General features: G+C 47.2%; 1 protein-coding gene across 3 annotated transcripts; it reads left to right on the top strand.

Annotated features, from left to right (window-relative positions):
• Positions 1-20122: 20122 nt before the first annotated feature.
• Positions 20123-112531, top strand: RASGEF1B (RasGEF domain family member 1B). 3 transcript variants are annotated; one of them, XR_015309365.1, is made up of 15 exons: positions 20123-20429; positions 61626-61808; positions 63218-63340; positions 64545-64682; positions 70120-70332; positions 70499-70573; positions 77283-77378; positions 77981-78083; positions 84246-84325; positions 93083-93178; positions 97728-97823; positions 98661-98784; positions 101357-101429; positions 109559-111601; positions 111656-112531. XR_015309365.1 is itself a non-coding variant. In XM_086962045.1 (14 exons), the coding sequence occupies exons 1-14, from the start codon at positions 20229-20231 to the stop codon at positions 109581-109583; spliced, it is 1626 nt and encodes a 541-aa protein (XP_086818171.1). In that variant the 5' UTR covers positions 20123-20228; the 3' UTR covers positions 109584-112531. The 3 variants fall into 3 exon arrangements, 1 of the variants encoding a protein (XP_086818171.1); XR_015309364.1 differs by having other exon boundaries at positions 20143-20429; positions 101357-101495; XM_086962045.1 differs by having other exon boundaries at positions 109559-112531.
• The last annotated feature ends 31648 nt before the right edge of the window (positions 112532-144179 follow it).

The following is a 144179-nucleotide window of genomic DNA, read 5'->3' on the forward strand; positions in this document are numbered from 1 at the left end:
GACAATTATAACCACTATTTTTCCCTTTCGGGGAAGGGCCAACCAGGGGGAATCAGGCTCAGGTCTCGGGGGAGCGGCAAAGGGCTGCTCCTCATCAGGAATGGGCCGCCCAAAGGGATACATTCTGTATACTTTTAGCACCAAAAATCAAAAATAAAAAAATAAAAATCACACTACTACTAAAAAAATAGTCCCAGACAATCCTCAACCGGCCAGAGGGGTTCTTCAACCCTTTAAAAAGGGATCTTCTCCCTGTGTCCTTCAAAGCCTCACAGGCAGGCTTTTACCGTCCATACCTATTTCCATCGCCGTTATTCAACAATGTAGAAACAAGGGAAGCACTTAATTCGGGCCCCGCGCCACTCTATAGTCTCAAAGAGCACAACCTTCGGCCAGGCACCAGGGCTCTTAGAAGTCCATCCCTACCACTAAATCTTCTTATTCATGAAAACCACTAAGCCCTTCTTCCAGTGCCCAGTCCATCATTTTCAACACTGTTACTTGTCTTGTTATTTCTTGTTCGGGGCCTCAAATTATAGCGAGTGCTCCCTGGCACTTCGGGATCAGTGAATAAAACAGGTGTATCTGTGGCAGACAAAACATCTGTGGCAGACGCTGAACTTTCCGATATCTCTTCACTAGTAGCAAGGGGAGTTGCAGAGCTCACCGAATTGTCAATTCCGCTACGCTCTTCTCCAATCAGTGAAGCATCCGAGAAAGGAGCATATCTCGGTATTCGTTCAGACTCCTGGTCAGCGATGCCATCTTGTACCCATTGATCATAGGGCAACGGGAGCGGGACTCTCTTCACGTATGAGGCGTGAGTCCACGCTTTTCTGCCGTCGATCCGAAGCGCCGTGCGCGCGGCTCTGACCACCTTGGTTCCAAACAAGACTTCCGCTGATATCTCTTGACAACCACCCAGTCCCCTGGGTGGATGGTGTGTCCAGGCCCCTCCGGCAGCGGCTTCAGAGTGTCTGCTACCTGCTGATGAATAGAACGAAGATCTTTAGTCAAAGCATACAGATAATCTGTCAACAAAGGGTAAGGAATTTCTGTAAAACATTTAGGTCGGGGCACTCCCCAGATATTGGCCGGGCGGCCAAATACCACCTCGTGCGGGGAGACGCCCATTTTTGCATTTACAGTGACTCTCGTGGAAAGCAAAGCTAAGGGAAGTGCGTCTGGCCAACGGAGACCTGTACTCTCACATATTTTGGCCATTTTCAACTTGAGTGTGCCGTTAAACCGTTCCACCAGTCCTGCCGCCTGGGGATGCAAGGCTGAGTGGAACTTCTGGGTGATGTGTAGACCTTTGCATATATTTTTCACTAATTCAGCATTAAAGGATGTGCCATTATCACTCCAGATCACCCTAGGTAATCCAAAGCGGGAAAAATACTCTTTGATCAACATTTTAGCAGTAGAAATTGCTGTACAATCCTTCGTAGCATATGCCTCCACCCACCTACTAAAAGCACATACGACTACAAGGACATATTTCAAATTATTGACCCTTTCCATTTCGATGTAGTCCATCTGGATCACCTCGAAAGGGAAGGAAGGGGGTGCAAAATTTCCAGTTGGGACAGGAGTACCCTTTCCAGGGTTGTGTCTCAAACACACCATACACTGACGAACCAAATTGGTGGCCATCTTAGAGATGTTTTTATTGCTCCAAACCGGGTCTAACAATTTGCAGATACCCTTGGCACTCACATGGGCAGGCCCATGTGCCATCGTCACTACTGGAAGGACATACGCATTCGGTAACATCCATCGTCTCTTGTCTGTCACATCTGTCCAACATTCATCCGCATCCAGTCGTCCCTGCCCATCCTTCCATGCTCTCAATTCCTCATCCGTCGCTTTGCCTTGTATGTTCTTGACACTCTGTACCGTGTCTGCGAACATATGAACATCTGGGACCCATCTTGCTGGTCCTGCCACAAACATTCGTGGTAGTTTTTCTCTAGCAGTCTCCTTTGCTGTTTCATCGGCGAAAGCGTTGCCTCGCCCTACATCGTCCACTATTGTCTTGTGTGCGCTACATTTTATCACAGCCAATCTTTTGGGTAATGTCAGAGCCGTTAACAGTCGTAATATCAGGGGGCCATGTTGGATGCGTTGTCCATGGGAGGTCAAGAATCCCCGTTCTGCCCAAAGTCGCCCATAATTATGAGCCACGCCAAAGGCGTATTGGCTGTCAGTATAAATGTTCACATCCAACCCCTCACTCAACTCACATGCTCTCAGTAAGGCAATAATCTCGGCGGCCTGGGCAGAATTGTAAGGTATTCTAGAAGTCTCTACCACCGTCTGTAATGTTGTTATTGCATATGCTGCTGTCGATGTCCCGTCTGGTAATTTAAAACAGGAGCCATCGACATACAATTCCCCGTCTGGTTCTTCCATGGGCCTGTCTGTCAGATCCACCCTCCCCTTTGTCTCTTCTTCAGTCCTACACAGACAGTCATGTATGTCATCATCATTTGTGTCAGTATCTGTGGGGATAGGTAACAAGGTGGCGGGGTTCAATGTGGCACACTTTTTAATTGTTACATGGGGTGCAAAAAGAGTCATCTCGTAACCCGTCAGACGAGCGCTTGTTAAATGCTGCGTCTGTGTCCTGTTTAACAAAATATCCACAGCATGCGGTACCATTACTGTGAGGTCTGATCCCAGCACGAGCCCTGCCGATTGTCTTATGGAGACCGCAGCAGCCGCTGTGGCTCTCAAGCAGCTCGGCAGCGCTCTTGCCACATTATCAAGCATGGCGGAAAAATACGCGCATGGTCTCTGCTTCCCCCCAAAACACTGAGTTAAGACAGACAACGCGCAACCTTCCGCCTCGTGCACGTAAAGAACAAAAGGCTTCTGGTAATCAGGTGTTCCAAGAACTGGCGCAGAACACAAAGACGTTTTTAGTGACTCAAACGCTTCCTGACATGCGGGGGTCCAGGGTAGGGGCTCGCGCACTTCCTTGGTAGTCAGATACAATAGGGGTTTTGTTAGTAACGCATAGTTAGGTATCCACTGGCGACAATACGATGTTATGCCTAAGAACGCGCGCACCTCTCGCTGCGTGTTAGGTACTTGCATGTTAGTGATCGCTTTTATGCGCTCCGGCGTCAATCTCCTCCCCACTTTCGAAAGGAGGTGACCGAGATAGGTGACCTCCGTTCGACAGTATTGAAATTTCGGGAGGGACACTTTATGCCCCCTTTTAGCCAAATGGTGCAACAATTTTACAGTAGCATCCCGACAACCCTGCTCATCGTCCGATGCTATTAGGATATCATCCACATATTGCAACATGACGTTGCCAGGTGGAAGTTCCAGGTCATCCAATTGTGCCTTTAGAGCCTGACTATAAATGCTCGGACTCTCCGTGTACCCCTGGGGAATTCTCTTGAAGCGGAAGCTTCGGCCAGCCAATGAGAATCCGAAGAGGTAACGGCTGTCTTCATGTACTGGAATACTGAAGAAAGCGTTTTTCAAATCTAGGACAGAGAAATATTTGGCCGAAGGTGGAATCATAGTCAATATTGTAGTGATGTCCGAGACCACCGGATATTGTGGCTCCACTACTCTATTTACTTGCCGCAAATCAATCACAAATCTATAAACATCAGGAGTATTATCAGTAGCATCAGGTGACCGTCTTTTAAGTATAGGCAAAATAGGACTGTTACATATATTCGAATCAGTCTCTTCCACTACTCCAGACTGTATTAAATCTTGTATTATTTGTAACAAGGCCTTCTCTCCCTCTCTAGGTATCCTGTATTGTGGAATTCTGGGCAATTTGGCTCCCACCTTCACTCTTATTGTCACCGGGGCAATATCCATTTTCCCTACATCATTATCACTGACAGCCCACAAGCTGTCGGGTATGCCTCGGAACTCAGGTGGCAGCGTGTCGTCTTTTGAAAAGCACTGTAGGGGGCGGGCAACATTCGGGCCTAGAGTAAGGTACACGCCATCCGGAGAACAATAGATGGTGGCATGCAATCTCTTCAATAAATCTAAACCCAGCAAATTTTCTCCACAATTTGATGTCAATAAAAACGGTGAATCAACAGTAAAAGGGCCAATCGTTAACGTGAGAGGTTTAGAAATGGGGCTAATCACCGGAGTTCCTGCGAAACCCACGGATATGTTATTCTTGCCAGACAGAGCCGCCCCTGGGACCCGAGAACGAGCCACTGAACTTTTCATTGCACCCGTATCCACTAGAAATTTCTGTTGAGACCCCATTAAGTCAGCTTCGACATAAGGTCCCCTCTGATCAACTTCCATAAGTACTGGTCCCATGCTCTGTCCTACGCTGTCCTAGTTGTGGGAGAACCCTGTCAAGTCGTCCACCGAGTAATCATCGTTATAATACTGGCCCCCGCTCCTCTGCGACTGTTGTCTATCTGCCCCGTTGTCAAAGTAATTGCCTCCCGGTCTCCCGGCTCCTTCTGATCGCGCAGCCTGTCTCCCAAAATCACCACTACCTCGTCCTCGTCCTCTTCCTGGACCAGTACCTGACTGGAGCAGTGGGCAGTCTCGCCACCAATGCCCTTCCTGCTTACACTTGGCGCACTGGTTCGGTCCCAGCCTTTCCCTACTCTCACCTCTCCCAAAACCACCTCCGCGACTCAGCGCCGCACCTCTCCCCCTGCCTCTTGCCACTTGCTGCAACAAAACCCTCGTCTTTAAATCCTTAGCCTTCTTTTCCTGCTTGTCCTTGTTCTCATTTTCCCTGTGTTCGTAATATTGCGCCATACTTAGTATTCCCGAAGGAGAGGACGTCGTCCACGTGCTCTCCGACGCTTGCAGTCTAGCTGATATTTCAGGTAATACATTTGTAACAAACCTGTTAACAAAGAGCCGTAACCCTCCATCCTGTGACACATCCTGCCCACTAAAATCCATGAACGTTTCCTCAAACCTCGTAAAGAAATCTGAGACCGCCTCATCCTTTTTCTGCTTACAAGCCGTCAACTTATCCCAATCTACTTTTTTCGGGGGAATAAGGGAGTGCATATACTTTATTATGCGCCCCGGTAAAGCTAATATTTCAGCCTTCGGCTTCTCCCCTGGCTTACGCTCCTTGTCCCAGTCCTGTAACTCCTGCCATGTACCTCCCAATTCCTCCCTATGATCCGTACCTTTCACCTGCCGCCACACATCAACCGGGACCAAAAGCCCGAAAAACAATTCAACATCGGCTAACGTCATCACCGTAGAAGACGCCGCTTCCGTAAGCTCTTTGTAATAGGCGGTCGGATTCTTTCTGGAATCCGGCAGCTGAGCCTTCAATGACAACACCTCACTTCTCTTCCATGGCGTATACACCCATTGCTCCTGGAAATGTGCATCAATTCTGTTCCTTGTAACAGCCCTCGTGACCGGGTCTAACAACTCGGGGACCTCGGGATGAAAAATAGGGTGCACCTCGCGCATTGGGTGGAGACCTGGGAAGTGGGGTGTACCAACAGAGGGTAATTCATTCCTGTATTGCAATAGCGCGCGCAGACTACTCATCACTTCCTTCACCCCCGTGTTCGTTATGTACGCTCCAGCCTGTATATCTCGTAAAACCGCCGGAGCCACACCTCCATATCCCTGCTCCCATAGCGGTATCAATACATTAGACATGTGCCACAAAGCGTGCTGCTGCATCAAGGGCTCAAAATCTTTCATGGTGGACCAAATATCTTCAAACGAATAAATATTATTCCTGGCCCATTGACATGCCTGATTAGCCACCATACTTTTTTCATCTAAACCAACTGTAGAGCGTGTAAGCAGCTTCCGTACCTGGGAAAACAATCCGCTACCTGCGCCGCGACTCGGTGTTAGCATCTCCTGACTGGGGGTGGTACTAGCTGAAACAGTAGGGAGTGCTAAAGAAAATGGTGAGGGTGCAGGTGAAGTGGTCTGGAGTAGAGAAACGAGGGGTGTTGAGGGCAGGGATAGTTGGGGGGCACTCGCTGAAGGACCTGGAATGGCACTACTAGGGGCCGAAAGTGGCAAGGAGGGGTACAAGGGCTGTGGGGCATAAGGGGGAGGGGGTCGGGCATTCAAAATGTCCTCCATCTCATCAGGGTCGTCTTCTCGCACCACATAACTTTTATTTTCTTTCAACCTACAAAGTCTATCTGCGCGCTCCATACGTAGTGCATTCTCATTCCCCACCTGTTCCCTCGCTTTCTGCGCCATAGTCTGGGTGGACTTTTTATACTCCTCTTTCTCCTCTCGCATCTTGCGTTTCCTGGCCTCTTTCTGCCACACTCGCAAAGAGTCGTACATACTCTGACGGCTACGCCTAGCAAACAGTTTGTCTTGCAAATAATCCAACTTAGCTTCATCAAAAGAACCCGTCAAAGGCCATTGTAAATCCACATTATCAGCAGTGTACCGATGCCACAAAGTACCAAACAAAATCGGGACCAGTCCATGTTTAACATACATATCAAAACTCGGTGTCCCTTCAGGGGGTGCAGGTTGGCTCTCGGCCAGTCTAGTATCTGAGGGTCGACAACAGCATCCAAAACATCGTAACTTACTAAAACACGGCATCTTTACTTTAATGTGAAAGTAGCACTCCTCCACTGACTACTTTTACCTTGAATCACAACTCGAGTTCATTCACACACACACATATATAAACAGACATTAGAGAACCACGTACACATATACAATATCTCCAAACACGTGTTACCAAATGGGACAAGGCCCGTCGACCAAGTCCTGGGGAACCTGGACTCTACCGCAGACCGAACAGTACGCTAACTGTTCTGAGGACGGGGAACAGATCCGCCACCCGTGCGGCACTATGGATCGCTGCGCACTTTACCGCGGGAAACCCAGGCCTCACCTCCACTGAATCACCACACTAGGTGTTCAGGGTAAGTACCGGAGTCTACCCACAATGAGCCACGCCTTCACCACAGTACCATTCGGTCGGATCGCTACAAACAATTACCTCGAAATACGTCCCCAACCCCGTCAAGTCTGTCAGAGCACCAACTCGTACTCTGAGTTCCCCGGAGCACACTAGCCCCAGGAGCACACCAGCTCCTCAAACCATCGGAGACACTCTAGTCTCCCGGAACACTCCCGTTCTTGCAACAATCACAGGTGGACCACTCACCTTCCGTAGGCGGCACCGACCTCTACCGTTCTCCACCTCCGGCTGCCAGGACCAACACGGTCAGCTTCAAGTTCCGCCTTCTGGACCCCGGCGTAAGATCCGAACCGGGACCTCTCCCGATCAGCAGGGTGGGGCAGCGCTGCGAGAACCAAGCTCGGCATCAGATGGGATCCCGGGCCCACCGTGCCGACCAGCGGGTCCCCGGTCTTCTGCTACCCACTTACGGGTGAGAAAGATCCTTATCGCGGGGTCCCTATTCGGGCGCCATCTGATAAGCGTGGCTCAAATCCACCCGAGTGACTTACCGCACTCACCTATAGTTACCATATAGGAAGTCAGCCGGACAGTGGAGAAGAATAAACAAAAGTCTTTATTAGGCCAAACAACACTCATATGAGAGGGCCCTGTCCGACCTCACTCCTAGGAGTGCGAACGAGAGGACTGACTCTCTGCATCACAGCAATACATTATAATGCAATACAGTAACGAGGGGCACGCCCCTTGTGGAAAGTTACCGAGCCTCAGACCAGTGAACAATGCTCTCATACAGCAGGCATCTGCACCTGCAAGGGATACATTATTATCTCTGCTCAAGGCCATGGAGCTAGGCTTCGGCGTCTCTGGGCATGAGAACATTACAGATAACGAGACTTGTTAGTTTCGGCCACAGTAAGCCGAGAAACGAAAACTGCTGTCTTAGTATATTTCTGTATTCCTGCGGGAGGGGCATGAGCGAGCAGAGCCCGCAGGCACAGAGAGTTACACAAAATGGTGGCACACAGGCTAAGCTAAGAAACTAATATGGTCACACATACATTTGAATATAAGCAATGAGTGAGTATATAAATTCAGCATAAGTGCATATACGAACTGCATTAGTTAGTCATATGATGCTAACTCGCACATCATCATAGGGTAATTAGGGCATCGAAAAGTGAATTCTATCACTTGCACCCTTCTCGCCCTCCCCCTTGCACCCTTCTCTCCCTCCCCTTTGTACCCTTCTCCACCTCCGCCTTGCACCCTTTTCTACCTTGCACCATTCTCCCCTCTGCCTTGCACCCTTCTCCCCTCTGCCTTGCAGCCATGTCCCCTCTGCCTTGCACCCATCTCCCCTCTGCCTTACACCCTTCTCGCCCTCCCCCTTGCACCCTTCTCTCCCTCCCCTTTGTACCCTTCTCCACCTCCGCCTTGCACCCTTTTCTACCTTGCACCATTCTCCCCTCTGCCTTGCGCCCTTCTCCCCTCTGCCTTGCGCCCTTCTGCCCTCTGCCTTGGCACTTCTTCCCTCTGCCTTGTGCCTTTCTCCCCTCCCCCTTCTCCCCACCGCCTTGCGCCATTCTCCCCTCTGCCTTGCACCCTTCTCCCCTCCGCTTTGCACCCTTCTCCTCTCCGCCTTGCACCCTTCTCCCCTCCGCCTTGGACCCTTCTCCCCTCCGCCTTGCACCTTTCTCCCCTCCGCCTTGCACCCTTCTCCCCTCCGCCTTGCACCCTTCTCCCCTCCGCCTTGCACCCTTCTCCCCCGCGCAATATATGTGCTAATGTTATTAAAAACCATACTTCATAAAGAAGTTGCTAATGCTTTTTCCAATGATCCTTCTAAAACTATTTGCGCAAACTTTTAATGTTTGTAGTTGCGGTGGTTCCCCTTAATTGCACTAAGCCAGGGGTACTCATAGTACGGCCAGCGTTCTTGCTTACTACATGCAGTGTGGGGGCAGGGCTGACAACACTGTCCAGGTATGGTCAGTGATGCCAGACCAATGTTAAGAGCGGGGATGCTCTCATCAAGCAATATCACTGAAGGCATAGGGATTGTGGAAAATACAAGCTTTTCACAAAGAATAAGTACATTAGATGAGCCATATCTATTCAGCTTAAGCGTGGTTAAGGAAGTGCGGCATGTAGCCAGGAGTGCATTTGGTAGTAAACTGTTGCAAATATATTACTATAACATAGCATGGTAGCACACTGTAATTTACAAACAGCAAAACTTGGCAAGAAAGGATGCTAACATCTTAAAAGTCCATATTTGTTTAGCAAAGAGGCTTCATCTTGTTCACAAGCTGTATAACAGTAGGTAAGATACAGAGGCTTACAGATAATAAACAGAAAATACTGTGGGCTTGATGCTTAGATTACGATTGTTGTTATGTAATAATAGGTTACGTCGTATGGGCATTCTAAGTGATGTAAGGTTGGCAGTTGAAGGGAGATTTATGATGATGGTGACGTGTCCTGCCCTGCTGCTGCATTTCTACTCTTATTATGCAGAGTATTTCCTATCTACAAGTCGTGCGTTATTCAATACAATAGAAAAGCATTGAGTCTGGGTGGAAGGGTGGTAGGAATGCCGGCTGTGAGTATCATCTCTCTTTCTCCCACCTGTTTCACATGCCATTTTAATAATGTTAGATCAAAACAGGAATTCACATATGAGAAATGGGAGTGGAGTCACAGACATTACTTGCAGTAATATTAGTGAGCTACTGCTGTGTTACAATATTGAAAACACTGTTCCTAGTCATGATTATAAAATGTAAACACATTGAGAATTTAGGCGAGTGCACCTGTGCACTTTCAGTGACTGGGCCAAAGACGGCATCAAGCTCTCAATTCATTGCAATCTTGCCAATGCTAGACCTTTTGGCTTTGCTAATGCTTGCTTTCTTGTTTGTACTTTCAGCCAGCTGGAGATATTTAAGAAACTGCATTGTTGAATTATATAACGTAATAAGCTGCAACTGGGCAATGAAATGCCAAACAAATACTAACAATTTGGATGTTTTGCTCTTTCTGGCCACACCTGACTCTGCCCACTGGCCCACTCTTCTGATTATTTCTGCCCTCTGATTCTCCGCCTGCTCTACTAACCCCCACCTGAAACTTGGCTCCTCCCCTCGCCCATCCCCTCTCTACAGGCCTGACCATTGTATCTGAGCCTTTCAGATTCCTTTAGTTTGACAGCTGCTCCACACCAAATAGAGCTATCTAGATTAGCTCCTTCCATATGTTTTCTACTCTGTATCCTTGTACTGTGTGCATGCCGGGTCTGGTGGTGCAGTGGACTAATGCATCCACTGCAGGGGCCTGTGTTCTACCTCATTCTCACAGGTTCAAATCCTGGCAGGTCGTGCCTTTCATCCATCTAAGGTCGATAAAATGAGTTGGGTAGCAATAAACATCTGTTATTCAGTGTCAAGATACCTATGGGTGAACTTGTGCTTGTATATACGTGTGTGTATGCCATTTATTTCAAATCCCTATTGAGTGACACATTTAATGCATAAACCACTGCCTTTAGGAAAGCCTCCTGTTTTTCATGTACAGGTTTACCCATTACTTTGTATGTTTAAACAAACCATTACTTTGGTGTTGCTCACAGATCTGTTGCGAGAAGTGGTGTTGGTCCATCGGTTGTGACGTGGTGTCTGTCCAGCGGTCGTGACGCAGTGTCGGTCAATCAGTCGTGGGACGTGGAGGTCCATTAGTCGTGTCGGTCCATCGGTCATGGGGCGGTGTCGGTCCATTGGTCATCCAGTGGAAAATCAGATTCTTGGTCCTTGTTACTTGTTGCATAGTAACAAACTAGCTGGAGAGCTCCGCAATGGCCTATAATCCAGTTTCCAAGCCTTGCAAACGACCCAGATCTATACAGAGCAAACGCAGGACCTTCCAGGAAGCATGGGAAGAAGAGTACTTGTTTGTAGAATGTCCAAAATTAAAGCATGCAGAACTGAATAATGTCCTAAAAGGTGCAGTAAAAATTGTTAATTTTATCAGTGCCAAAGCTCTGAACCATAGACTTTTAAACCTATAACAGCAGTGGTCCTATCGAGTTTGGACAAGCTCTTTATCACATTCTACTCAATAGGAAGTCATACATTTCTTTCCCAATGGGTCAATCAGAGCCACAAAGCCAAACGCCAAAAATTGAAACAAAGTAAACAGATAAACTAATCACAACCATACTGGGTATTTCAAGCTATTTTATATAAATTATTTGCATTCACAAATACCCTATTTGCATTGAAACAACAGTTTAAGTAATTTGAACGGCGCATCAGTTGTGAGAACAGTGAAGTTCACGTGCTCAGTGATGTATCGTGCAGTGATAGAATTGTGACTTATATACAGTGAGCGGGGGAGAGAGGAAAGGAGGTTTTTGGTCAGTCCAATCCACATTCAATAATTTATACTGTTTTTTCAATGCAAATAGGGTTTTTGTTAATGCAAATAATCCATATAAATAGCTTGAAATACCCAATATGGTTTGTATTACTTTATTTGTTTACTTTGTTTCAATTTTTGGCTTTTGGCTTTGTGGCTCTGATTGACCCATTGGGAAAGAAATGCATGACTTACTATTGAGTAGAATGTGATAAAGAGCTTGTTCAAACCCTACAGGACCACTGTTGTTATACCTTATCATTGCCCATGTTCTGAGGGATACTGGGTTACCCCATTGTGACGTACCCTAGACTTTTAAAGCAATGCTGCAGGAATCTGAAGTGGAACAAACCGACGTCTTGATGCACACTGATGTGCGTTGGCTAAGCAAAGGGAAGGTTCTGGAGCGGTTCATCCATTGCTTCCTGAAATTGAACTCTTTGTGAACAGTAGAGGCCAATCGTTCCCAGAACTAACAAATGTGAAATGGCTTGTTATGCTCCATTTTCTTTCAGATCTTTTCACACATTTTAATGCTCTCAATTTGACCCTGCAAGGTAAACAACAGCTTGTGTGGTTCCTCATGAATGGTATTTATGCTTTTGAAAGTAAGCTTGTGCTATTCAAAGAACAAATGGATGATAGTGACTTCACCCACTTTCCAAAACTGTTGGCTGTGATGCAGAGGTTTCCAGAAGCACAAGAAATCTGGCAAACCTTGACCCTGGTGCATGTCTTGAGGAAATTTCGGGGAAGATCAAACGACGATTTTCGCAATACAGAGCCCTCACCCCTCTGTTCAGGCTGGTTGAAAACCCCTGGATGGTGAGTGCACGGAATCTTGATGTAGTTGCCCTTATTGGCATGGAAAGGGCTCAAACAGAACTAGAGCTCATTGACTTGCAGCACAATTTAGCCCTCAAAGCATCTTTTTGGGGGCAAGCACCAGAAGAATTCTGGAAAATTGTGCCCCCTGACAAGTTTCCTCTTCTTTTTACAGTGGCCCAGAAGGTACTTTGTATGTTTGGGTCAACATATGCTTGCGTATGTTCATTTTCCACAATGGGACTGTTGAAGAGCAAACTTAGAAATAAGCTTACAGACATACATCTGGAGCAGCTCTTACGGCTTGCTGGTTCCAACTTGGTACCAGATTACAGAAAACTAATTGGTGACATGAAATGTAAAATAAGTTTGTAGTGTTTGTCTTTAACATATCTATTTTTGGGACTCTGAAGCCTGTTCTGCACTGGGCATTTGCTGAATAGCAGTTTGCTGCAAATTGCCATTCAATCCCACTTAAGATTGCTCTTGACTGCTAATAAAAAAATATTATAAACATGTGCTGCATGTAGTTACATCTGCTTTGGAAATACAGGATTGTCTAGTAATGTTTTGAAACGACAGTGATTTTTTTTACCCCTCTAGCCCCGGCCCCAATGACCCCGCCCCAAATGACCCTGCCCCCACCTGTGCTTCCGTGGGCCACAAACCACACGGTAAATTCGGCCCCCGAGAGAATGTTTGTGAGTACCCATGGTCTAAAGTATCCTCAAACATGGCAGCCTCGGGTACCCACCTAGCAGGACCCACTACAAACATTCTTTTTATCTTCATTCGAGCTGTCTCCTTAGCTGTCTGGTCTGCAATTGTATTTCCTCTTCCAACATCATCACTAATTGCTTTGTGGGCACTGCACTTGATTATGGCCAAATTCTTAGGGAGTGTCAGAGCAGTCAGTAGCCTATGTATTAGAGGGTAGTATTGTATGCGTGTCCCATGCGATGAAAGAAACCCTCTCTCTCTCTCCCTGAAGCCGCTCTAAATTATGGGCAACCCCAAAGGTGTACTGGCTGTGAGTATAAATATTGACAGCCAGTCCCTCGCTCAACTCACAAGCTCAATAAGGGCCAATAACTTGCTGCCTGTGCGACTGATAAGGAACTTGTGACTACAGTAAGCAGTGTAGTGAGCCATCGACATATAGTTCCCCTTGGGGGTTAGGTAAGGGAACATCAGTCGGGTTTAACTGCCCCTTTGTTTCTTCTTCCGTCTGAAAAATACAATCCTGTATGTCTATTTTTGCACCCTCAGAAGGGAGGGGTAGTACCGTGGCATGGTTCAGAGTGGCACATCTTTTGATTGTGATATGCTGGGCAAAAAGAGTTAGCTCATAACTAGTCAGCTGTGCACTGGTAAGGTGTTGCATCTTGGTCCCATTCAAGAGAGTGTCCACAGCATGTGGTACCATGACTGTGAGGTCAGTATCAAGTACAAGCCCAACCGATTGCCTTATAGAGATGGCCACAGCTGCGACCGCTCTTAGGAAGCTCGGGAGGGCTCTGGTGACTGGGTCAAGGAAAGCAGAAAAATAAGCACACAGCCGTTGCTTACCTCCGAAGGTCTCTGTTAAGACAGAAAGTGCACAACCAGCCGTCTCATGTACATACAGCACGAACAGCTTTGCGTACTCTGGTGTACCAAGCACAGGAGCAGAGCAAAGCGCAACCTTCAATTGCTCAAAAGACTGCTGACATTCATGCGTCCAAGGCAGAGGCTCATGCACATCATTAGTGGTTAGGGCTAATAAACACTTTATTAGTAATGAATAGTTAGGGATCCAATGCCAACAGTAGGAAGTGATGCCAATGAAGGCGCGTACATCCCTCTGTGTTTTAGGGATGGGCATTTTAACAATGGAGCTAATGCGCTCAGGGGTCAATCTCCTACCCTCCTTCGACAGTAGGTGATTTAAATAGGTGACCTCCTGTCGACAATATTGAAATTTGAAAAGGGACACTTTTTTGTCCATGGTGAGCCAAATGGAACAACTTAACTGTACTGTCCTTGCATCCTTGTTCAGTGTCTGAAGCGATTAGTATGTCATCCACATACTGGAGCAATACATTCCCTGAAGAAAACATGAGGGAATCCAATTGAGCTTTCAGAGCTTGGCTATATATACTAGGGCTCTCAGTAGCCCTGAGGAGCACGACAGAATCTAAAACTTCTGCCAGCCAATCGTAAAACCAAACAAATAACAGCTATCGGGGTGAATTGGTATGCTAAAGAACGCATTTTTCAAATCAATAACAGAGAAGAATTTGGCAGAGGAGGGAATCATTGTGAGGAGGGCAGTAATGTAAGAGACACCCAGGAACTGAGGAACCACTATTTTGGTAACTGCACGCAAATCAATCACAATTGTTGAGCTGATATTTCGGGATGATATATGGGATGCACCTCCCTCATCAGAAACTGAGACACTGTCTTCGGACTCTTATCAAGTAGCCTCCCACGGTAGGCAACCATTGCCGCAACATTACCAAACACCTGGCCTGCGCCATGCCTGTTACATAGACATGGTCCTTAATATCATAAATAATCTGTGGCACTGCCTCATTAAAACATTGTCCCCAAAGCCCAATGAAAGTAGCCGACATATGCTTAAGGGCATACTGCTGGACAAAAGGCTCATAGTCTTTCATTACTTCCCACACATCCTCCACACTGTAAATGGGGTTACGAGCCCACTGAGCTGCCTGATTGGCATCTGCCTTTTTCTCCTCTTCCCCCACATCTGATCGTATCAACGTCCACCCCAGTCCCTCTCTAGCAGCCACCCATTCCCTGTCCCCCATTCCCTGCTGCCGAGGGCAGGGGTGGCCTTAGGCATGTGCAAGGTGTGCACCTGCTCAGGGCTACCAAATCCCAGGGGCCTCCACGCCATTATATATCCTTAATATAATAATCCTCTGAGGATGGATACATATTTGCGTGGCAGCCCCTGGCAGGGATTTGGCGGCCTTCGGCTCTGTTCTACTTCCAAACATCCTGACCCCGGTCCCCCCCTCTTCACTGGCCTCCGCGCCTGCGTTCCTCATGGTTCCTGTTTTCCGCCCCGCCCAGACCGCCTCTTCCGGGTCCCCTAGCTACGCTCCCTGCCCAGGGCCGCCATGAGCCTAGAGCCGCCCCTGCCGAGGGACTGACCCCCGTCCACACAGTAACACAAAACATGCATTTCCAACACCTCTAAAACCCCGCCCAGATTGGAATTTTCCAGCCTGGGCACTAACGAACAAAGGGAGTACAGAACTGCCAGCTAATATCCTGAGAACAGGTACATGTTATCTTGGTTTCAAGGTTACTTCGCCCATGCTTGTCTCTCTTGGGTGGGAGAAGGGCTTACTCGAGTGGAAAGGTATGCAAAGACAGAACGATCTATTCATTAAGGCAGTGGAACTCAACCTTGGATAACACTAAAGAGAAACAATCGAAGCAGCTTTTCTGCTGAGGCAAAGATTTATGAGGCAGGAGCATATTTTATAGATCATGGCACAAAATGGAGGATGAATACAAAATGGTGCAGCAAAAGCTAACTTAACTCACATAATGCTAGAAGAGGTTGGCTAGATGCATTCTCAGACCAACACCTGGCAGGATGAGATAGGCAGAGCTATTCCCTGCCCCACTTATATTTCAAAGGCTGCCTCTAGCTCACTGACAAAGACCTTGACACCAGTCTACTGTACCCCAGACCCTTTTGAGTCTCGACAGAGAGGAAGGAAATTCTAGAACTGTGGGGGCAAAACTCTAGAAATGTCTCCACTTCAAAACTGGAACCAGGTATAACAAGCATTTGCAATGCAATAGGTCTCGCATTTGTGAGAGTTTAAGATATTGGCATTGTAAATGACAATGCCTTTTATTTATGTGTTTTGAAAACCAACACACATGAAAGGCATTGATTGTCATTTATAATGCCAATAGCTCACACTTTCGGAAATGCGAGACCACTTTAATGGTGGCCCCGCCCCTTTATTTAGACGCTGCTTGCGTATTCACGGTACAGCGAGCCACGTCTAAAGAAAGGGGTGCGGCACCATTAAAGTGAAAGCACCGTATGGGCCACTTTCACCCAAAAAATCATTTTTAAAAACTAAAGTTCCGTAGCGCGGCCGCTAAAGTTAAAGTGGACCGCGTTGACAGCAAAATAAATAAAGAAGCACCACCGCTATAGTTAAAGTGGACTGCCATTACTAAAAAAAATATAAAATCGGGCAGCGTGCTTTGTAGGAAAGCATGTAGTGGGTGGAACAGGGGAAAATCATTTAAGAAAATAGTGCTCACAGACTAGATAAAGCAGACAGTGGAAAAACACAAATAAAAGGTCAAGTCCTCATGGAAGATTACAAATGCAGAAAAGGCGGTACCAAGTAGGGTCTACTAAGCTTATTCATGAATCAAAAGCAATGATTTAGAAAGGACAGTAACAGGAGCCAATTGAAAAGATGGGCCAGAATTGGGTGGAGCTACAAGTCCATACCTGAATACAGCATGCCTCGCAGAGCTTCCCTTCCCAGGCTCGACCTAAACATAAGACCCTCAGACGCATTCTTCATTAAACTTCTTAACTTGTAAAAGGCTACTGAAAGGCTGCCTTATACTCTACAGGACTACCCTGCTGCTTGGGGCCTGCCTTGTTTCTCAGAGGACTGCCCTGCTGAATGAGGTCGTCCTTGTTCTTGAGAGGACTGCCCTGTTGCTTGATGCCTGCCTTGCTGCTTGAAGGGGAGACGAAACTGTATTTCAGGAATGGGACTAACTAGAAAAATAATTATATAGCTAACATTAATAGTTATTCAAAATTCAATTCAGTGGTGAAGTTAAAATATTAAGGAAAAGTAACTTTTAGAAAGTTACCTTTTCCATGACTGCAGTCACTGAAGGGTAATAGGCATTTGTTCTCCAATTATTGGCCTTTGAATAGGTATGAAATTCAAGCCAGGAGCTACACAAAAGGCCACTGAGATTGACAGGTTAACCTGAATGGGCAAGGAGGACTCCTTTGAGCTGAGCAGAAGAGTGGGGGCTGTGAGCAACTTTTTCAACATCACAGTGCCAAATCCTGCTTGAGTGTCAAATACTGCTTGACAAGTCTTCTGGGTTCACACATAACACTGGGGGTACACTTGAAAAGAAGGGAACATGATGCCAAGCTAATTCTTGTGTATCCAGTCTTTGGTTGCTGAAGGGTCATGCTTTGTTCTAACAACTGCTGTCTCTGGGTTTCACATATAAAACAATTGAAATGAAGGGATCAGGGTGCCAAAACAATTCTTGTGCATCCACTTAAATGGTTGCTGAAGAACTCTGCCTTTGTCCTACCAGAATTCTGTCTCTGCGTTTATTGTAGGTGCAGTGACTGCTTCACACTGTATTTCAATATTATATGTGGGAGGACACTAGGATTACCAATTTACCATAGTGTGCTCCTCCAACACCCATGCACAGACCTCAGAGCTAAAGTTTAGTGTGGCTGAAGACTTTTGCCACCTTACAAAATGCCCAATGTGGATAGTATTGGCTCTTGGAACTTATACCCTATTGGTTAGGCATTGCCATGAGTCATTCCCACACACTAGCAGGTGCCAGGCATAACTGGGGCACCTCTGGGCGTGAAAGATTAGAAGATCACTGGACCTGCTGCCTGGGACCTGTGAGATGCCCTAAAGGACTGGACCCGCTCCCTCTTGTTAATCTGAAAAAACATTGATGCCAATATGAAAAAAAATACATTAATATATATGTACGAAATTGCATCTTTATTAACAAATGTACCCGTTCTGAACTCCACATCAACCCTGACTCGTAAATACGTAGTCAGGCAAGCTCTGTGGCCTAGGCCCAAGGTTATTGATTGATAGGTCAAGGGTGGGGCAGCACGTAGCCAGCAGCCAAATGCATGGGCAGGAAACCTTAGATTAATCCCACAGATAGGGAGACTGGCCCCAATAAAGCACACATGGCTGGGAGGGGGACGCGCGCTCCTAAAACACCATAATGTCAGATGCCACATAAGTTAGGAATGTATAGCCAATCAGAGCACAGTAATCACGCCCTCCTCATGCTGGCCACCTGGACCAGTAGTCCCTCATGAAGTTTAATGCAAGCCCTCAAGTAGAGGTGGAAGGATATAACCAAACAGCCCATATACTTAGGTGAAGATGCATGCTCCATTGAGCTGAGCTAAGACATGAAATAAGTTTCAAGCCAATGGCTGAAAGAGGCTTATGGAATAAAGTTAAATGGCCAGACCCAACCCCTACTCTATTTATATTGTTAGCATAGGTCTGTTTGACAACTGTGAAAAACTCCAGATCTAATTAAGACTGGGGTGGGGGTTATAGCACCTTTAAAAAGATAAATCCACTACTGTGGCACACCATCCAGGAGAAGCTGTCAATTAGTCTCATGTATGTGACATGAAGCAGATGGAGAGTATGGGGGAAAGCAGTAGGCCATCTTCTCCCCTGCCAGGGTCGTACTGGGACATAAAATAGGCCTGGCACCAAAATAAAAGTGGCCTCTCGCTATGGAATCAGGCAACATTTGCAAATCGGGCAGTTTTGAACTTGTAGAGACACACTGTACAAGGGTTTGGCAAGTTATTGCGACTGCATGCATTTGTGCTTGCTTCAGGCAATGCTTGTGATAATATAAGTAAAATCAATAGTTAAAAGTGTCCTAAAAGACCATACAACAGGCCCACAAACAGACAAAAACCTGACCTACACACCGAGCTGTTAATCCAGCCCTTCTTGCACTGTCAGATTGTGTTTCAGGTCAGCCCGACCCTGTTGCCAGTGGACTCCGTTGGCAGTTCCAGCAGTGCGTAACCAGAGGTAATAACATGCTTTGCCCGTTGTACCTTGGTGTAGGTTTCATTTTGTACAGCGGGTGCAAAGGCACTGGTCTAGAGGTCCACTGAACCATGATTTTTACTGTATTTCCAGTTGAAACACCGGCCAGTGGGGGAGGGGGGCACTTCTTTGCTTGCACTAAGGCCCATGGTAAACAACTACGTCACTGCCCAGTACTTTATTTTTTTATGCACATTAAGCACAGTTTTCATTTAGACGTTTCAACCATCACTTTACCCTTGTCTTTAAGTGGGATTAAAAAACTAAGGGGTCGCACAAAGGGGCGGGTAATTAAGGGCGTGGCTTTAAAACAGGTAAGCTAAAATTCTGTGCTTAGCATAGTGTGCCGCCCCTCAGGTATTTTGCTGCTTCTGTGTAATACAAGTAACATTACACCTACAAAAAGCCAGGCCTATTGGCTTTGTCAATGGTTGTTAGTTGCATAAAATAAATAAGCAACAACTATAGATTTGATCTATGTAATATTAAAAATGCTTCCGTTCTGAAATGATGAGACTATGAAAGAACTATCCCGAGTCTCTTTAAAGTTGCCTCACAGGCAGTGAGCAGTGCTGGAGAGTTGAGATGTTTGTTTTCATCCTGAGGGTGAGGGCAAAAATGGAGAGCCCGATAGGGACCCGTCTCAGCCCCTGCTCTTTAGAACTGCCCGTGCTGAGAGTTAGAAATGCCTCCAATAATTGTAAGGGGGCCACAAAAGCAAGCAACCATCCTGACGCATGTCAGTGGAAAGTTCAAGCTAGGCCAGCCTTGTGTCAAAGCTACCCTCTAGAACTGCTTCGAGTGACAACCCTGAAATGCAATCGTCCATGCGCACACTGGAAGGGTCGGGCTGGCCACATTTCTTTCGGAGGCTGGTTATAACTTTCTTATGGGAATGAAGTGGACAGGGAGAGTCTTTCGGGAACTCATAACAAATGGCCATATTTAGGCGCAGCGCTGCGCGGAGGGGCAAGGTCGGGAAGCAGGTGCGGTCACTGCAGAGGGGCGGCTGTGGGGGGAGGTGCTGGGGAGGGAGGGGGAGGTGCTGGGGAGGGAAAGGGAGGCGCTGGGGAGGGAGAGGGCGGGTGGGAGGCGGCTCCTCTCAGAAACACACACGCTGTCTGTGCGTGTAGCGGACAGAGCGAGGAAAGCCGAGTGCCAGCCGAGAGTGGTGCAGGCGCCGTGGACCTACCGAGAGGGGTGTGCGGATGGTGTACCGAGCTGTGCCCCTGACACACGGCCCGGGGCTCCTCCGGACTTACTACCGCAGGGGTCGGGTGGCTCCCGGCACTTCTGTGTGCGAGGCACTGGTTCCCAGGGAGGAAGGTTCTGAGAGCATCAGAACCGCCGCAGCACCGGGAGGAGGCGAGCGGTCTCCTGGAACGGGAGAGCCAGGATCACACACCCAGGTGAGTGAGCGCCGAGCACTGCTTTACCTCGCAGAGCAGCAAAACGAGACCTTCCGTGGTCCAGGGAACCCCGTGCTTCTCATCCTTGCTTTCCCACCTGCTGCGCCATAGGTAGTAACTCTGCTCGCCCTCCACCTCTTTGTGACGGGTGCTCGTTGTGGGAAGAAAAGGCACCAGTATATATGTAGTGAGTTGCATAGTGCTTAAGGCCTTTGACGAGGCGCTGAAGCGCTTTGCGGACGGCTAGGACGCTACTGCGTTGATGGTTTCAGGAGTCGCTGTACCCATAGCGGGTGGGATCATGGGTGCTGCGCATCCTTCTCAAGCGTCCCTGGCTATTGGACGGTCTGTAAAAGGGAAAGCACTGTCGCGTGTGAAACGCGATTAATAGATGCAAATGCAGTTTATTCTGTTTAAAAGCTGGATGTTTGTTAGAAAGTACACAGATCTTTGCCACACAATGTGAAAGGTCGATGTAGAAACAAATTATGGTATTCATGGTCTTATTGATGCAGTTTGCATGCATAATATATTTACACTGTATCATGTTTTAAAAATGTACATTGTAGAAGTACAAAGTATGCATTGAAGAAGATTTTACAGGGTTACCACACGCATGCCTCAGTAGGTGATGTGCTGCTGAGAGTATCAGCAGCCGCTTGCTGCCTGCTGTGTCGTTCTAGGCGCTTGCAGCTACTGCAAGTTCATTGTGTAGCAGAGTACTGAATAACTCACTGAGCCATACGGCTGGCTATAAGTAGTTGCAAAGCATCCGAGGGAAGGGGTGCTGGTAAGCGGCTTCTTGAGCACAACGGTCAGTGCTGCAGGCGGTGGTAGAATTGTGTGCTGTTTCCATTGCTACGCACAGGGTTGCACAGGTGTCCAGTTGTAGTGTGACGCTGACAGACAGCGAGCAGGAGATGTGGGAGAAGGGAATTCCATCAGGTCTGATACTTTTTACTCCTGTTTTAGTGCCTAATAAACCAGCTAGCACTGCGTGTGTTTAGTTTTAAGCCACTACTACAAAACAACTGTCATTAGAGCTCTTCAGTACACGCGTCCGTACTCAAGGCGCCACACTGACCCACGCCAGAATCTGGCCCACCACTGTCCAGACTCCAGCCCAAGCTCACCTCACCGACCACCACCCACAGTGACTCATCTCTAAACAGCCGGAGACGTAAACAAACACATATCAGCAGACCCATTCGGCTCGGTCACCCACTAGCCGGGGCGCCTAGATTCCGGGGGCGGCTAGATTCCGAAAGCGCCACGGAACTCCACAACCTGCAGTAAGCGTAGCGCTATTCACATAACAAAGGAATGCGGGGGGGGGGGGGGGGGGGGGGTCAGACAAGGTAAAGCCAGACAGGAAGTGAAAAGTGGAATATGTTGTGAGGTGTAATGCAATGCGTCAATTTAGTCCATGTCTGGCTTAGACGGCGACAAAATGCTGCGTAAGTGGCCTCATACTGTATCGCAGGGTGTTGTCGTGTTTGAATCCCAGAAACCTCTGGCGACCAGCGGCAACATGTGATCCTCGACGTTTATTTGTTTAATTCTAAATTTAGCCCCGGGTGACTATAGGGCAGATGCAGCGCTGAGGCCAGCTCCAAGAGATGCCTGCGCTGCTGACCACTGGGGACCTGGGAGGAGAGGGGGAGGGGCCGAGGGGGAGGGAGGGCCGTCTGCACTAAGCAGCCAGAGTTGGTGAATCACGCCCGCTGCACATTGTAAAGCAGGGGCTAGGGTGTCTGCTTTTCATTCTGAATCATAACAACAGAACTTCGCGGCGCTAGCCAGGGTGCGTGTGGGCTCACCCACATTTCTTATGTTTTAAAAATCTGAAATACAGCCACTTGTTTTGTTTGTTATTGGCGGGCGTTTTTTTGATCTTTATTGTGCAAGTAGCGGCGTCATGCGTTGCATTTTTTTGTTGTAAAGATAGATAGACATATGTGGGTTGGTGGCGTAAATGGAAGAGACGGCAAATCAAGTAAAGCTACCTGAGGAGTGGGAAATCGTAGGCTTCTCTCTGAACGCAGCAAAGGTGGGGTGGGGGGCGCTCAGCTGGGGGGCGAGCGGGTCTTCCCAGCCGGCCAGGCTTCGGATGAGAAGACCTACCCCCTATATATATGTACATTTCTTAACTCCAAATATACATACGTTGAAGATGTGTGTGTCTCAGTGCATAGATGAGGAGTTAAGAGTAGTAACTCTTTACTTTCCTGTGTATACCTATCTTCATGCTATTGTGGTAGTCAATATGCTAGTTACATTTTTATATGCCAGTATTTAAAATATGATCCTTCTGTAGAATACCCTCCTAGGTGGCAAATACGAGAAACGCAGGGCAAATGATGTCTTTGATGAAAGGGAGGGATGGGATGAGGGCTTCTGGACATATTTTACTCTACAGAATAGCGTTAGATTTCTAATATAGGGCAGGGTGGACACTTCCAAAGATTATGAAGGCAATGCGCTGCTCCACTGGCAGCCAATGGGGTTCACGCAGGTCAGTGCTTAATTTGTTGGGGAAAAAAGGGCAAGGGCCAGGGCCCTATCCAGGAGGCCATTGCAGTTTGTTCTACGCATTGCCCAGTATGTACTGCCAATGATAGTACCTACAAAGCTACTAACTATCACACTGCTACAAGTGTGACAATTCAGACTGATCGAGGCCTCCAGCGCTATAAGAATGGCTTGGATGGCAGATATTAGTTGCTTGTTATGTATATTAAATTAATAAAAAGTGTTTATTCTGCTCATCTCTAAATCACACAACGGTGCCCACATGGCATCAGTCATAAGTGCTGGTGTTGACAATTTAAGTGCTGGTGCCAAGCACCGGAAACCACCTGCTCAAGTTAAGCACTGACACAGGTGAACCTGAGTTGCGTATATCTGATGAGGGGAAAATAATCTTGAGTCCAGTCCTTAAGCCCAGGTTAAGAAATGACAAACCTGGAAGAGTAGTATTTCAAATGGAATGGAGCACCAGGAAAATATTTTGCTTTCAAATAATGTTTAAGACTCTGTATCTTAAAGTAGCAAATGTAATCCTTTTTACTCTTCTTTATCATAGACATGCATATACACATATCGTCCAGCTAACGCGTTTCGTTCAAAAAATATTTCTTGAGCTTCCTCAGGACTTGTTAGTATTAGCTTGAAATCAATGGCGAGCTTTAGGCTCAAGTTGCATTCCAAAATTGTTTGTAATCCTCATATACTCATGTTTTGGAATTCTTTGGTGACTCACCCATATGAGCCACCACTTTAAAGAGGATTAGGTCATTGGCACATGTGTCAAAATGAAGGCTGGTTGACGGAATGTGTGCAGTCAAATGCTGAACGAAGACACTAAGAACATGAGTGACAGGGGAAGCCCCAGGAAACATCATTCGAGGTGGACTTTGCATCAGAAGAGCTACAGGAAATGGGTAAGATTTGCAAATGTCCAGTGGGATATGATCTAATCCATGGAAGAGCTGAACTCAAAATTCCACTCTTGTTCAGTGATAGCAGCAAAATGGCCTACAGTGCATTAGGAGGTCGAATGCATAACTGTTGTAGGAGAATGATCACATTTTAATTAGCATTTAAGGAATATAGTTCATCCACAGTCTTATGTACCTTTCCTGCTTGTTCGAGTTTACAATTTTCTAGAGAAACATGGATCTTTGTACTTCACCAAGAGTTTCTTATGACCCTTTCAAACAAGTTTGAATATTGCTCCCATCATAACTCCATAAGCATGGTTCTGCATTCATCGTTTCTTCAGCTTAGCTTATTCAGCATTAAATGTGGGTGGTAGTTGGCGGTTCAAAGTCTTTTTTGTTTTGAGAGAGGAAATGCAGATTAAAGGTGTGTTTATAAAGTTAGGAATGGTAGGATAAAGCACAGACAGGTTGGCGGTCAAGCAATGGGGTGCATTCGACATCTAGCTGAAAGGCAAAAGCTGCAGAGACCTTTTTGAAAAACACTTTCAACTGCAAAGGGCCTCATGAACCATGAGTGAAACAAATGGAGGAAAATAAGATGTAGAAAAGAATGCGCCTCCTGTGTCATGAAGCATCTGCTCTAGGCCCAGAAGATGTAAATATGAGGCTGTCAAATTAGCTGAAAGACTGCCCATGCAGAGGTTAGAATCTCCTGACACAAGGTGAGGGTGGGTTCAAAAGGAATTTCAGCTGACTTCCTTGTAAAGGAAGATGTGTATCCCTGCCAGGGTATGCTGAGTGAATTGAAGCTTAATGATTTTAGGAGATTGGTACTTTGTGTCATTGAGTGTGGGATTCACCTCTAAAACAAACAACCCCAGATTTCTTCACCGTGATGGGAACATTATATCCCATTCTATGGCCATCTCAATTTTTCTACAACTGTTTATATCCTGGGTTTGCTCCAGGCCTTGAAGGTTCCTTACATCAACTTTCATTTGCATCTAATGCTGAGAGATGTACATCAAGTTTGCGCTTTTATCAGTATTTAGGGTAAGTGGAAATTATTTGCATAGGTGTGGAGCAGACATTATTAAATCTGCTTTGAAGACTTCTGGTTACTCCTCTTGTAGAGGGATTTCTTCGGTCATTCATCAAATATAGACAATTGGCTAGTGATGTCAGTCTAAAGATCAGTCTGCTCAGACCAGTCCACAGACACCCCCCCTCCCCCCCCCCCATTCTTCCCCATGGAAGAAAATATTCGACCCGAGTCCTCCAGCACAGGCCTCCATACACATAGCCAGGGCCGCTGGGATTACACAACAGAGGAGGGCCACGTTATGTGACCGGGTTGACTAAATTATACTGCAAGAAAAGGCAAATTATGCGGAACAATGCTCTACATTTTGTAATAGTATTACTTCATTATTTTATTTTGTAATTTTTACACATTAACTCTGTCTGGGCAAAGGTTTCGCCTAATTTATACCAGTTTAACACCCAAATACGGCGTAAGCAACTGAAAGGTGATCAGTTAACCTTTCTGAAGGGCCTTCCACTGCTCAGTAACCCATGTTGCCTCCTTTTTAAGTAACTTTTGATCCATTCGAGTTAGAAAAACTTTTTTTGTTAAGATCTGAAAATTATGTTGAAAATACCGTGGCCGCAGAATTGCATAACTCTAGTGTCCCTTGTCATAATACCGTACAAAGTTATCAGACACCTTGCAGTCTTCATGTAACCAGTGCTAACAATTATTAAACAAGTCCTGCTAACAATTATTAAACAGGTCCTCGCTAAGCAAACACAGCTGGGTGCGGAAACCTCGGTAACACGTGTAAAGGCAGCATAGACCCTGAAAGGCCTTGTGTGCCAAGTAAAATGATACAAGTGCGCTTTGCAAATGCTGATAACCTATTGCCGACATAGCTACTCCGTTTTGGGTGAGAAGTGGCTCAGTGGCCACGAAAAAGTAACCAGCTGTCTGGCGTTTTAACCCAGTCGTATACAGATAGGTGTGTGATCCTGGGCAAGTAGCCTCAATTCTTGTATCTGCAAAAAGCAGGGGGATTTAGAAATACTAGTACACACCATGAAGCATCCGTGTGCTCGTACACACATAAAGGAGACGTGTCCCCCTCTGCACCCCCCTCTTCCCCTTAGTCTCTACTGAGGCCCTAGGGGTGGTGTGTATACCTGGACAGGCTTTTGAAGTGAGCGCCTGGGTCGTCCCACTGAATTTTGCATCAAATACAGGTGCCACATTTATATAAATCTTTTTTTTTTTTAAATCAATTCTATGGTTCAAATGTGTGCCTAACCATCCCCCATGAGGCATCCTGACCATTTCAGTCCCGGACCCTGAATGCTGTGTTTTGAAGTGCTGCGTTTGCACCACCCGATTTCCCTAGACACACACAAGTTGCTTTATTCAGTATTAAAATATACACAATCTGAGTACATTTGGCGATCACTGCTCCGACCGAGATGGAACTTCCGGGTCTCATATTGAGATTGTACCTGTTGTTCTCGTTATCCTCGCAGGGAAGACTAAATAAACACTTGTGGGTTGTGGTAACACGCGCCTGTTGTTTACAGCGCCCTTAAACTGCAGGCCGCTATGATAGCTCTTTGGTCTGGGCATCCACCCAGAGTCTGGCCTTCAAATGTGAATTTATGCCGGGTGGAGACAGTCTCTTACAACATAGCTCGACAGAATGACTACCCTTGAGTTATGCAGCGATAAGACAATGGTTGAGGGCTAGAACCATTCAACGTGTGCTCTGTGCTGCTATGTAAATGGCCTGTGTTATTCAGACAAGTTTAGAGTATTTGGATATTGAAAATGGATGTAGTCTGGCTGATTTCACCTGTTGTCGCTTTTACAAATTACCCCAATCTCGTCCTCCCCACGGGGATTGTTAATTCCCTCAAATACCTTCTTGTAGCTGATCTGCATCTCGGTTGCTTTAAAAGGCGGGAGGGAGGCCTCCTCTCGTCTGAGGTACTCCTGGGAGCACTGTTATCAGGTGTCGGTCTATATTCTGATTTCTCTGGCAGGGGTTCGAGTCTGCAGCGCTAGCCTCGGATGAAGTTGTTTATTTCTCAGGCAGAGCTCTGCCGTAGTCGACGTGGAGATATGATTGTATTGGCTGGTCGATTACCAGGCTGGGAAGCAGTTTAGTATCCTCTGAGGCGGAGAGATTTCCTTCAGAGATTGAGGAGTGTGGATAACCGTACCGTACCGTAGATACTGGCAGCACTGACGTACCGAGGCTGCAGTGGGCACCAGTGCATGCAAGGAAATGGGCCCTCCCCTCTCGTTCATTGATTTGTGAGTAAAACACGTCTGCTAACTGGTTTAGCGGGCTCCTCTCTCCTTCTGCTTCCTGTGCCACTGCACCTGCTGCACTGTTAACAGCTCCGCCGCTAGTTGGCAGTGGAACTAAGGGGCATATTATCAAGAACGGTGTTAAAATGATCGCCGCTTTAGCGGCAGGAAACTACCTAAAGCAGCGATAATGGGCTTGATAATATGCCCTTGAGAATTCCAATAGAAGGCCATGTTAACACCAGAACATGGGCTTCTATGGTAATTCTCCAGGGCATATTATCAAGCCCATTATCACCGCTTTAGGCAGCTTCCTGCCGCTAAAGCCCCGATCATTTTAACGCCGTTCTTGATAATATGCCCCTAAGTGCGCTGGTTGCGCGATGACGCCTTTGACGTAGGTAGTGTGCCTGGGCCCTAAGGCAAGTGAGGAAATTGCCCCCTTTATCCCCAGCTAGGCAGTAAAAGATAAGGAGTGTAACAAGCCCCTGCTGCGCGGGGAGGTGTGTGTGGAGGGAGGGGGAGGAGGGGGGGGGGGGGGCTGCCAGGACCTCCAACGCTTCAGGGGACCCTAGATAATGAATGTCGTGAGGCACAGGAGAATCGAGGCCCTCGGCGCATTCTGCAGAATGTGTGTGTGTGGGGGGCACCATTGCTTTAGTTTACGCCACTGATTTGGGTTCGGCGTGACCCTCCCCCCGTTGGCTCTCGTCGACGCACCTGCGGCACTATTGACAGCCCTCTCCCCTGCCACAGATGTTGAATGGTTTAGTTGATACATCTGACGTGCAGGCGATGCCCACCCCCTGCCGTGAAGTAGCAGTTCCCGCATCTTTGCCCTTATCGATTTGGAACATATGTTAGGGAAACCCTCTCCCGTAGGGAATTACATCGGCCTGGGAGTTTGGGAATGCAGAGATGTGTTCTGAATGAAAACATAATGCAGTGATGTCAGAGTGACTCCATCTGTGGGGTGTGTCTCGGCGGCTTTAATGACGTGTTGGCTGATGCTGGCTTGCTGAAGGCGTCCGGGCATCAGGGACACTTCGAGAGTTTCCAGTGGCCTCCCAACAGATGCTTTTGGTTACACTGAGTTCTGAGCGGCTTCCTGTGTTTACTACAGCCTGCCTTCCAGAAACACTTCTACTTTCAGCGTGGTGTTATTTAAGCCCTGATGTACATCCTCGACGCACACTGTGCTTTTCAATGTCAACCCAAAAGGCTTTGTTTTATGTTTATGCATAGCACCATGCCCTTTATATAGCGTTTGCAGCTTCGGAGCGCTGTAATACCTTATTTACTGGTGTTTAGATTGTCAAACAAGGAGGTTTTGAAAAGCTTAATCGGCTTTTCCCACAGTTATCCCACTGAGCTGTCTGCTGAGAATATGGTGTGCACCCATTTAAGATGGATCATTTTACCCAGAGCGTCTTTTTCACACCAACCGTTGGAAAATACTTGAGAAGAAAATCCGAGCCCTCGCTTTAACGCATGTGACGGTTAGCCTGGATGGGAATTTTTTTGGGATTTTGGAACATAACGTTCTTGGTTTAAAAAGTTAAACAGGGTTACGAATGCCAGCAAAGCCTGCATTACACAAGGGAGTTTGGTAACTTGCGAGATCTGAAAACAGCCCACATGCCTTGGTGTCACCCCTGGAGAAGGAGGGTCCAGAGAAATTAGGTCTGTGCATGGAAAGGTTTAAACATATTCAGCTCCCAGCTCCACTGCCTATGTTGTGATGAGCCCCTGATATACCTCCATGGACAAGAGTCACATCTTCTTCCGCGTTTGCTTTTGTAGAGCAGTGTATGATCCAAAAAGTTGCCTGTTGTTATTTCCTTGTTGTATTAATGATTGATTTGGGAGCGGGGAAGTGTGCAAACACTAGGCTTGGAAGATAAGCACTCGGTAAATGATCAGCCTTCTTTTTCTGTATTTAGCAAAGGAATGTGCCTTAAATGCACTTTTTTTGTACAATGGTTGAGGCTAGGAACGCGCCCTGTTTCGTTCTAAGTGAATCCTGTTTTTTTTTGTAAAGCTTGGAACATTTTCCTTTCTTTCGCTCTTTAGAACGCAAGGTTTGCAGTGTGCAGCGCTAACCTGGGAGTTGTGTATTTTTTGTTGAACGTGACCAGGCCAGTTTAGTGACGCTCCAGTGTACACTTGTTCACAACTGTGTTACACTATGTAGCACTGTGCGGGTGGCCCTGAACATTTAACAACAAAAACTGATCATGCTGAAGGCATTACTAATGGTGAGTTTAGTGAATATCATGCACAAAAAACTGTAATGGGAATGCTTGCAACATTGCCATGTAGGGTACAGGACATGTATCCTGCAAGCGGCGTTGCTTCACTTTTATTTTTTCAGCTGTGCTGTTGGTAGAGAGGGTCAAACTTCTGCTGTTCATTCTGTCTCTTTACAAAAAAAGTAGTCTTTCCCAAATAGTAGACGTTTTATCTGCGTGGGGAATGAGTCCAGACATATTTCTACTGGCCAGGCTTATTCACTGACTTACATGTTTCGCCCCATTTGCTTGCAAGTCCTAGGCCTGTGTCTGGATACCCACATCATTTAGTTTTCCTATGCTTGTGAGGCCCAAAGAGGCTAAGGCATGCCTGCTGGTATGTTTGTTCCACATTGTGTGGAAAGTGACCGGCCAAGTAAGCCAGCATTACACTTTTTTTTTTGCGAATCTGATGGATATGCATATGGTTTGTCTTTCTGTAATGGTACAAGGGAGAGCAAAAAGTGTTAGGCATGCAGTATAGAGTTTATTAATGTAGCAGCATGTAACATAACGTTGCAAGCATTCCGTCATATATTTTTAGGTCTAGCTTTAGCTGTATCACCAGCCTCCTGTTTTCCTAAACTTTCCTAATGAACATATATGCATAAATGCATACATACAGGAACTTTCAGTCAGCCCTCCTTATTTATTAGTCTGTCCAAGTGTCATTCACCTTTTGCTTCTGCCCAACACAGCTTACGTCATGGGCAGTGGGTCCGCTCACTTTACCCATTGACTGCCCTGCGGGTGACTGCATTTTGTCTCACACATGTGCACAGCTGCTTGAAAAGGGTAGCACTTAAGTGCCAGTGCTGATATGCCTGGACTGCTGGGTCACTCCTCTATCTTTTATATTTTTTTAATTATGTTGCTGAATTTTTTTTGCGTATTCCATATTTTTGCAAAAATACCGGGTTTGCTAGCCAAGGCCCTCTCTGTTGCTTTTGCAAAGATAGTTTGTTACAAAAGATGCGCGTGGAAGCCGATCTTGACGGATATTGCACAAGGTAAAGTTTTCTGGATTGTTGAAAAACATATTTCTGACTAAGAAGCAACAAAGCTACTGTTAAGAGTTTGTAATTTCTGGGATTGAACTTTCAGCCTGGTTTGTGATTGTAGACAAACACCTAAGGCAAAATGATACCCCTTCAAAACAATTAGAGTGTCTAAAATTTCTCTTGTACTGGCCACCTCACAGATATAGAAATGCCTTGGGCTGAACGGAGCCACTGACTGGCCCTTGATAAAAGTTTGAAAAGGGAAAATGTGTATGTATCCGTTAGGAATATAGGGTTGCCTTGTGTCGTACATTACACATACAGACTCACTAATGTGCAAAATTGAGATGTCAGCTGACGTTTACTTTTAATGTTTGAGCTGTTTCTAAACAGCCACAGGCTGGGTGGCTCCGCTTCCAAGCAATACTGTGATCCCTTCTTCCTGATTGAAGAATCTGGACACGTTGCACTTCCAGTGGTCGGTTTAGAGGCGACAACGCAGGCTTTCATGACGGCCACGTGCCTCAAATACTTTTACAGTTATTTTTTAAATGAACAAGCCTTGCTTTCATTTTTGAGCATGATCACAAGTGCATTCATAACGCACGACCTATCAGCTGGGGCTGTTTTCTATTTCTCGATGCATAGATGAGAAATTCTGAGCTGCTGCCGAGTGTGGAGTTGGTGCTTTGATGAAGGTAGATTTTCTATTCACTTAATAGTACATATATGAAAAAAGCCAGGTTTCTGCCTCTATGTGCTTTGGCATGCATGTTTCGTCACTAGGTGCAGTGGGCAAAAGGGCCTGCATCTGGATACCCACATCACTTAGATTTGCAGTTTGTGAACACTGTGCCCATAGATTCCAACTGCTTATCACTACCTAGATGCAAAGAGGCTAGGACTATGTTATTTGCTTTGCATAGCAAGGGATGTGGCATAGCAGTCCAGCCAGGACAGCTCCTTGTTTGAGTTGCACTGGTGGGTATGCCTGTTGTTGCCACTCTCCTGTAAAGGAATATGGACGAACAAAACATATGTGATACAATACAGCACAGGGGAAATAAAAACAGCAACTTTTTAACAGAAAAGTTGACAGCATCACAATTGCAGCATACGGTAAGAGGTGAACAACCTCTGAGACCGGCACCTCTAACCATTTTTTACAGCTTTTTCCCTTCTGACTCCTCTCCTGGTAATCATGAGGAGCTATAAATGGGCTCCACAATCGCAGCCTTCCTGTGTCCCCAGAGAGTGTTCAGGAAAGTGCTGCCTACTCTTCTGGTGAATTTTGTCAGTGTGGGTGAGGGAGATGGGAGGAGGGGGTTTCAGAGGACTGTGGCGCCTTATGTATCAGCTGAACTCTTATGTTCTTCATCTCCTCAAGAGTTGCTCTATCTATTGTTGGGCTGCCGTCCGCGTCTCCTGTTTCCCATTGGTGCCAGCCACCTGCTCTTGGGGTTCTGCATCTACCGCCTTCTGAACCTCTTGAGGCACTCTTTGTGAGGTTTGTGTTCCTTAAGGTTCTGCGTCAGTTGGCCATTACTTTATAAAAGTTGTTGGGGGAGAGAGGTTCCCCGAATTGTGTTCTCCCTTATCTCAATGGTGATTAACAAGTTGGGCAGTCAGTTCCCTGCAAAGGTCCCCTTCAAGAGGAATTTGGAGAAGAAAACCACTCTGCCTACTTTCTACCTAATCCAGTATTTAGGAGGAACAAACTCTTCTTACTCTTGACGTGCACAGGGTGATTGCAGTTGGCCTGTGCAGGTGGGTGATTTTGCTTTTGTGATTCCCTCTGTGTCAACTTTGGATCTGCTTAGAAGGGACTTTAACCTTCACTACCTTTTCGCAGCAGGTGAGTCCATATGGTTCATAGTACTGAATTCCCTTCCTGCGTTCAGCAGAAAACCCCAGGAGTCTTTTGGGCTGATGGACAGCAAGTCTTCTTCTTTGATATCCGAAGGGCCCGCCCCTGGGACTTGCCTTCGATGTTCTCCAATCCTTATAGGTGGGTGGGGCAGGAGAGTTGCATTTGGCTCTAATGTGTTTGCTTTGGTCGCCTTGGGCCGATAGTGTGCTACTTTTCTTTCATACAATATTTTGGGCCTGTGGTGTTTCTTGAGCTGTTGGCATGTTCACTGAGAGGTGTTGACTTAGTACATCATCTTGATGTGGAAGGGGACGAGGAAGTGGCTCCAGGAGGTAATGGCGGAATTCCTTGCTGGAAATTTTCACTGCTCCTGGGCCATCTTCCTCATCAGGAGAAGTGTGGCTCAATGGTTAGAGCGGCAGACCCTGATGCAGAGGTCTGGCCCCGGACCAGGGTTCAATTCCCGCCTCAGCAGGACTTGGGCTCAATTTCCTCGGACATGATAATTCTCGCCTCGGTGCCTATTCTAATCATGGGTCCCACTCTGCAACTCTGGGCAATAGCTTGCTTAATCTCCATGATGGTCCCAACAGCGCTGGGATGCCTGGCTTCACCTTGGGGGTGCCCAGGAGTGGACATTTCACAGGGAAAAGCCAGAAAGGGTCCCACAGCGGTATGCGTACAGCGCCAGTGCGCTTTACAAGTACAAATTCATTTCATTTCATAAGCCTTCCCTCATGCTCAGTTTCTTCCTTCATTCTGACTGATCGGTTGGTTGCCTTGTATGTTACATGTGGAGGACATTTGTTTCCCCTCCTTGAATGACTGGGGAGGATTTACTACTTCATGTGTCTTTTTACTATTTTTTATGAATTAATGACGAATGATGCCTGTCTGTGAGGTAGTTCACCTCATAATTGAAGGAATGGAATGAGTGAGGTGGCCTCGGGGGTAATGAAGATTACTGCAATGTAATTGGGCGATTTACACATGTTAGTAGGATGAGCAGGGAAGCTGATCTGAAAGGTATTTTATAAGGTAAAGCTTTGACATGTGTGTATAAATATGTTTCTAATCGCATCGGGCAAGTGACTACGCTAATTTTGAGAACTTTGTCATTCCTGAGGGCGAGCTTTTATGTTTCTGCATGGTGAGGGTCAGTGATGAACGGTAGAGTGATGGACCCTCTGAACAAATGGTGCAGTGCTTCCAAAATGTTACTAATGCCGCAGGCCCCAATTTTCCATAGACCTTAAGCTGAGCTGGGCCAGGTAGGACCTTGACAAATATTTGCGATAGAGTTGAGAATTTAAGAGCTCCAGATTCTACCGAACTGAACGTTTCATAGCATGACGTCCCTAAAATATAAACCTGAGTAATCACCCATTTACTATTCATATTAATCAGCTGCTTCAGCGCCACAGGGCGAGCGACCCTGCTTTCTCCTGGCACGGCGCCACCTTCAAAATTCGAAGTATCCCGACACTTTGCAGAGCCAGTGGCCGGTTTGTGAGGCGTTCATGGCGGCCACGTGCCTCGAATATATTTCAAGTTATTTATATTTAAATGAACAGGCCGCGCTCTCATTTTTCAGCGTGGTCACAAGTGTGTTCAGTAAATGCCCCGGGGCATCACTGGGCTGAATTCTGTCTCTAAGCAAGGTGGAGACACGGGGGGTGGGGGTCGCGGGGGCGACGAGCGGCGCGATCACGAAGCAACCGCAGCCCCCCTCTTACCCCCGCCCCCCGTAAGGTATGACTTGGCACAAAAATTAACATTCTGTCTTCTCATGATGACACAAGGAAAAGGAAGCATTTTAGAAATCTTGCACATAAATATTTAAATATAAGTAAGAGGGGCAGGTAAAAAAAAAAAATGATCCGGGATTTGACTGCTGGACTACAGAAAGTTTATGGGCAGCCATTTCCTTCTTCGGGACTATCAGGATAGGAAAAATGTGTTTGGGAAGGGTTTGCTGATGCTGCGCGAGACCCTTGGGAAGGGCCCGTTTGTCGCTGAAAGATAATGCAGGAATATATCTTATAGGAGGACCCCGACTCTGCTGTCTCGATTAAAAGTTTATCTCTAGGTGTCCCTAAGATCAGCTGTGCTGCACATGTCCCAGCCGATGCTCGACGTTTGTATATAGCGCTTGCACTGACTGGTGAAAAAATGAAAAGTGGTCCTGCTGGTTTTACTGGTTGAGTATTCAAGGTCCTTTGGAGTGTGGGGAACTGCATCCCTATTTTCAGGGGCATTTTTGCCCTCGTTTGAGTTTGACAAACCTGAGTCGTCTCTTGGTGGCCAAAAAAGTTCATGTGGTCCCCTGTACTGAGCTATTAAGATGTACATAAGCGTGTGACAGTGCACGTGAAAAGTTTTCCTGGGGCGAATTAAGGAGCAGAAGGAAATCACCCCTTTGTATTTTTTGTAAATAATTTACAGTTCTAAAGCGAGCACCAGGAGCTAGTCCCAGGGAGGCGGCAAGGCTTTAAGTGGGCCGGGTCCGGCCAGTGCTCAACACAGGCAGTTCTAAAAAGTAGGTGCTGAGACGGATGTCAGTCGAGCTCTCCATTCTTGCACTCACCTCCAGGGTGTAAAAAAAATGAACTCTAATGCAGTACCATCCTTCGACGTAACTTCAAAGAGACTCCTTAGAGCTCTTCCACAGTCTCATTATTTCAGAACTGAAGCATTTTCAATATTATACACAACAAAGCCATAGCTATTTCTTATTTATCTTATGCAAATAACAACCATTGAAAAAAAGCCAATAGCCTTGGCTTGTTGTAGTTGTAATGTTTCTTGTTTATATATATATATATATATATATATATATATACAATGAAGCAGCAAACTACCACTCGGGTGGCACACTATGCTAAGCACAGATTTTAAGCTTCCTGTGTTTTTAAGCCCCGCCCCTTTAAGACACCCCCTCCCCGTTTTTGCATCCCACTTAAACCCCTGAGAGGCGGTATGTTTATTTGTTTTGGCTGTCTCATTAATAAACATCGTATTATAGTCACATTTATTCAACTGTTGTATTGCTTAACTCTGTGTTATTTATTTTTTCAATCTAAGTGGCTGCAAGGTTGTGTTAGGTTGCTTGGGGATACAGACCTGTGACTTTCTTACTGTAGTGCAAACTATCTCTGCAGCAGGTGATCAAGCCACTGAACTTACTTATCAGCCTGCCTCAATCTATCCGTGCGCCCTATCAGAGAGGGGCTTTTATAGGTTAATTTGACCATTCCTTGTTTGGTCACTTATTCCTGCTACCAGGTAGCTGGCTACCTGTTTTCTTACAGGAATAGGTCACCAAAAAACTCTTTGATAGAGGACTTTAAAGACTCCATGGTGAGAGTCCTTAAGGAATGCTAGGCCAGCTTCTTGCGCTCTAGTTAGTCCAGTCCTAGCTGTCGGCACAACAGCAAGGATTTAGTTGTTGTAACTCATTCAAGGTTTGCTTGCACCTGGGTGCTTCCTACTATGATTCCTAAGTTCACGGTAAACCAGAACTTGTACGTCTGGTGGGGGGGTTTGGGGGGGGGGGGAGGGGGGGGGGGGGGTCTGCATGAGTGCCAGCTTGGCCTACTCTGATGTGGTTGAGCCCAGTGGTGGTAGGGGAGAGCACCATGTGCATGTTGGGCAACATATGACTGATTGTATTGCTGTGCTGCTGTCGGACATGCGAATCCTTGCTGTCAATTCACAAAACACACTTTGCTGCATCGCCACCCAAGGAATGTTAGTGTTACAACTCAGTAAACTAGGGTTAGCCCCTGGTAAGTCTAGTTGGAATTTGGGGAATCCAGTCATATCTCTAAAGTTTTCAGACAGGCTTCCATCCAGGTAGGCGCCTGGAAAGGGCTGCACTCTTTGCCATCAATGACCTGTCCCGAATTCTTGATTTGAGTAGAGTTTGCATGCTTGTGTCAATAAATCTGCTGCCTTTGACATCATTGATCATTCGACTGTAGTGTGAAAACCTTCTGACATTGGCATAACGGGTAAAGCTCCAAAACGACTCTCCTAATTTTGAGAGGATCGTAGGCAGATTGTAGCTCTGCAACAATATAGGTCAAACGAGTGAAACGTCAATTGTTGCGACCCGCAAGGTTCGATACAATCATCTCTCTTGTTTAATATCTATACGACATCTCTTGCAAAGTTTTTAGCAGAGGATGGGACCTCTTCCTTTGTATATGCAGACAATACGCAAATTATGGTTTATCTCTCCAATGGGTCGTCCTCTTCCATTGCATTGCCCTCTACGCCTAATTGCCAATCTACCATGTCTGTCTATCAATTTTTCGTTGTAGGAAGTTCTTCAGTCATATGAAACTTAATCCTAAAGTTAGTACTTGTTTTTTCTCAGGCCTGACTCATAACTGGGAAACTGCCTTACTCCTTTGGCTTCTGTGCGTAATTTAGGAATTTTGTTAGATGCCAAGTTGTCTTAAAAACTAAGTTCAGTCATGTCTCAAACATGCTTTTTGCATTTGTAAATCCTATAATCTGTGCTGTTTATTGAGGCAGCAAATATTACTGCCATAGTTAATGCCTTGACTTAATAAAGGCTTGACTATGGTAATGCAATGTATCTCACTGCCCCTGAAGCTCTGGTTCACAGACTTAAACTGGTTCAAAATGCGTCGGGCAGGCTAATAACTTGCACATAGCGAAGAAATCATATGATTCCTATATTGTCTTGGTTGCACTGGCTCCCCTTTAGGAAGTCGGATAGTTTAATTATTTTCAAAGCCACGATGGTAGTGCATAGAACTGCTTACCAACACTTACTTGATTTTCTAGTGAAGAAATTATCTTCTTACCCTCCTGCTAAAGACCTACATTCAGTGCATGCCTGTCTCCTGACCGTTCCCAAAACAGGAGTTTGTGAGTTCGGAGACAGCTTTTTCAGTCGAGACAGTGAAGATATGGAACTCTCATCCCTTAGCTTTCGGCTCTGATCTCACTCTAACTTCTTTTAGGAAAGCTCTGAACACGTATTTATTTTAACTTTTTCTTTATAGCAGTGCCCGTGATCTTCGGGCTGATCAACGGCATGGTGCTTAGATGAACAAGTGCTTTACAGTTTTCTGCCGTTGAGTGTAGAACATAGACCATAGTTTCTGCCTTTGCGCTTACGCTACAATCATCCCCTGTGTTCACCCTTTTGGAAGTGCTCTTCCTGATATTATACCACCTAAAAATCAGCCGACTGAAAATGTAGGTTTCTGTTAAAAAACAGAATTGGACATTGTTGCACTGTGGTTGATGATGGTTTTATGACAGGGAACTGTTAATCAGAGGTGTAGAGGGCTTGGTGTGATGGGTCCAGCCATAGGCAGCAGACTGGGTCAGAGCAGTGGCAGTCATCATTGTTGTCTAAGGTGGAAGCTGGTGTGGCCTGTGAAATCCCTGCAGAAGAGCAAAGGTTCCAGGAGCTTTGTTTTTTTCAGGATAAACTGTGGATAGGAAGACCGCTAACCTTGGGCGGCTGACTGGATCTCCAAGGCCAGATCCGAGGCCCTATGTAATGCCATGTTTGGGAATGAAACTGCCTAGAACATGTGTTTCTACACCCCGCCGGGAATCTTGGGAAATGTCCACCCAGCCTTAGATGCTGTGAGAGGGTAGTTCCAGAGGATTGTGCCTTGAACATAAAAAGACCTCTCACCAAAGCTCTGGCACTTGAGCAGATATAGAGGTGGTTGATGGAGGCAAGAGGCTGATACCCCACAGCACTGTTTGTTGTCTGGTAGGAGGGGCAAAGCTGCATCGCACTTAAAAGCTAATGTTACTTTTTGTCTTAATGTTGCTGAAGAAGTAGGTTTTGCATAGCTGATGTAAGAAGATGTTTACACTTGGCACTGCCATGCAATTTACGCTTGGCTGCCAAATAGCTCGGGGTTGCTTTCATTGTAATTGCAATTCTTTTTTTACAGTACCTAAGTAGCCAGTGTTTATTTGTCAGCAATTATTCTGTGTTTATTTTGTGAAATACCGCACCTAGGAGGGTACAGGTGTTTACTCAAGCATAAAAGTAAATGACCTCCTATCCTTTTGTACAAAGAGCACCTCGTTACCACTTACTGTCAGAAGGGTGGAAGCACACATGGGCCTGCTAGGGGTGAATAAACCCCTCTTCCGCCGGTTTTCAGCCAGACAGAAAGCACCATGTACCATAATAAACTTGGAAACCCCCATTGCCCGTGTGCCACCTGATGTGGAAATCTTATGTTTTATTTTAACTTGGCAGCTCACTCCACACGCAGGCGTGACAGTCTTCTTCCCAACGCCTTCGTCGCCACTCCTAGTGAGTAACGCACCAGAGATGTGACTTACACCATTCACCAGTTTCAGGAGCACGTGTTCCATTCCAGTGCTGCTTGAAGTTTCCCATTTTTGGCTTACAAGAACTTCCTGAAAATCAAGCCGAGTTTAGAACTGTGGGTTCCTCTTTCAGCCACAGCCAGAAACTCAGTTTTGGAGCCTAAAAATATGTTAATAACAGTGTCTCAGTAAGCATTAAGCCAATCTTAGGGGCTCATTTTGAAGGCGGGCGGACATCAGTCCGCCCTCCATCATATCGGTGCTGGGACTGCCCGCCAGACATGCAGCGGGGGGTGTATCCTGGCCTTTTAACATTGCAGACGGTGATGCTGGCTGCAGCACCGTTCGCAATACCAAAATGCCACGATGTGCACTTCCATGCACAATGTGACAGGCACCACGCGGTGCCTGCTACCTTGTGCATGGGAATGTAAGTGGGTACCATGGGTACCCCTCCAGTGCACCTACACCCTCCCCACACACTGAGGGGGCCCGGAACGGGCCCCGAAACCCAATCCCCCCCCAGGCTTTCCATGGCGATAGCACTGCCATGGAAAGGCATCTCCCAGGACACCTCATAATAAGGCGTATGGTGCCTGCCAGGCACCACCACCATATTAGTGGCCCTTTTCAGTTCGACAGGCAATCGGTGCAATTGCCACCGGTGGAAAAGCGGCGGACAGACTTTGCGTCCACCGCGATACCCACCACCATCCTAATTTGGTGGTGGGTAAAATGCTCAGTGATGGTGGAAGGACGGCGGTGGCGGTCCTTCCGCCATCATAATGAGCCCCTTAGTCTTCTGTGGGTTATCCACTGTGTTTAAGCCTAGATAGCGCCTACAGCAATTTAATAGGCTTCTGAATGTACATATCCATCAAGCCATACCTATGATATGCCATATTGTTTAGATGATTTGAAGGAAAATTCTATCCCTTTGTGACTTTTTGGCCTGCAAGCATTCAGCCGTTTGCTGCATATATTTAGTTGTGGAAGTTGTATCTCAAAAACAAAGTTGAACTGGTCAACGCATGCATTTTTAGTCGTAGCAGGCAATTACTAACCGATAACAGTGCAAATGGAGACATTTTACATTCTTGGACTTCCTTTCTCGCTGTTTTGATTGCAGTTACAGATGTAATGGGACATGCTATGAATGTCTTATTGTTAAAGGTTCCTAGTCTGGAATTTGTTCAGGCATCAAAGTCGTTCATGCCTGTCCGTAGCACCAGTAAAGTGGGTTTTTAGGGTTTTAGCACTGTTAATATACTTGGTGTTAAATAATAACTACTATAAAGCGTAGCGGCCTGTGATTTGTCCTGATACGGTCTCCAACACTTTTAAGTGTTTAGCTTCTCAGGGAAATTTACCCCCAGACTTTTTAAGACTGTGGTCCAAAAATACTTTTATTTATTTTCCCTGCATATTAACAAATCCTTTGCTGATTTTGGGCCTGTCCCTGTGAGTAGAGAGTAATCTCTTCCATGAATAATTCGATGCAAGGTTGGATCACTGTGAGTCCATACTGTTGACCAGGCCCAGTTCGGCCTACAACAGAAAGGATCTCCGCTTTCAACCTTTCAAATAGATGGCAGGTAACAATATACCAACAAATAAAGTCTATCTTCACTCATTGTCATCTCGGATTTACCTTGAGTTGAAGGTGACAAATTGCTCTTCTGAAACAGAGCTGCTTCCCTTTAAGGGGGTGTGGTGCGACCAAGAGATGCGAGCACGGAGGGCAGATTTTTTACGGTCACCATCAAAGTTTTGGATGGTGTCATAAGGTTTGTTAGCTATAGTGCAGCCATGACTCGCTCTCGCTATGGCCTGTACCTAACAGACTGCCTGCAAGTTCTTCGGAGGGCAAGCACCTAGCAAACAGCTGGCTACCACGCTGCCCGCCGGAGCACTCCTGCCACCAATGGAGTCAACAAGCTTCAACGCTGCCGTCACAGGACCAGGGATCTCCGCTAGATCTGCCGCCACCAGTGCGTGGGGACAACCGAGGCAAGTGCAAGGCTTATCAACGATATTTCTTTCTTTTGAAACCAATGTGGGTAGCAGACAATCTGCTGGCAGCCTTGGGGTGGTTAGAAATAGAAAGATCACCTATGCCATTCATATCATTCTATTTTTGGGTGATTTTTATATATAGACCTAAAAGAATCAGAAGACTTGCCCTAAGTAGGCCATGCCTTCCAACATAAGCCCCCCAGCCATGCCCCGGTTGGGCCGTTGGCAAAGTGTTTCTGGGGTGGTGTCAGTGACACTCCACTACTCTGCCTGTATATGAGGGTAGGAAACCAAGAGCAGGGTGAATGGGACAACTGCTAATTTTTACCCAGCACCACACTTTAAACTACCCCCCCACCCCCCTCCTTTTTAATGGCCAGTTAAAACCATTTTTGACTTTGGATTTTGTTTGCGTTTGGCATTGAAGTTAATCATGCTTGTTAGGATTGCACTTTTTTATGTGATTATTTCTTGTAATGATTCCAAACTCATTGAAACCAGTATGGGGAGGGGGATTAACAAATGACCGTGCTTTCTTTACACACATTTTTTAAGCAACCGTTAATAGATAATATGGAGGTGGTAAATGTAGGTGCATATTTGTTAAAATAAGCAGGTGAGCAAAACATTACATTTCTTGTGATTTAATCCTTATTTGGAGCTCAGCCGCATTCATGCAATGCCATTTTTGTTGCCTGAATTAATTCGGTGTCCTAATTTCACCTTTGGACAAATACTTCCTCCTGAGTCCAGAATAATGTGTAGTGTGTTTAAAACAACTAAAAAAACACAATTTCCTGCATATAAAAGTATGGACGAGCCTCTTGCTCTTGACCTAATATGATGCCCGTATCCTTAATGATAATTCTAGGCAAATACGTTATGCTTGACATGGTATTTGTTTAATTTTCCCTTGGACAGGAAAGTTTGGCAGTTTCAACAGCTAAATGTCACACCGTACAGCTTTAGGGAGTGGTTCATCCCATGCCTGTAATGTTCTTTTGTTACATGCACCAGGAGAAGTAATTCCAAAGCATCTAAATTCTTTTCTCAGTGTTTTAAAATTCACATTTGGCCATTGGATCTCCTAGAAACCCTTTGCAGTACAGTAGAGTTTCCAACAGGGTTGCGATGGATCAGTAGTTAACTTTGCAAGTAGTATAAGCAAATCACTCTTTAGAAGTGAGTTCCAAGAGCTCTGCTTCGTTTGTAGGTTTCCGCTCCCCTTCCATTGGTCATGGGCCTGTCTTAGAATCTGTGTTGCTGATACGTTACCTTGCAGCCGGTTTGTTACCTAGCTTACACTGTTGTGTTAAATTTTCCACCGCTGCCAGCCTCACCCCAGCATTCCAGCATGCCTCCGATACTGCACCATGGGGCGGGACCCTTAAGGACTTTCCCTATTGGTGTTTGAAAAGTAGTGAAAAGGGTAGGGTCTTGCCGCATATTTATTTTATCCCACATCCATGCTTCATTTGAGCTAGTAGTTTCAAGTTGTGCCCACCAGCATTCATTTTGGGGATTGGCAGTTATTTTTCCTCATCAGGCTTTGATCCAGAGCAAGAAAATGAAAAAAAACACAAAAGGGTGGGAAAAAAAGAGCAAGAGAAAGACAGGAAAAAGATAATTGGAGAAACGCAGAAGGCTGAAATCTGAAAGAGTGCGATAAATGGGCAGGGAGTGTCACGTGGTAGATTACAGAAGCATGAGGTGGAATCAAGACTAAGCGGCCTTGGTATTGGGCACACCAACATACAGTAGCCCAAGCTGCAAGCTTCTAGTGGAACTTTGTGCCTCATCACTTGTTCCTTTGCAAATTAAGAACTCCCCTGCATTCACCTTGTGATGCAGGATGATCCCATTGTTTACTATAACCTTGGATGTCCAAGTGCAATGGAGTCCAACACTGGTCCAGGGTTGCCAGAGCCACGACAAATGCCTTGGGTTAAATTGACATAAAATGCATCTCCAACAGGAGCGGCCCGTGAAGGAAAGAGCTGTGGGAGCTGGGGGGGGGGGGGGGGGGGGGGGGGGGGGGGGGAGGGGGGTTGGGGGTATTCGACAGACGGCGCAGAGGGAAATCTCGCCTCACCACTCTTACGTGCACGGGCCGTACCTGATCTCCACCGGAATGATTTACATTAGGGAAGTCCAATGTAAGTCCAGGGGACCTGATCCATGCCAGATTTACAGTATAACGACAGACCACATAAAGGAGTTCCGCTCTAATTTGATGCAAGTTTTGACTTCTGTTACTAAAATGAAACCCATAAAATCCTGGAAGTGTTGCATGGTTCATGCCCTCGTGGGCCACCTCCTGGACACTATTTTCTGTATGTTCCAGAACAACTCGGGCCATGTTTGCCCAGTATGAAACCCCTAAATAGGCGAACCCTCTTGCAAACAGAACCGATGACTAGCTGCAATCAAGAAAAAAACTGCTCTTTCAATCAGCTGGTTTAGTCGTTGAAAAGCTAGAAGTGTGATGCTGTGGGTCTCCCACGGGCCCTGGTGCCTCTGCACTATTGATTCCTTTGCCTCTGCACATGACGCTCACGTGGTTTTGTCCCACTCACATGCGAAAAATGCTTTCAATGGTAGGTACACACGGGTACATAGTACCTGCAATTCTTTCAATTTAAAGGGACAGTACCGTCACTTGTCAGCAGAGGCTCAATACTTTAATTGGTAGAGTACCAGTACATCTCAGTAGCACACAGGTACTCTGGGGCAATGAGTACCTACATTTGTTTAATTCCATTTCAGCCTCTGCTGGTGAGTGCTTAAGTTAGTACATTTATTTTGTGCACATGCCTTCTTCGCCAGTGCCTCGGCGCTGCCCAAAGCTCGTGAGATGAAACGCTATATTGAATCCCACAACCCCAGGTTACCCTGTGCCGACCAGTGTTGTGCTTTGAGCCGGTCGAGCCCTCACCAGACTCGGGCGTGGCGCAGACAAACTTTCTTTTTGAACCGAAGGAACTAGCCGCTCGAGACGCATCAAGGCCCTGCCTGCCCGCCAGTTACTGCTTTTCACTATAATTACATGTCTTCAGGTTGTGTTTACCAGAGCCCCGTAGCTTGTTTCTGTTTGAAGCCGGCTTTTTATTGCCTCCATTTTGCTGGCTCGTCATTGTACGGACGGGGATCAAACAGGCGAGGTGGTGATTGTCAGGTGTGGTAATGGCTCAGACCTAGCCTCCTCCTCCGGTGCTTCTTGAGTAGATCCCTGCAGACAAATTAGGCCGCTCTTGGTATTTTAATGATGTCTGTCGATGCTAATCTCGCCTGGCTGTCTGGAGTTCATGCCCGGAAGCTGGTGCCCATGGTAATGGCAAACTAGAACCGCCATTTCTGACTGCAGACACTACCTGCGGTCTTTATTGCATTGGACTTCTTTGCGCTTTCAGTGGGCCCCAGATCTCTTTGAACCCTGTCTCTGGTTCATTCGGTCAACTGTGCAACCAACCTTTACGTCAAAAGCTTCCTTATGTGTTGCATCTGGCGCTTCCATCGATTACCCACGCTCTTTCCTCTCACACATCTTATGCGTTCCCTTAGAAAATACCATTGGTTTGCCAAGTGTCATGGGCCCTAATTCAAGTTTAGAAAATGAGTTTCCTTCCTTCCTGAAGACAGTTCTAATAGGGGTACTTTGGGCCACTCACCCTGGGTTCCAGTGCATGTGCCTCACTAATGATAACTACAGTGCAGCTTCTAGAGCACATTTTCCCTTCCAGCAAATGTATTTGGTAGCCACAACCTCCTTTGCAGATATTGTCCTACTTTTATTTCTGAAGTCAGCGGGATTTACCGTTGGGCCAAGGCTCAGTGAGTACAGGGCCATTTCCACCCTACACCTGTAAGTAAAGTATTCATAATGGATTGAAACCTCAGTTACAACCAGGGCACAAGTCCTAAAAAATGAAGTGGGGGGGGGGGGACGCTGACGTCACAACAGGAAGTGACGTCACGAAAGGTGGCTTGCACCATCAGACTCATTGCCTCCTCTCGCTCACCCCTTAGATGCGATTGCATCAGAGAAGCCAGGTCATGAGCAGCATTCTGATTTAGCTCCGATCCCGCCCCAGAGAGGCCAAAGAGTGAATGTGTGGCTCCATTTTCTCCAGTTATCGAGCTCCCGGTAAAATAAGTGGGGGGACGCCGTCCACCCGCGTGGTACCCAGACTCGAGCCCTGGTTACAACCCAGCTTTGAAGGCAGGGTCTTTTTGAATATAAACCAACTGCGATTCATGTTTCCATACGGCAGTCAGTCCCTCACTCCTCCCCTCCCTCATGTTTGAGAGGAAGTGTTGCACATGACGGAGGCCATCCTGCGTTCACCCCAAGGATAAAATCCTCTTTTGAGTCGCATTACTGGCAAGTAGCATTTGGGGGCTTTTTTGCTAACATAAGTTCAAGTCTGTGCCCTCGCCCCTCCTTACAACAGTTGGGTTTTGTGTTGCTCCCTTTGCTAGTTAAATTCATCAACACTACGTTTTTTATGCCAAGTGCACAAAGATCACATTCAGAGGATTGGCAAGCATGCCAACAGCACACCGCCATCACACCGTGCTTCTGCATGCATAGACGAATAATGCTAGCATTGCCTGGCTACAAGATGGAAGCTATGTTCGAAGGGACTATAAATCTGTTCACTCATTTAAGGGTTAGACTTGTACACCAGTTTCGGTAGGACTCAAGATCTGTATTTTATACACTCTAAGTTGCTTTTTTATAAATGTAGATCACTCAGTGGGTCTAGAAAACAAAAATGATCTTAAAACACCTTTGCCTTTCTCAGAAAAATGCACCACAAGCCAGAATGTGCCAGGATACGGTTGCTTCGACATTTACATATTATATAGATTGCTCTGGTACAATGCACGTTTGTTCTGACATTTTGCCCAAAAACTGGTGAATAATGTATTTCTGTATTGATTACATGGTGCAAAAGTCAGTGCAAAATTGCATTGCATCAGTGCAGTCTCTATAATCCGGCATTTTGCTAGAGCGCTATTACTATCTTCGCTATGTTACTGCACGGGGGGAGGGGGGCTGTGCATCCCCACAAAAAATTCTTGAAATGTGTGAAAATTACCGAAGAACCAGGTCACGGAGGTTGTGCTTGGCTGAAAAATTAGAGCTCAAATAGCTAAGTCCCCAGAGACGGCTGCTTTGGATGCCTATTATTGAAAGCATTGATTTTTAAATGATGCCCATTATGCAGGGGTGATTCTGGGGCGGTGATGAAGCGAGTGCGGTCACTTGTTCAGAGTAACTGCCTCCTGAGGCCTGGCCTGCCGCATGTTCACAAAAAGATAATCCTGACAAACCAATTTGGCCTCGGAGATCAAGAGATCTGTTAAATTTAAAATATAAGTCATTTTTTGGCTTTCACAAAGGCATTTTACTCCGTCTTACCAGTCTTTTCCTTATTGCTCTGCATATTGTAACATTCTGTGGTAAGTACCCTTAAACCGCCTTTTCGTTATTGGTCACTGCTGAGACGCGTCTTGCTTTTTTCCTTGTCATTTCAGTGCCATATTTCTAAACTTTTTTGGCTACACCATTCTATTGCACTATGGCATTCTAAGGACGTACCACATAGCCAGTCTATAGTGTAACATTGTTATCATATCCTAGCCTCGAGGAGTATGGTTCTAACCGCCATACTCATTAAATGTCTGTATAAGATTTTCCTTTTGTCCCTCATACAGTCAAGCCTGGAAACCCGACTCATCTGCTCTAACTCTGGAATATGTTTAGGTCATTTATGGCCACATTTATCTATCGCTATTTCCTTGAATTCTTCAAGGACCCCACTCCTGAGAGGCACCTTGGGTCCCAAACTTTTGACCATCCTTGTATCTCACCTATAAGCTCCCATAAAAGTATGCAAGAAGCATATCTCTCTTTTAGGGAGTATTGTCAAGTTTTTACCATCCTGTCTTGGACGTTTTGACCCGGGATTCCTGAGCGCTTCCAGGTGACGACTTTGTTTCACCTCCCTTGTGAAGGGTGCCACAGTGATGGGCTGGAAGTCTCTTAGAGGGGCAGAACTATTCTCTGGACTCTGTGTGAGTTTTTGGAACGTCATGCCTCTGTTAAAAGGGAGTTCTCTAGTCCCTCAAGCTCCAAGACCCCATGCAAAAGCGGCTGTTTGTTTGTCGTTTTCATCTCTCCAGAGCCAACAAGACTCCTTCGACTCTCTTCTAGCACTACAAGGTTATGGTACGCTTTCATGTATCAACAAAAGTATCAAAGACAACGATCCAAATTCCAGCTCAGTTTTGTGACTGTGATGTGGTGCTGCACAACTCTCCTAATTCTCTTCTTCCTTCAATTTTCTCCTCAACCCCTGGTCGCCAGTCAGTGGTTTGAGCAATCATCTGGTTCATAACAAGCATTGGAAATGCAATAGGTCTCGCAGCATTAGAGTTAGTGCTTTTAGAATTGTTTATGGGTTTTTTTTGTAAATCTTTAGCATTTTTGTTTCCTGTAGCCAATGCTAAAGAATTACAAATAAAAAAAGCCATAAACAATTCTAAAAGCTCTAACTCAAATGCTCCGAGACCTATTGCACTGTGTGAGGGTGAGGGGTTGAGGGTGAGTGAGGGTGAGGGAGTGAGGGTGAGGGAGTGAGGGTGAGGGAGTGAGGGTGAGGGAGTGAGGGTGAGGGTGAGGGAGTGAGGGTGAGGGAGTGAGGGTGAGGGAGAGGGAGTGAGGGTGAGGGAGTGAGGGTGAGGGAGTGAGGGTGAGGGAGTGAGGGTGAGGGAGTGAGGGTGAGGGAGTGAGGGTGAGGGAGTGAGGGTGAGGGAGTGAGGGTGAGGGAGTGAGGGTGAGGGAGAGGGAGTGAGGGAGAGTGAGGGTGAGTGAGGGGGAGTGAGGGTGAGTGAGGGGTTGAGGGTGAGTGAGGGGTTGAGGGTGAGTGAGGGTGAGTGAGGGGTTGTGAGAGGGGTTGAGGGTGAGTGAGTGAGGGTGAGGGGTTGAGGGTGAGTGAGGGTGAGGGGTTGAGGGGTTGAGGGTGAGGGGTTGAGGGTGAGTGAGGGGTTGAGGGGGAGGGGTTGAGGGTGAGTGAGGGGTTGAGGGGGAGGGGTCGAGGGGGAGGGGTTGAGGGTGAGTGAGTGAGAGTGAGGGGTTGAGGGTGAGTGAGTGAGGGTGAGGGGTTGAGGGTGGGTGAGTGAGGGTGAGGGTGGTTGAGTGAGGATGAGTGAGAGTGAGGGTTAGTGAGGGGTTGAGGGTGAGGGGTTGAGGGTGAGTGAGTGAGGGTGAGGGGTTGAGGGTGAGTGAGGGTGAGGGGTTGAGGGTGAGGGGTTGAGGGTGAGTGAGGGGTTGAGGGTGAGTGAGGGGTTGAGGGTGAGTGAGGGGTTGAGGGGGAGGGGTCGAGGGGGAGGGGTTGAGGGTGAGTGAGGGGTTGAGGAATATGTCCTTTGTGCACACCCAAAAAAAACAACAACAAAAAAAACATACAAACGCAGGCACTCTTCTACCATGGTGGAAAGTTGTCTGCGTTGGCGCCAGGGAGCCAAAACAGCGCCAATGCAGAGGAAAAGGCAGGAATGCACTGTATTCTTTTAAAAATGGCACATTCCTGCAATTTCCCTGTCACACAGCCAGTCAAAGCAAAATTTGACCCTATCCTGCAGAATAATTCTGCCCCTCTCCATGAGGGAGCTTGCCTGACAAAATACAATAAGTGTAGAACTGAAACCAGCCATCACAAGCTCAATGAAAGATAGGTTTCGTGGCTCTTGAGAAAGACTATGCCCTGCGTTATTATGTAGCACATATGTCCCACTCAATTAAGTTAGACTTTTTAGCTGTATAGGGCTTGAGTTTTGGGGAAAATCGTGAGCAAACTTAGACCGGTTTGAAGGATAGCACTTTGCAGTGACTTAGAAAGCCTCTATGTAGGAAAATGTGATAATATTTGAAATCAGACTTAACTTGCCTAATTACAACGTGTCTTTTTTTAAATCTGCTTTTCATAATTAAAACAACTGCCATAGGGTGTTGGTGGGCGCCAGTGCCATAGAGGCAGGCACATGAAGGCTTCTACCAGAGATGTGAGAAACAGCACCATATGTGAAAGCCTTCTCTACACACACACACTTTATGATGTAATGTAGAGATCTGAAAATAGTCTGGACAAATAACCAGGTGAGCCAAAATCTTCCAAACGAAACATTAATTCTGATCCTTTACGCACCCCCGATTTTTAATTTAAAATGCAGGATACAACTGCCCATTTCCTTATAATCCCCTCAACTCCAATGGGTCTGTGTACGGTGAAAACTCAACACGTCTGCGGCGCGTGCAGAGAATGAATGGATGGACACGTCAGCCCCAAGACTGTGTGGGGGGGAGGGACTTCAAACCATAGGCACTCCTCAAACGTCAATATAGTGCAGACATCAGGCAATAAACGAAAACATTAAACAACCGTAATTTAGAGTATTTGTTGTCTCTCTCTTTGAATTTCCGTAGGCATTCATCATGACAAGTAGGCACAAGGCAACAACTGGTTCCAACAAAATAGCCCTCATTGTAACCCTTTTAAGTCCTGCAAAAACATGGTTCACCGTGGATTTAAATAAAATGGCCCTTCAAAATATCCCATTCCACTACCGGTAAAGCAAGAAAACAAGTCAAAATATAAGAAATCAACCCCAAACAAGCAGCGCCATAACCGATAAATTCCCTTGGGATGCTTCCCAAAGAGAGCAATCAAGTTCTTGGTGTGACGCTTACTGAAAGAGAAAACCTATGTTGCCAGGAAAGGAGACTAATCTTTAAATGAAAGTTCTAATGGAAGTCGTTAGTCAGAACGTTCGCTACAAGACGAGATTACAAAACTCCACAAATCTCCAAAGGCATACACCTTCTCCCTACAGTGCGCAGAGCAGTCTACACTTACCTTTCACCACGGAGCCAGGGAAGGCCAGGAGCAAAAGCAGGAGCATTTTGTGTAAGGTCCTCATGGCTGCAACAGACTACCAGGTTTGAGAAGCAACACCCAAAGGTACTTGTACTGCGCCCTCTCGCTCGAAAGGAGGGCAGCTGGCAACAAGTGGTAACAAGAAAGGGTGGAGGGGGCAGGGGAGGAGGGGTCCGGGGAGGAGGGAAGGGCCAGAGGGACTTGATGGGAGTGGTGGGGGGGAGGGGGAGGGTATAGAGAGGGAGAGGAGGAGAGACAGGACAGGGGGAAGCAGCAGAGACACCGCGGGTAAAATAAACAAACAAGCCTTTCACCGTAACACGGCGGGCAGGGGAGGGGGCGGAGAGGGGAGAGGTGCGAGACGGCAGGCAGGGGAGGAGAGTAGGAGGAGGAGGGGGGAGGAGAGTAGGGGAGGCACGGCCTAGCGGCAGGCAGGCAGGGGAGGAGAGGAGGAGGGGGGAGGAGAGTAGGGGAGGCACGGCCTAGCGGCCGTGCAATCAAGTAGTGAGGGGGCGGAGCTGGGGGAGGCTGTGAGAGAGAGTAGGCAAGGCAGGCGGCTGGGGGCATGTGGCACGCGCATTTAAGCTCAATGCGCATGCGCATTGAGCTTAAATTTCTCGTGCACTGCAAGGAATCGCCACGATTCCTTGCAGTGTGGATAAAGAGCGGATAAGTGCCAATACTCTCGCCTTGCTCGATGCGCATGCGCATCGACAGGCGAGACCTAAAAAATATCATTCAGCATTCAGTTTCTGCGGCAGGTCAGACCGCGTGGTTCGTGTCGCGTTCACTTGTATTGACACCCCTATTGTGCCAGTGAAGATTTGACCATACAGAGCTATCACAGCGAGCCGGTTTCACTCCAGCCAGCTGGCCATCTTCCTACAAAGAAGTGAGTAGACTTAGTGCCTAAAAATGGATGGATGCAGTTCTTGGGGCAGGTGTTTGTGATTAGGATCATGATTGTGAAATGTTGGGGGTGAATGGAAGGCGGTCCAGGCTGGGAATGGATTAATGGATGCGGGGAGATAATTGGTAATCCGGGAAGGAGAGGCCCCTAGAAATGGACTAAGAGAACTGAAGAGCTGCACACAATGGTGTAAATGGTACCATTGAAAATTGTTTTGAGAGCTTGGTGTTGGGTTGGAAACTGACTAACAACTAGTTTACAATATGTCTGATCCCATTTTAAGGGCTTATCCACTTTATTCATTGAGCATTTTTAATTTAATGCAATACACAAGACTAATCGATCTTGGTTGTCACTGGCTGATCAAGTCAGGTAGAATGGATGCTTGGTTAGCAAGAGACTCGATACATTTTAAGGAACAAGGCACACCTTTCAGAACTTGTGTGGTTGTCGAGCCAGTGTTACGGCTTTGGTGACACTGCAAGTGCCTGTGGCAGTGCTGTGTTGTAGGAAGATAGGCATTCACTGAAATACAGTACTACAATGATAATGTGTTGGCATCCCTCCATTATTTTACAAGTGATGAATAGTTTTGTGGTTTCTTGAATGTGCATTAGCTTTTCATAAGAATGCCTGGTGGTGTAACAGGTTGACAAGAATTCCGCACCATCCACGAAATTATCTGAATGACTTCTTTTCAGGTCGTTATTAGCTTTCGGTTTGGATAATTCCAGTTCTAATGAATTCCGATGTCAGAGTAACTCAGTCATATTTAGCTTAATTTGACTATATATTCCGTGAAAATTATTACATGCTCGGCTTGTGGAATGCATGTTGCCCCCTTTTGAAAGGTTTTCTATGACACAACATAATTCCACTTTTTCACAGAGCTCTTAAATGTTGCAGTTCTCGCTTTATTCCAGCCTCCCCTGCCCGGCTGCAGCAGTCTCTTGTGCTGGACACGTGTGTTTTATGCTCGCCCGCATCGCTGCACTGAAAGCAATTAAAGCTGTGCTTGAACAGATGCCCGCAGCGGCTCGAATGTGACTTTTTAGACACGGGCGCTTCGCCATTTTGATGCAAATGCCCCGCGGCCTTCTCAATGACGACCGCGCGGAGCTTTATTTTCGTCTCTTTGTCGTCCTTCTGTGTTGGCGTTCGGCCCTCTCCCATTGTTTGTTTGCGAGTCCCCTGGCACGCAGCGAGGCCGTGAATGCCTCCATTGTGCGGCGTGCTGCCAGGGGCCTGGGCCGTCCCCAGGAATCCGGCTAATGGCTTAATGGCCGCCGCCGGGGCCCACGGGAGACGCGCTTTGTGCGGGCGGCCCAGATGGAGGCGCTCCTCGGCTCCAGCCGCCTCGCTGGTGCTCTGGACGTCAGGTGCACGCGCAGGCGGCTGCTTACCCAAGGCTGGTGTGGTGTTGGGAGTGCTGGCATGGAGACTAGCGGGGGAGGGTGCAAGCTAATAAGGACAGGAGACCGTGTTGTACGTTTACTCGTGGGGCTCACCTCCATCGCCTAACGTAACTGGCGTACGTTTGCGCGTCCAGTGCCTTTACAGGGGTCACATGACCCTTACGTTATGGACGTGCAGATGGCGTCACACGGCACGACATCACAGCCAGCTCTTTTTATAGCCAGTTTACTCCAAAACGGGGGATAGAAATCGAGGGTGAAAAGGCAACCGCAGCTGCGCTGGCAAACCATGTCCTGAGTGCCCACAAAGCCTCTTGCATGCAGGCGCAGTGGCAGTAAAAACTGTTGAGTCTAGTGTGGGGTACTTTTAATAGTGTGAAATCTGGCTCGATTGAGCCACTGAGCTTTGTCATATCACGGAGCATGCTCAACGCTAAAGTGTAATGAGTAGAGGTGCCCCGGGCGCAGCAGGTGCAGGTGCAGTTGCACCCAGGTCCCGAGTCCGGGATGTGTGAGGGAGGGTGGGGTATTGAACCCTGACATCTTCTGTATTTTAGTTACCTAACAGCAGTCAAACGGGCCGTTTCCTTGCTTGCACCTGGACTCTATGCATTCTTGCTGCGCTACTGGTAATGAGGGGTGTCTTGTATTGTAATGTATGCCAAACCATGAGCAGGGATATGTTTTCTGACAGAGGGATTGGTGGTTTCAGCAGGATATTTGTGATATTTTTCAAAAATTATAGTGTTTTCTGAGAGATTTGTTTAGTTCCCTAGTGATAGTGTCCTGGCCTCAGAGGGCTGTCCAAAAGTGCAGCAAGACTGATAGCCTCGGGCCCTAGTGCTGTTCAGGATCCAGCCTACTCCCACCACTAAAGTGTAGTAAAACAGCCGTAACTGGAGTGCAGTTGCACCCCCTCACACCTGATGGACCCTAGTGCCCTCCACTTGCTTTGCTAGTGTTGGCTACGCCCCAGTGCTTAATTTGTAAAAAAAAATGCCCAGGCTCTCTCAAGGAGGCCACTGCAGCTTGCACCATACATTGACCCTGCCGTGCTGCCAATGATACTAACAAGACAACTGTGAACCATCTCACTTCTCCTACAAGTGGGACAATTTGGACTATTCCAGGCCCCGAAGCCAAAAGAATGGCTTGGGCGTCAGGTAATAGTCATTTTTAATGTATGCTAAATTAATAAGTAACTGTTGTGTTAGCCAGACATATCCATCCACCTTGTGAGAGACTGTCACAAGTAACGGTGTAGATAAACAAGTGCAGGTGTCGACCAGCTCAAATTAAGCACTGCTACACCCAGAGTTCAGTATTTTCACACCTTGGTCTGAAGTATTCCAAAAACATACTTGAGTATGTTTTCTGATTGAGTTGGATCTTCAGTTGTGCAGTGCTTTCATGTATGTTTGCATTGGTGTTCTGATGGTTGGTGGCATTCGGTTTGTGCATGCAGCAATCTTCACTAACTTGGTATGAGCCATCTGAGAAGGTAGGTATTGATGTGTCCCGATATGAAGTTTGCATCTGAGGTACTTGAGCGTATGGTGTCATGTTAGCCAGACCCCTTGTGGGGTATTGGGTGAGTGTTGTTATAGTGTGTTATTTGGTAATCATGTAGTCTTTCTACATCATGTGGTGTTCTATGAAGTGTTTTGCTATTGTGAGCATGGTGAGGTCCAACCATAGAGAATCTCTGAGCTGTGTTGGATGGGACTCTGTTGTTCTGGTTAATGTGTTCTTCTTGCAGGTGTGACTGTTTATTTATAAATATATGGTTTTTGAGCGTAATGATACCAAATATATGGAATATCCAAGCTGTTTAGATGGGTTCTCAGTGTTGTCATATGTTCAGTTGGATGTGGTGTTTTCTTTACTACTGGGTACTTTGTGTGCACTGTGAAATCCTTGTACCTTTCTTCTCTGTAGAGTTTTGCACTCCTGTGCAGCTTTTTTGAATGTGTTCGGGTGTGAATTTTTGGGCTGAATTTTGATTATTGTTTTGCATTATGACGGCTCACTGATACTGAACTACGTGACATGCTGGGTCTGTGTTAGATGGGTGTGCAGGCAGTGCTTTAAATCGACAGGTACTATCAGGTACTCAAAACCAACACTTCTTTAATTCTGAAGTGACAGTACCACCGCTTCTCAACATTTCTGCAGTGCCTTTTAATGGCAGAGTGCTAGTTGTTCTCAGCAGCAAACATGTACTCTGGGACAATTAGTACCCGCACTTCTATATTTCCATTTCAAGCATTGTTGTGCAGGCAAAGTCCTATCTAATTCAGATTTGAGGCCGACAACCAACCACTCTCGTTACCCGGGCCAGAGTCTGGCGGTCGTGGGCTTGCATCAGTCCCGAAGTGGGGTAAAGGTTAAACCCTGTACCCGAGCTTCGGGCTCACTGTTGTGTGATCTTAGTCAAAGGGGCACAGTGGTATAGGAAGCAACCTTATATTGCACTATTATGGTGCCTTACCCTTTTGGGGCGAGTGCTTGCAATGTTCAACACTCCGTCCATCATCCCCTTTGGTTTTGCTTTGTTTACCCTTTCCAGCATACCAACAACAGGAGGGTTTCTGTGACACATTTCACGTTACTGTTTTTCCTGCTCTTGGAAGCATATTTATTTGCCTGACTCTTTCAGAGGTTAGTGAGGCCGGCTGCTTCTGTTGAGTACACCCCACAGTTGGACGTCCCCCAAACCTGCCTTTTTTAATTTCGAAGTTGGTAATGGACTACCAAGATTATAACTATGAGCCAGTGGCATAATGCAACATGATGAAGGCCCCTGCGGAATGTAAAAAGGGGCCCTTGGTCTCCGTTATCTCACGGATATACATTGCTCTAGGGTTGAATGCCCCCTTCCCCTGACCTGCAGGTGCTTGCTGTATGCCCACAGTATGGGCAGGTCCATAACACGTCTGTACTCACCTGCACTTCCTGTCAGCCATACCTCTTATCTGCAGCCTCTCGTAGGAACAGGAGAGCAGCTGCATTTCATGTAACTCTGGCTTAACTTGAAAATGTTCCTTCATTTGTTAATGCAGCTTTAGAATGACCTTCTCACCCCTTCGCTTATCAAATAAACCAACATCATCCTTGAAAACTATTACTCGTGATGGCTCTCTGCACAATTCTGACTGTAAGCGAAAGGACTAGGATTAGAATATACATACAAATATAGAATGGTACTCTTTTTACTTCACTCCTTTAAAATCCAAAGTGAGTTTTGGGCCTTAATACGGCTTCAGTGTTTAGTGACCCTTTCCAATCAGAATGGTATAATTGGAATGTTGTTATAATAATACGTTGTTCTTTTGGTAGCCTTTTATTATACCACCTTTCTGGCATTTCTATGCACTATGAAAAAAAAGTGCTGTCAACGTTCCTTTCTAATGAGTCTGTTCACTGGCCTCGGAAGGATGGATGGCAGAGTTGGCCTTACTGAGTGGTGAGCATCTGGCTCACTGAGCCACTTTGCAGTTGTGATGTCACATCAGTGCTTTGATAAGTTGTTTCATCACAATTGTTATAGCAGCAGAGTTTTAATTTGACTGCACTATTAATAACAATAATGATGGGTGGGAACGCTTGAGCTAATGCCAGCCAATAATTTTTACTCAACGTCACAACAGTCAATCATTGGTTGCTCAGTGTGCCACTCCAGATGCAGACCAACCATATGCATATTATTGTATTGTATTATAATTACATTTATATAGAGCTTACTACCCCATACGAGGTGTCGAAGTGCTTTTTCGGCGAATAGCACAGTACTCCGGAACCCATAAAGGATTAATGTTGAATTAGTATAGTGAAAATATGAAAGTAATCTGAGTGGTGGACATGTTAGTCAGTTATTTGGATTTAGAAGGATAGTGGAGGGATAGAAGCGGGAAAAGGTTTGCATTTATATAGCGCTTGCTACCCGTAGTGGGGTGTTGAAGCGCTTTTTAGTCGAGTAGCATGCTACTTTGAAACACAGAAAGGATTAGTGGTGAATTAGTATAGTGAAAATATGAAAGTAATTTGAGTGGTGTATATGTTGGTCAGGTATTTAGATTGAGAAGGATTGTGGAGGTATAGAACCGGCAAAAAGGTTTGCATTTATATAGTGCTTGCTACCCTTAATGGGCTGTTGAGGCGCTTTTTCGGCGAGTAGCACGCTACTCCGGAACCCATAAAGGATTATTATTGGTCCTGCTCCAATAGGAACAATTCAGCCTGAATAGGTAGGCTACGTTGCCTCTGGAGGGGAGCTCAAGCAGCTTGTATTGTTATACATTTTTATTAACTCAACAAATGTTGCACTATCTTCATGCTTCTGGTATCGTATTCATATTTCATACATCCTTGAAAATGTAACAAAGATAGGGATTTCAAATCATGATAGAAAATTATGCGCCCACTCATTCAGCTGTGTTTGAATGATGCAGGTACTCTCCCTGTCCTTCAAACAGTAATGAGAAGAAGTAATGGATCTCCATGTTTATGTAACATTGTGCATATTAAAATAGGAAGTAAAACATTGGAATGTGGGAGCTCCATTGAAAACAATATAGTGCTCAGGGCTTCAAATGGCCAGTGCAAGCCTGAGCTCCAACATTCCAATGTTTGCTCACAGCTGTTGCTGGGAACAAAAGCCTCATGGACCCGAGGGGATTTCATTCCCCTTTGGGTTTGTGAGGCCTTTGTTTTACAAATTAGAACATTCTGCCCTGTAGGGGAGGAATGTTCTAATGACCTTCGAGCCCTCCTTAGCGGGCTCTACCGACATTTAAAAGGCCCACTCCCTTGTTAAAGACACTTGACTTCGGCTCGGCCTTTAATGCCAGGTAGATCCCGCTACATCCGGCTCTAAGCCTATATTAGAAACTTGGAATCTTGGAAGCTCCATTGAAGACAATGGAGTAGGTCCAGGCTTATAATGGTATAAGCCCGGAGCTGCAACATTCCAATGTTTGTGTTAATGTTTTTCCATTTTTAATTCAGAACATTCTATTTTGAGTGGAAGGAATGTTTTAATAGCCTGCTGCCTCGGGCTATACCGGTTGCAAAGGCCCTCCCTCGTTATAAGCGCTTGCCTAAGGCTCGGGCCTATAACTCTAGATTAGAGCCTTGAACAACTGGTTTAGCCCTCGGCAGCAGGCTATAAGGGTATAGTAATGGATGCTTATGCAATAGCAGTGGACAATAATGAAATTATATTAAGAACAAATACTTTCCTTCATAACACCCTAAAACAACACAAAAAGTTAAAACGATTGAATGATTATTTTTTACAGTGCATGCATTTACTCAGTAGCTGAAATATCCAATATATTCTCCATTACCCGTTGGACACTCCTGATGCTACCCCGTTAGAAGGATATAGTGAAGGCTATGTGGGCAACTGCTTCTAATTCAGTAGTTCAAAGGCGCAGTCTTATAGTAAGGTGTTACCCCTCCCATCGGTAAGACAAGCAGACCATCATTTTTATTCAATGGTACATGATCAAGAACTTGATCCACGGAAAAGCTTTCTTGTTTTCGATGGAAGTTCTTCTTGATTTCAAGGAAGTGGCTCGTGGGTTATCGAGAAATACTTTCTAAATGACAGAACCGTGTAGCAGAACAATCTGGCACTACCATGGGTTTCTTCCTGGCTATCCATTCGTCCATAAGACAATCCTTGACCTATTTAAAGAATTTCAAGCAATGAGTAGTGGAAAATAAAATACGGCTCCCATTCTCAGTGCCGTCTTTTTACCTCTTTGTAATTTTGGGTACTCTGTGGCACAGTGCCATGGATAAGTCTGTCGATTCTCTGTGAAACCACCACAGGAAACTAGAGTGCATTGCTGAGGGTGCTCCTGGGAGCCCAGAGGGATATAGAGTGCACCAGTTTGAGAAGAGCCTGTCTTACTATTCTCTAGTTGTTCTGCTTCTTTGTTGAATTGATTTCTTCTCTCTGGTCCCTCTTTTTTCTTATATTCTTATGATCTTTCATTTCAGTTTTATTCAGTTTTTTTCTCTGTTTTCTTCCAGAATTCAATCCTCCCTCTTATGTTCCTTCTTTTGCACTCACTCCTTACCCCTGTCTCTAATTTCTGCTGCTCTAGCTCTCCCTTCTGACTTTATTTCGTTCTTTCTCTTTCGTGTCCCTCCCCATTCGACTATTATGCTTTATTTAATTCTCCATGGCTTTCATTATCTGCCTCTCTCTCACACTCTCCTAATCCATCCTCTTGCACTCCGATAACAATTTTCTAGCCCCTTTACAATTTTTTAGGTCTTGCTCATTCATATTGCTCGCCAGAACCTGGAAAAGAGAATGGTGTTGTTGGTAGGAAAGACTTGCCTTTTGCAAATGCTTATTCACACCTTTATTTGTTAGAGTACTTCAGGTGTGCCTAGTTCTATATATAGTACAACCACAAAGGGATTGGCACCGGGCTTCAGAGCAAGGAGAAAAGCGCAAACCCTGAGGATCTGATTCATAAACTTTTTCGCACACCTAAGTTGATCTTACATGCTGAAACAGCAATTTCATTATATAAATTCCAGATTTATGGAATTTTACGTTTGAAATGTTTATGAAGGAATGCAGAGACTACCACTGTTTGGCGCAATTGCCACATTCACAGGCTTATGGTTGATAGCAGTATTGTGGGTCTTCTTGGGTGTAGCACCGTGCTAAAGTCATAAACACCTCTCAACTTGTAAGTGGATGTGTTTTCCGAACCTTTGGTAAATTTGAGTGATTGCTTTCCTAATTAATCTTCAAGGAACACCCCCCATTTAGTAGGAATTGATTTCTCCAGAGCAAAAATCACCCCCCAGGGAGAAAAATAAAAAATAAAATTTACAGCTGCCAGTGAGCATCTGTTTCATGTATGTACGCATGCAGAATTGTCCACCTGTTGGAAACGCCATATGCATAATTTGCATGAATTTGAGCCCCGCAGGACAGCTACAACAATTGTAGTTTCCCTGAAGTAATCTCGGCCATACTTTGTCAGTTCCAAAGCAGTTATGCATTTTACTCCAGGCATAAGAGTAAGCAGAGGGCAAGAGAATGCTAGTTGTCTTACTTGGCTGTTTTTGAATAGGGCCCTTTCAATATATGAGGGGCCGAACATTGAGGGAAATACCTAGCTTCAGAAGGTGGGCTTTGAAATCTAGGGCGCTGTGTTATATATCTAAACATTCCTGATCTACAGGGATATTGTGAGTTAGTTGGGGGATCAGATGGGCACCCAATTCCGAGGTCACGCTTTAGAAGACACTATATAATTATGGTTAGGGATAGCCGGCCTACACATTTGTCCGGAGGAATATGATCATGTGACTTGAGAACTGAAGGGTTAGTCAATTTCACAAGAATCTAGTGCCCAAGTCACTGAATACTTTATTGGTTAAAGTCTCTGGTGGAGGTTTGGGAACAAGAGGGTAAATTAAGTGTTTGACACTGAAGATTCTCTTCTAAATAGAACCAAGTCAGGCTCGCCCCTGGATCCCTGCCCTTTGAAGATCTTGAAAGACTGCAGGGAAACTCTGTTGCCCCCCCTGTTGGAGATAATGAACTGTGCCATGAACCAGGGCATTTTCCCTACTGTTTGGAAAAAGGCCATAGTCAAGCCACTGCTTAAAAAGCCGACTTAGGATCCGGAAATTCTTAAACTTTTTCGACCTATATCGTTGCTGCGTGCCCCAGCTAAAATGCTTGAATGCCACCTCAATCAGCATTTGACTTCTTTTCTGGAGGTCTCGGGGTTTCTGGACCTATCACAGCACGGTTTTAGAAAGTTCCACAGTACCGAGTCGGCTCTCACGGTAGTAGTCGACAATATTAGATCAAAGGTCGACCGAGGCCAGACCACTCTATTGGTATTACTTGACCTGACTGCTGCCTTTGACACCCTATCTCCTTTGACTTTAACAGCTTGGTTAACCTCATGGGCGCTATTGTAATTACGGCCGTATGCTGAGATTTTTAAAAACCCATGTTACATGACGAGCTGGGCTCGTCATCAGCGTGCGAGGAGGCTACACCATGACGAGCCCAGCTCGTCATGAGCGTGGAAGGGGTTAAAGGAGATAGGGTGGAGGGCCCAGCACTGAGCCTCCTGTCCTCTTTTCTCAGCCATAGAGAGCAGAGGGTCAAGCTTGGAGAGTTCCTCTCCCCTGCTAAGCCTGTGCAATGTGGGGTTCCACAGGGGTCGGCCTTGAGCCCGACCCTTTTTAACATCTATGTGGCCCCACTTGCTAGGTTAGTAAGATCGCACAGGATGGAGGTGGTGTCATACGCCGATGACACGCAGATCATGGTGTCCCTCTCCCACTCAGTGAGTACCTCTGCGTTCAGCTTCAGGAACTGCATGCAGGCAGTTTCTGAATGGATGATCTTAAATTCACTGAAGCTGAACGGAGAGAAAACCGAGGTCTTGATCTTTGGCAAAGATCAAAACATATGGTCCAGTGATTGATGGCCCCCCTCCCTGGGAACTTGTCCTATGCCTGTTAAATCAGCCCGCAATCTGGGAGTGATTTTAAATACTTCACTGGACATGACGCAGCAGGTTAACCGGACTGTGTCTAATTGTTGGCGAGTTATTAAGATTCTCAGAAAAATAGCCCATTATCTTTCTCCCCAAGCTCGTAAACAGACCGTGGTGGCCCTTCTGGCATCACGGCTTGATTACTGTAATATACTGTATGCGGGAATCAATAAGAGCCGGATTCTACGCCTGCAGATCACTCAGAATGCGGCTGCCAAATTTGTCCTGGGCGTCTCTAATACCTCCTCTGCTGCTCTTGCTAGGAAGAGTTTGCACTGGCTCCCGATTCATCTTAGGATCATTTTCAAAATCTTATGCCTGGTTTTCAGTGCATTAGCAGGTGGAGGTCCAGAAACTATTGGCTCCCTCCTGGCCCCCTACATCCCGAGTAGAAGCCTCCGTTCTGCCTCTAAGAATCTCCTAGTCGTTCCCCGAACAAACAGTCAGATGGGGTGGAAGGGCCTTCTCTTCCATGGCCCCTAAACTGTGGAATGAACTTCCTCCCGAGTTACAAGCACAACCTTCTCTGGCTCTTTTTAAGAAAGCACTTAAATTGCGGCTCTTCGTTGAGGCCTATCAGTAGCATGTTTTTCTGATTCTCTTATTTTGTATAAGGTTTGGTTAGGCGCCTTGACGCCCGTTGGGCAAAGTTGCGCATTACAAATTGCTTTTCGTTCATTCAAGTCCTTGGGATGTGGCACATTGTATATAAGAGCCAGGGTGAAGTGTCTGCAAAGAGAAAACTCTAGAAAGAAAGTGAGCACAACCCTAAAATATCCCAAAACACGCTCATCCAGTGTAAGTGACAAAGTAGCTCTTGACCAAGTCTATTGTAGTGATCTAAGTTTGAAATGGTTTCAATTTGTACATGTTACCGTGGATCCAAAGTATAACCGCTAATAGAGAGATTGTGGCTAGGCATACATTTGCTTCCTGTCTTATCACTTATAAAAGTTGACACAATTAATTTGTATTATTTCCTGTGTTACATGGCGACATTGTAACCCTAGTTGACTTTTTCTTTAGTAAATTTGCTTTACTTACCTTTATGTGTTTTTTTTTTTTTTCCGTCTTCAGGAAAGGATGCCTCAGACTCCTACTTTTCCAACGATGTTTGACAGCAGTGGGAACAACCGGAATCTCTTTCAGTCAAAGGACAGCAGCTGTGGGGCTCTTTATTACCATGACAACACCCTTTTGTCGGGCTCTTTGGATGCGCTTATTCAGCATTTGGTACCCAATATTGATTACTATCCAGACGTAAGTGTCCATGCTTTCCGGATATCTTTTGTGCCACTGCTGGCACAGGAGTTACTATTGTGGTGTTTTGTTGTGGTGTATTGGATACAAATGACAGGAATAGTAGCATTCAGGCCTTGTCGATGCACTGCAGAGTTTGTTCAAGGAATCCATCAATGGAATTACTACACCATGATTGTTTTTCTGCTCCTTGGTGGAGTGGTTCAACATTAGGCTTGTGGCCACCAGCCACCGTAGTTCATAGCAAAACACTCTTACAGTCCAACAGAGAGGAGGGGATGAGAGTAGAATCCGTGATGCCAAGTACACACTAATGGCATCACTCTGGATTAGCCGGAGGGCATCAATGAAACATAGAGAGCTACAGAACCGAGCACCCGATGCCGTATCGGGAGAGAAGACTCGAACTCAACTCCACCCAAAACAACATCCGCAAGCATGCTGCAAGGGAACTGGAGCACACAATAACTACACTCTGTTGACAAAGATAATAACACAACATGCTCCCAATTCCACACAGGCACGTGTTGGTGGCTGCCTATAAAATCAGCACCTGATATACCACACCATCAAAAGTTAGCAGTAAGGGGGACAGGGAAGTACACGCGGAACGTGAGCGCAAGGACCGAACTACCGACAAAGCCAAGCATAACTTGAGCAATAAATACATATAGACAGATTCTGCACCAAGCAGCACAAATGGAACCAGGGGTGCTAATACCACAGGTTTTAAGCTGAGAGTCATGGGGCACTCTCCGTTGTATCCATCTTGTCACTAGGATGATAAAAGGTCACACAGCCAACACTCCTTCAAAAATGGTACACTTTGCACTAGAACAACCCCATAAAGTGACAATTAAGCATTACGTAATTCACCTTAATGTACGCTTGAAAATCTTGTAGAGTGGCTTGTTATTTCCTCTTGAAAGCAACATATTGTGATTAGAGACACTCCCTAATGCATTAATTGCAGCCCAGTTCGCAAGTGGCAATGGAAAGGTTTGATTTCTTTTGCTGCTCCGTTACATATAAGGTTCAGAGGCAGAGCCAGCTTCTGTGAGGTGTGTTCTAATAGCCTTCCTGTTTAGCAGATGGGTCAGATGAGCAGGCAGGGATGCGCGTAAACCTTGATTTGGTTGCAGAGACAAGTCGGTTGGATTGCTTTTAATAGGCCTATTTCTAAAACATTTTGCCCACATAAGATGCGGAAAACAATACAATTCCCATTGCAAATTCCTTGCCTGGATTAGTGGAGCTCTTCGATCTTAAATTGCATGCGAAGCAGTATGTGTGGAGTCTAATGGCGCTTATAAATACAGCTTCATACATGCCATGGCTAAGTGTGTCTGAGGGAGTTTCAGTTTAGATGTGGCCTTCAAATAATACTTCTAAATTACTTTTGCCAACAGAGAACATACGTGTTCACCTTTCTTCTCAGTTCCCGGCTCTTTATTCACCCATATGAGCTAATGGCGAAAGTTTGTCATGTGTGTGTTGAACACCGGCGGCTGCACGACCCTGGAGCTGACAAGGTACGACGATCAATAAAACCTACTTTTTTATAATACGGTTTTTGAAACTCAGAAGCCACTGGTGTATGTTTTCCACTTGTTAAACATGATACAAGCATACGTTTCACTGCTGCTACACAAACTTCACCGAGGTCTGGCCACAGATTCATCTACCACTCTTGACTGTGGCAAGGTATTACAGAAATAGTTAAAATATTGAGAAGATGCATTTTCCAAGTTTGAAATGATTAAAAAAAACGTACGATTTTAACCTGAGTGACAGCCCTGGAATGCTGCTTTGGTATTCTAGAAGAAAAAAGATTTAAATTGTAAAAACATAAAATATATAAATACGTTTAAATGATTGATTTTCAGACTAAACAGGGGAATACATTTGCAAAGCTATTGGGTTGCCATGGGTGTCCTGCACTAGTTGTGATCTGTACAAATAACTTTCAGATAGAAATTGAGGGACCTGTCACACGCCTCTGCTGGTTGTACTATCCGTCTTATGATTAGAACATTTAATTTAGTAAAATACCTATAATTTCAATAACTACTGCAAGGGCAGGAATAATGACCACAAGAAGAATGTGTAGGTTTTGTGGTGGCAATCTGATATGTTTGCGAAAGTACCTCCTGTTTCCCCTGGTTGCCATAGAGATTGCCAATTAGGAGCAGAAAATGGGCTCAATTATGAATTGGAAATACAATTAACTTAAAACATTTGATTTCATATGTTGATGTATTGCTAACTAATGTTAATTTGCTTCCTCATGTGTTAGTCCTTTTTTATCTGTATATTTATATAGTTGTAATCCAACAAAAATAAACTTTTTAGTTTAACAAAAATAATTTCTGCCTATTAAACCACAGAAATCATCACTCGGAATTTGAAGATAAGAAACTCATTGACATTGTACTCGCAACATCAATGAAGGCCACTTTCCTGGGGAACTTTTTTTTTTGGTTTGAACATCAATCCAGTGATCTGATTTTTAATATCACATTTTATGTTTGTATATTAACCTAGGGAATACAGCACACGTTCAGAAGTAAAATCGATTTTTTTTATCAGTTAGGTCGCTGTTAGAATACATCCTGCATTACTGCATTATTAAGCTGTCAGCCACATAGCAGTGACCAGAATGTTGTTTTCCTATTTTTGGCTAGTGGAAAGGTTTATTGTTGATGCATTGTAACACTCAGATGATTTGTTTGTCAGAGTCGACTGCGGAAAACGGCTCCTCGGATCCTACAGCTATTGACGGAGTGGACAGAGACCTTTCCATATGACTTCCGGGACGAGCGAATGATGCGGAACATGAGAGACCTGACACAGCGCATGGGAAGTGGCGATGAGGTCAGTTTGCTGCTGAATGAAGTGTGTGAAATGGTTGAATGCTCTGTCAACCAGGTCATTGTGATCAGTGTCTCTTACAAACGATGTCTGATGGCCTTCTTTAGATATATTGTATTGTAATGTATTGTAGTTGCATTTATATAGCGCTTACTACCCCTGACGAGGTGTCAAAGTGGTTTTTGGGCAAGTAGCACGCTACTCCAGAACCCATAAAGGATTATTGGTGAATTAGGATAGTGAAATATGAAAGTAATTTGAGTGGTGGATATGTTTGTCAAATATATGGATTGAGAAGGATAGTGGAGGAATAGAAGAGGGAAAAAGGTGAACTAACATGTCCTCCACTCAAATAATTTGATATTTCTCTCTACTAATTTCCCACTACTAATCCTTCTTGGGATCCGTAGTAGCGTGCTACTCGCCGTAAAAGCACTTCAACACCTCATCAGGGGTAGCAAGCGCTATATAAATGCAAACCTTTTTCTCTATTCTACCCCTCTGCCATCCTTCTCAATCCACACAACTGACTACCATATCCAGCACTCAAATTAATTTCATAGTTCACTATACTAATTCACCTCTAATCCTTTTTGGGTTCCAGAGTAGCACTCTACTCGCCAAAAAAGCGCTTCAACACACCATTTAATGAAAACCTCCAAGTTTCTAATGGATAGAATTTCCTACCTATCCTCAGTACTGTTTCTATGGATGCCCTTCCTGCACCCTCACAGAATTTTATTAATACTTTGTTGGTGGAGACAAATTGTTTGGTAGGCATCCAAGGTCCTGCCTGATAGACTTCTAAGCAATTCCGATGTGAAGATTGTGGTGTCCCCTTGACGCAACGCACCAGCAGGCCCAATTGCATACAAATGTATGTTCCTGTTGTGCGTCTTGTCACATTGCCTTGTGTTGCCCATGCTCTGCTACTCCTGTTTCGTTTTCTTATCCATTGGGAGGGTGACATTGCAACAAAATAAATGCACACAAAAGGCTGATACCAGTGGGCTTCCTGTATGTGGTGATTTATTAGAAATGGAGAAAGGACACCTGAATTGAAGTGCTACTGTCAAGGAGCCACCTTCTATCTTTTGAGAGAAATTGTTTTAAATCCAGCTTAATACAATACACTAGGCTATCCACGGTGGAAGAAGGGACAGTTGGTGTGTTTAGGTGAAAGCATTTAAACTCTTTTACCACCGCCTTCATTCCTGCCACAAGGACTCCTCTTTATCTGCTCGCCATGACTCGCTCAGCTCTGTGTACGGACAGCAGGAAGTATTTACATTTCGCTTCGAGCAGGAAGAGCTTTGCTTTAGCATTCAGTTCTCCATTTAACAAAGATTAGCTAACTTGGCAAGATCAAGCAAGCCCACTGTCAGCCCAAAGTAATTGCACAGTTCAAAACCACATTACCAATAAAAGATGATCCAGTAATTCTCTCTTTCTAGCCACAGGACCAATAATCTCACAGGTATGAACGGTGATCTATATTCATAGTTTTTTTTCAATTCATTCATTTTTTTTTAGGCCTACATTTTTAGATTGGGTTCGACAGCACAACTAAGCACAACTGTTTGCACAACACATTGTTACCAGTTCTTTAAACAAATACGGAGTGTGCTTTGGCTCCACGCAGAGGAGAACTGCTCTGTCAATGGTGTATCATTCCGCCTTCCAGAAAGTGCTTACCCTGGAATGTACAAGAAGCTATACGGCTGTGGTCGTGCATCGATTTCCCGCAACCAGATGTTCAGCCCTTCCTGACGCCATTGTAGGGAATGACCTGGTGTGCCGCTATTGCAGTGCACTAAGCAGACCCTGCAGAAGGAGCGTAAACTTCTTAGGTGAAGTCCTGAAACTTAGCCCACCTTCGCGAAGGTTGCAATTTTCTGACTTGGTACGCAAGTTGAAATTTCACTGCTCCCTAAAGCTAGAGCTCGCGCCAACACTTATTTGTCCAGCAAAGTTAAACATTTCTATTTTGCCAAAATTGCGTACAGCATTAATTTAACCACTTGTTAAGGCTTGGAGGTGATGCATGTAGCTCTTAGAGCTCTGTGTTGTTTAATCAATGAGGAGATTGCTTTTGTGCCTCACATCATCCTTTACCCCGGCTTCTTGCCGCTAATTGACCTGTCCATGTGTTCAACGGAGACTGCGTTATAGCATTTATCAGGTGGACAGTCCAGACACCTCTACTGTGGCAATGGGGTTATTTACCGATCTCCAGGCCGTGGAGCATAGATTCATAGCAGTTTGGACTTTCACCCTTTCACATTTCGACAGTGAAACATTGAACATTACAAAACAACATTCAAATCCACCACAGTCTCCGTTTCCCAATGCCAGCTCACAGAATCCACACCTAATAGCCGTGCCTTTTTTTCCTTCCTTGTTTACATGCTCCTGTGATGCAGCTTTGTGTTCGAGTTTTCACTAGTAGGTCATCTTGAGCCTGTGAGCAGTCAGATGTGCATTGCTGTTCTATTCTGTCAGGAATGTGCTTTATCACATATTTTCTGCTATCTGAGTGGGCGTTGTAGAAGGGCTAGCTTTAGGGCACTGTGGCTGCACTGGGCGCTGACCTATGGAGGGGCTTACTGACCATGGGAGGAGGGGCTGTGTTTACCAATATCTTATGATTGGAGAGATGAGGGGCACTTTTGCCGGGTGGTAGTGGGAGAATGTAGAAGGCAGTCACGGGGTGTGGGGGCTCAAAAAGTGATTTTCGCACCGGGCGCCACCAGTGCCAAAGCGGGCCCTGCGTTGTAGCTTGGCCTTGGGTGGAGTGCTAGCCGCATGTGCGCGTGTACAGGTAGGTGAACGTTCTGAACTTGCATTCCACAGTAGGTGGTCAGGTATTGGTGAGGGTGGAAGGTCAGAGAAGGGTGTTGGCCCTAGAGGGTCAAGTTTCTAGGGCCCTCCCTGAGAGAGTCTTGTAATTCCCGAAGGGGCCACAGTAACCCTATTATCGGAACCCTCATGTTCTCCCTAGAGGTTTCAGTTGAAACTGCTGCAAGCAGCCATAATCTCAAGAGGGAACTGCAGCGGAGAACGAGGAATCACTGGACAAATTAAAACCAGAATAATTAACGTTTGTTGTTCCCAGAGCTTTACAGGCTGTATTCATGCAAGAGACCATGGGCTGTGAGATTGGGCTAGGGATCTTGCAGCGGGGGCGAGAATTACGAGGGAAAATTATTCATGCACTGGAATGTAATTAGGCCTTGTAAAAAAGAACATCCCTGCACATCAATAGGTCGCTCACGTGTGGAGAAGGTTGAAGGTAAAAAGTGTCCTTGCAAAGCTACCTTCTGCCGCTTGAGTAGAAGCAGCATAGCAGAATATCCATCACAATACTTATTCAGAGCGAAACATTTATGAATTATCACTCACTTGAGTGTAGATTGTCTATTATTAACTAAAATATGATGCTTCTTTGTAAATGACATTTAGAACAACACATTTTTTTCAGAAGATATTAGGGCCAACTATTTTGGCCCTTTACTTCAGTGAGCAGCCGTCGGATATTTTTTAGGTCTGACTGATAGGGAGTTGTCTTATTCAAAGATTCTAATGATAAGGCAATACAAATAGTGTCAGAATATGCACAAGGCTTCATGAGAGGAAGTCCAAAAAAGCAACAATTTACTAACAGTATGCTTTCAGATGGACCTTGCTTTACTGTCGATTTGTGGGGCTGCCGTCACTAAGAACATAATTGAAATATTCAGTGTTTACAGTTTACCAAGGCGTGTGGCTGCAGTATGTACAACACAAATTGTTGACATTGAGAAAGCAAATAGCAGCTTGGCACGCTGGCTTTTCCAAACAGTGACTCAGACTGGATTTCTCAAGTGTATGCACAAACCACGCCATGGGCTTGGCGGTGTAAGTGGCTATCTAATGTACATTCAATCAATTAATCGTGGATTTATAAAGCACAGCACTCAAGGGTCTCAAGGCTCTCAAGGCGCTGTGCACTACATGTGGCATAGCTTTCTAAGGTCAAAATCTTTTCAGAGTACTTTATATAATTTGATGTGCTTTGTTTCAGTGCTTAATTTAAGCCAGTGGTTTCCGGTGTTTGGCATATGCACTTAATTGTCAATACCGGTACCTATGAGAGCCTGCCACATGGTGGCGTTGTTTTCCTTATTTGGAGTTGAGCAAAACAATAGTTGTTTATTAATTCATTAAAAATGAACAATACCTGCCGCCCAAACCATTCAGCTTTGGGAGCCTAGAATAGTCTGAATTATCACACCTGTAGGAGTGCGATGGTAAGTGGTTGTGTTTGTATTGTCATTGGCAACGCTGGTAGGGGCACTGGGTGGAGGGAGTTGAAGCAACCACCTGAGGAGGGCCCTGGCACTTATGTTTTTTACAAATTAAGCTGTGTGCTAGTGGGTAGAGAGTATCTAAAAGCTATTTGCGAGTCTCCTCTTTACTGGGTGAAAACTAAGCAACGTGGAAAGTTTAGAGGCTGACAAGGAAATGCTTTATTTGAGATAGCTAATTACATTCTTCATGAAGGTGTTATCCTTTAAAGAGTAATTCATGTAGTTCTGTTAAAAAAAAATCCCCAGACTGATTAGCGTGCAGAGGCAACCACTTGGAAGTTCTATTGCTGCCTACATGTACCTGCAGGGCCGGACTGGCCGTAGCGAGCAACAGGCCTTTCCCTGGTGGGCCGCCAGTGTTGGGGGTCGGTTTTGGGCCCCTGAGGGCCTATTTTGTTACAGGGCTATTTTTGTAGCATAGCTGCAATATCGGCCCTGTAACGAAATCAGCCGAAACTGGCCGTGGCAAACAGCTCAGCTGCACCCCCTCAACCCCCCCCCCACCGGGGGCCGGGGGAACAGGCAAACACTTAAGAACTGTCAGAGGCAACAACCCTAGTTATAGTTGACATACAAATTATTAACTTTGGAATGAGCCAAGCATCTTCCACCTCTGCATCTATATTGAGGGTTTAAGCTGAGGCTTCATGGACTTGACCTACATTGCGGTGTTCGGCTTAGCAATTATCTGTTGAATGTCATGTTTTGTAGCCTCCACCAACTAATAGATGGCATCACAAACTCGACCGAAGGACGGTAAGGCAGAATCCGGGGTTTTGACTTTTAGGACCATCTTTGCAGATATATGCAAATAAGTCTCATGCATTCAATTTTCTTTTGAATGAAATCGAAAAAGGGTGTCATCTCATGCAAAGGTTATGATCACTTGCTGGTCACTTGGCTTTGAGCCAGTATCTTACAAGTTGCAATGGGCCTCTGTCAGAGTTGTTGTTCAGTGATGTTTACTTTTTGGGATTTGCTGTGTTGAGAATTTGCAGAATGTTTGCAAGACTTGACCATTCAATGTAGGATCTTCAATCACGGTTTGCAGCGCTTGCTGTGATATTAAGCGTGATTTGTACCCCTTGCAGATCTACCGGAGGAGTGTGCAGCAGATCATCCAGAAAGTGATTCGGAGGCTTGCTGGTCTCAGCCAATACGAAGAACTGATCGCAAAAATCAATGCACAGGCCACTGACCGGCTCACGGTGCTGAAGACCAAGCCCCAGGCAATCCAGAGGGACATCATCACAATCTGCAGTGACCCCTTCACTCTAGCACAGCAGCTTACGCACATAGAACTCGTAAGTGGTTTTAGCTGATTGCAGTGCTTGCTTTTTAAAACCGCAATCTGTTTTTTTGCATTTATGTTCCTCATAAGTCCGAGCGTCACTTCACAAAATTAAAATGGAGCTTCCTCTTTTTATTTATGCATTTATTTATTTGTTTGTTTGTTTGTTTGTGCAATAGGAGAGGCTCGCGTACATCGGGCCTGAAGAATTTGTGCAGGCTCTTGTACGGAAGGACCCATTGGACAATGACCAGGTAAGTTAGCTGTTGTGCATCAAACTGAATGCTGCATATCCATCTCCTTTCCATTCCCAGCTCATGGGATGTATGTACCACAATATAGAGAGACTGACAAATGCTCTTGGAATTTGAAAGGGATGAGATCTGGGAAAGCAAACCGATCTCCCCTACCCCTTATGCCACTGACACCTTCCCGCATGTCCTGTATGTCCCGCTGCAGAGGTCAACAGAAGCATCACTGATTTATAAAAGTGACATATTTGTTATTTTTATGTCTGGCATGAAAGTGCAACAGTTTGCAAGACGTGTAGTTCCCAGTTTTTAAAAAAATATTCATAGAGTGGACTTTGGCTCCACCCTGAGGAGTATTCCTCTCTGACCTCATGGCATTACCTACATGAGGCAGCGTTCCACCTTCTCGGAAGTGCTTCCATTGAAATGCATGAGGAACCATTTTACATCACAAAACTACACTAGGTCATGGCACTATTTGTCACATTGAATATTTTAGCTCCTGTATGATTCTATACAGAAAGCAATCCTTTTTTGCTAATTTTGTCTCTTCACTGGCAAAGTCAATAGGGTAAGCTGTTAAACAGCTTTTGTGTATGAACCCATGTGCATTTGTGAATGCCTGTTTTCATGTGTTTGCATATTAACCCCTTGCGTGCTCATGACGGAACAACGCCGTCATGAGCCACTGGCGGCATATGCTCATGAAGGCGTGGTTCCGTCATGCTGCTGCCGCTCCGCCTACACGGCACTAATTCCCTGCCTGTGCGGGTGAATTAATGAGCGGGCATGGTCATGACGGAACCACACCGTCATGAGCACAAGACGCCCGTGCCTCATGACGGCGTGGTTACGTCATAAGTACGGAAGCGCTACGCTCACCCCCTTGCCCTATGCCGCGGTGGAATTTTGGATTGATTGCTCCTTGCTGCCCAGTAAATGGCTTCAAAGCACTTGAGACTCATACAGAAGTCACTTTCAAATTCTGTTGATTTTTGGATGGGAAACAGAAGATTTCATAGTGGGACTGGGGATTTCATGATAGATGGATCTGAGAGGCAGGTACAACCGGGAACAACTCTATCATATGGTCATCTGTGTGAAAACACAAAGCTGCCTGTCCAGCGCAAACTGTCCTTTGGTCCATCAAAGCACAGTTACATTTTTAAAGTTCACTCACTGTTTACTTAACTTCTTTTAGTGAAGAGACAACATGTTTTATTTTTGCCATTGATTTTTGGTTGTGGTGGTTTACATCAGTGACAGGAACTTGGGTACTTGGTTGGCACAACTTGTTATACATAAAGTGGCAACATTGCATTTTCCCTCCCATTTCAAACAAAGTTGGAATTAGTTCATGAGGAGACTTTAATCCAACTCATACCTGCCTTTTTGATGATCGCACCCCAGAGTAGGAGATAGCGGACATTCACGCACACAGGTAGTCACATGGAATTGACTATATACACACAGGCAGAGATCTCAAACATTCTTATGTAGCCATGTGCACTACTTGGCCTTCCGAAAATATACACACTGCATGCATTCGCCGCCTCCTCCTCTTTGCTGGCTTCCTGAGATATATTTCTCGAATATGTTGCATGTACACATGAAAGTACATGAACCTGCGATGAATTTACAGAGTCTGACCAGTTTGGCCATTCTCATTCACTCCATTCCTACATTCCGAGCACACCACACTATTATTGTTTTTGTTTTATGCTGTCCAGTGCCAACTAAGCATTTTTAGGTCGAGTCTAGACCGCTCTTGCGCTATCTCTTTGAGACATGCTGTATTCAGTCTGTGGGCTTACCGACCGTCCACTTCTTTTCATTTGTTAGTTTGATTGTCCTTTAAAAACCCTTGCTTCTAAGTGGTTATTTTCCTATTTATCCCTCCTTTTTCTTTGTCTGTTCCCTTCCATGGAGTAGGCCTCAATTTCGTGTAGGCTTCCACTTGTCCCATTTTAGTTTTTGGCTCTGGAACGTTTTTTTTTTTTTTTTTACACCTGAAACAGCATTTCTTCAGAGTGGTCATATTTTGAGTTAGTACAAGCTTTTCTGTAAACAGGGCCTCTAAATTGTGGTCTCATCTCAGACTTCAAAGTGGGAGGATTTCCCCTGTCCCTCAACCCCCTCAACCCCCCTGTCCCTCAACCCCCAACAAATGAAGCACATTTTGTTTGTAGTTCAGAAGTGTGATGGAAACAAATATTTTAATATGTTGAAAACAAATCCGCATTCTAGGTGATGCCATTTCCATACACTGTTTTAGTTTTATCAGTTAAACTGTATGGGCATATGTGATTGTCATTTCAATTGAAATTATGTTGGCTGTAATGGCAGTGCGCTAACACACCATGCATACTTCACACTACACCACTACGCTCTATACCACTCTACTCCACTCTTTGCCCCTCCACTCTCAGCCACTCCACAACACTCTGCTCTATGCCACTCTATGCTAATTCACACTGGGCCGCTCTGTTCCACTCTGAGACTACCCTCTGTACCTCTATGCTTCAGCTGTCCCCCGACCCGACTCCCTTTCTGTGTGCATCGAGTGAGGTAGCAAGATGCCGGGCATCCGCTCAGCCACAATCGCTTTCCGTTTCTATTCACAGCTCTGCTCTCGTTTTTTTTGTTTGGTTAAACATTGACATCTATTGACTACAAAAGACGGCTGTGTCATTGGCTGCCATAAGGTTCTTAAAATGAAGAGAGCTTGCTTTTCTAAGACATGCTTATTTTATTGTGGGGAGTCTAAATATGTGGGGGAAACATACTTAGATGCAATGGGTCCAATTGAACTAAATTGCATGTAGCCTTTACTTTTACAACTACCTTCTTTACATTACGACAGCACAATTCCGGTATGCAGCAGTTTGACTCTGTACACAGTTACGAAACAGGAAGGTCAGCCAGCCCAGAGAAGGCCCGAAGCTTCACGCTGGCCGATCAACTGGTGGATCAACTGGTCTGTCAACTAAGTGCCAGTGTGCCATTGCCTGTACAGCGGACCTGGCTCCGCCTTCCATGATCACTTTATTTTCAGTTTGCAGTCAGTAAAGAGGCCTCTCCCCTTCCCCCCTTGTCTGCAGAAGTCACCTTCTTATAGCACACCCTGCTGACAGTATTGGGCAAGTGATTTAGTTTAGTTAGGTTACCAATAAAATGACTATTTACTTCCTGTTGGACGCAAGTGGTGTTGCTCTAGTAGTATTCTTTTTTTTTTTAACACAAAGTTCCTACATAGGCGAGCTAAAATACAAAGAATGTTTCTATAGCACACTTTCTATGTAATGTTAAATATTATATATGGTCGGAGGAGGAAGGAAGGAACGAACGTAGCCACTTTTTTCAGTTCTGTTTTATATTGCGCAAACTCGACCCGAAGGTACTGGAGCGCTTTACAAGAGCGCTAGTTACATTACACAAGGACACATTCATTTTTGGTAGGAGACTCGAGCCTGGTTTCCCTGTTCCCAAGTCCGCGGCTCTGGCTGTTACGCCACATCATCTCCTCACTTGAACGAAGTTTGTAGTCTCTTCCAATACACTGTAGGTGTAGGGAAAAGCACTTAGTCTGTACTCATGGGTGAAATACGAACCACTCTTTAGGCTGTGGATGGGCTCAATGGACTTTTCCCTGAAGCAGACAGTGGTATTTTAATTCTTGGTAATCCAGGAGTTACACAGGTGTGTAGTCGATTATCAGAAGCATTAGCATCAAGTTTAAGTTTTCTGGGAACTTTTTCGGGTAGTCCAGAATGGCACTGCCCCGCCACCACCATACCATTCTTTTATTTACCAATTGACTTTTTCTAAATTTTGGACGCTTTCCAAAGAAACTCGTAATATGTTTGACCGTTCTATTTAAATACTCATCACTGACATCTGCCACGAGTTTCAAACCTGGGGGCTCAACCTCAGTTTTCTATCCTCCCGAGGTTAACATCTTCAGTACTAATGGGTAATAGTAACACTTAGCCACAGTGCTTGGAAATGGCAGAAATGTGCATAAAACGCTACATAAAATAGATATAATAATAATTGTGATTGTGTAATCGTAAAGTCTGCAAGATGTGGTATATGGCACATTGCCCCTGGTTTCAATAAAAGTACATTGACGCAGTGAAAGGCTAAAGTAGCATATGGTGTCGCAAACTACAGAAATTAAACAACACCATGGCTGCATTTAGCTCCCTGTAGGAGTGAGCGAATCAGTTCAGTTTGAGCGCCAAGAAACGACTCCCCGTGTTGCGTGCTAAATAAATGCTCATCATTAGTATAATTACCCATCCCAGGTATCCTACTTATGCGACTCAGGGTGAAGGTTATTTGTCAAATTGGCTGAGGGGAGTGGGGGGCTATTCTTGAAGGAAACACAAGTTCCAACCTCAGAGACGAACAGCAAAGGTGTTTTAAGAACTGAGTGGGTGTAAAAAACAGAGAGGTCCTGTGTACAACCCCTCAGGAAACCATATGCAAGATGCATCATTTTCCGGACAAACATATATATTTTAACGATGCTATGATGCGCCCAAGCCATATTTTCAGGCAGGCATAGTCACTGTTGGCAAACTCTCTCAAGAGATGCTGATTGTCTGCAAACTAAAGCAAGCATTGGCAAAGGTCAAACCATGGCAAGTTGCTGTAATGGTTACATTGATTTTTATTTTTAAGTATATGGCACAAAAATGAAAAAAAGATTAGGGAAAAAAACACCCTGCCACCTAATTGAGGAAGTGCTAAGTTTCCATTTATAAGTGTAAGTATAAAACTAAATGAACAGTTGCATATCTTTTTTAAAGAACCATAGGGCTTCTTTCAGGGAGGCAGATGTACACTCTTTAGGTCGAAGCCTACCAAACAGCAGAGTTGTCTGGTTGCTGAAAGACTTCTTGTGTGCATTCTGAATGCTTCCTGGAATTCATTCCACCCATTGCTTACCATTGGCTTAGCGGGTTGTAACTCATATTCTCTGGCTTTCTGTTTACTGGCGTCTCTTGTTTTAGACTGTCCAGCATGGCTTAGTCACTCCCATGGAGCAAACCATGTTCTCAATCCCTCCTGGTATTCTTCTACACAGGCCTTTAAATGTTGTTCTCATCTTGTCATATTTGTGGTAGTTCCAAGACAGAGGTCAAATGTAAGGCCCTGTCTTGCAAGGGCGCTTGTTTATGTTTCTTTGTCTGACTTCAAAGAGGATTTATGTGACAACCTTGTAAAGTACTGGGAAAGAAAATTATTTTTTCTAGAACACAACAAAATGTAAATGTCTGTTATGAACTTTGCAATATTTTTCAGAATATATCGGAAGTATGAAAGCACAAATGAAGCACATTTTGTTTGTAGTTCAGAAACCGCATTTCTACAGAGTGGTCATGTTTTGAGTAGCTACAAGCTTTTCTGTAAACAGGGCCTCTAAATTGTGGTCTCATCTCAGACTTCAAAGTGAGAGGATTTCCCTGTCCCTCAACCCCCAACAAATGAAGCATATTTTGTTTGTAGTTCAGAAGTGTGATGAAAACAAATATTTTAATATGATGAAAACAAATCAGCATTCTAGGTGATGCCATTTCCATATACTGTTTTAGTTTCATCAGTTAAACTGTATGGGCATATGTAATTGTCATTTCAATTGAAATTATGTTGGCTGTAATGGCAGTGCGCTAACACACCATGCATACTTCACACTACACCACTGCGCTCTATACCACTCTACTCCACTCTTTGCCCCTCCACTCTAAGCCACAACACTCTACTCTATGCCACTCTCTGCTAATTCACACTGGGCCGCTCTCTTCCACTCTGAGACTACCCTCTGCAACACTCCATGCCACTTTACTCCTCTCTGTTCTATGCCACTCTACTATATATACACTCCACTCTGTGGCACTACCCAATACAACAATTTACTCCACTCTATGCCCCTCCACTATACTCCCTTTCTCTCTATGGCGCTCTACTTTTCTCCACTCTACACCACCTTATGTCACTCTGCTCTATGACACTCCACTTAACTCCACTCTACTCCACCCTACGCCACTCCCCTCTACAACACTATGCCATTTTACGTCACTCCACTCTACACCACTTCAGTCTAGGCCACGCACCTCCAGTTTACGCCACTCCACTTTGCGTTACTAACTTAGTCATGCTGAACAGCAGCTACGCTGGTGTACAACATGGCTAAAAAACATTGGCAAAGTCAATAGCTCTTGCATTGGCGAGACCTATAAGCTTTGTCAATGCTTGTTGACCGTGCTTCTACACTGGCTATTTTTGAGACCCTCTGTTTTGTCCTGTACATGTTTTTCTTATGCACTGCATCATTTGCAGTGTTTTGCCCTTCAAGGCTACCAATATAGCTATCTTCACAGTTGCTATCTACCCACTACTCAGCATCTACACATTTTGCTTGCAATGAGATAGTAGACCCCTTAAGAATCTTCTGCCATTGTAGAGTTTCCCAAGGAGGTGGAGAACTTGGTTGTCATTTTCAAACCAATGAACATAGATTCGTGACAGTCTAGAATAGAGCTACCGATATGGTGTAAGGTACTCATGGAACTTATGCCCAGCAGACTGCAGCACACCGTCTGACTGCAGTATGTTGTACTGTTTAAACACTAACAACATTAAATAATATTGAAAACCCACATGTAGTCCATTTTCAAGTCTTTCTTGTCCCTTCTAATTGTCTTAGAGCTGTTATGGAGATAGAAAGAAGAGCCGAAACTTAGGAGCCTATGTGGAGTGGTTCAACCGACTGAGCTATTTAGTGGCAACAGAAATCTGCATGGTGAGTTTGTTTGTTTGCCATTGCAATGTCTGCATGTTAAAGAACTAATGTATACAATGTTAATTAAGGAAGCAAAGGTAAATACAAAGTTTTGTGGTATGGAATATACATAGACTCCATGGTTGGGTAAACAGAAAGAAGCCTATTGGCCTCACAGCCTCAAGACCCCTGAACATTGTAGGAAATCTGATTGACAGACTGATGGGTAATCAAATATCTCTAAACTATGAGGCTAATTAGCTGAAACTTCAGAATCTTTCAGGCAAAAAGACTGTCCGCCCTATAGCCAATCAGAATGGACTTCAGCTGTAAGGCAATCTGATTGGTCATTAGGCCCCAGTTGGATTGGCTGAACTTCCAGCTGTTTTCCTGGACAAGCTTTATGCCTTTAAGTGTATAGGGTCGTGGAATTTAGAAGTGGAATTGGCTGGATTCTATTCCAAGTGGGGCACAATAGAACAGTTATGGGGAATGAGACACTATGGTTAACTCCCAGATATACAGTCGTTTCACTGTTTTGTGATGGGAAATGCAGCTCTGAATCTGACGTTAGATAGAGTTAGAAAATATGAGGTAATAATGTTTTTCTTTCTTTGCTGCAGCCGGTGAAAAAGAAGCACAGGGCACGAATGATCGAATATTTCATTGATGTCGCTCGGGAATGCTTCAACATCGGCAATTTTAATTCCCTAATGGCAATCATCTGTAAGTACTTTCAGCCTGGGGATTTGCATTCAGAGCTCCAGTACCTAAATCACTTCTGACACTAGGAAACTATGTAATCACAAAATGTGCTGAGGGCCTTTCAGAAAGAAAAGACCTTGTGCGCTTGCCGCGCTAAAGCGAAATCCGCTTACTAGAAACACGTCAGAAAGAGGATGCTGGGGATTTTATTGTAATAATAATATTTACTTGTGTTTGTATGTTTCGCATGCTGCCACAATTCTGTCATATTTTAGCATGGTAACTAACATATCCACAACTAAATAATATTCTATTTGCCTCAAAAGGAACGCAAGCAGAGCCATTTTGTTGACTGTTCATACTCGTGATTTGCAGGTTGCGAACAGAAAGTGTTATCAAGTGCTTTGCGAGGGGAGCAGTTAGTTCCATGTCAACAGAATACCTTGTTTCGAGCTTTAGGCTTTCATTTGACAACCAAAGAGGGATGACTCCTCAAAGGATCGCCCCCCCCTTCTCTCAGAGCAGGAAAAAAATAAAATGATAATAACATCGTTGTTATTTTATTTTTCGTAGGTCCGGGGAAGGGCTTGGGTGGGCGTGGCTGGTGGCACAAGGGGAGGAGTGGTTTGCACACTCCAAGTGCGCATTACTTTTTGGCTGGCCTTCTTGGGCCGGCCAAACAGTCATGCTCCTTTCGCATGACCCCCATCTGGCTGTAATGCACAGCCTGGTGGGGAACATGCACAGGCTTCCTGTCCCCATCTGAGTGCCAGACCATGGCACTCTGACCTATCACAACACTGCACTGCAGTGTTGTGAGTGGTTATGGGGAGCCTGTGTGCTTCCTGCTTCCGGGACTCGCTGTTGAAGGAGAGATGGTTCACGGCGGCTGTAGGAGGTCAGTGGTTTTTGTTTTTTTGCCCCACCCTGCCAACCCCGTTCCCTGCCAGCCGCTACTGCAACCTAATATGTTCTGAGAAATAGTTTCCTACCACTTACCCAACTGGACCAACGTAACTGATAACCATAACATCATGTAAAGTAAATAAAGTTTGTATTAACAATCTGTAACTATGATGCCTTGTGTCAAATAAAAGCATTGTAGCCTTGCAAGTTGGAGAGAAGTGATAACAAACTGAGATCTTATTGGTTGTCAGCTCTGGGACCTGTTTCAACATCTAGAAATCAAGTTTCAATGCATTTATTCTATAGGCAGTGAGTAGTTCTGTTCATTCAAACATTGGGTTCATCAGCTTGGTACTTTTCAATTATTCTTTGGGATTCATGTCAAGGTTTAGGAGTTTTTAAGCAAGATTACTATGAGCCGAAGTACTGATGCATCATTTTGGGGAGATGTTCAGGATAGAATGGTGTTTGATTGCTCTATCCTGTGGGAGGCTGTGAAACCTAGAGGGAAGCTATGGCCATCTGTTATTGGGAAACAAGAACTACGTTTTACCATTAAAGTGATGCTGCTCAGCCCTGCCCCAATTCATTATTTATTAACTTCTGGGGGTGTTGTATGAGCTTCAGAGTTCCGTGCATTGCTGCTGAGAATTTATGAGACATGATCTGCTGCAGAATTGAATCCTAGGACACAAAATGTCTTTTCTTATACGGAGTACTGAGAAGATTCGATGTTTCTGGTATGAGCTCTTTCCAGTGCATACAGGGAACCATAACCAGGGCCTTTTGTAGGAACTTTGATCCTGGGATATTTAATCTCTGGACTCTGCATTGGGAAGCATGTATTGCCTTTTCCAAATCCGGAATTTGTCACAGAATGTCTCTTTTAGGGCGCGAAGGATGAGACTTGAATTCAGTTTGCTTGCTGCCGCCAAGAGGTCTCTTAGCATGGGTTTGAGAGCAGGGTGGACCTCATGGATTTATGATCATTAGAATTTATGACTATTAACAGGATTGCAGCTTTGGACATTTATCTCTGTTTTTCACCAGATTGGTTATGTTAGCTGCATCATGACTTTATCTCACTGCCAATCACGTCTTTGCACATAATGCACCATGCTGTGTATCCAGCTGAAAAAACGTGTTTATCCTTGAACTGCTGTTTTAGATTTTTGATTGGAATTCCCCTTTAGATCACCGCCTGAGAGTACATTTATACTGGCAAATGAGCACATGCCAACACAGCTTGGGAGCAGGGCAGGATGGAAGATGTGACCATAAGGTCACGCGTGGCATGGCACTTAAGCTCAGTTGGCCAAGGAAAAGGAAATGGAAAATATTTGTGTTTCGCTCATGTTACTTAGTTATGAATGCGCAAGGCATAGACTGCAGTAGTAATGATCCAGCTCCTGTAAACATGAACCAGCCGTCACCATACCTGGCATTAAACGAACGATGTAGCACTTGAGCATCCTGAATTTGATGATGGTTTGTATTAGAATGGAAGTTTGGGGCTGTGTGGTGGGGATGAGGCTGTAGAGTAGTGCAGCAATAGGATGGAGTCCAACTTGTGACATCTGTCCTCGTTGTTTTGGCCACTGATTTATAGTAAATTGCTCCTTCTTTAGAACATAGTTTTGATTGGAAGAACTCTCACAGTTCAGTACTTCACTTTATGTGTTTGCAGCTAGAGTGCAGCGAAGAAAGGCACAGTGTTGTCTCCACTTTGACTCTTCAACTTAAAGAACAACATGTTTTGTTGATGCAAGGGTTTGTCACTGAATGGAAAAGATCCATTAAAAGCATTTTAGATAATGTGAGTTGAAAGGTGCACTTACATGCCACCATACACTATTCACTCCCATTGCCTTTAAGCAAACTGAAGCTAACTTGGCTTTAAGGTTTCAGTGTATCCTAACCAATGTGACTGTAACGATACAACTGTACTCATCCCTACTAAAGCCTTCTAGCCCGCTACTGAGAGCTGTACTGGTTGTTAAAGGGCCCTGCACCTGTGTTTGAGGGAGAAGGCATTTAGCAACCAGTATAGCCCAAGGCAGAAGGGTTATAAGGCTATCAGAAATTCTACCCTCTGCAGGCAGAATGTTCTAAATTAAAAAAGAAGAAACAAAGACAAACATTGGAATTTTGGAACAGAAGGCTTACACCAGCCATTATTAGCCCACATCCACATCCAGGGCCTTTAATTGAGAAGCCAACATTTTAATTTTCTTATATTGGATTCTAGCCCACTACCAAGGGCTATCTATAATGGTTGTTTAAGGGCATGTACCAGAGTTTGAGGCAGAGTGTATTTATCAACCATTACAGCCCGAGGTAGAAGGGCTATTAGGCTATTAGAACATTCCACCCACTAATGGTATAATACTCTCAATTAAAAAGGAAGAAACATAAAGGCAAACATTGGAATTTTGAAGCAGAAGGCTTGCACCAGCCATTAAAAGACTGGACCTACTCCACTGTCTTCAGTGGACCTCCTAACATTCCAATGTTGTAATGTGCATTGCGTGTATCACTTAGCATAACATATGCTATTACAGTTGGTAAGGTTAGGCAACATTTGTCTTAAGATTACACATTTAAAACATGAAAACATAGCATCTTTCTTCCAATGCACTTCAAAAAGCCTAAACGCATGGTATTCAACCACGTTGTACCCAGAGCCCTTATTGAATTCCTGATGTGCAAGAAAGCACTAATCTAACCTCCACAGAGGAATGAAGGCCGTAGCCGACTGGATGAAGGACAGCAGACTGAAGTTGAATTCAGACAAGATGGAGGTCCTCATTCTCGGACCCACCCCATCAGTCTGGGACGACTCTTGGTGGCCCACATCGCTAAGCACAGCCCCGGAACCCACAGACCACGCACGCAACCTGGGGATCATCCTCGACTCCACCCTCTCCATGATCAGGCAAGTCAACGACGTCGCCGCGTCCTGCTTAAACACCTTCCGTATGCTCCGCAGGATCTTCAAATGGATGCCTCCCGACACGAGAAAGACCGTCACCCAGGCCCTCATCACCAGCAGACTCGACTACGGGAACGCCCTCTACTCAGGAACAACAACCAAGCTCCTGAGACGACTACAACGAATCCAGAACGCATCGGCACAAGTGATCCTAAAGCGTTCCCCAACGCAACCACATCACATCCTACCTGAGAGGCCTGCACTGGCTCACAATCAACAAGAGGATCAACGTCAAACTCCTCATCCACGCACACAAAGCACTACACAACACCTGACCTACATACCTCAACAACCGACTCGGCTTCCCCACCCGAAGCCTCCGCTCAGCCAACCTCTCCCTCGCCACAGTTCCTCGTATCCGGAAAGCCACCGCCGGTGGCAGATCCTTTTCTTACCTTGCCGCCAAGACCCGGAACGCTCTCCCTACCAGCCTACGACAGACTCAGGACCTGCTGGCCTTCAGAAGGCTCCTCAAGACCTGTCTCTTCGATCAGTAGCAGCCCCCCCAGCGCCTTGAGACCCTCACGGGTATGTAGCGCGCTTTAGAAATGCAGTGATTGATTGATTGATTGATATATAATTGTTGCACTTCAGAGGTAGAGTCATTAATAGTTACTGTAAGTGCCTTTAGATCTTTTGGAAATTTTGCTTTATATTTTTTCCCCAATATTGGTAAGATGTAACAAAAAAAACACTTAAGCAATCGACTAGCTTAACTAGATATTTTCTTTTCTAATTCTCATTAAAATTGAAGTACCTGAGATCATCAATAATTTGAGCCGAATTAGGGGGAATTCTAAAACCTATATTGGTTACGTTTAGTCTCACATAATTTAGAATCATGCATTTTGAGCCCTGTTTTTTCCAAATAAAGGAACATATTTTCAAAATGTTGAGTTTTAGTGAGCTTCTCCTCCATAATGTCATATTAAAAGACTGGTCAACCCAAGTAAAAATGAGCGTTCAGACGTGAATGCCATGGACGCAGCACAGCAACCTTTGCATTATCACTGATTTTCTAGGGTGCCAGCTTTCGGGTTTATTGCCTAAACAGAGATGTTTTGTTGAACCTGGCATCATCTTCACAGACTTTCTCTGACTACTATCTCGCCTGTGCTCGAAAACTGCTAACATTCCAAGCTATGCAGTAATATTTGTTCGGTTTATCCTTAATAGGCTGTCTTCAAGAGGTTAATATGTTTGCACCAATGACCTGAAAAAACCTGGTGTAAACTTTTCTCATTAGCTAAAACTTTTACTTTTGTGTTACAGATCTTAGGGTCTCCAGCTGAGTCTTTTTTTTTTTTTAAAGAAATGCAAAAATGTTTGTAAATTTTCTAGACGATCTAGTTTGTTGTCATACACTAGCTAGATATCACGAATCTCCAATATTCCCCTTAGAAATAGCCACAACGTTGGTCATTTTGGCTGTCATTTTTAAAGAATTTACACCACCTTGTGTCTTTGATCTTGTATGGAACACTACAGTGGTGTGGCTGTTCTCATCCGAAGTAGTAATGTTACTGGTATAATCCATTACATCTTCAAAGAAAGGTTGTATTCTGCCATTTTGGCACCGTTTTTCTCGCCCAGGGCTAGAGATGTCATTACATTGCAGCCCAGTAGACATCACTGATGTCATCGCGTTTGGCATTGCCAGCTTTTTGATTGCAAATATCGGTGCCTGCTCCCAGGGAATTGTAAATGTGAAATGTGACCGCCTTCTGATGCATTGACTAGTGCAGCTCCAGCCACTCCTCATATTCCACTGAGGGCCAGATCCCAGGGGATCCTCTTGGTCTACATTTTCATTTGCCTCAGTCACTCACCTGCAAAAACGTGGCTCATTTACCAGACTGTAGGGTGTAGTGCTTCACTTGTTAAGCTTCAGAAACATAACAGTGACACGTCTTCCAGACGCATTCTTGTTCTCCTGTGCTTCCTAGCTTACAAAAGTGGTTTGTGTGGTATTTGCTGCCGGTGTGTCACGCAATGGCAGCTACCGGGATGCAGGTCTATAGTCACACAATTTGAAGAGTAATGTCATTAATGTCATACGTGCTGCGTATTGATGTGTAATAATGTCCACAAAAGAATGTGTGTGTGTGTGTGTGTGTGAACCTGGTGCGTTTGATTACCATGGGCCCGGAAGACCAAAGGCCACTTACGTTGTTTTTTTTCTCTTTCTCAATATGTATGTACATATGTATGATCCGTACACACACGAGAGGACTCGTTTAGACCATTTTCATTTTTTCCATTTTTTTTGCCTGCTTGGTTTGCAGCTGGAATGAACATGAGCCCAGTCTCCCGTCTGAAGAAAACATGGGCCAAAGTCAAAACGGCGAAGTTTGACATTCTAGAGGTATGCCTTGCTATTGTTGTGAAGTATTTGTTGGGCCAGGCCAGGATTTCCCATTCGCCATAATTGTGAGAGAATGCTATATCGCTTAAGAGGACCTGACTCATTAAATGTACGTGGTGGGGGGGAGTGAGGAGGGCTTAGCATGAAGAAGTTTGAAGGCTACTGGTTTAAACCTCCTGTTATCTGTAAAAATGACTGACTCCGCTTCTGCTCAATTGAGATTTCTTTATTTCTAGTTGTAAGCGTCTTTTGTTGCAAAGCACAGTGTATTAGTTCAGGGGGTCTCCAACCTTTTCTATAACCAGAGCTACTTTTGTTCAGTGAAAATCATCCTGAGCTACTAATATTAGTGTTGTAATAGTGACGACATCAGACAAGATTAGATTGATGGCCATCCTATGCAAAATTACCAGCAATGATCACCCCAGTGCAGCAGGCAGGGTTGCCAACAGCAATGTTAAAAAAAGCTTTGCTGGGAAAGGGATATGGATGTCGCGAGGGTGGCTGAGAGGGCGGTATACATTCATAGAGGATGTCCCAAACAATGGTCCAAAATATGGGGAAGGTGGAATGAATTTAGGGGGAATCTGTGCGATCCTCCACAGATTGATGTGCCTCCTGAGACTAGTCCGTGAATACTTCTGGGGTGTGATCGAAACGAGGTGGGTGCAAGACATCGGCAAAGGGAGGGAGAGAGGATAAAGGGAGTACTGTCAAGTGATGTATTTCTATGGTAGTCAGCTATGATGAGATTGAGGTGTTTATCGTAATATGTGATGTGTACAAGCAAACACTGATGGAGAGATTGATTGTATTGTCCAAAAAAGATATCAATGTAAGAAATGCAATAAAAACAAATTTTTAAGGGGGCGTGGCTTGGGCGCCGATGGCGATGGTCGCCTGAGAGCTCGGCTCCGGGACTGAGCCCGTGATTATCCTGTAAATCGGAGGCTGCGGGGCACCCCAGCCCCCGCATTCTGCTGATCGGCCCGACGGAGACCTGCCGGGGCCCTTGGCGCGGTCTGAACGAGCGGTGACCCGGCGAAAAATCGAAGTTTGTGGAATTGCGGAGTGCGACCCAACATGGCGCCCGGACTTCATTGTCCCCTTGGCCGGATCCATTAGACTGGAGGAACATCACCAGCAGCGGCGCACCCCCTGCTCTGCCGTCTCCCAGTGGTGTGTGGATCTGGACATCGGTCAGATCGGACTCTTTCAACGAGGATTGCACTCGGATGGGCGGATGCCCACGCTATAGTGGATCCCGCACGCGGACGTCTGGAGGTCCCGGCGGTAGCCCCACTCCCTACACCGCACTTGGCTACTTTTTCCTGGCCGACCCACTTCCATGGGAGGCGCAACCCTTTGGCGCCGCAAATCGTCCGGTGGAGTTGGTGACCCTCACCCCGGGACTTTATCGGCCGTGCGGGCCTGCCCGACCTGGCGACGATTGTCTCCGCCTCCTCCTCGGTGCCCTCAGAAGACGTGGTGGTGGCGCGAGCCGAAGCTGAGAAGGTCCAACAGGCCCTGGAGACGGGGATCTCCGGCACTCGACCTGAGGCCCAGCAACCGGGAGAGTCATAGCCGGCGCCTGCACTCGGAGACGCCTGCTCCTGGGCCCGCACGGAGTGCTCCCGGCGACATGGGGAAACCTAGAGGAGCCACGGGGGCTACCCCAGCCGCCTCAGACTCGGAGACCCAGGACAAAGAGGAACGTGGGGACCCAGAGAGTTCTGGTGGTGCATCAATGCAACAGCAATTTGACCGCGTCTTAGAGGCGATAGCGACCACGCGCTCGGCCCTCCAGCAGGACATTGCCCAGGTAGCGACGAGCCTAGGTCTCCTTAGAGCGGACCACGGCACACTTTCGGACCGGGTCAAGGAAGTGGAGAGCTCGGTGAAAACCTTGGAGCCGGCGCAGCGAACCTTGGCTGCGACTATGAAGGATGCTCTATCCCGGATTACGGCCCTGGAGCAGAGAGCGGAGGATGCGGAAGGCCGTAACAGGAGGAACAACATTCGTGTGGTGGGCCTGCCGGAAAAGATTGAGGATGGCGACATGGTGGCATACTTGGAGGCCTGGCTCCGAGACACGGTGGCCCCGGAGGGTCTATCCTCCTTCTACACCCTGGAGCGTGCCCATAGAGTCCCAGCGAGGCCACCGCAGCAGGGACGTGCCCCGAGACCGGTGGTGGCACGGTTATTGCACTTTAGGGACAGAGACCTCATCCTCAATGCCGCCAGACATAATGGTCCATTCAAAGTGGCGAACAGCCAGGTGAACATCTTCCCGGATTACACCTATGAAACTCAACGCAGACGGTTTTCCTTCCTGGCGGTCAAGCGCGAGCTCAGGAGCGAGGGCATCCAGTACTCGCTCCTATATCCTGCGAGGCTCCGCATAATTGTCGATGACAAAACTCAATTCTTTGATACCCCAGAGGATGTCTGTAACTGGCTTGAACTCTATAGAGCAGGGAAAGATGGCTTCGGCTCCTCATCTCAGCAGGCGGCGGAGCCGGAGCAGAGACGGCGGTCCAAGAGGATTCGGAGTCGCCGTGGCCGCTCAGGGGGACCCTCAACTGCAGAGACATCGACGGAGCGGAAGGGAGTGCTAGAGGTGTTATCTGCGCTGTCTGGCTCACGGGACGATGCCATTGAGGAGGAAGCGGACCCTGGTGACGAGGGGGCACCAACGGACTCCGAGGAATCGGTGACTGATAGCGTCCATGCGCCGGTGATCACACCGAAATCGGTGGAAGACCTTCTGGATGGACAGGGGTAACGGGGTGAGCTACTTCATTTTGGGAGGGGGCCCGGCAGGGGGGTGGCGGGTGCCGACAATTGATGCTGACTCCCGGGGTAGGGAGGGTGGGGTGCCCTGTTTTTGCCCCGAGAGTTTTTGGCACTGTTTTGGGCTTGCTTTAGTCCTGGTGGCCTGAGCGTCGAGGGCCCACTGCCTCCGCCCGGCCCGCACCTGGCCCTTAAGGCCTTCCTACGGTGGCGACCGCAGGATTAGTAGGGGATAGTGGGTAGTTGGAGGGTATGGTTTGGATGGGAACTAGATGGTGCTATTTGGGTCATGTTCTGGGGAGGGTGGATGGGGATTTAGTTCATACTTGGGTTGTTAAGTTTTGGTTGGGGAAAATGGCCGCCATCAGTGCTGGGATGATTGATGTCCTTTCTTTGTTGGGACCCAGATGGGGAGACTTTGCGAGAACGTTATGGGACAATGGCTGATGTTGCTAATCTGAAATGTGTTACTTGGAACGTGCGGGGGCTTCATACTATGTCCAGGCGTCACAAAGTCCACGCTTATTTAGTGCGTAGGGGGGTACAAATGGCGCTGCTGCAGGAGACTCATCTGAACAAGGCGGAAGGGGCGGCGCTACAGCGTAGATGGAGGGGGCAGGTCTTTTGCACTTCGTACTCCGCGTATGCCAGAGGGGCGCTGATTTGGGTTAGAGCTGGGGTTCCCTTCCAGGTCACGAAAACAGTGATAGATCCAGAGGGGCGTTATGTGGCCATTTCGGGCACTTTGGGAGGGAGAGACCTAAACGTTTGCTGTGTGTACGCTCCTAATGTAGACCAGACTGCCTTCCTTTCCAGGTTATCGGGCTCGTTGGCCCACTTCTTCTCCGGGCCCCTCCTGCTCGGTGGAGATTTCAACTCAGTAGTGGATGTAGACACTGACCGCTCGCATCCACCCCTTCCCGATTCGTCGCATGGCTAAAGGTCGTAGGGACTGGCAGACTCACTGGGGTCTAACGGACATCTGGAGGGCGCAACACCCCACAACTAGGGACTATTCCTACTTCTCGAGCCTCCATGAGTTGCACGTTAGACTGGACGGATTTCTTGGCTCGCCCGAACTGGTTTCGGCAGCGGTCCGGTCTGAATATTTGACCAGGACCATATCAGACCATAACCCCCTCCTGCTGGACCTTCGTTGGTTTCCCGGGGTGCCTGCGGTGCCCACCTGGAAATTACGGCCCGAGATCCTTGAGGACAGTGTTTTCAGGGCGGACCTAGGTGATAAGATCTCAGAGTACTTTGCGTCCAACGGCGGCACCGCGAGCTCGAGAGCGTTAGAGTGGGACGCTTTTAAGGTGGTGGTGAGGGGATACTGTATTTCTAAAAAGGTCGGCATGAGGCGAATTATCCTCGCCGACCTAGATGCAGCGGACCGGAAACTCCGCGAGCTGGAACTACGCCGCCCCGGGCGCCCTGAATTACAGGTACGCACGGCGGAGGCGAAGGAGGCGGTGGCGGTGGCGGCGGAGGTCGAACGGCTTCGCTGTTTTGACTACAAGGCCTATACGGTTCGGTCCATCGCAGAGGGGGATAGGTCGAGCGCGTTGCTGGCATGGCTAGCCAACCCTACGCGTCAGTCCTCATTGACGACGTCCATGCGCAAGGCAGACGGAACCGAGGTGTACACTCAGCCTGAGATTCTGAGCTGCTACCGGCAATATTACGAACGTTTGTACCGCAGTCGCTCTGCCCGAGACCCTGACCTGCTTGATAATTATCTACGGCCTCTGGAGCTCCGAACAGTGGAGCAGGACGTGGCGAAAGCCCTGGGGTCCGACATAGAACTGGGAGAGATCCGTAGCGCCATTAAAAGGATGCCGAGGAATAAGACCCCAGGCCTGGACGGCCTTCCTGTGGAGTTCTATGCAGCTTATGCTGACCTCCTAGCCCCTAGGTTATTGATAGTATACAGAGAGGCGAAGAGGCTTGGGCGACTCCCGGGCTCGATGTGCGAGGCATTGGTGGTTCCACTCCTCAAGCCCGGAAGGGACTCATCCGATCCGGGGTCTTACCGTCCCTTATCAATGCTGACGGTTGACTATAAAATACTGAGCAGCATCTTGGCCTCGAGGCTGCTGGGACACATGAGCTCCCTGGTGCATGAGGACCAAGCTGGCTTTATCCCCAGGCGTAACACGACCATGAACATTCGCAGGTTGTTCCGCTTGCTAGGGGAACCGCTTGTGGACGCCCCGTGCCCGGTTGTCTTATCGGTAGACCTGGAGAAGGCTTTTGATAGCCTGGAATGGGACTACCTTTGCACTGTGCTACGGAGGTTCGGCCTCGGTGAGGGCTTCATCAGATGGACCAAGGTTCTGTATGCCTCTGCATCGGCCAGGGTTCGGGCGGGACCGCTGATTTCCTCACAATATCCGGTGGAACGGGGCACGAGGCAGGGATGTTCGTTATCCCCACTTCTCTTTGCGCTGGCGGTGGAGCCACTTGCGCTGCATCTCCGGTCGGGAGCCCATTATACGGGCCTGTGGACTCCTTCGGGCCCGCACTACATTTCGCTGTATGCAGACGACCTGCTGCTCTTCCTAGAGGACCCGCTCGCTGCCCTGCATGGAGCTGCGACGGCGCTCACGGAGTTTGGGGAGGTCTCGGGCCTCCGGGTGAATTGGACTAAGACCTGTCTTTTCCCGGTTCGCAGGGGCACCCCTACCCCTGCTCTAAGTAGGGAGATTAGATGGGAACCCGACTGCTTTAAGTACCTGGGGGTGTACGTCTATCATGAACCATCTGACCTCCTGGATGGGAACATTGCCCGCGGCACTTCGAGGCAGTATGGACTTCTGGGCCACGCTACCGCTCTCGGTGGCAGGGCGGATCGCTTTGCTTAAAATGGTGGCGCTTCCCCGGTTGTTATATTATTTCCGGACACTACCGATCTGGGTCCCACCGGCCACGTTTCGACTATTACGATCAATGATAGTCGGATTCCTCTGGGGCTAGGGCCGCCGGCGGGTGGCCCTCAAGACCCTGATGAGGCCGAAGGATGAGGGTGGGCTTGCGGTGCCGGACTTTGAAAAGTATTATTTAGCGGCGCAGCTCCAGACCTTCACCCAGGAGATCGCCCGGGAATTCCGGGGCCCAGAAGATAGAAGGGGAACGGGTATGGCCAGGCATGTTCTCTCCTTCATAGCGCTGCGACAACGTTTGGCCTTACAGGACTTGTCGCTGGAGGAGCGGACCGTTCGCCTGTGTTGGAACCGAGCTCACGTCCGGGGCCACCTGAGAACACCGTATGCGCCCGAAATACCTTTGGGGATGCTTACGGCTTTGCCCCATGGCGGCGATTGGTCACGGTTGGCGAACTGGGAGGACGCCGGCTTACAGCTAATAGGTGACCTATACGAGGACGGGGCGCTCTTGCCCTTTCAGGAGCTCATTGATCGCTTCGAGATCCCCCGCGGCGACTTTCTGCTGCACTCGGCCCTTGTCCGAGCGATCCAGGCGCACTGGAAACGCGGGCAGGAGGAACCCCCTTTATCTCCGGTGTGCCAATACGTGATGATGTCTGCGGGCACGGTGAAGGCGGTCACTTGCCTTTACGGCAGACTGATCAATGAGGGGCTGGCTCCCCTCACTACTCTGAGAAACCGTTGGGAGGAGGACATTGGCAAGGAGATCCCAGAGACGACCTGGTCCCAGCTGGTGCGGCGAGCCTGGAAGGGCACACGCCACGCCCGCTTTCAACTGGTCCACTACTACGTGCTCCATAGAGCATATCTGACCCCGGTGAAAATCAGGCGATATTTTGCTACGAATTCGGCGGACTGCCCCAGGTGCCCGGCCCAGGAGGCGGACCTTCTCCACATGCTGTGGGCCTGCCCGGGATTGTCATCCTATTGGGTAGAAGTGGGGAAGACCCTGGAGGAGGTGACGGGGAGATCCTTATCGTTTGACGCGGCGGTGGGACTCCTGCACTGGTTCCCTCATACCCCCAAGAATAAAATATCTAGCAAGTTCATCGATTTAGGGCTGCTCCTTGCTAAACGAGAGGTGACCAGGAACTGGAAGGCACGAGTTGGTCCGACAGGAAGCCGGTGGCACAGCGAACTTTTGAAGTGGGCGGCGGGGGAGAGCACGCTGAGATACCAGCTAGCTTGGAGGCAGCGTAATGAGAAGGCACAGGAGGCAGCGCTGGAGTGGGAGACGTTAGTGCAGGCCCTTAGGGATTATGGCGCCCCCAGCGACTCTGAAAGTGAGGAAGCAGCTCGCCCCAAGTCCCGATAGACGATTGCACTTTTCAGATCTGTTGCTTTCCCCATGGGTCCTTTAGCAGATCCTGTTGCGGTTGTTACCGTGCGCTGATGGCGGGGTTGGGTAGGGTTTTCTTTGGTTCGTAGCGTTTTTGAGGGTGGGGTTTTTCTTTCTGGGTTTATAGGCTTGTTTGGAAAAGCAGATGACGGACAGTGGATCATCCGGACCAGCTTCGACATCCTTCTGAGCCCCCATTGAATTTCGCCGCCCGACCCCAGGGTTGTGGGCTGAATGGCTGTGTAAGAGACTTACGGCGGGGGGGCGGAGGGTTGTGTCTCATTGATTTTGTTTGTGCTATAATGCTGGTCGATTATGTAACGATTTACTGATTCCTGCAATAAAAATATATTTAAAAAAAATAAATAAATTTTAAAAGCTTTGAGTTTTGCATGCCTCTGCACTTAAAATGCATAACAGTCATAGCTGTAATGCCTGTGGCACCAATGTTATGACATTAGTAATAAGCCTGCCAGAAACCACATGATTTATCACTCCAATATCAGCTTTCAATATATTTTGAAAATTGAGCCATTTTTCTCCAAACAGCAGCTTATGAGTTCGGAAAACACACATATTTTGAACTTCAATATGCACTCCAAATGTTGGTATCCATATATTAATTCAGCCAAGCAACAGCTTCTAACTTAGAAGGCTGGTCTGCACACAGAAGAGCTACTTACAGTTAGCTGGAGAGCTACCATTAGTTCAGGAGCTACTTGCTGGAGAAGCCTGCATTAGTTTAATGTGACCTGAACTTTCAGTTAAACTAGTAGTCAGCAGATGCTCTGGCACTTCCACATAACAATAATTAACGCAAGGAAGTACATAACCACAGTGCTTTGTACAGTCCAGAGACCCTAACTAGCATATATTATGTGCTAATCCTGATAGACTTTCCCCTTTAGCTCACCTTCATGTCACAAGATGGAGCCCATTTTGTCAGGGAACCAGTCATACAGTATACTGTGGGGTATCAATTGCATGCCTTGCAATCCATGTATATTTGCTCAGTGGGCCTTCTCACGCATTCCTGGCCTTCCCCGGGGCCAGTCCTCAGTATTGCTTGGTTGCCTTTTGTTTTCTTTTTCAAAGGATGTGGTGACTGTAGCTAATCATTTGTGGTATTTCTGATGAAGCAGATCATATTTTTTTTTTAAGTAATGCTTGCTATAGTTCGGAAATGCTCCACTCGTATCAATTCTTTCATAACCAAATATGTTGGAAAGTGGCTCAGAATTTAGCAACTAGCCCAACGATCAGTGTATAACAAAGCTGTACATATTAAACCGTGCCCGGCCACTGCGGTGGAAAGTAAAAACTCACTGCCCAGATTATTCTTAGTAGGCTGAACAAATCGTCCATTTCCAGAGGCCACAATTACATAGATTTCAGAGCCAGCAGATTGTGAGAATCATCTGTGTTTTTAGAAAGACCTCTATTCTACTTGAGAAAATGAACTTGAAGATGAACCTTGCAGCCATGGCCTTTTTAATTTAAATTATGGGTGTTTCACTTTAATGCCACATTTGTTGTTGAATTACCATAAATAAGGTCCTCTCCATATCCAAAGAAGGGACCTCCCAGTGGTTAGCCTGTTATAGTTCTGGTTTTTATCATTGTACTGCACTTGTTTGTCTGTAGTCCTTCTTCACTGTTGCTCGTTTTCTCTTCCTGTAGCATCAGATGGACCCCTCCAGTAACTTCTATAACTACAGGACGGCCCTGCGTGGGGCGGCCCAAAGATCCCTGACTGCGCACAGCAATCAAGAGAAGGTATGTTCTATGTTCTATGTCTGAATTATTAAATTGTGCGTCATGGAAAAATAGTGCAGCATCCTGAAGCATTTCCTGTCTGCATATTTTTTTCCATTTTTTATTAAAATCTTAAGTATATTGGAATAAAATTACCATATTTGTATGTGGATGGCAAGCATCGTGTTCTCTGTAAAATTAGCAGAACAAATGACTGGTCAACACTGTTCTCCATCTGTCCGCCTGTCGAGGAATTCAGGGTATATTCAGAGCAGGCTTTATTTAAGCAATGATACAATGCTTGTGCATTTATTTGGTAAAAACCCTTGATTTTTTTTGCTTTAGTTGTTTGAAGTCCTTGTTTTAAGAACAAATAAGAATGATCTTTTTTCGGGTGCATTCTGTGGATACAGCCATATATTAAATGAAGTGAATCCTGGGTGTGCGCAGAAATACGCAGCTTCCACATATAAACAATTGTTTGCAGTATTCAAGCTATGCCTGAAACAAGGGTGCTGATATCGACAGGATATTATTGCGAGGAACTAAGATGAACAGTCACGTGCTGGAAGAAGAAGCGCGTAAACCACAATCCAACTTACAGACGCATGCACAAATGTCGAGACTGCGGTGAGGCAGAAAGAGGTAGTGAAACTTGCATAAAAGGCACATTTGAAGATGGTTATCCTCAAATATTCAGGAACATTTTATAATATCCTCATTTGATCTCTAGCACCAGGACACTCTTGAGTAGCCGTGCTCTTTACAAACAGCATTATTCATTTATTCCATGTATCTTATTCTAGGATCCACCTTTCATTGAGCAGATTTTCAAACTCTATACAAGATTCACATTGTGGCTTCCTCTTTCCTGTGAAAAAATATTGTTTGTATTAATGTATGCAGTTCTCCATTCTCAGGATGGTTGCTACAACAACCACTTTTTTGACTGTTTCCAGTGTAATGTACACATTGTGAAGTTTGTGATGGGACTAGAGATGATGCAAATGTGAATCCACTCTTCAGAATGCTTTGGCTTCCATGCTGATTATTAAACTGTACTGTTCAATTTTGGAGATGGCAGAGTAGTCAGTTTAATGTAATCCAGTATTTTTATGCTAACCAGCCTGTTGTTTCTGGCTATCTGTTCAGTATGTTGAACATGCCACCATTTGGAAAGAGGGACAGTGTGGAAAAAAGAACAGGTGGGATTTATTTTCCCCACTGATATGAATTGAAGTGGTGGCAATTTTAGGCAGGAGAAAGCTAAATTACAGCCTTTTGTGGCTTTAAAAATCAGGAGTCTCACGTTGGAATCTTTTTTGATGGTTTGTATGACTCACGTATGTGATGCATTGCAAAGCTGTCAATTATGTATAGCAAAGTACTGTACTCTGTTGCTCAATATATAGAAATTAGGAAATAAGGAGTTGTTTACTGTTGGCAAGTCATAGACTTCTGTTCGAAAAATATTCTTTCCACCAGCTTGGTTGATGAGCTCTTTCGTCTGTGTCCCAGTGGGCACGGTATCTAAATGTAAGATCTTAAACCTCATCTTGTGCATGCTTGGGTATTTGCATCTGATTTATTTAAATAGACATTAACTGAGGTCAACACACATAATACAACATTATTATTATTGTCGATATTAATAGAAATGAAAATATTTTTAAATAATATTTAAAGATACATTAATAGACATGCCAAATAGGGAGATTCAGCACAAATGTTCGTACATCATTCAGTGACTATCCCGTGTTTTTAGGATTAGTGGATGTAAAACCATACATTCTGTGCCTTTAGTGAAAACAATCCAACTGTACACTTGATGGCGGTCAGAGCAGGTTTGGCGTTGTCTTTGAGCTTGTACCTACAGATGACTGATGGAATTTATATCTCTGGGGTCCCATTGACCGCTGGTTTTGTGCACTTCGATTCACTATGAACGCATGCAGTCTGAGAAGGTCGGACCACGTATTTTTCTTTTTTCACATTTCTTTCTTCGTCTTGAGATTTTGTCCGCAGCGTGCCCTGAAATCATGCTGTGAATCCAGGAACTGGGCGCCTATTTCTACATGAATTATTCAGAATTAAGATACAAAGTTTGACTTTCAGTAAAGGGCAAGTGCATTCATTAGTGCAATTCTGTATGCAGGGGAAAGAGCCCAACTCTTAAATAATGTATTATTCAAACACGCTGTAATGAAGCGTGTGCGCTTTGTAAGCCGCAGCTTCCACTGTTTGGAAGATGACAACAAGAATCACCATCTTGACAGTGCTGCACAATAAGATGTTTGCTTTGGGTCCCTTCCAGAAATTGTCGCTCATCAAGTTTCGCCCTAATCATATTGGTAAATATTAATTTACGTAGACATTAAGAATTTGAGACCTGACAGGCTACCACGTGTCTGCTCTTGACAATAATAAATATAGATATAATTTTTGTAGAGTCCGTTGGTGCACGATCTTGGGCACATCGTTGATGTTGTACAGAACTGACAACTTCCGCTCCATGAGCATTTTAAATCCATTCCTTGTCTTATGTTTGCAAGCACCAGTGAACATCCATTGACTTAAATGACAATCACCTAGGTTGACATCCTTCTTTGAGGCACCAACCACTCAGTGAAAAATATTCTTCCGCGTATTTCCCTTTTAGAAATTAAAGCTTTAAGTGCTTCATAGGATTCACTGAGAAATAGTTTGTGTCTTCAACGACCCATTATTTAACTTATGGTATGACGTTCTTCAATAACACCAAAAGACAGGTGTATTCAGGTCCGTGTATACTACATTCAGTAGAAGAGCGATTGAGGGACTGGCGTGGTGTTTCCAAAGCAGTCTGTAGCTATTATTTAGGCCCTCTGGGCTCTCACAACGCACCTGAATTGGGGTGGAGGTGCCACACTGAAGCGATATTTGGAGGAGCAAGAGACGGTGCAGGCATGCTCACATACTAGTAGCATTATAGAGCTCGCAGTCAGTCAATGAGACTAGATAGTGTCCTTTTCTCCTATTCATGCATTTTAACCTTTTGATTCAATCTTATAATTGAGGCACGTACGCAAGTAAGTGACCATATCTGTATAGTCAATGACTGTATGTTGTTATAACTCTCTAAATACACCATTCATTGACTATTGTTGCAGAAAAGCAAAGACAAGACCATTTCACCTCCTTGTTCCACACACCGCACTTCCCTCCAACAGAGGCAGTGATTCACTTCACTGGCGCTAGACCTCGTTCAGGAATAGGGTCTTGCCTAAAGACAATTATCTGCAATTGCAAAAAGTCAGTAGCCACAAAGATCATGTTTGTTATTTCATGAAAAGCTTCTTGATTAAGGGAAAGTACCACCAAGGTCATCAGAGGAAATATGAATCAGGAACTTGTGACACCTGTTATGCACAGCATCCTTTTTCATTTATAATCTCCTTTATAGCTCAGGTTTGTGATCACTGTGGTACCAGTCCAGCCAATTTGCCGTCTAAGATGAATTATCAGTGTTTCAAAAGATACCAACAATCTACACTTTGGATGTTTTATGAACACCATGTTTCATTATCTTGCAGGGGAAGGGTTGCGTTGCCCTGAGTTGCTTGTAGGGTAGTCTGAAACATCGTCGTATTTTCTTATTGCTAGACTCTTGACCACTCTTCTAATTATAAAAGGTAGGCATTTTGTAAAAAAGACTCTTTCAGTCGGTGTACTGTGTTTCTTAGAAAGTACATTGGAGCTTAAGGTACAAACTTGTATTTATTCCTTCGTTGATACACAACATTTGAAACCGAATCGGAGCAAAATTACAGTAGGTGAGGGGTAGGTGACTGCATAGTGACACTCCCCCCATTGTACTGTCACTTAAATTCTATATTAGATTGTTACACAATCCACTATTTTGGTTAAGCACACTTTCACTCTGCATTATGAAAATATTTCTTTTGTCAATGTAAGAGAGAAGAGATCATTAACTTCCATGATGTTTCAGATCCCCCTATATACTGGGAGCAAACAAATTCTACAGCCAGAATGCCTTTTACAAAGAATTCTTTAAGTACATGCATACTTTAGAATTGCCCTACCTACATTATTTCTTTGATGTCCACAATGTGGCCTAAGACCGATCCACATCAGTGGTTGGTGACCTTTCTTGCCCTGACCACCAAAGTACAACTCTTTTTTCTCAGAATTAAGGTGAAAATAAGACTCAAGGTGTTTATAAATCAATGGCGACTTGCAAAACATGATCCATTGAACCTGACTGTTGAATTCCCTAGACCCCGACGACCTTGTTCAGGTTTTCTTATGAAATTACATGAAATTGACCGACAACCACTGTAAAGGATATATGGCTTTTATATCACATGTGCATGTAATAATAAAGTGTTATTATGTGCGTCTTAATTATGGTCTGTGAAACACTTTTAAAAAGAAACTAAGTTATTACATTAAATACAATTTATTCTATATTCACTTACGTTTTAATTAGGAGCTGGTTCTATATGTAACATTTAATCATAGTCTTTGTGTATAATGTATATTCAGACGTCATCATATGCTTCCTCCTTAGATTGTCATTCCCTTCTGCAGCCTCCTGATCAAAGATATTTACTTCATCAATGAGGGCTGTGCCAATCTCCTTCCGAATGGCCACGTAAACTTTCAAGTAAGTAGCCGCGTTTGGTGCTCTGAACAAGTCATAGATACCGTTTGTCGCACTTATAGACTGCAAACATAACTCATCTAATTCTTCTATCACCACTGGATGGTCAAAATTATCGTAGAATGTAGCATGAAATGTCTTCTAGATCCAGCTAGTGAGAAGATTTCTGCATTCTACTGGTTGGGTCCTTAAGCGTTCTGATAAAATAGTTTTCTTACTCTTGGTAGGAGTCAGCACAGGTGGAGCCGGAGTATGATGTTGATGCGGAGTGTGACTGGTATTTTAGAAGTCACAAACTCCATGCTTTCTCTGCGTTAATTTAAGTATAGTATATATTTTAAATCCGGTAACCTAAGAGGGAAGCCATGGAACATCCATTTTTTTTCATTGAGATTATAGTAGATGGACTTTAGAAAGAAAAAACAAAAATATTATGGAAAAAAATGGGTAAGAGCCAAGAATTTCTGAGGCAACACATCAACTAATATTCAATATCCTATACATGCAAAATTACTGAAGATTGAATATATTCATCCAAAGTATCATGTTCTTTAATAAAATCTTCTCCCATAGCCATAGGCCTATTCAACTCATCATTTTACAGCCCATTAAGGTGGTACCTTTTGGATGTTTTAATTTGTGAGTTACGGATTTGTAGTGTGCCTATGTTGTGCACTGTGCTTTGTTCATGCCTGTCATTACATTGGGCCAGTCTGCTACTGACCAGCAATGTATTCCATATATATTCTACTGAGTCATTGCGTGTTTTGGAGGGTTCAACCCTTTTTCTTGGAAATGTACCAAGTTATGTATTTTCTTTTGCTTTTTTCATCTTCATAGAAATTCTGGGAGCTGGCAAAACAGGTCCGTGAGTTTATGGCTTGGCGAGAGGTGGAGTGCCCGTTTGAAAGAGACCGAAAAATGTTGCACTATCTGCTCACTGCCCCAATCTTCAGTGAAGACGGTGTGTTAAATAGTACTGGCTGCATGCTTTTTGGGCTTTGTTCTTTGCGTGTGTTAAACGTTGTAGGATTTTTCATTGGCAGTGGTCTTGAATGTGTTCGCGCTTATCCAAATATGACACCATGTGTACCATAGCTGTCCCATATTATACACAAATATTTATCTTTCTGCAGCACAAGAATTTATTATTTAATTTCAAAAGTGTTGCTTTAGCCGCAACTCTATTCAACATGTTGCTGCTGTTAGCAGCGAAGGGTGGATCCTGCCTCCTTCACCATGCAGAGTGTGGTAGACTCTGTACTTCTGACCACAGAGCAATGTTGAGGACCACTCTCATATTTGAGGTGGTGGTGAATAGTTTTTGCTAAGGAGGTATTAGCGGTGCCTCCTCCACACCCCCAAAATAAAATGAGCCCCATACACAAAATGTCCTCTTGCTTCGTACAGCAGAGAAAAAAGAATAGGAGCTATTTAGAGCATATCATTACCAGTTAAATATTATACACTTATGCGGAAGGCCATTAATGGTGATGGGGAAAATAATTCTTAAAAGAATTTGAACTTTTAGGGATTTGAAATGTCTAAAATTGACACGTCATGTTAATCTAGCAAGATAATGGCAGTGCAAACACAAGGAGAGGGACGGTGCGCTGGAACTTTTCAGACACTCACCTCCAGTCACAGATGTGGGTTGAATCCATCATCATTCTTTAGCTCACTTCGCCACCTCAGTTCAGACCCAACTATATGCAAATCAGTCGTGACCCTGTGCCTCATGGTAACAGTCCAACCCGAACTGCCAAGCCAGATCTTTCCTGAACCAGAAGCAAACATCCTGGGACTGGTTTCTGGGTAACACACTTCATCAGCCAGGCTAGCTTGAATACAGTGGCAAAGTGAGCGTTAAGATAATGGCAGTCCCATCGTCCCGGCTCCTCATTGTTGTAGCCGGGTTGTTTGGCCTCAAGTATCCCACATAAAACAGAACAAAGTATCATAGCTACAAATGCTTTTTAATGTGAAGTATCTTTGATGTTAGGAGTGTGGGCTCTGTGTAGAAAGAAAAATATCTATTATATTAAGTATTCCAGCTGGCAAGCTTGATCAGTGGGTTACTCCTCCAGCCACAGATTTGTGTGCTCAGCCTGAAGATAATTTGAATCCTCTTTATGCTCCACTGAGCTTTCCATCCTTCACAGGTTGGCAAAATGAGAACACACATTTGTTTTCACTGTAATTGAAAAAGCTTCCCAAAAAAGCCGTAAGGATTATTATTGTAGGTTTTTGGCAACGCTAGGCAATAGCACCAATATTTGCTGATAGTCATGCCATTTTCCGTCTTGGGGAAGGCGACAATCACGTTAGAACACTCCTTGTATAAGTAAATGTCAAAGGCTGTATGTGAAAACATATACATTTTTAAATCCATGTGTTACTAAGATGCCCGCTTCCCAGGGCTTAATTTGAGCCCGTGATTTCCGGTGCTGGGTGCCGGCACATAATTGTCAACACCGGCGCTCATGACAGTCTGCCACATGATGGCACTGTTTGTCTAATATGGAGACTAGCACAACATTAGTTGGTTATTAATTCAGTACTCCTTAAAATGACTTTTAACTGCTTTCTAACCCATTCCTACAGATTTTGGGGTCTTGTATAGTCTGAATCTGCCACGCTTGTAGGGTTTCATGGCTAGTAGTTTTGTTGGTGCTGTCAGGAGCAATGGGCTGATACAAGATGCAGTGGTCTCCTGACTTTCACAAATTAAGCACTGCCGCTTCCTGCCTTCTGACTCCCCCTGAAAGTGAGCACATTGCATGTGGGTTGTAGGGCCTTCTGTCAGCTGCTGGCAAGTGACATTTGCCTTCTGCCCATGATGCTTGTTCACTTGCTGTCAGAGAAATAAAAATGGGTCATTGGGAGATGATTGGGTAGGGGCATCAGTGTGCCGTAAGGGAGAACGGGCTGGAGCTGTCACCTGCTCGCCATTTTAGGATTCTGGGGTCCGGAGGTGTCGCGTAACCGTGGGTGCTTGCTAATGGCCGTGCAAAACCACAGCTTTTCAGTAAAACCAATGAGCATGGAAAAGAGGCCCTCTCAGACCTGATCTATAAACCGTTATTTCATGAATATTAATATTGGAAAATTCTGCAGAGTCCGCTGCTGTGTGTGATTGTAGAACTCCTCTGTGATTAGTAGCATCAAGAAAACGTACAGTGACAGGAACATTATCATATGTATAAATTATGCAACATCCATTTGCATGGTCTCCGAGACATTTGGGTAAATAATCGTCTGTGTAGTGCGCCCTCTTTAGTTTCTTCCCGGCGCTAAAGCTATAAACTGTGTTTCATGTTGACTCCCTGCTTACTTATGCACCCTTTACATTATATTCATATACTATGAATCTCCCCATTCCTCGGGCCATGGTTCGATCCCCTGCGCTCTGCGGTTCGCACGTGGCACGGCCCAGCTGCCACGTCCTGATATAATTGTTCGTAACCTAAATTAGGGCAGCGCGAGAGCGGTGCCAGCCGTCTTGGTAACGCGTGTCCCTTGCCTCCTCCCTGCAGCCCTGTACTTGGCATCCTACGAGAGCGAAGGCCCTGAGAACCACATAGAAAAGGACAGATGGAAGAGTCTGAGGTGCGTGTCAAAGGTCATTGCCTGTCATTAATCAGCTGCGCAGAAGGGGAGCTGTCGCTTCCTGTGGTGAGAACAGAAACCAAATGTTGCACCATTCAGCACCTGTGCCTTGGGAGGACACGACTGCCGGGCTGGCATTAATGAAAACAATGTTGCCAGACATTTCCAGGTCTCCTGGGGATGTATTTGTGCCTAATTTTAGTTTTGTCTACTCTTCTTAGGGTCACTGCATGCATAAAACATGACTTTCTGAAGTGTACACGTCATAACAGCAGGATATTTAGCTCTTTTGTTTTTAGGCTAGTACATTGTAATATTTTATTGCCTAAAATATATGTTACTATATCGATTATGAATGAGCGTATTCCAACTCTATTAGTAAGCCCATAGCTTACCGTCCATTTTTTTTTTTCGGAAGCCCTCCAATCTCCACCTACTGCTGCCATGTTGTCTTGTCATTTCCCGAATGATGTCATATGTAGCCTGTATAGCCCACCTGCGAGAACCCCTGTTAAAGTGACTGAACTATTCAATTGAGTTGACCCCGGCTGACTGTACATTTCTCCTTTTATCTTTACATAAGTGATTGATTGTTAAACTAAAAACATTATCTTCCTGTGATTCTTAAATTTACTTGACGATTAATTGGTAATTCACATAGAGCTGCATGTTAAACCCAAAGTGGCTAACAACACATGAAAACGTGCAGTTCCAGAGCTTTGGCATGATTTTGCCTCTCAACCCGCATCTTTCAAATGAGCAGGGGAAGCAGAATGGCACATGCAGTATATCTTCTCTAATGGAGAAATCAATAACAGGATGGCAAAGAAATTCTCAATTAATTACCGGTTATCTCATTACTCTGATTACATTTGCTCGTCCCAGTTCTTACTGTATGATAAGTTGCCACCTCCCAAGATCAGCATGAAGCTCCAGCTTAAAAAATCTCTCCCCTAGTCTTATGAAATTAGCTCTGCCCTGGCCTCTGCCGGGGAAGACAACCAATTCCAAAATATTGAAGTGGGTCCTAGCTCTGGGAGGGAGGGTTAGCAGTAAATGTAAATGTGTGAATGTGTGTGTCTTGTAAAGCGCACTGCTACCCGGAGGCGTCCTGGTGCTATAGACCGCTGGGAAACCTGTCCTGGCTTTCCCTGTGAGATGTTCCCTCCTGGGTATCTCCAAGGTGAAACCAGGCATCCCCGGCGTTTGTGGGGGGCCGTTGTGGAGATGAGGCAAGCTAATGCCCAGAGTTGCCGAGTGTGATCCCTGGTTAGAGTAGGCACCGAGGCGAGAATTATCGAGTCCGCTGACCCTGGTTCACGACCCTGCCGTGTCGGGAATTAAACCCTGGTCCCGGGTCGTCCTCTGCTTCCGGGTCTGCCGCCTCTAACCAGTGAGCCACACCACTCCACTAAATCTAAAGATAAGGAAAATGAATCCGAGTATTGAGAATATCAGTAACTGATAAGATATTACTTGATCGTCCTTTACTTCACCCATCCTTACTATATGAGAGATAGACCGAATACTTTATACCAGCTCCAGTCACACTTCTCTTACACATATAAGAAACACAAGTGCTGCTAAACCCTGTTTATTATCAGCAGCCGCAAAAGTGCAGCCAGAATCCTGGTAACACCTTCAACTTTTATTGGGAGACAAAAAATAGCTGAGGAGGATGAAGTGGCTGTTCTACAGGTGTATCCGGCAGGGTAATGGCCTGACCATCTGCTCGGGCAGCAAACATGCCTTTCGTTTAATGACCTTTTTGCATGCTATGGAGCGTTACAGGAAGACTTGTTCTCCTTTAGAAATGGCACAAGATAAACCTGGATCTATGCACCACTGTACCTGCTGATTTGAAGTTAACAGCAAAGTTATATATAGAGAAAATGTAATTCTCTCCAGAATCACGACCTCTGCTCTGGTCCACTCTCTCTTCTCTGTGAAGCCTTGATGCCACCTTAGCTATAAACTCTGGCCCAAAACAGAGGCGCTGTTAGACTGGGGCTTTTCTAAGATAAGGATCCCTAGTTAGTGTGTAGCATGACTATCGCAACTGTCGCACATAATTGCAACTAAGATAAAGGATGTGATGATGAGATAGTATGTGGAAGATTGTCAAAGGCTCAAAGGGAGCACTTTTGCAGCTAATCTAGAACTAATGGTATGTCCGAGACAGAACTGCTGGACACACTAGCACAAATCTGCAGAAGAATCTGTCAGCAAAGCTTTCTCAAGTTCCCAGTACTGTACATCTGCCCCATGGTTTATTGATAGCTGTGTTTGCCAAAAACTGAACTCACACGGTAGAAATTGCCATGCCCTTACTGAGAACATTCTGCCAATATGGCAGCAGCGCCAAGTGGTACTTGCAGTCCCCTGGTGGCACGCCTTCCTCTTGGACTAGGGCTGTAAAGGAGATCAGTGGTTATTTCAGGCACCCTGGGCGGAATGACAGTGAGAGGCTTGTAAGCTGTTGCCAGCCCTTTAAACGAGGTAAAATTGGCATATGCGTGATTGGCATATTTCATTTTCACATGTTACTACCTGTACCAAGGGCTTGTAAGTTAAATGCTAGTAGTGAATTACATCACTCATTGTGCCACCCACAAACGTAGCTCCCTTAACATGTCTCAGGCCTGTCATTGCAGCCTGTTGGGCAGTTTCAAACTGCAACATTGACCTGGCAAAATAAACTTTTGCGACAGTCCTATTCCTTTATTTTCATTACTTATAAGTTACTCCTAAGGTAGGCCCTAATGCTCATATTGCAGGAAGCATAGTTTGTAAAAAGTAGGACAAGTTTGTATAATGTTTTACATGTCCTGGAAGTGAAAAGCCCCCAGGGTTGTTTTCATCGTGGTAAGGCTGGCCTCCCATAGACTAGCACTGGTTTACCTTAATGCATTTAATAAGCGATGAATTCAGTTTAGGATCAGCTAAAGAAAAACGTCTTCTACTCATTTTAATTGTAATTTAAAATCTTCTTTAATGGTGAAGTCCGATTTTAAATAATTATTTTGGAAATGTCACTTTCATGAAGTTGGGATTTCCCTGCCTAGTGTTTCTAGGGCCTTTCTGTGAGTGAACCGCTGCCCATCCGCTGTTGGAGCCCATCCCACTGCCCTCCCTCCAACCACCACTGGAAAATGTGTATGGAGTTAGAGAGAGAAAAAGGTTCTGGTGTAGAAGGGAGTGGGTCTTCCTGCCAGGGTGGCTGGGAAGGAGCCCTTCCCTGATTACAATGCAAATGGACCTGGCCTGCCCCAGCTTTTTTTTTCACCAGGCTGGGGCCAAACGCAGGGGAGAGGAGAAAACTGACCACAAATAGTTTGGGGGGTGTTAGGCAAAGTATTGTCTCCCAAGCACAGGCTGCCACTGGGAATGGCACCCCAGAACCGGAAATCTCCTAAACCTGAGAAGATCGAGATGAAGGACTGTGCTGCCGTCTGAGGAAGAAAGACTGGACCTGCTTGCCTTAAACATAGGACCCCAGAAGTGACTCAAAGGATCAGTTGGCTGACCTCCTGTTAAAGCTACAAGGACACAAGAATCTGCACAAGGCCTTTTCCTACAGCTGCCCAGCTGATCAGGACTGGGCCCTGCATCTCCCTGCTACCCTATGAGTCTCAAAGTGCCTCCCCTAAGGTCGTGAGGTGGAGCCTGTAGAGGTGTGCTCCTGTGGTGGATTAGGACTTTAAAGACTAAAGTCAGATGGTAAAATTTTTGACCATTATAAACCTGGTTAGTGAATCTGACCTACTCTCCCTTGCAGTCAGCATGGAATTGCATATAGATTTTGCAGCGTGAATCGTTTCTGGATTCACATGCTGTGCATTATTTCACTATCTGGTGGCTGCGTCAGTAACTCCCCTCTTGTGCAGTAGTCTTTCCTCTCTCTTTTTGGTTGTTGTTGTTGAGCGTTGATGTACCTCACTATATGATGCTTATTCCAGCCTCTCTTGACATCAAACACCCTTCCGGAAGTCTCCTTTCATGGTCGCCTTCTTCATCTTCTTGTTTTCCGCTGTTGGGCCTGGAATCATTGCTGAAGCTCTCCAATCATCTAACAGAAGAAGAGAGAAAGAAAATGAGAAATTGTTGAGAAAATATCAAAAATCAGAGAAGGTTATAGCTATAGTAGAAGGAATGGAATCTTTTTCCTGAGATTTCCACAAACTTCCACCAAGAAACCCTAAGTAAGTACTATGTACGTTGAGTGAAAGACTGAGAAGAAAGAAGAATGCATAGGCAAGGGTACCCCTGCTCTACGTGAGATGGAGAATACACTTTCGTTTCTGCCCAGAGGGCCACCACAAGTTTACGCAGAGGGACAACCACCAGGTATGCAATCTTTGTCTGCCGAGAGATGACTGCTCCGATACCTAAGTTGTGCAGAATTCACACCAAAGACACTGAGGACACAAGAAAACCAAAGGCCAGCACACTACATTGTGCAGGGACAGAAGGAAGCATCATCACTGAGAGACCTCAGACTATCAAGTGAGGAGGAAGATAATGTTGCTAAAGAAGCCGAAGAAGGGATCAGATGCTAAGAGAGAGATAGACTTTTAGCGAGAAAGCAGGAAGTCAAAGGAGAAGCGCACTGAGGTGATGCTGAAAAAGACGGAAGCAGTTGAGCGGAAAGCATTGAACTCTAGACAACAAATGACTGTCTCCACACTGAAAGTTTTGCCGACCGAAGGCAGATTGGAGGGAGAGGTGTGGCGCAGCGGGTAGAGCATCCAATTCTGGAGCACGGGGCTCGTGGTTCGATCCCCGGCTCCGCCGACAGCTCAGCCTAGCATCATGTGACTCTGGGTAATAGCTCACTTAATCTCCCCGATGGGCCCCTGCACCTTGAACCCCTACAGGGGTGATATGTTTGCGCTTTACAAATACAAATTATTATGATTATTGAGGGAAAAGGAGCCCCTCTGGTCCCAAACAAAAGATACCACAGGCAGCAGGGCTTAGGAGAAGATACAGACGTCGATAAACTATCAAAGTTGAGAGAAAAGCAAGAAGTTGTCAGAACACCCAAAAGCAGCCGAAATTTCGACGCTGAAGAAAAGATTGCTAACTACACTTGATACCCAGGACAGCGTTCTCAAATTCGAGCACAAGAAAAGACAGCTTGAGGCCGAAATGGCCACATTCAAAAGAAGGACCTCAATCCCTTCAATCTTTTTGAATACTATTAAAGCTTTTGACAGAGAGTACACAGGGGGAGAAAGACTCTGGGAATTGGAACGCCCAATGACACCAGTCATAAGAAGAGGAAGTAAAAAATGTGTAACTCCGGTTCCTCTTGGTGCAAGGGTGCCTGCTTTGCGGAATGATTTTTTTTTTTTTTTGGCAGGATGGGAAACCTTCCTGCACAAAACAATCACAAGAGGCTTTTTCCTCTTTTTATGTGTGCTGCAGAATGCACCACACATAGAAAAAGGAAAAACGAGGAGAAATAAATGGATTTCTCCTTGTTGTGCCACCCGCGTACGTTTTTGGCACTGCCGCAGAGTTGCGATTTCTCATAAATTTGGGGCAGTGTTAAAAAGCCATGGATGTTGCTGGAAACGCCCCCAGGAACACCCATTGCACGCCCCTTTATAGCAGAAAACTGCTTTAAAGGGAACGATATGTACGAGGCAACATTAAGCCAAAAAAGTGGTTTAGTGCTGCCTCGTAAATATGGAGCAGGCTGCTGAGAACGTCCCAAAAAGGGACGCTCTGGCGGCGCAAGGGTCCACATGAATGAGGCCCAGTGTGTTTATTATGTGGCAACAAGATGTCCTTAGCGTGGCCTCAGTTTTGAGCCTCCTCATGTACGAATGTGCCTCCCATTCTGCAGGCGAGCAGCATTGGTATTATTCTTGCTTTCCCCTCTTCATTCCATACCTCCAACGACGGTCTTCCGTGTGACAGTTTCAGCCAGAAGGCACTGTTCAACTGGCTAAGTGTAAACTTGCTAAATTGTCTGCTTGAAAACTTTCTTGCATTACAAAACGCTGCTCTTGTGGTTTCTCTTCCCGGAATGGTTTCACCCCCTGCATTTCTTGCCAGTTTATTCTTGTATGGCTTTCAGGTCCGTGTGTGATTGCTTGTGTGCACCTATTTGAATAAATTCATTGGTGCGGTGCTCACCAGGAAGAATTCAAACTACAGGAAAAGCTGCCTTCTTTTTACCAGCCTGGGCATGCAAAGTGTCTACTGAGAGCTGAGATCACGCTGAGTCTCCCGGCAGGATTGTGAAACGATGTCTGACATTAATACCCCACATTAAGATCCCACTGGTTTTAGAAGGAAGTGCATCTCTGATCTGTGAATACTTACTTAGCAGGAGTAAGCTGCTAGCGCTCAGGGCCTGCTATGCCACTGTGGTAGCACTTCTACTTTCATCTTGAGCTCAGATGCTCTGCTATCCTATCATGGTCTTGATTCTCCTAACTCATTCCAACATGTTCTCTTAAAGGGGACTTCTATAACGCTGTACTGCCGTTAGTATGGCCTCGCAGCGCTGAAAGTTCCAAGTACCTTCTTGGCATGGTATCGAAGATTATCACAGACTAGAGTCTGCTTTCTATGTCATGGAATTATATTTATCAGTTTATCATACATTTATTTTTGAAGGAAAAATGCATTCTTCAGCATGGATGTGGTTTCATCAAAGATAACATTTTGGAGAGGGAGAACTGGGTTCTCGCTTCATTTCTTTTCCTTTTTACAGTAGCATTTTGCCGTATTTTTTAACATTATCTCAAAATAATCCATTCTACTGCAAAAGCTGGGCAGTAAAAATGCTATTTTGCGTTTTTCCTTCTAAATTTCAACAACGCTCTTAGAACTCAAAAAATGATAGTGTACAAACTCCATTTTTTTCAGTATTTTGCTATTTAACATTTGGTTTCCTATTTTGTATGGTTATTACAGTCTCTGCTCTGACATAAATACAGAGTGGGGAGAACGGGACACTCAAGGTGCACCTCTGCCATCACAATTGCATGGGGACACTTTGCTGCTGCCTACAGTATAAAAACATATGCTCAGAATACAGTAGGGCTCTAGGAGAGCGTTTGGAAATTTAAGTATCCCCTTTGCCCTGAGTGTGTTGTGTTGAATGCCACCATCAAATGGAAAAGTCTGCCATTCGGGATTTTTTTCTTAGATCTCCCTTTACATATTATATCTAATCAGTAGAAAGAAGGAACTACATATAGGATGATTGAATTATTTTGGCTTTCTAGCATAAAGTCCCCGCAAGCGCAGTACGTTTCTAAAGTCGCTCAGCTGTTGCAATTGGCTTCCAAAAGGTTACGCAGAATGCCTCCACCCTGCTTGATGCAAGACTTCACATTTAGGTCAGGAGTCCCCTTGAGCACGAACTCTTGTTCCTCCAAGCATGCACCGTTCTCCGCCACATGTCTACAAACTGAAAGTAGTCGCTAGTGCTACAAACAGGTCAGTGTGCATTAGACAAAAACGTGGTCCTGATAGAGATCACTGCAGCTGTGAATATAAAGGAGGACATAGCCAGCATCTTCCAGAAGAAATGAAGACTGACTATGTTGCTGCACTCACCAGAGTGAGGCCTGCAGAGCTACTGTGAACCTTCTATGAATGAGTTCAGTATGATCACAGTGGACTGGGGGTTGTGGGTGGCAGAAGAATGCTTGCGATTATGTTGAATGAGGACACTCGTTGGCAACCAAACCAACATACCTGTAAAAATATACTCTTTATTTGTCCCATGCTTTCTGTTTTTGTCCCATGCTTTTCGAGGAAGTACAATTACTCATTGTAGGGACTATTGAATGAAATTGGTAAATAGAAGCCCATTCCTTAATTAGCAGATGTATCTTTTGAACCTCAGGAGCGCTGCTACCTTTGATGCAGTAGGTGCAGTGTCACTGGGGCCAGGGCTTATGACGAGTCAATTTAACCCCGATTATGGCTGCCACTATTACCCAACCAGGGGGGCAGGTGGCAGTTTGCTTTGCTTGCGTTAGTGGGCAATGACCCCAGCTCTACCACGGTTGGTCCTGACCTTAATATATGCATGAGCAGATGTTTTATACGTGCCTTCATTCTAATATACTCCTTTTTTTCCTCTCTCTCTCTCTGTCCAGGTCAACCCTGTTAGGCAGAGTCTGATGCATGGAGACCTCCTTTGCCATTAGCAATAGAAAGTTCTGGCACTACGTGGCGTTTGGAAGGTGGAGACATTGTACCTGACCGAGACCTGCCATCACCGGGGACGAAGCATGCTAACTTGACCTATCAGGCTGCTTCTCACCAACAGTAGATCAAAGGATTTCTCAATGGCTCACGCAGGGCCTTGGTTTCTAACCGATGATGACTCGACCCCTTCCCGCCATCCGATGGGTCACAATGGATCATTCCACAGATACCCGCACGAGTATTTTTGAACTTGCTATCCAAGTGACTGTTTGGTACTAGTCTCCAGACCTGTTGACGATGCAAAAACCTCACACGTTCCATGCATTATATTTGTAAATATATGAACATTTTTCTTACACGAGCCAGGTAAAAGTGAAGGGTTCTAAATATATACTATGAACTGTGAATATCAGGCGTTGGACGAGCTCCCCAGGGATGCAGGATATGTAGGAAGAGAAGACGCCACGCCGGCTGTTGGGGGTTTTAACTCCTGTTTATCCAGTTGATCCCATTTTTAGAGTTTGCTGCAGGCTAGCAGACTTTTAACCCCACCCCCCAGAATGAATGAGATAGTGAACAAGGACTATGAGTAATATAATAACAGGACACCTAATATATTGGAGGTTAACACTGAAACCTTGAAGCTGAACATTTGATCTTTTTCTGTTCCAAGTTGTCTACAGGACGAGGCCATTTTGCAATGCAACTGTCCTAACATTTCTCTAGGGGTCCTTCATCGTCATGCTTTCTCCGTATGCTCAGTCCTTTGTGTTTGCCTGCTTTTTCTTGCATTACACAGTCAATGCTTACAAGGATACAGTCGCAGAAAAGGACTGCTGCTGGAGTGCCCACTGGAAGTCGCAAGAAAGAGCGGTATTGTGACGTTGTTTGTCCCACCAGCCACCATTTGCGCAGCTGCAACAGGCTCGCTTCTTTGTAAGGGGATTTGCTGCTGCTGTGACACAACTCCTTTCTTTGTGTCCTGTTTGTGTAATTTCTTGTTTGTTTTGCTGTGCATTAGATTGCCTTCTTGCGCATTCTTAGCTGTGGGATAGGTTTGAGAACCGAGCATCTGAACAACACTCGTTGATCCTTTGTTGATGAACTGCAAATGTTTAACTGCACAGTCCACATAGTAGGACTGGCCTCAGATGTGCTATGCTAGAGGCCTAGTATCGACTATTTGCTTGAATTGAGATGTCTTGCTCTTTCTTTAATGAAGACTGGGGCGCAGACCTCTTCTAACAGTAGAAATAGGGGAATTTGTCTCTTCCTGCGCCCCCTTAAATATGTCTGCTACTTTACGCATAAATGGCTGAAAAAGGAGTAATTTCCTGAGACAGAACTTTTCCTTGAGGAAAGCAGCCCCATCGTTGGTAAGCATCCTTTATTTATGAAAACACATTCATCTGAGACAAATTTCAGACAGTACTGGGATCTGCCAACGTTTACGTCTTCTGTTTTAATCCTGCCAAACTTCCTCAAACGAGTTGTAGTGAAATTGTTATTGAGCGAAGGCTGCATCTTGTGGCTTCTCTCCAGAGGAGCTATTGTCAGCAGTAAAGTTAAGGGATGGAAATAACATTTATGCCGGCTGACTAGCACTATTTTTGATTGGAAATTTCACAGTGTTTGGCCAGAGGCGAGGCTGAAGTGCTTGGCAGACCTGGGTTTTCAGAGTTTTATTTTTCTGATCAGAGAACACGAATCGGACCAGCAGCTTTTCAGAGTAGTGAGACACAAACTTTATGAAACTTGCAGTTTGAGTAGAAGCTGATGCCCAGCGATCGCTTCAGAGTAGGGAGGATTCTGGAGAATTGGGCATGGATGGTCCATGCACTTCAGGCCTGGAGTGAAACCTCTTCCTTCTGAGATTATTGTATGGGGTTTGGGAAGCTTACAATTTTTGTATGAACATTTGGAAGGTGACAAATGATGTGTTAAAGACATTTTAAATCCTAGGCTGCCTCAGAACTATACTGGTCACGGATGCTCTTTTCTGCATTGAGGGCCAATGAGCTTTCCTTTACAGCACGCATGGTCAGTGATGGACACCGTGTCACCCTGAATTGTGCAGGCGTCACCCCTCTTCAGACTCCACTAAGTCCATCCTTAACTTTTAAATTTTTTATTTAATATGGAGTGTTGGGTCCCAGCATTGCAGGATACTCGAAAATGAAGGCACCGTCTCCTAACATTGTAGCATTTCCATTGTCTGTCTCTATCAAAATGAAGCAGGTTGGGGGCAGAATGGATGATGTTGGAAAATATGCCACTGTTCTCACTCGCAACATGCACAGTGCCATGTATTTTGAATCTATAATGACATTTTTCTAATTCATGGTGATTGAGTGAAGGCTGTGTAGGCATCAGCGGATTGCAGTAAAACGCCCGTCAAAAGTTAACCTTTCCCGCCTAATTTTATTGTTACCCTTCACCTTCCGTTCAAGGTTGGAGATGTGATGCATACTAAGGTGAAGTGTTACGACCTTTTATCAGTATTTCTATGCTTGAAGCGTGATGCTGTTGGAGGGCATCAATCCTTAGTCGTGGTAATCAGATGCTCAACCCTCAGGTGTAGAAAAAGAAGAGCCATGTTTTTTATAACCGTTAATGCTATCTTGTCCCATATCATGAACAACGGAAGCGTGATATGTCAAAACATTTTGTTTCTAAATCGGATTACCAATTTAAGCAGGATTATTCAAGTGTTGTGGCCACGCCCCAGTCTCTTTTTCCCCTATGATAACCCTTGCTCTTCCATCCCCTTTTTCTAGATATTTTCTGTCACTTTTTCACTTTTTTGTCTCCTGTATCAATTGTTTTTTCATTTTGCTGATTGTGAATCTGGTTGAAACTTTGCAGATTAGCATCACCATCTCTGTATTGATGAGATGTTTAATAAAAATTATTTAAAACAACTGTTGTATTCTTGGACACTAAAATGAGGATCCAGAAAGCTGATTGATTGGTTCCAGAACGTACTGGAGCAGAATCGGGCAGAATCATTGGTGCTTCCCCTTTACTTCAAGTGTACACCTGGCACTATAACTTCACTGTTCTCTCTTGTATCCATCTCTTTGAAGACCTTATCCTGTACATTAGTTTATTTTCTTAACACCACTTATCCAACCAGGGCACTATCACAATCTTGTTCTTTTGCTGTTGTTCTAGCGCAATGCATATGTGTTTTTATTGTTTACACTGCAGTGCTTTAAGTGGGGTGGAAAAGGTGGGGTGGTCTCTAAAAGGGGAAATGACCTTTACAACACGGCTTTAAACATGCATGCCGTTTCCCTGCAAGCTGAACAACGCTTGCCTTAACCAGCATATGCCTTAACCACGCATATGCGTTCTAGCTGTCTAAGCAGGCGGGTTAGGGACCAGAGGGGAAGACCTGCAGGAAAGACCAGGACGAAATTTTGAGGTAAGTTGGGATGGGGCTTGGGGGAAGGCGGAGTAGGTTTTAAGTGAGGGGGCTGGTTTTAGGGCTCAGGGTGCAGAGCTGAGTTTGGGGTAGGATTTAGGTAAGGGGCAGAGTTTTAGGGCTCAGGCTGGAGGGAGGGGTAGTTTTCAGGGCATAGGGGCAGTTTATAGGGCGCAGGGCAGGGGGTCGGGTAGGTTTTAAGTAAGGGGGCCGAGTTTTAGGGCACAGGGGAGGGAGGGGTCAGTTTTCAGACCAAGCAGGCAGTTTTTAGGGCTCCGGACGGGAGGGGATGTGGGGTCAGGGTAGTTTAATGTTTTAGGGGTGGAGGTAGTTTTTTAGAGCCAAGGAGGGAGGTCGGGTTAATTATAGGGCTGGGGCCAGGGTTTTAGCACTCCAGGCTGAGGGGCTGGGGTGAGAACTTTACCACGCATCCCTTTAACAAACATGCCTTTACCACGAAATTGTGTGGTAAAGGCATACGTGGTAAAGGCATGCATTGTACAGATGCATTTGTTGTCCGGGCTGCGTGGAAGATGCACACTTGGTTTAGCCATGAGTGCTTCTGTCATACAACCTTCTAAAAGGTGCACAGCCTGTGTAATTAAGGGCATAAATAAAAACATGGACTAAAATTCTGTGCTTCACAAATAAAGTTTTATGTTTGAGCCTTTAGACAGACCACACAACAACAAATGTCTAAAATAAGCCAGAACTATTGACTTTGCCAATGCTTGTTAGCAGTTTTATCAAAATGAGTAACCGCTATGATTTTGTTAAATTATGAAATTTGGTAAATTACAAATGGCACATAGGTGACCATCACTCTGTAGAGAGGTCAAAGATTGGATGAGCATCTATCTGAAAGAGACACGTTAGTGATAGATTCCTTACCTTAGAATATCCCCAGGCGTCAGACTGGATCCAGAAACTTTTGCGTAGCAGTACCCTTGCGCGTTGGTAGGCGTCGTCTGCGGCTCCGCGTCCATCGTCGGCGTCGTGGGCGCCGTGATGACGTCGTTGGAGTACTTAGACGCCGCCTCCGCGTGCTGACGTCAGTTTTTTTTTCCGCGCCAGCCAGCGCAGATCTGGAAAAAGCAGTAACCCAGTCAATTATTGACTAACTTTTTTTTTAGATCATTTTTGATCCTTCTCGAAGTCTTGCGACTCCGATCGGTGCCGTAGGGATGCCTGGTTTCAAGCACTGTGAAGATTGCGACCGCACCATGTCGGTCACGGATCCTCACCACCTGTGCCTAACTTGTCTAGGCATCGACCACGACGACAAGGCCTGCTCCGACTGCCGGGCCCTCTCTTCGAAAGCCAGGCGGGAGCGGTCCCGCAGGCGACTTGAACTCCGGTAGTCGGCCCCGCGCCGCGTGAGGTCCCGGTCCCACGGGAGGTCGAGGGACAGGGGGGGACGGAGCCACCAAAGCTCCGGGAGTCGGCACCACTCCTCCGGGTCGAAGTCGTCGTCAGGTAAGAAGCACAAGAAGTCGAAAAGGCGTCATCGCTCTTCTGACTCCCCCCGACGCTCGCGCGATGCGGCCGGGGGTTCGGGTGACACCGCCCACGCTGCTCCTTCGGAGTCGCGGGCGTCACGTCCTGCCCCACACCCTCCGGTCCCTGGGCGAGATGCGACGCCGGAGGAGATTGAGCGCTTTCATGGCCATGAGGTCCCTTTCTCCTCTGACTGGCTCCGCGGCGCCTTCGGGCCCAGCGGACCCGTCTGGGGCCCCTAGCGGGTCGGGGGCTTCGGCCCGACGCCGTCGGGTGCTTCAGCCCCGACGCCGCCGGCGCCTTCGGGCCCGGCGCCACAGGATTCCACGGTCCCGACACCGCTGGCGCCTTCGGGCCTGGCGCCGCAAGGTCAAGCTGCCCGGCGCCTTCGGGCCCAGTGCCGCGGGACACCGCTGGACCTTCCTCGAGCTCTGGATCGTCACCGGTGGACCTTACGACCCCCCCGGCGTCGGTCCGTCAGGTGTCTCCTCCGGCGCCGTCCTCGGGCGGCACCGCCCCCGATTCCTCCTTTGCTCCGGTTCGGACATCAAAGCGGCGCCGCTGGGCGCCGCATCCGATGCCGTTTGGAGATTTCCACTTCTACGAACCGGCCCCATTGATTGACAACCCTGAGTATCAGGAGATGGGTGATGAGGAGGATTGGGAGGGGTCTGAAGACCTTCTGATCAGGGAGTGTCAGTCTCAAGAGGACTGGGCAGGAGACCTTGGGGAGGCCAGTGGCCTGGACACCTCTCCAGACACTGGTTTTGTCTCTCCTCCTACCGTGGCTTCGGAGGAGGGGGCAACCTATAATGTGGTGTTGACGAGGGCTGCCAAGGCCTTGGGCCTTGAGCTCCCTGTCGCGGCCATGTGGACTAACCTCCTCACTGAAGTCCTTAAACCGCAGTCAATATCGACTGAGCCTCTACTGCCCTTTAATGAGGCCTTGACCGACGTTCTTTTGGGCACCTGGTCCAGGCCCGCTACGGGTTCGCCAGTAGATAGGAACGTGGCCAGACGCCACCGCCCGGCCCCGGGCGACCCATGTTTCCTGTCCACCCACCCCCGAGAGTCTGGTCATCCAGGCCTCCAATTCCCAGACCGCATTCCCGTCGGCTCCGCCGGACAGGGAATCCAAGAGGTATGAGAATTATGGAAAGACAATATTCTCCTCCCTTAGTTTGGGACTGCGGTCTTCCAACACTGCATGCCTCTTGGGCCGCTACACCCACTCTCTGTGGGAGACGGTGGCGGAAGTGCTGCCAGAGTGTCCGTTGGAGGTACGGGCCAAACTCGGCCAAGCCCTTGTTGAGGGCCGGGATGCAACCAAGTATTCTATCCGGTGTGGGCTGGATACCACCGACTCACTGGGCAGAGCAATGGCAACAACGGTGGCAGTGAGACGCCACGCCTGGCTGAGGTCCGCCAATTTTTCGGCACATGTCCAGAACACTCTGATGGACATGACGTTCGATGGCCGTAGCCTGTTTAGCAACAAGGCAGACCACGTGCTTGAGCGCTTTTAGGACTCCAGGGCTATGGCCAAGTCCTTGGGCCTCTCGGCCCCGCGCCAGCAAGCGGCTGCCTTTCGCTCCTTTCGTGGCCTAGGAAGGGGTGTCCCCACACGTGCCGCCAGCCACTCGCCGCAGACTAACATCCAGCGCGGTGGCGGCCGTGGAAACGGCCGTGGAGGCGGTTGGGGACAACGGCGCGGTCAGTCCACACCTTCCCCCACAGCATCCGCCTCTAAACCCTCCTAGTCCGTGCTTTTCGGCCCATGTGACGCCAGTGGGGGGCAGGGTTCACCATCACCACTCTCACTGGCGCACTGTCACTTCGGACAGGTGGGTGCTGCAGATCGTCCGGAGGGGCTACTCCCTCCCCTTCAAAACGACTCCTCAAGCCATGCCACCGCAACACCACCGCGTATCGAGGGATCACTTGCGGCTTCTGCAGGAGGAAGTTTCGGCCCTCTTGGCCAAGGGGGCCATCGAGCGCGTTCCTGGGCCAGAAGTAGGACGTGGTTGCTACTCCCACTACTTTCTGGTACCCAAGAAGGGCAGAGGGGGCCTACGCCCCATCTTGGACCTAAGGAACGTCAACGGCTTCCTCCAGAAGGAGAAGTTCAAAATGCTGACTCTGGCTCAGGTCTTAGCTGCCCTGGACCCAGGAGACTGGATGGTAGCGTTGGACTTGCAGGACACGTATTTCCACATCCCCGTCCTGCCGGCCCACCGGCGTTACCTGCGGTTCACGGTAGGCCAAGAGCACTTTCAGTTTACCGTGTTCCCCTTCGGCCTTACCAGCGCCCCACGGGTGTTCACGAAGGTGATGGCGGTGGTCGCAGCTCATCTGCGCCGGTTAAGGGTCTCAGTCTTCCCCTACCTCGACGACTGGTTGTTGAAGGGGGGCTCGCCCCAGACAGTCGTCAACCACCTCCATACTACGGCAGACCTCTTGCACCATCTGGGGTTCTCCATCAATGTGCCGAAGTCACGCCTGTGTCCCTCTCAGAAGCTCCTTTTCATCGGAGCGGTTCTCGACTCGGCGCAGTTTCGGGTTTACCCACCCGAACAGCGGGTTCGGGATATACAGGTTCTGATTCCAATCTTCCAGCCTTTATCCCGAGTTTCGGTCAGGTTGACGCTGCGGCTTCTGGGGCTGATGGCTTCCTGCATCCTTCTCGTGCATCACGCCCAGTGGCGGATGCGGGCTCTGCAGTGGGACATGAAGTTTCAGTGGGCTCAGCATCAGGGAAACCTGTCCGACTATGTCCTGATCTCGGAGGGCACTGCGAGACAGCTGCAGAGGTGGCTCACGGACCGCGATTGGGTCAGCGGCAGATCCCTTTCCCTTCCCCAACCGGAGCACGTAGTTGTGACGGACGCGTCCCTCCAGGGCTGGGGAGGCCACATGGGAGAGGCGGAGATCAGAGGCCTCTGGTCTCCGGCGGAGTCCCGGCTCCATATCAACGTTTTGGAGCTGCGGGCGATTCGTCTAGCACTAAAGGCATTCATCCCCTCTGTCCGAGGGAGTGTAGTGCAGGTGTTCACGGACAACACCACCGCCATGTGGTACTGCAACAAACAGGGTGGGATGGGGTCATGGACCCTCTGCCAGGAGGCTCTGCGCCTCTGGCAATGGCTGGAACATCAGGGCGTGACTCTGGTGGTTCAACACCTGGCCGGTTCTCTGAACGCCAGGGCGGACAAACTCAGCCGCAGGTGCATGATGGATCACGAATGGCGTCTGAACTCGGACGTGGCACAAGGTCTCTTTCTGCAGTGGGGAGAGCCTTGGTTAGATCTATTCGCCACCGAAGAGAACGCGCAATGTCATCAGTTATGCGCGTTGGAATTTCCAAGGAGGCACTCGCTCGGAGACGCTTTTCGTCGCGAGTGGAGCTGCGGTCTGTTGTACGCCTTTCCGCCTATACCACTTCTGCCCAGAGTGCTGAAGAAGATCAGGCGCGACCGGGCACAAGTCATCCTTGTGGCTCCGGACTGGGCACGAAGGTACTGGTATCCCGAGCTACTCAGTATGTCAGTCGATCCCCCGGTTTGTCTGCCTCTTCAGGAGGACCTTCTGTCGCAGCAGCAGGGGACGGTCCTCCACCCGAACCTGTCCAGTCTCCACCTCCATGCTTGGAGATTGAGCGGCGACAGTTGAGGCCATTTGAATTGCCTCCTGAAGTTTGCAACATCATTCTGGCAGCCAGGCGTCCCTCCACAAAGTCGGTATACACCTGCAGGTGGAAGAGATTTGTGGCATGGTGCACAGCAAAGGCTGTGGATCCCCTTAATGCCCCTCTTTCTGAGGTTCTCCTCTTTCTTCTTTCTCTTGCCCAGCAGGGCTCTGCTCTGGGCACTATCAAGGGCTACCTTTCTGCTCTTTCAGCATTTCTGAGGCTGCCTGATCAACCTTCTTTGTTCAAGTCCCCTATCGTTAATCGCTTCCTGAAAGGCATCACACATACGTTCCCTCCTGTTCCCTTTGTGATGCCTCAGTGGGACTTGAACCTGGTTCTTACATTTCTGATGTGCGCTCCCTTTGAGCCACTTCACAACTGCCCTCTTCGCCTTCTCACTTTGAAGACTGCCTTCCTGGTAGCCATCACCTCTGCCAGGAAAGTGAGTGAGCTCCAGGCTCTATCCTGTAAACCTCCTTTCCTTTCAGTCCATCCGGACAAGGTTGTGTTGCGGCAAGGCCCTCCTTCTTGCCCAAGGTAGTCACGGCCTTCCACATTGGGCAATCTATCACCTTGCCCACCTTCTTTCCGCCTCCGCATCCCTCGAGAGAGGAAGAGAGGCTCCACCGTCTGGACCCAAAACGTGCTCTCTCGTTCTATCTGGACCGCACACGCCAGTTCCGGGTGGATGACCAACTCTTTGTTGGTTACGTGGGCGCTAAGAAGGGGAAAGCGGTGCACAAGCGGACCATCTTGCGGTGGATCATCTTGTGTATCCAGGCGTGTTACTCCTTGGCGAAGAAGGAACCCCCTGTTGGGCTGAGGGCTCATTCCACTATAGTCACAGCGACTACGACTGCCTTGGGCCGAGGTGTGCCCTTGCAGGACATTTGCCAGGCGGCTACGTGGGCCTCGCTGCACACGTTTGCAAGACATTATTGCCTGGACAGTCAAGTCCGGAGGGATGGCTTCTTTGGCCGTTCCGTCCTCCAGGACTTTGTGGTGTAGTTATTGGTTTGCAGACCCACCACCACGGGGTTGGTATTGCTGGGGTATCTATTCTAAGGTAAGGAATCTATCACTAACGTGTCTCTTTCAGATGCACAAGTTACTACTTGTGTAACGATATATCTATGAGAGACATTAGTTACTGATAGATTCCTCATCGACCCACCCATCCTCCCCGTTCTGCGAACCGATATCTAGGGTTAAGGTCATCCCCTTTCAGGGCCCTAGTTTCATGGCACCAGTGTTGGTTTTTGGCATAGCTCTGCGTTTCTGGCGCGGAAAAGCTGTGTCTAAGAACTTACGTCAGCACACGGAGGCGGCGTCTAAGTACTCCGACAACGTCATCACGGCGCCGACGACTGACGCGGAGCCGCAGACGACGTCTACCGACGCGCAATGGTACTGCTACGCAAAGGTTTCCGGATCCAGTCTGATGCCTGGGGATATTCTAAGGTAAGGAATCTATCACTAACTAATGTCTCTTACAGATATATTGTTACACAAGTAGTAACTTGTGCATTCTGAATACTATTGTAACCCGCTGACGAGCACTATGAGAAATCTGCATTGCTTTCAGCCTCTTTTTTTTTTTTTTTAAATATATTTTTATTGCAGAGTTATAAACCACAGGATACAATTAAACAGCCAGTACACTTGTGGGATCCCCCCGTCCAATAAGAATTCCCAGTCGTACACAGCCATTCAGCCCGCATCCCGGAGGCCGGGCGGCATATTACATCGCTCAAGAGGAACACATCACAGTGCACGTCCCATTGGGACCCTGGCTGGAAGGTCGTTTTGTGTATCTGCTTTTATCCCCCCACCCACAACAACATTCCCGTCAGCCATCTCAGTGACAAGCAATGATATCGCCCTTGCCGGGGCCTGCCCTAGGCGCTATGGGTCTTCACACCTGGCCGCTCTACCCAGTCAGTCTACCCTCCACTTAGTGTCCACCGTCCCAGTAGATCCAAGGCCCTAACAAGCAACCATCTAATGGCTTCCGGCCCTCCCCAAACACCCTACAACCAACCCCCCAAAGCCCCCCCTCCCCTGGCAACTGCTAAGGTGTGTGCCTCGTCCTGTCGAATTGGATGGGTCCACTACAGTGCGTGGTACCATACTTCTGTGTTCGCCCCGCGGTGTCCAGCAGCTTAGTTCTCGCCATCCTCATCCTCTACCAAAGAATCACGCAAAGCCTGTACCACTAACTCCCATGCACGCGCCGCATCCAGTGCCTTCTCATTCCCCAACTTTACGGCTTGCTTCATCCGGAGCACACTCTCGCAGTCAGACCACCGCAGCAGCTCATTCTTCCATCTACGCAGTGAGGGTCCTCCCCTGGACTTCCAATGCCACGATATTTCCCTCTGTGCCAATATCAGACCCAGGTCTATGAATTTGCTTGTCACCTTGGTGTGCTTAGTATGCGGGAACCAGAGCAATAGGCACGCCGCCATGTCGAATTCTACCTCCCTGTCAGTCACTTCATTCAGAAGTTCCCCTACCTCCGCCCAATAGGTCCCCAGTTGTGGACACCCCCAAAACAAGTGGTCCATGTCCGCTCCCGGGGACGAACACCGTGGGCAACAGGCATCCGGCACCTGAAAGTACCGCTGTAATTTCTCAGGAGTTAAATAGGCCCTATGAAGCACATAGAAATGCACCTGCTGAAAGCGCGCGTTCCTAGTGCCCTTCCACGTGCGTCGCAGGATGTGGCCCCATGCCGTATCCGGTATGGGCCGGCCAACGCTCACCTCCCATTTAGCCTTGAGCCCGTGGAGTGGTTCCAGCCCCTCGTTCAGCATCTTATTATGGAGGCACGTCACAGCTTTGAACGTACCAGCCGCCATCACCACATATTGGCACGCCATAGTCGTCGTGGGTTCCAGGAGCCCCTCTTTCCAGTGCTTTTGTACGGCAGCCACTACTGCCGCGTGTAGGAGGAAGCCCCCATCAGGCAGTCCGAACTGGTCCCGGAGCACCTCGAACGGCGCCAAAGCCCCATCTATGTACAAGTCGCCCACCACCTGCAACCCCGCCTCCTCCCAATCCAACAACGGGGACCAATCTCCTCCGTGCGGCAATGCCGTCAACATCCCGATCGGGATCTCCGGGGCATAAGGCCGCGATGCCCTCGCTCTCCGAAGGCTCCTTTGCCAGCACAGCCGGAGCGTCCGCTCTTCCATGGTGAGGGCCCGTAACTCGAGCCGCTGCTGCATGATGATGTAGGACAGCACGTGGCGCTGTATTCCCCGATCCCGGTCCTCCTCCGGGCCCCGGAACACCCTGGCTACGTTCTGTGTAAGGACCTGCAACTGCGCCGCTAAATAATACAGCTCGAGGTCGGGCACGGCCATGCCCCCTTCCAGCTTGGGGCGAAGTAGCGTGCTCGGGGCCACTCTGCGGCGGCCATGCCCCCATAGAAAGCCAGTTATCATTGACCGCAGTTCTCTAAACACCCCCTGGGGAATCCAGACAGGCAGCGTTCGGAAATAAGAGGAAGCGGGGGAGCGCCACCATTTTCAACAGTGCTATCCTGCCCAGGACTGTCAGCGGGAGGGTCGACCAGAAAGACAAGCTGCCCCGCAGCGCCCGGACACAGCGGCCAATGTTGCCCTCCAATAGGTCCGCAGCCGCGTGGTAGATGCGGACACCCAAATAGGTGATGCAAGAGGGTTCCCATACCACACCCAAATCGCTGCTAGGGGCTGGCGATCCCGCTCGCAGTGGGAACACACAAGTCTTCGCCCAATTGACCTTAAGGCCCGACAGCCGGCCGAACTCAGACAACAGATCCATCGCTCCAACCAATGCCCCCGAGGTGTCAGCTAGGTACAGGAGCAAGTCATCCGCATATAGCGATATATAATGCCACTGCCCATCACTCACTATCCCCGCGTATCGGTCGCCTGACCTCGCATGGACCGCCAAGGGTTCCATCGCCGGGGCAAACAACAGGGGGGAGAGAGAGCATCCCTGTCGTGTTCCCCTGCCCACCGGGTACGCCGCAGACACCAGGCCGCCCAATCGCACTCTCGCCGTCGCCGAGGTATATAAAACCCTCGTCCACCTTCGAAACCCCTCGCCCATGCCAAACCTCTCCAGCACTCCATCCAGGAAAGGCCATTCCAAGCTATCAAAGGCCTTCTCGATGTCCACAGACAGAACCGCCGGTGCTCCCTCCCTATCCAAGATGGCGTCCATTATTCCCACCAGGCGGCGGATATTCATCGCCGTGCTCCTCGTGGGTATAAACCCGGCCTGGTCCCTGTGCACCAGGCCCGTCATATGCGGGGCCAACCTGGTGGCTAAGATGCGACTCAGGATCTTATAGTCCACCGTCAGCATGGATAGCGGGCGATAAGACCTCACATCCGCAGCATCCCGGCCAGGCTTGAGGAGCGGTACAATCAAGGCCTCCCGCATGGACCCAGGCAATGCCCCCGTCTCGAAGGCTTCCGTATACACCACCAGCAGCCTGGGCGCCAGGTTGTCCACATAGTGTTGATAGAATTCAATTGGCAGTCCGTCCACCCCGGGCGTCTTGTTGCGGGCCATATGTTTGATGGCCACCCGTATTTCCGTGAGCGTGATCGGGCTACCCAGCTCCCTCGCGTCTTCCTCGTCCAGGACCGGAAGCTGCCTCTCCCCCAGGTATTCCGCGATGTCCTGAACCCCCACTCCCAGCTGACTCCGGTATAGTTCCTCATAATACCCCCTAAATCGGTCCAATACAGCTGCCTGGGAGTACACCATCTCTCCCTGCGCATTATTAATGCTGAGAATCGGGCAGCCCCTAAGTTCCGGGTTAGCTAGTCTGGCCAAGAGGGTACCCACCTTGTCCCTTTCTGCGTGTGCCCTGATGATGTACTGCCTATAGTCATAACACCTCAAACGTTCCGTCTCGGCGGCCACCACTTCCTTCGCCTCCAACAACTGGGCCTGTAGACCTGGCCTAGCCGGCCTGCGGCGCTCCAAGTCCCTCAAAGTTTCCTCCGCTTTCATTAGGTCATTCAGCACAGTCGTACGAGCATTCGAGAACCTACCCAAACACACCCCTCTCACCACCACTTTCATTGCATCCCATTCAGTAGACCTACTCGCAGCCGTGCCCTCATTCACTCCGAAATAACTATCAATGCCTTGCCGGACCGCATCGCCGAACACAGAATCCTCTAGCGTCTCCGGCCGAAGCCGCCATGTTGGTATCACTGAGCGCTCCCTCTGCCACTGAATGTGCACCAATAGGGGGTTATGATCGGATATAGTCCTAGCCAGGTACTCCGCATGGGTAATCAATGGGGCTAGGGATCCCCCGCAAAGCACCGAATCGATCCTGACATGTAGATCATGGAGAGCGGAATAAAAGGAATAATCCCTGGTTCCCCTGTGCCTCTCCCTCCAGACATCCAGCAACCCCCATCGTTCTTGCCAGTCCTTCCTGTGCGCGGCCAGCCTGCGCACAGGGGAGTCTACTAGGGGGGGATGGGACCTATCCAGAGCAACATCCGTAATCGAGTTGAAGTCCCCCCCTAGCACTATCGGACCCCCAAGGAAAGAGGCCAAGGACCCCGAGAGACTATCAAAGTACCGGCCTTGGTCAGTGTTCGGTGCATATACACAACAGAAAACCACATCCCGTCCATATAACCTCCCCTCCACCGCTACAAACCTGCCATCCGGATCTACTACTTGATTCAGCACTTGAAAGGGTATCCCCGCCCTCACCCAGATCAAGACCCCCCTGGCATACGCTGAGTAAGTGGTGCCAAATACCTGGCCCCGCCATCTTTTCTGCAAGGCAGCGCACTCTTTTTTGGTGAGATGAGTCTCCTGGAGCATAGCAATCTGAACCCCCCTGCGTACCAGGTATGCATGTACTTTGTGACGTTTCACCATGGTCCGCAGCCCCCGGACATTCCACGTTAGGCATTTCAAGTTAGGTAATGTCCCCATTCCAACTTCGTACAGTCCGAATCAAATAACAAAGGTCCATGGCCCCCCCAATGCAGTTGCCCCCCCCCGAACATTCCCAAAACTGAAACACTCCCCAAACCCCACTCCCCAGGACAGAGCACACGAACCCAATGGCCGCCCCCATCCAAACCTTGAACCAACTTCTCACACTCTTACCCTGTGGTCTCCACCACAGTCGACCTTAAGGGCCCAAGGGGGGTGAGTCGCCGCCGATCCCAGCTAGCGGAGCCCGCGCCCCGCACCTTCATCCCCTCCAAAACACACAGCTCCCCCTCCCGGCAACCCGCCCTCCATCAACAGGATATCACCCTACCATGAAGTCCCGATCTAGTCCCAGTTCTATCTCAGCCGCAGAAAATAACATCCGAAGTCTGTGGGGTGACTATCGGCCCCTTCGGGCTTTCCGCCTCCGAAAGTTCCTCTCCTGTTCTGCTGCCTTCCCCTCCCGAGTCCGTTTCTGCCCGTTCACTGTTCTATTGCGACCCTGTAATGGCCGCCGTCGCTGCGAGCGCATCCCTCTTCTCCGCCGCCATTTGAGCCTCCCGTTTCTCCCGCTGGCGCCTGTTGCGGGATCTGATGCGTTGTGACTGCCTCACCCGGGGCTGCTTGGGTTGGTCTCGCCGACTTTGGTGTGATCTGTCCGTCCCCGCTCTATACGACTCAAGCCATTGCCAAACTTCGTCCGGAGTCTGGAAAAAGTGCGTAGTGCCATCCATAATAATCCGCAGCTTGGCTGGGTAGAGCAAGGAGTACTGGATGCCTTCCTCCCTGAGCTCCTTCTTCACAGCGAGGAACGATGCCCTGTCCTTCTGGACCGCCTGCGTGTAATCCGGGAAGATCGTTACCTTACTGTTCTCCATCTCATACGGGCCCGACATCCTGGCCCGCTGGATGAGGAGATCCCGGTCCTTATAGTGGAGGAGCCGCACCACCATCGGTCGGGGGGGGCGGCCAAGCCCCGGCGGGCGAGCAGGCACCCGGTGAGCTCGCTCCAGAGTGAAAAATGGAGTAAGCCCCTCCGGCGCCACCACAGTGCGGAACCAGTTCTCCATGTAGGCCACCGCATCCTCCCCCTCAATCCGTTCCGGCAGGCCTACGACCCGCACGTTGTTCCGTCTATTGCGGCCTTCGGCATCCTCCGCCCTCCGCTCCAGTGAGTCCAGTCGGGCCAAAATGTCCGTGATCCTGTGCTCCGCGGTCACCACCGATGGCTTCAGGTCCAGCAACAGTTGGTCATGGTCCTTGACCCGATCCGCCAGCTTCGCGTGATCCGCGCGTAGCAGCCCCAGGCCCGTGGCCACTTGGGCAATGTCATTGTGCAATGCCTCCTTAGTGGAGGTGATCGCATCAAGGATGGCATCCAAACGCCGGTTCAGCCGCTGTTCCTGATCAAGCTCCGGGGAGGGACTCTCACTCAGCCGAGTTGATGTCGCCAAGTCCCCCTCGCGATTCCCGGGCATCGGCCCTCCGATCGCCGCCATGCCAGGGCGCTGCGTCACAAGTCCAGTCACCCGTTTTGCGAGTACGCCCGTGGGTCCGTGCCGGTCGCCGGGCACCGGGCAGTGCAATGTCCCCGCCGACGCTCTCAGGAACAATGGCCAGGTGGACGAGCTCCGTTCCGTCACCCCCCTTTGGCCTGCGGGGGGAAGGATGAGTCTTAGGGCGGTGGCCAACGAGGGTCCCCGAGCTCCTGGGTAAATCGGGTCAGCGTCCCCTGGTCTCAGGACACCGCACCGCCAATCCTAGTGCTTCGGGCAGCCGAGTGCAGGATCTCTTGCCACTTGGCGACAACTTGGCTCAGGGCTGAAGTTCGGGACCGTCCGACCTCCTCGCCGCCATTTTCTTCTCACCCTCGGCAACACCTCGGCCGCCTCTTCTCTCGATCTCCTCGGGGCCAGCAGTCCCCCAGCGACTCTCCGATTGCGCCCAGCTGTCCCCTTACACTTCAGAGGGCAGGAACGTCGTCTTCGGGTCGCCTAGGGTCCCAAAAACAGGAGAATTAGCGGGATTCCGCGCGGAGCTGCGAGCTCACGCCGCCATCCCGATCGGCGTCCAAGCCATGCCCCCCCTGCATTGCTTTCAGCCTCAGCCCTAGAACTGTCACTCCTGCCGGTTTTGCCCACCAATCCCCCCACCACAACCTGAACTCACTCAGACACCTACTGAGAACTCATTTCACATAATCCACTGTACAAGAGCACTATGTTGCACGATACAAATACTATAACACAACAGGGCTGATTCACAGAACTAATCTGAGACAAAATCCTAAACGTACTAATTTCGGTATTCACAGAAGGCACTCATGATTTTTAGTATTCACAGAATGCACTTACGACTCCTAACTTTACGTCCGCAGTCGGGCTGGAATTTCTGCAACCGGACCGTACTCGGCACACCCTAACTGTACTCTCCGGCTGGGGCCGGATAAAGTGTAATCAATGGACCGGATTGCAATTTTTACAAAAAGGAACATTAGGAAAGTGTGATAAATGGTAGAGAGGTTCATGAAAAAACAGTTTACGCAGGGAGAAGGGTATGGCAAGACACTCCATCATAAGCAGAAAAGTTTTCTCCTTTGCATCATGATGCAGGCAGTGCACAATTTGCGCTCCCCTCAGTGTTGACTGTGCAAATAAATCAGGGGTCCTCTGTATTTAAAGTATGTCACTGTATTTCCTCTCCCATTTGAGGGGGTGAGGGGTAGCCCACCCAGTGGGCTGGGGGACTCCAGAGGGGGCGAGGGAAGGGCCCTAGGGAGGCGGTGGCGCAGGAAGGGGGGGGGGGAGAGGGGCCACCTAGGGCGTTCCTATGTTATAGTGTGTGCCTGGATCTAGTCCTCACTACGTGGCTTCTCTGTCGCACAATTACTGGACAGTGGTTAAGCCTGCTCAGACTATCATTTGCTTCTTGCGTCGCCTCTGATTCCGAACTATCTGTGAATTCACAACAGTTGTGTTAACCCCAAAATTAACCCTTGCACCCCCAAACCCACCCTGAACCCTAAAATTAACCCTTGCGCTCCAAAACCCACACATACCCTGTACCCTAAAATTAATCCTGGCACCGCCAAACCCATCCTGACCCTAACATTACCCCTGACACCCCAAAACCCATATCCACCTTGAACCCCAAAATTCAACCTTAAACCCAAACACCCTGAACCCCAAAATTAACCCTTGCACCCCAAACCCCAAACTCACCCTGAACCCTAAAATTACCTGTCACCCCAAAAAACAAATCCCACCCTAAACCCTAAAATTACCCCTGACACCCCAAAACCCATAGTCACCCTGACCCCCAAAATTAACCCTTGCACCACAAAACACCCAGAACTGTAAAATGAACCAACTAAAAACACAAACCCACTCTGAACCCTAAAATTAAGCCTTGTACCCCAAACCCACCCTGTACCCCAAAGGTAACCCTTGCACCCACAAACCCGAACACACTCTCAACCCTAAAATTACCCCTAGCCCCCAAAAACGCAAACACACCCTGAACCCTAAAATTACCCCTAGCCCCCAAAAACCCAAACCCACCCTGAACCCCAAAAATTCAACCTTGCACCCAAAACCCAAACATACCCTGAATCCCAAAATTAATCCTTGCACCCCAAATCCCAAACACACCCTGAACCTTAAAATTACCCATCACCCCAAAAACCAAATCCCACCCTAAACCCTAAAATTACCTCTGAAACCCCATAACCCATACTCCCCCTGAATTCCTAAATTAACCCTTGCACCCCAAAACTCAAACACCCCCTGAACCCTAAAATTAACCACCACCCAAAAACCAGAACCCTAAAATTAAGCCTTGGACCCCAAAAACCAATCCCGCCCAGAGCCCTAAAATTGCCACAGACACCCCTAACCCATACCAAAATTAACCCTTGCACCCCAAAACCCAAACACACCCTGAAACCTAAAATTACCCCTGGCACCCCAAAACCCAAACCCACCCTGAACCCTAAAATTACCCCTGACACACCAAAACCCATACCCACCCTGAAACCCCAATATTAACCCTTGCACCCCAAAACCCAAACACACCCTGAACCCTAAAATTGACCCTTGCACCCCAAAAACCTAACATACCCTGAACCTTAGAATTACCCCTGACACCCCATACCCACCATGAAATCCAAAATGAACCCTTCCACCCCAAAACCCAAACACGCCCAGAACACTAAAATTAACCCTGCACATCCAAACACACCCTGATCCCAAAAATTACCCCAGGAACCCCAAAACCCAAACCCACACTAAACCCTAAAATTACCATTGACACCCCAAAACCCATACTCACCCTGAACCCCAAAATTAACCCTTGCAACCCAAAACACACAACCCTAAAACTAACCCTTTCACACCAATCCCCAACCCTCCCGAACCCTCAAATTAACCCTGGCACCCCAAAACCCACTCTGAACCATAAAATTACCCGACAACCCAAAACCCATAACCACCCTGAACACCAAAATTAACCATTGCACACCAAACACACTCTGAACCTTAAAATTAACCCTTGCAGCCCCAAACACACTCGGAACCCTAAAATTACCCCAGACACCCCAAAACCAAAACACACCCTGAACCCTAAAATGACCCTTGGCCCCCAAAACCAAAACCCACCCTGAACCCTAAAAGTGCCCCTGACACACCAAAACCCATACCCACCCTGAACCCCAAAATTAACCCTTGCACCCCAAAACCCAAACACACCATGAACCCTAAAATTAACCCTTGCATCCCAAAACCCAAACACACCCTGAACCCTAAAATTACCCGACACCCCCAAACCCACCCTGAACTTCTAAATTAACCCTTCCATCCCAAAACCAAAACACACCGTGAACCCTAAAATTACCCCCGACACCCCACACCCACCCAGGACCCCGAAATGAACCCTTCCACCACAAAACCTGAACACTAAAATTAACCCTCCACATACAAAAATTAACCATGCACATCAAATCCAAACACCCTGAGCACAAAAATTACCCCGAGCACCCCAAAACCCAAACCCACACTGAACCCTAAAATTACCCCAGACACCCCAAAACCCATTCCACCCTTACCCCCAAAATTAATCCTTGCACTCCAAAACCCAAACACACCCTGAAACCTAAAATTAACCATTTCACCTAAAAACCCAAACTCATCCTGAACCCTAAAATTACCTCTTGCACCCCAAAACCCACCCTGAACCCCAAAACTAACCCTTTCACACCAATGCCAACCCTAAAATTAACCCTTGCACCCTAAAACTCAAACGTACCCTGAACTCTAAAATTACCCGACACCCGAAAACCCATACCCACCCTGAACCCCAAAATTAACCCCTGCAACCCAAAAGACAAACACGCTGAATCCCAAAAGGAACACGCTGAACCCCAAAAGTAACCCTTGTACCCCAAAACCCAAACACTCTAAAATTACCCATCACCCCTAAAAACCTAAACCCACAGCTGAACCCTAAAATTACCCCTGACACCCCAAACCCATACCCACCCTAAGCTCCAAAATTAACCCTTGCACCCCAAAACACCCTGAACCCTAAAATTACCCCCTTGCACCCCAAAACCCAAACCCACCCTGAAACCCAAAATTAACCCTTGCACCCCAAAACCCAAACAAACCCTTTCTCGCCAAGTGCACCATGCCGGCACGAGATCCAACAGCCCCCAAGTAGGACCGAAAGACCTCTGACCCCACGGGCGGTCGCCCAGATTCCTAGTCTTCCATCAACCCGACCACTTCTTCTCCTTCCTCTCCCTCTTTGATGTACATCAGCTGAGGTGCCCCGTCACCCTGCCTCCTTCAGACGGACTTGAGAGCTTGCTCTCTGCCCCTCACACAACTGTGACCCCAGTCTGGGTCGCGATTACAACGGTGCACTTGTGCATCTCCTGGCCAGCCCTGCCCCCGAAGGGGCCCCCTCGGCGACACACAGCCCGCAAGCCTAAACCTGCAGCGTACAGCTCAGTGCCCCTAGAGCCACATTCCTTGTGCACAGTCTACTCCTCCTGTCTCTCTACATTAAATTTCCCCCCACCATTACACCCTTCTGACAGGTCTCCTGGTGCTCCTTGTTAGCCCATACTCCGCACTCTGCCCTGTTTGTCTCCCGCTCCCACCTCTTGCCTTTCCGCTTCACCCCATCATTTAATTACCTTCCCTCTTTTCCTTTCCTCCATTCCTCCCCTCTACCCCTTCTCCCTCCCTCACTTGCCCCATGCTGACCCTCTGTCTAGCCCCATACCCATCCTCAGCCTCCTCCCACCTGTTCCCCTTCTGCACTTATCCCAGACCCCCCTGCCTGCTCACATCACACTCTTGTCTATACAGTTTCTGCACCCCCCTACCTCACCCCTTCGCATAGCCTGGTTCTCCTTCCCTACTCCTCCCCTGCGAGCAGCCTGATGCCCCCACAGACCCCCCCCTGGCCCGCACATGACCGTGCCCATCCTTCACGCCCCCTATCCCCTACGCTGTGGAACGTTAATGACCTTATGCTAAGCGGAAGAAGGTACTCTCTTACCAAGAAGCAAAGAAAGCTGATGTGGTCCTCCTAAAGGAGACCCATCTGGACCCGCTAGATTCAGAAAATCTATGCCACGACTGGGTGGGCAGAGTGATCCACAGCAGCGTCTCAGTTCCAGCCACTGCTGAGGAAGGCCGACCGCAAAAATGCGGGGTGGCGATACTTCTCCATAAATCGCTGCCCATCACAGCCGTGAAAACGTGGTCCGACCAGGATGACAGATACACATTTTATAAACTGAGATTAGGAGACAGATTCCTATGTGTGGGGTCAGTGTATGACCCAACAGGGGTCAAATGTTCCTTCTTCCTTCACCTGAACCGCCTGCTCGTCGAGATTGGAGCTTCTCGGTACATTATCAGAGGAGACTGGAATCTCACCCGAGATGCACTGCTAGATAGGACAGGACCCTTGGACAGGGGGACCGACGGGACAGACCCCCGCTGGGAGATATTTCCTCAGACCATGACCTTATGGATCACTGGCGACTTTGCCACCCGACAGACCGGGAATACACTTTCCTGTCCACAGTACCCATTCCAGACTGGATTACTTCCTCATTTCTTACTTGGCGGTGTCACTTGTTGGGGACTCCCGTATCTTGGAGGCTGCTCTCCAACCACTCACCGGTTCTGTTGTCCCTCAACGTGGGTTTGGGCTCCCCGGGTTGCAAACCGGGCACCTGAATGTGTAGAGATCTCGTTCACCCCAGGGCAAGACCCAACCACGGGACTACCTATCCACTTACCTAGCAAACAATAAACCATCGGTAGACTCCCGCAGGACACTATGGGCAGCCGTGAAAGAAAACATTTGCTGGCAGCTGATCAGAGACGAGTTGTGGCCAACAAACAGACGTCACTTCACCGGATTGAGCTAGAGGTGCAAATCGCCTCCTTCAAATGCCTTTACACCTCCCACGCCTCCGTACCAAACCGTTGTCGTCTAGACCAAGCCAGTATGGCCCTTAATGGCATCTTCACCTCCAAAGCTGAATACCCTCCAGCATCTGAAAAGGAGGCACTATGAGCAGGGGGGAAAAGCAGGCCGACTGCTAGCGGCACAACTGAGACAGCAGAAGGCTGCAATGGCTATCCCCGCTATTCAATCTGCGGATGGGGAGATCCTCACTGGACCACAGGACATTGTTAATGAATTTGCATCTTTTTCTGAACAGATTAACACCCCGGAGGCGCTGGCCAGCGCTGAACAGGTATCCAAGTTCCTTGAGGGAGTTGACCTCCCACGCTAGATGGATAAGGGCAGGGAGCTCTTTATGGGGGATATCAGTAAGGTGGAAATTGCAGTGGCCATCGCCAAACTGCCCTAACATAAGGCCCCGAGCGAGGATGGATTCCCAGCAGAATTCGACAAATGGTCCAGGGACCATGCTGCCTTACAAGAGGCAGAACAGGTGGCCTCCTTAGGACCTCTCTCTAACAGAGCGGTGATCACAGGACTGCCCAAACCGGGGAGAGACCTGTTACTGAGCGGTAGCTACTGCCCCATTTCCCTCTTAAATGGAGATATTAAAATCCTTGCCAGCACCTTGGCAGCACACCTGAGCATGGTCATACCCTCCCTCATTCACCACACACAGGTCGGCTTTGTCCCAGGCCGCTCCTACAGGAACCACCTCCGTACCCTGGCTCAACCTCTATGGGCTGCTAAGGACCTACCGGAGGGTGCGGTAGCCCTCTTCCTGGATGCAGAAAAGGTGTTCAACCGCATCGGAATACCTCTTTGCAGCTATCGGGTCACCTTGGGAGTGTCCATGCCTCTGCGCCTCCCCCTCACCCACCTGCCATCCTTCTGCACAACACCAGAACCTCCCCAGACCTCTCTCGCCCACAACTCCGCCTCCTACACACAGCGATTTCCACAGCCAAACTATGCATCCTCCAGAAATGGTGGTCGCAATGGCACCTGACATTCCCCTATACTGACCCACAGTATAGTCCAACCACAGCGCACCCTGCCTCCTCCCTCTATGCATATTGCTGATGCTTGATACTCGTAACGCCCCTCCCAGATGGAGGCGACTGGTGGGAGGGGCAGTAACCAAGCCACTACATGAATGGTAAGCACAACAGTCTACTCAGTAAAATCAGGAGTGAACGAAAGAATAAGAAACAAAAGGTATATGATTTTGCTTGTCTATGCCATTTTTCCCATTTAAATGCACAAAATACTTTTAGAGCACTGTCTGTCAAAGTTGATGATATGCTTCTAGACATATATAACTACTGTGAGAAGTGGCCTGGCTGGTATATGATGTCCACTAATAAAAGTGGGCACCTTGCACCAGCCCAAACGACTCTTATGATTTACGAGGTCAAAGAAAGCTATCCTAGTGGTAGCTGTGGAGAACAGCCTCCAGGCTTAATCTTTAAGGAATGTAAAACAGCTTGTTTTACCAGAATATCACCCCTGAATTATTCAAATGAAAGGAGAACCACACAGTAGTTATTTAAAAATATCTATTTATTAATATAACACTCTACTATCCTCTACACGAGGATAGAACACAAAGCACACAATAAGAGATAAATAGAACAGTTGTAAGTAGTACAATACACAGTGGGCTCCAGGGGAGACCAAACCATATACTAAAATAGTGGTATAACAGCCACGACTCGAGTCAAGACAAGGTCTGGAGCATGTACAATCACTAGGACCCCAAGAAGCTACCCAAGGTGAGTAGATAGGGACTCCATGGAGGACAGGTTCAGTGTGCTAACATGACTGCGGGCTCTGTATAATTCTATGGCAAAGCCGCAATTTTGCAGTTTATGGACCCTTCTAGGAGAACTTCGAGCACACCCTTTGGAATTTAAGAGGTTGGAGAACTACCCCACCTGTGGATATCGTAGTACCCGAGTTACCTATCACAGACGAGACGGGTGCATAGGTCTGGAGTGGTGTCCCACAAAGGATGTCGAGTGCTGAGGGGTCAGTGCCCGGTCGGAGCACCAACAAGCCTTGGCAAAAACAACCCACTCAGGAAGGTCAAGCAGGTTAAGCAGGTTACGGTGTGGACCAGCAAGGTCCAGGGGACTCACCAAGCAATGGGGAGTCAGGGCACGTCTGAAGCAACCAGGGAAGGCTCAACAGAAATCAAGATGACCCTCAGGAGGACCCACAGGCCGCAGGATCAGGAGTCGCGAGGGGACCTCGAGCAAGATTACAAAGAACCAGCCCACGGAGCATTTGGTGTGAGTAGGTTGGAGTCCTTCGGTGCAAATACTGCACAGGGTCAGGACTACTCGGAATCCACTGCACAAGCTTGGGAATCACCAATAAGCATAAGCAACTACAAATGGACGCGGTGCACAGGGGTTCGGGTTATGCAGTTCCCAAAAGGGATACTGGCCTCAAACTTGCTGAGAGGGCAGATCAACCTCAGAAACCTTTGTAACCCACCTTCTGTGTTGCTTAAATCTTTGGAGTCTGCAAGAGCTCAGGAGCAGCAAACCGGTCAGTTGCGTTGAGGGGCCTGGAAATGCAGGGGAGTGAATCCTTCACCCCAAAGGAGATTCTTCAGTTGTCCTTAGTGCACCACAGGTCCTGCATGAAGCATGCATGGAGCAAGGGCACAGACAAAGCTTCGGCCATAAAGGGGGACGAAGTTGAACCCAGTCAAAGTCCAGCGAAGTCCAGAGTGTCCAGATGGTCGAAGGTCAGTGGTTTCTTCTTGTAGAATCTAAAGTCATACAGCCAGGTAAGCCTTTTTGTACCAATGGGAGAGGGTTTTGACAGATTCAGGGGACCCTCTTAGGGGTGGGGCAGGACAGAGGGAACGTTACTCCCATGGCCTTAGTCCAGTTTTGTGCCAGAGCAGGAGCCAATGGCTCCCAGAACTGGTTTTAGCTGTTTATGCACAGGGACACCAAATATGCCCCAGGTGCAGACTTTCAGGCACTTTCAGAGTGTACCCACCCAGCCCCAATACACTAAATCCTGTCTGGGAGGTGGTCACACCGCTCTGTGACAGGATGCCTATTGTGCTGCATTCCTCTGCCCGAGCTTGTCTCAGTAGCAGGAGGGCAGAAATGTGTCTCTGGTCGGCAGCCTCCATTTTGTGCTGTCTGGGTCGAGAGGCTGGCACCAGATAGACCAGTGACCCCACGCAGCTCACTTCAGAAGGGGGAAATCATACTTCCCACACCAGTTACCTGTGTGGAGGTATGATTCCAAGGTGTTTGATACCAAACACGATATGTTTCTATGCAGCCATTTTCGAGAAAGCATTAACACCGAGGTTATAATGCACTCCTACCTATATGTCCGGCTGAGTCACAGACCACCCGGGAGAATGGTCTACGAAGGCTGCAGAGAGGCTCTGCTCATGCAGGGGCACCCGCTCACCTAAAACCCAGCACCCTGCCTTCAGGATTGTTAAGGCCTGCTATAGGGGTTACTTATACGTTTTAAGTGTAGTGACCAATAGATATAGTGAACCTATATCTAAAGTAAGTGGTGCAAGCACCAGATTACACAGGTTGCAGTAGCAGACCTGTAGTTCCATTTTGCATGACCTCATGGGTGGCATAATACATGGTTCAGCCCATGGGAGGCCTCTGGGGTACCTATGCCCTGGGTTCATGGGTACCATATTCTAGGGACTTATAAGAGAACCCCAGTGTCCAATCTATAGTGTACCAAAGTACATGCATTATACTTTTAGGGAGAAAGCAGAACGACTGGGGTCCTGATTATCAGGATCCCAGTCAGACTAGTCAAAAAACAGCAAAACGCCAGGCAAAAAGTGGGGGTAACCATGCAGTCAGATCCTACCTTCCTATAACTACTTTGAAAAAAGGGTAAAGCACAAAGGTGCTCTCAGTTAGTACATTCATTTAACCAAGCCAGGAAAGTGATTAATAATGCAAGTGCCAGATGAATGAGATTGTGAAAGTCTGCAGAGAGAATGCTAAAGCAAAGGGACTCACTGAAATCCTACTTTCTGTCTAACTTTGATGAGCATGTTGAAGAGCAAAAGAAAAAGGGAAAACCTGGTGATGGAGGACAGTGATTTGAAAAGCTTTTAAAAAAAAAAATTTATAAACTTTATTTTTATGTTAGTTCAGGCTGTGCTACCACTCTTTGATTACATAAATACATTACTTCAAAGTGATTTCCTATAATACATGTTCTTCACTATTCAGCACTGTATTTTTTCTACAATTTGATGGCCAACTTTATAAAGCCTCAAGTTATCGCTACAGATGCAGTTTGGCTTCAGACTGATGTTGAAAATACAGACAATCACTTGCCACAAAATAAAATTTACTTTGGCCTAATGACCAAACAGGTGACCACGAAAGAGGATCTTCTAGGTTCAGTGGAGTTCAACAAAATCATAAATGAAGCAAAGTATTATTACATAAATGCTGTACAATATGATAACATTAGCAGTAAAATACAGCATCCTTACATCAGTCACATTCTTAAGCCCCGACACCAGAATATAAGTTACCCAAGAACAAATTGAAATTCTATTATTTAGATTTCCAGATGTGATTGTAGCAGATGAATTAGAAAGTCTTTAGCAACAATTTCATCAATATCAGTGCATGACAGACAATGATATACAAAATGTGAAAGAACTGATGAGGTTTGGGAGAGTATATCAAAATTACAAGCTTGTGTTATTTCCAAGCCTTGCAAAATTGTCAGTTTCTTTGTCTATTGCCCCACAACAGTGTAGTGAAAAAAAATCTGTTCACATGCAAGGCAACACTTAGGCAATGTCGTAAAAGAGGGAAATGCATCAGCCTCTGTTTACTCAAATTGACAGTAACAACAAACATCTAAGTTGGAATCCTAACTTCAAAAATAAATGTCTTCAAGTCACAAAAAGCTGCCTGTTATCAGCGACAGCATCTGAAACCTCTCCTGCAGGCAGCAAAAAATGCCACACACACAGCCCTCACTCAAATATCTTAGAACTCTATCAAATTAGTTTCTGTCAATGGGAGTGTATATTACATAGATGTTATCCAGGCGATGTGACACACTGATGAAATATCTCTCTATGCGTTGCTGAAAAGGGTTGGAAACCCATCGCTTGAATAAATGTATCACTAGCAGCCCGTCCCGGCCTTGTCCGGGAGCAATAGGCTTCCCCGACTCCCGCCCGCCCCGACATTTTCCAGCAGCCCGGGCCCCCGCCCGGCCCGTCACCCGCCTGCCCCGACCCCTGCCTGCCCCGACATGGGTCCCCTTACCTCATCCGCCGCTCCTCCCGCCTGTCCGCTGCTCGCACCGCCGCTGACCTGTCCGCTGCTCCTCACGTCACCGCTCCTCCCCCGCGCCATGTCCGCCGCTCCCTTACCTCAGCCACCGCCCCTCCAGCCTGTCCGCTGCTCGCACCGCTGCTGGCCTGTCCGCTGCTCGCGCCATGTCCGCCGCTCCTCGTCGCGCTCCTGGACGCCGCTCCTCCCCGCGCTCCTGACGTGAGCACGCATGTCGCGGCCGGCGCTACTTCGGAGGGACTACTTTTTTTTTTTACTGTAAATTTTTTAAATAACGTTTTTTACAAAAATGTATGTAGCCTATAACAATCTACACACCCTGACGATTCCAACGGTGTATCGGGTGTGTGGATTGGGGCTGTGGTTCCTGAGTTTACCCACCTCAAAGGCTGAAAGTTCTTCCTTTATTATAGTAGTATAGATTTAAACCTTAATAAAATGTTATTGCAAAAGAAATAGTGTATGCTGTGTCATTATGATGACAGAAGAGGAAACGGAGCCAGACAACGGTAGTACTCATACTCTTAATTCTATAGATCCTAATCTATCGACATGCTCTTCTATGATTGGGTGAGTTGGTCTTCACCATGCTCTTCCTTGTCTATCCTGCACCGGGATTCTATGTGGTTCTCTTGCTTCCTGCCTTTCCCCATCCCTGCAGAAGTAGTGCATAATGTCCAGTGTCCTGGCAGCACTGGAGAGGACTCTGTCGTGCATGGTGCAAATGTCCCTGGCCCATGACAGTTTCTATCAGTCCACATTCCTTAATGTCACAAAAGTTGCAAATGGTGAAATAAAGAACACATCTGCTTTGGAAGAACCATAGTGATTATTTTCTCTCAATCTCATCTTTATGGCTTGTTCATCTTCACTAGTACATTTCGAGCCACCAGATTTTCACAAAAGTTGAAGACCAAGAACGCAAAATTAGTACTGCAGTGTAGAAAAAGAGTAACTGCTGTAAATTGCTCTCCCAACCTCATCTTCCTCACCAACTCTCCTTCTAAGGGGCATATTCACAAGGACTTACCTCCAATTTATCTCCACCTTTACGCATCAAAAGTGGAGATAGAACTAACACCCCATTCACAAGCTGGTGCAAACAGCAGACCTTGTCAGTATTCCTACGATAACTGCACCAAAACTTAACACCACGAACTAACCCATATGAGATGCAGAGTAGGCGTACCCATACAAAAAAACAACACCACCTCTTTCACAACAAACTGACAGAACTGTGAAGTGAATCAAAGACAGGCGATAAGCCGCAGTAGCGGCAGGTATTTAACACCTGCCTCAAGCAGGTGTAAAGACGGATGAGTACCTGCAGTAGGCAACGGAGCCCTGCACACAGCCATACCCGAAGAACAAACGACGCCATGGAGATACTCATCATGCAGCTCGGAGCCCCAACAGGGCCACAACACCCACCCCCAGGACTGCCACCGCCCCCAGGACCCTGACCCGCCCCCCCACTCCCCCCAAGACCACCACAGAGGCAGCGCAGGGTAAGACAGCAGACCTGATGAAAACGTACCACTCTCACAGACCTAACGCCCGAGAAAGTCATTGTCCACTATAGGCTCAAAAGGAAAACCATTCTCCGCATCATGACCCACATCGCCCACAGGCTGACGGTCCCAACACAGCGGAGAACCAACATTCCTCCGCAGACAAAGCTGCTGGCTGTGCTGCACCTGTTGGCCTCTGGTACCTTCCAACCAACAACTGCCAGAGTCGGAGGGGTCTCACAGCCAGCCCTATCAAAATTCCTCACACCTGTCCTGGATGCCATCCTCCGCTTCATACCTCAGTACCTCCACTTCCCCCAACACTGCGCAGGAACAGCTGGAGACAAAGCAAGGCTTCTATGCCATAGCCGGATTCCAGGCCATATTGGGGACAATTGACTGAACACATGTCCCACTTGTGCTCCCAGCCGAAACTGCACACCAGTACAGCAACAGAAAGCACACACATTCCATCAATGTGCAGGCAATAGTGGACCACCGGGGACACTTCACCAATGTCATTGCCAACTACCCAGGCAGTGTGCATGAATCCTTCATCTTCCGACAGTCCATCATCAACCAGCGCTTCCAGGATGGCACATATGGAACGGGACTGTACGTTGGTAAGTACCAAATCAACACACCACACATTCCAAAGACTCCAATACACAACTGTGGGGATGCACACGTGACCAAACCACATTCAACATGTCAAACTACATGACCACCTACCAGACACGACCACACCACTCCATGGTCATCCTGGGCTACCCCTGCACCCAATACAGACATTTCATGACACCACAGCCACACATCAGCTGAGTGTTTGGAGATGCGGAATGCAGCCATGACTGCTCTGCCCTCATCACCCTACCCCAGTCTCCTGCAGGTCAGCGTCATGTGGCGGTGGGTATGTGTCGGCCGCTGTGCATCTGGGGCCACTAGCCCTGTGCAACTTGAGTCATCCCCCTTGTAGTTCTGACATTGCGTATCTGAGTGTCTGATGACTGTTGGTGTAGTTGCCAGCATCAGCTACTCCCTGAGGGCTGGCTTACACTCACCCTACACACAGCCAGCGCAGGCATCACTGGATTGGTGGATCTGCCATCACATCCTGCCGAACCAAATATTGACTCCTTTCTCCCTGCACTGTCACAGGTGATCAAGGATCTGCACTCTGCCCTTTGATGATGTCACCCCTCCGAGACCCGGCCACACCCACCCAGAGGCAGTACAATGCTGCCCACATACGCAGCAGGGGCATCGTTGAACGCACATTTGGCGTGTTAAAGTCACGTTTTAGCTGCCTGGATGACACAGGTGGGAAGCTCCTGTACAGCCCGGACATCGTGTGCAAGAGGATCGTTGCATGCTGTGTGTTGCACATCTGTATTCGCACCAGGGCCCCATGGTTCCCAGTTCCAGAGGTACCGGACGATGATGGTGGTGATGGGGCAGGTGGGCCACATCCCACTGCAGCTGCGGCAGGAATGGCCCGTAGGAATACCATCATTGACACTTTCTTCTCATGAGCACGTCACATTGTGACCATCCATGGCAATCATGCGACAGCAGAAGATGTCCAACTGCACTGCATGTGTGATTAAAACATATTTGCAGGTTGCAGGTTGTACTTGTACATTGTCATGTTACATTTCCCTGTGGTTTCAGATGTGATTTGCCAGGTTGTGCACATTTGTGGAACCAGTTATGTCCTGTGTTCAATTGTGAAGGGGTTGCTGTTTGTACCGGGATGTTGTCAATGACGTGGTGCACTCCTGCTTATGCTGCACGGTGGGTGTGTCGCTCCTGCAGCTCTGAATTGTCAGCCACTGGTCTCTTTCATGCGGTGTGCCTGTGGGTTCTGTTCATCCACGGTGCTTGGATGTTGTGGTGTACATGTTGTCCTCTGCAGTTGCCCAGGGTGCATACGTGGTACTCCGCTCTTGATGAATTTTGTTCTGCGGCATTTTCTGTATGCTGTTCTTGTGCTATTTCCCGCAGTGTGTGTGAGTATTTCTGTCCACGTGCTGGCTGTAACTGTGTTCTTATCACGCTTTAGCCCATCGCAGGTTTTTTCACGTTGGGGTTTGTGTTTTTATCTCCTTTAAGGTGGTTGTTTAGCGGGCATTGGCTGCGGTTTCGGCAAACTATTGCATGCTACGGCCGCATTGTGAATTCCACGTTGACACAGGGTTATTTTCCTTTGATAGGCTACTATGTTGAAAGTTGTGTTACATTATTCTTGCGTCAGTTCTCACACGTTCTTGTGAATATACCCCTAGGAGCCCTTTGCACGCCACAGGAGAAGGAGAGAATCACCACTGACCCAGAGTCCCTGAGTGGACACAGCGCCGGACGGAGGGAGCAGGGGACGCCAAGCACCGCCACCAGTCGCGCCGCCGCCTCGGGACTCCAACTCCCGACGGGCTCTGCGGCGGCGCGTTCCCCGACGCGTCATACGCGCCGGGAGGGGCAATATTTAATCGGAAGCCCTCGGTGGAGCGGGGGGAGCCCTTTGCACGCCACAGGAGAAGGAGAGAATCACCACTGACCCAGAGTCCCTGAGTGGACACAGCGCCGGACGGAGGGAGCAGGGGACGCCAAGCACCGCCACCAGTCGCGCCGCCGCCTCGGGACTCCAACTCCCGACGGGCTCTGCGGCGGCGCGTTCCCCGACGCGTCATACGCGCCGGGAGGGGCAATATTTAATCGGAAGCCCTCGGTGGAGCGGGGGGAGCCCTTTGCACGCCACAGGAGAAGGAGAGAATCACCACTGACCCAGAGTCCCTGAGTGGACACAGCGCCGGACGGAGGGAGCAGGGGACGCCGGGCACCGCCACCAGTCGCGCCGCCGCCTCGGGACTCCAGCTCCCGACGGGCTCTGCGGCGGCGCGTTCCCCGACGCGTCATACGCGCCGGGAGGGGCAATATTTAATCGGAAGCCCTCGGTGGAGCGGGGGGAGCCCTTTGCACGCCACAGGAGAAGGAGAGAATCACCACTGACCCAGAGTCCCTGAGTGGACACAGCGCCGGACGGAGGGAGCAGGGGACGCCAAGCACCGCCACCAGTCGCGCCGCCGCCTCGGGACTCCAACTCCCGACGGGCTCTGCGGCGGCGCGTTCCCCGACGCGTCATACGCGCCGGGAGGGGCAATATTTAATCGGAAGCCCTCAGCGTCGCGGGACGCGAGCGGGACGCCCGGGGCTAAGCCCGGGCGAAGGGCGGGCCCTCTACAGCCCTCCAAGGCCAGAAGAGGCCGGGCCGGGCTACCCCCCTTCAAAAACCTCTCCAAGCCCACGAGATCCACAACTATGGCCAAAACAGGAACTGAAACCCAAGGTATGAGTGAAGGGACCTTAATTTCTGGCCCTTTGGATAAATTTTTTACTAAAATCAAAAGCGATATTGACAGAGACCTTGCCCTGGCAGAGAGGCGCATATTAAGACGCCAATCCATTGAGCTACTTAAAAATAATGCACTTATTCCACTTCCGACACCCATTCCTGAGTGCAGCCCACTAAACTCTACCTTGAAAAACACCCTAGAGGATTTAATGAACACTGACAACGTGCCCTCACTATTTCAATCCTACTTCCCCCCAAAAAATGGATCTTTGCATTTATCCCCTCAAAAAACTGTTAATCTTACAACCAAGGTGTCCATCGACCTTATAGATTTGGTCACTCCAAACTTCCCAAAAATAGCCGAGTTCCTAGGGCCTGATGTAATCGATATTTCTTCCTCCCAGACTACCCCAAAGATCTCCATGTTCCACCCCTCTCCAGCGGTTGTAAAGTTAAATAAAGTGCCTAAAGGGAAACAGAAATCCAAAAAAAGCCAGGTCATCATACGTTCCCCACCAAATAAAAGACGGAAAAAAACGCAAACAAAAAACAATACCAAAATTCAACCCTTGGCTAAGGATACGCTCACAAAAGAGCTACTTCAAATCGCTGAAGGATTACCAAAATCATCATGGGAACAATTAATTTCGTGTGTCCCTCCCACAATCAAAGATTTTGTGGATGCCATGGAACATTTGGTGAAAGCCTTATTATCACCCATACTCGAGAGAGTGAAAAGAATAGCCACCAAACTGCACACTCTCTCTGAAACTTTGACCCAAACTCAACAAACAAAGTCTGACCCCATGCCAAAAAGCGGAGTAACACCGATACAAGGAGTGAAAACAAAAACAAATACTTTAAAACACAATACCTCTAATAAGGGGGGTGGGAAACCTACCACTGTAAAACCGATCAAAGATCAGAATCCACAGAAGCAAACACCGGCCCTAAATCAAAAAAATGCTCAATTGTTAACTCCCAAACAAAAGCCCCAATCAATTCAAGGATCAGCTCCCTCTTCAAAAGCGCCTCCACACACGCAGCCAAACGCAACCCAAATAAATTCTCTCATTGCTTCAGCGAAAATGGGTAATAACACTCCCACCCAGGAAAAAACCCACCCTCTCCCATCACAAGATAAATGGCCACGGAAAAGATATGTTGATCTCCCCCCGGCTGCATCACAAAATGTCATTATACTCACGGGGGTCGTACCACTATCAACCATTGGAGGCTACGAAAATCACCACAGCCTTAAAAATAAGGTGATTTTCTGGCTTAGGGAAAATAGGCCCCTGCCTCCCCATATAAACGGGGATATAATCATGGTGAAAAGAACCGACTGGGTTGGTATTAGACCGAAAGATATAGATGGGGATGTGGTTATTATCACCTTTAAAGATCCTAGGGTCATTCCACACATTACAGATTGGTTCTCGGGCCTCCATAAGGGACCGATTTTCCCAAAACCCTTAGCTTACTTCTATCCAGAATCCTTAATGGCTGTAAAGACATATAAACCATACTACCCTAAACACTCATTTGCGCAGTCTGGCTACAAACATCCTATTCACCCAGTAAGATTCCAGCCCCTTCTTCCTCCACATGACCCTTGGCCACAGGTTAACCCACACTTTTACCCACAGGGAAATGCCAACTGTCCCTCCCTTTTCCAGCCAAATTGGAATTTACCATGCTACAACTTTTTCGAGCCACTACAAGGGTTGGAGGATGTAGAATGACTCGCTCAAGAGAAGCAATTAAAGGTTGGTTGTAGGAGACCTGAGAGTATTAATTCAACTCCCAATCACACCAAAGTCACGCATGCCAGGGGCCTAAATAAAAATTCCCCACCACTACCAGTAAAAAATGGGCGCCAATCCGAGCATAGAGGCAAAAATAAAAATAAAAGTCCAACTCACAGTCCCTCCAGAAAAAATCTCAACTTATATGTAAATAAGAAGGCAGATAGGAAAAAAACCCCTAATTTACATCTCCTTTCATGGAACCTAGCAGGACTTTATCCTAAAACTAATCTTCCGGATTGGATAAAGGTAATTAATGAATTCTCAATCCTCTGTTTCCAGGAAACCTGGGCGATCTCGCCCATCCATCTACAAGGGTTTAAGACATTCTACTCACCCGCCGCAGCGATCAAACAGGGTAGACATAAGGGGGGTTTATGTACCTACATTAGTACAGCAATCAGCCATAGGATAAGGAAAACACTATTGACTGATTCCTTCCAAATAGTAGTTCTGGACATTGCCCCGTCATTGTCATTGATAATTACCAACTTC

This window comes from Lissotriton vulgaris, chromosome 3_1 (assembly GCF_964263255.1).
Source record: "Lissotriton vulgaris chromosome 3_1, aLisVul1.2, whole genome shotgun sequence".
Taxonomy (NCBI): Eukaryota; Metazoa; Chordata; class Amphibia; order Caudata; family Salamandridae; genus Lissotriton; species Lissotriton vulgaris.

Excerpts from the sequence above, each read along its gene's own strand:
- RASGEF1B (XM_086962045.1), top strand. The coding sequence starts at position 20,229 with ATGGTGTACCGAGCTGTGCCCCTGACACACGGCCCGGGGCTCCTCCGG. Across the intron at positions 20,430-61,625 it reads AGCCAGGATCACACACCCAG|GAAAGGATGCCTCAGACTCC; the intron begins GTGAGTGAGCGC and ends TTCCGTCTTCAG. Across the intron at positions 61,809-63,217 it reads ATATTGATTACTATCCAGAC|AGAACATACGTGTTCACCTT; the intron begins GTAAGTGTCCAT and ends TTTTGCCAACAG.